At 43.5% G+C, this 144,179-nt stretch overlaps 1 protein-coding gene, 2 long non-coding RNA genes and 1 pseudogene across 9 annotated transcripts; 3 read left to right on the forward strand and 1 right to left on the reverse strand.

Moving 5' to 3' along the window:
- Nucleotides 1–21,092: 21,092 nt before the first annotated feature.
- Nucleotides 21,093–91,029, forward strand: Gpam (glycerol-3-phosphate acyltransferase, mitochondrial). Of its 4 annotated transcripts, none has more exons than XM_021253448.2 (22): nt 21,093–21,631; nt 58,330–58,426; nt 59,629–59,759; nt 61,768–61,890; nt 64,110–64,183; nt 67,147–67,260; nt 69,724–69,870; nt 70,353–70,449; nt 71,097–71,233; nt 73,943–74,042; nt 74,484–74,696; nt 76,516–76,629; nt 77,614–77,699; nt 78,466–78,581; nt 80,441–80,511; nt 81,249–81,513; nt 82,177–82,319; nt 83,454–83,531; nt 84,129–84,269; nt 85,175–85,364; nt 86,438–86,496; nt 87,157–91,029. In XM_021253448.2, the coding sequence occupies exons 3-22, from the start codon at nt 59,658–59,660 to the stop codon at nt 87,271–87,273; spliced, it is 2,487 nt and encodes an 828-aa protein (XP_021109107.1). In that variant the 5' UTR covers nt 21,093–21,631; nt 58,330–58,426; nt 59,629–59,657; the 3' UTR covers nt 87,274–91,029. The 4 variants fall into 4 exon arrangements, with proteins under 4 accessions (XP_021109107.1, XP_087041425.1, XP_012925497.1 ...); XM_013070043.3 differs by lacking the exon at nt 21,093–21,631 and adding an exon at nt 57,486–57,625; XM_087185299.1 differs by lacking the exon at nt 67,147–67,260 and having other exon boundaries at nt 21,167–21,631.
- LOC147825749 (zinc finger CCHC-type and RNA-binding motif-containing protein 1 pseudogene) lies at nt 37,943–38,514 on the forward strand (annotated as a pseudogene).
- Nucleotides 86,423–99,500, reverse strand: LOC110347832 (uncharacterized). Of its 4 annotated transcripts, none has more exons than XR_015440471.1 (4): nt 99,320–99,500; nt 97,945–98,113; nt 97,290–97,344; nt 86,423–86,605 (listed from the first exon to the last, which is right to left on the reverse strand). It is a non-coding gene; the product is annotated as an uncharacterized LOC110347832 (long non-coding RNA). The 4 variants fall into 4 exon arrangements; XR_015440469.1 differs by lacking the exon at nt 99,320–99,500 and adding an exon at nt 98,732–98,920; XR_015440470.1 differs by lacking the exon at nt 99,320–99,500 and adding an exon at nt 98,709–98,851.
- On the forward strand, nt 98,388–111,329 carry LOC110347833 (uncharacterized). The gene is made up of 3 exons (XR_015440472.1): nt 98,388–98,569; nt 98,819–98,939; nt 100,940–111,329. It is a non-coding gene; the product is annotated as an uncharacterized LOC110347833 (long non-coding RNA).
- Nucleotides 111,330–144,179: the final 32,850 nt, after the last annotated feature.

Below are 144,179 nucleotides of genomic sequence, written 5' to 3' on the forward strand. Positions count from 1 at the left end.
AAGAAGACAGGAGTCCAGTGGAGGAAGAGAGAAAATGCAACCCTGAACCGCTCCAGCGTCCTCTTTACAAAAACTTAGCACAGCATCAAGCACTCACCTTCCCAGGACAGAATAATGTGTATGAAAATGATCTAGATTAAATTCTCTTTTTTAAATGAAGAAATCGAGGCTCAGAGAGTAGGGGTGTCACTCAAACTCATGGGTACAAAGTGAAAGGAGCTAGATTGGAATTTAGCTTGGTGGGCTCTTAGTCTCTCGTCCTGTTCCATTGCTTCACCATCCCAAGCTTCTGTATATCTGGATATCTGTCTTTATATCTGGATATCTGTCTTTATATCTGGATATCTGTCTGTAAGAGAAAGCAAATTTGAAGGAGAAAATGGCTTTTGATTTTATTACTCAAGCGAGAGGCTTGGAGGTCACAAAAAACACATTAGACTTTTCAGCTCCACTTCAGTGATTGTCAGTAACCATTGTTGGGGTGCTTTGGTGTCCTGGACTTACCTCTCTGGGTCTTGGAGAAGCAGGGTCGGGTAGATTATGCAAAAGGTAATGTTCACATGAACAAACAATGTTTTGCCGCAACTGAACTTTGTCACTTGAATGTCATTCGTTTTGAAAGATGCTGCTCTGCCTCAGAGCCAAGTTAAACTTAGAATGGGAGCTATGTCCTAGTGAGCCAGAGGTGAACTGTAGCAGCACCCTGCTGTGGTAAGAGATGTACTGATGATCCATCCAGTACATATTTAGAGTGCCAGGGCTTACTTTATGCTGGGATCTTTCCAGTGAAGGGAGACGGCCTACAACAAAAACCAAAATATATAGTGGTGATATGAACTACCCAGAAAAACACAGTAGTAGATAACAGGAAGTTCCAGGGGTGGAGACTAGGGCCAGGTTAGATCTCACTGAGAAGAAGAGATACATACACACACTTAACATTAGACGTAGCCTCTTAAATTTTTAAGAGTTCAATGCAGTATTCTTAACTACAGGCAAAATGTGATATAACAAATCTCTAGAATGTAATCAACTGTTACAGCTGCAACATTTTGCCTAATGAACAACAACCCCCCATTACCCCTTCTTTCAGTGCCTAGCAATCACCATCCTACTATGTTTCTATGAATTTGACAATTTTAGGTACCTCATATAAGTGGAATCTTGCAATATTTGACCTTCAGTGTCTAGCTTTTTTCATTTAGCTTAACACCCTCCAGACTCATCCATGTTATTGCATATGTCAGGATTTCTGCCTTTTAAAAGACTAAATAATTTTCCACTGTATGCAGGCACCTCCTTTTCTTGTCCACTCATCTGTGGACAGGCACTTTCTGTATCTTGAGTGTTGTGAATAATGCTGTCATAAAACATGGAAGTGCAGCCGTCTCTTCCAGATCCTAGTTTCAATTCTTTTGGATGTATACCTAGAAGTGAGACTGCTGAATCATATGGTCTCTATAGTTTTTGAGGAGTCTCTGTAGTGTTTTCCATAGCAACTGTACCAGTTTACCTTTCCAACAACAGTATACAAGGGTTCCAATCTCTCCACATCCTCCCCAACACTTCTGTGATTTGATAATAGCCATCCTAATAAGTTTGAGATGGTATGTCATGGTAATTCATGTACCATCTTAGGAGAAGTGTTGGTTCCAGTCCTTGGCCCATTAAGTTATTTGCATTTATTATTGCATTGTAAGAGGAGAATGGGAACTTTGAACAAACGCTTGAAGAAGGTTAGTGAAGAGGACACACCAACTGAAGGGGAACACATTGAGGTACAGGGAAAAAGAAGTATGATACTCTAGAGGTGGGAGCCTGCCTGGCAGGTGGAGAAGTAGCCAGGAGGCCAATATGGCTGAACCTCTGACGTAGTGTGAAGTCACAGGACTTGAGGTCAGGATGGTACCAGGAACCAGAGCTGAGGGGGTGAGAAGGCATGTGGTACTGGGTGTATTTTGTAGGTGATGTCACACACACACACACACACACACACACACACACCCATCATCCAATACAGCTTTATTTAACAAATATGCATTGTGTGCTTTCTACATTCCAGGTAAATACAACACAACTTTGAAGCACTCATCATGAGGATGGAGTGATAAGAAAAGTAAAGAAACAGCTGCAATAAAAAGCAATGTCAAATAAGCCCCAAAGAGAGGAAGGAACAGACTGCCAGGCAAGTCCTTCTACTCAGAGATCGTGAAAAACTTTCCAGATTTGGCATTTGGGATGGGTTTTCAAGATGGGATTTCTGAAGTCTCTTTCATTGCTTTTATAATAAAAATAACATATATTCATTACAAAAATGTTATAATATACTGAAAGATACAAATAGACCACCAATCAATCCACAGTCAGATAGAATCCTCAGCTTGGTGAATACTCACTACATCGGGCAGGTAGGTAGTGCTATCTTCATTTCAGAGCTTGAGGATGGTGTCAGACAAACTTTCCCACTATGCTACAACCAGTGTGAGATCTGTACTGAGGGATTTATTGCAAGGAATGGGCTGTATGAAATTGGGGGAGCTGGTGAGGTAAGTCTGAAATCTGTCAGCAGGAAAAACTCAGACACAGCCTGAAGACCATCCACAGGTAGAAATGTTTCTACTTTCAGAGAAGCCTTTGTTCTTAGGCCTTTCAGCTGATCAAATCAGCCTCATGCAGATTATATAGGATAAAATAAAGCATGTTCTATGCATATACAAATGCGCCAGAATGAAACCCATTAATCTATATAACCAATATGCACTAATAACAAATTGGGGAAAAGGTCAAGCAATTATGAACTTAGATTTCATCTACCAGATGCCCTCACAGCAACATCTACATTAGCGTTTGATGAAATATTGGGGACTGTAGCCCAACCAAATGAGCACCTCTAAAGACCTTCACAAGAAGGACTGAGGATGTAGCTCAGTGGTAGGGCACGTGCTTAGCATGTGTGAGGCCCCGAGTTCAAGCCTTAGCACAAAAAAAAAGAAAGAAAAAAAGAAAAAAGAAAAGAAGGCCATCACATAGACAAAAGAGAGATCAAGTAACTAACCCCAAATCACAGAGCCATTAAAGTAGCAGAGCTGGAACTCTGATTTTGGAGATCTCTGTATTATGAAGCACTGCACTCCTTTTTGGATTTGATATGCATTTGGGGGATTATGAATGAGGTTAGAATATTTTTATACATACACTGGGCATCTAAATAGTTCCTCCTTTTTAAATTTCTCCTCTTCACTATGGAGGGTGGGTAGCATTTTAAACAACTAGAGGTGTGAGGGGCCCCAAGGAGAGGCAGAACACATTTTTAAACACAGAGGTAGAAATAGATGAGACGTGCAAATACGTATTCATTTCTTATTGCTGTTGTAATAATCACAAACTTAGAGGTCCAAAACAACACGAATGTATTATATTACAGTTCTGGAGGTCAGAAGTCTAAAGTCACACACAGAGGGCTAAAGTCTAGGGTCGGTCAGGCTGGGTCCCTTCTGGGGCTCTTGCTTTGTCTCTTCCTTGTCTTTTTCAGAGTCTAGTGGCTGCCCCAGTTTCTGGCTCAGGGCCCTGCATAACTCTGATTTCTGTGTCCCTTGTCACATTTCCGTGTCTGACTCACTTTTACAAGGACTCATGAATATATTGGTCCACCTGGATAACTAAGGACAACCTTCTTAAGATCCTTAATGATATCTAGAAAGTCCCTTTTGCCATATAAAGTACAATATTCACATTTTCTGAGGAAGGGCACCTTTGGGGGGGTCATTATTCTTATATAACAAGGGCTCAGAGGAGTCTTTTGGTGAAATTTTTGGGTCTTCTCTATAGAAGTCCATGCTGCCTGCAAAATAATGATACCTTGACTTCTTCCTTTCCTATCCATATTCCTTTTATTTCTTTCTCTCGCCTGATGGCTCTGGCTAATATTCCAAGTACTATATTGAACAGGAGTGGTGACAGTGGAATCCTTGTTTTGTTCCTGATTTTAGAGGGAAAGTTCTCCCTTTTTCCCCATTTAATACGATGTTGGCAGCAAGTTTATCATAAATGGCTTTTGTCAGATTGAGACATCATAACCCTGAGGCTCAACTCCCTGTCCCTCCTCTAGTTGTGTGGTCCTGGAAAATCCATTTAGTCTTTCTATAGCCTCCACTTGCTGCTCAGTGAAGTTTCATCTTGACCTCACTCAGCCATTTCTGTGAGCTATGAGGCTCTCCTAAATGAATATATCTACACACAGGCAAAGCACATGATGGTTCTCAGTCTGTGTTATCTTCAAGCACATGGAGAATCTGCAGTGATGACTAAGTGATGCCGTTCATGTAAGTCTTGCTGAATTCAGAGTAGCTATTTGTCAGTCCACAAACTCTGCAAATAGAGCGTTGCTAACCCATGAGGAGTAGTGAATTTATTTTGCAAAGGAGCTGGAAACACCACAGTGGATTGATCTTCCCCCCACTAAGATTCCCTTAGAATGAAAGAGGAATGGGGAGGTCTGTTTTGTCCACAGTGCAAAGGCTGGCTGAGTTGTCGTCTAGGACAGTCACTTGTGGTGGTGTGGGTGGCACTGAACAGTGCTTCTCAGCCTTGCAGGCTCTTAGGAGTCGCCTGGATGAGGCATCTGCCTGGCTCTGGGGGATGCAGGCTCTGATGAGACCTGCATGGGGAGTTTGAAGAATTCCTCCCTTCCTGGTCCAGCTCTGCATCACTCAGAGAAGGCAGAGAGGAGTGTGTCCAGATTCTGGAACACACTCTGAGGATTGTTCGAGCATAGGTGGACAGCTTCGGCCTGGGAGGGTGCTGTGAGGAGAGGTAGCTCCTCCAAAGCCCAGCTTTCATCCTGGTGCCCCTGGCACAGCACCTGAGCGCCTGTGTGTGCCAGGCCCTGGCCTCAGCACTGTATAGTGTTGTCTATATGTTCTTAGGCACAGGGCTCCAGTAAGCACTTTGTATAGAACAGGAGGAAAGAAAACTGTTCAAATGTTCTCCTGATCTCCTGGTCCTTCTGGACTGGACTGACCTCATGTTGGCTATGCTGTGACAGGTGGCTGATGAGACATCTGGAGAACTCTCAGTAGGAGAGAGGGGAAGGGAGGGAAGGGGAGGGAAGTTGGAGCCTCAGAGGCTGAGAAGATACGAGATGAGAAATCTCCACCAGAGCTGGGCCCCGTTGAAGCCAGTCAGAGGGTATAATAAGCTGTGCAATAGAGGCCACCCCACCTCTTCATTCATTCACTCAGCATTCACCTGACTCTAGCTATTAAACACCTTTAAAGAGTTCTGGGTGCTGCGAGTATACCAGCAAACTCCATGGGCCCAGATTTGTTCTCCTGCAACTGCTACTGCAGTGGGGAGGCGGATGCTTCACCAGGATCCCGCAGTAGGCAGTGTTGTGTGAAGGCCAGAGCCAGAGTTCAGAAAGGAAGCCCACGAAGTGAGCTCTCAGTGGGAAGGAAGGAGTGGGCTTGGGAGTCCAGGGAAGGCTTCCGGGAGGAAGTGTTGAGAGCTGAGCGAGCTGGCCTGCAGAAGAGCATTTCAGGCAGAAGGACACAAAATGCAAGGATCCCAGATGAGGATGTGTTCAGTGCGTGAGAGAAACATCAAGTTCATGGGGCCGGAGGTAAGCGAGGAGGGGCTCAGAAGAGAACGAGCTGAGGCACAGTGGTAGCCGCCCAAAGTGCAAGTGACCAGCGCTTAGCTTTTGTGTAGAAGTTGGAAGAGGAACAGGGTTGGGCAAGAGAGGAAAGGGAGCCAGCGGACTTTGGCGGGATGGGACGTGGGGATTGCGTCTGAGTTCTGTCACACCACAGATGGGGCGAGCAAGCTCGGGAGGGATGATGGTCTCACCCAGGGCCACACAGTTAGGGTGGCGGAAGCTGGACTCAGCCCTGCCACAGAGGAGTTGAACCTCTGCCCCTCCTACTCTGGCAAGAAGAAAGTCGACAGTCACTGGGAGGGGACAGTCGGCCACAGTTGCATGCACAGTGCAGCTGTGCAGTGCTGACGGCGGGACCTGAGGAAGAGGTTGAGCAGAGGCGCTAACGCAATGCGTGGAGGGTGAGAGCCACCACATTTTCTCCAGCTCTCAACATCTCTGACTGCTAAGGTCAGCAGAAACAGAAGTTCAGGCGCTCAATTTGCTCAAGTCCCAAGCGATCAGTGGTCTAATAAATTGGGCACATTTCCTTCTAACTGCCTACTCATTTCCAACTTCCTGTATGACCCTGAAAAACGTCCCTGGCCTCTCTGAACCTTTGGATTATCCTCTGCAAGGATGGAAGATGAACAAATTAAAATGCTGAGTAGTTTTCAAAGGGGTGGGGGACTGCTGCTGGGTGCCATGAAAAATAAAATGGCCTGGACTTCAATACAAATAGCCTGACATTTAACACAGAAGTGGGATATGACTGTGTTCTGTATGTCAATCCTCATAGAGATGTGACACCATTCAGTGAAGCTTTAGGTGCTGCTGCTGCTGCTGTACGAAGCCCAAACTCTTCCATGGTGCCCAATGCCCTCCGCGACATCTCTACAGCTCTTCTTCCTCTGCGCTTATAACCCCAGCAACCTCACTTCCTCCCTCCTTTGCATCCCACCCCTTTGCGCCTGCTGTTCAGAAGGAGCCACTCTCTTGGTCATCTTCCCTTAGGAACTCCCAATCCATCTTTAGGCTCTCCCGTTTTCTCCCGGAATCTTCCCTGACACCTAACTTAGGCTGAGATTTCTCCTCTGTTGCTAACTCCACACCTGCCTGGAATGCTCGTTTGAGAAGGTTGCCGAGCTCAAGGTTAATGGGAGAGAAAGCTGTGAATGGGGACAGTCTTGGCCATGGAAGGCGGCTGGCGGGTGTGGAGAACTCATCTGTGCTACCCCGGAGGTAATTATTCCCCTTGCCCAGGTCTAGCCTGCTCCTCCCCCGTGAAGTCAGTCCTCTGATTGCTTCTGCTCACACTGTTCTCCCCTTCTCCAAATGCCTTTGGGTAGAATTAGAGCCATATAACTTAGCACTGCATTGTCCTGTAATTGTGTTAGGCATTATTTTTGTCTCCTTGCCTAGACTGAAGGCTCAGAGCAAACAGGAACCTTTTAAGCTAATTAATTCTCTATGTGCTCATCCTGCAGGGATGGAAATTAATTGGTGATGTGTGGGTGCATGGCTGCTTTCAGCCTTCTGCTGTGGCTGCCCAGTAGCCTGTAGATGGTCACTTGCTCTTGGACCCAGACTCTGGGCTCTCGTCTCTCTGGGCTGCCTCTGTCACTTGCCCCCTCCAATCCTCTGCCTATGGATGCCTGACTTTGTGGCTTCCTCCTCCACACCTCAAGTCTCAATTCAAATGTCACCTTCTTGAAGACCCTTCCCTCATCACCCACCCACTCCTTTGTGACTCTTGTTACTTCACATTTTTTATAGCATGTCATGTTCTGAAATTACTTATTGATGTATTTCCTCTGTCTTATTCTCTGCCTCCTTTATCCTCCTGGCCCCTGGATATGAGCTCTCGGAAGGCCAAGTTTAATCTGCCTTTCTCTCACAGTGTCCCCAGGCCAGGAGCTGTTGCTGAGTGGATGGACAGTTGTATGGATGGACTGGTGGGTGAGTGAATGAATGAATGCCAGGGAAACAGATGGCTTCCTTTTGAGACCGATCCAAGGTAGGACCCTTTTTGCAGGGTATTAATTCCCCAGACCTTTGAGAGTACAGGCTTTCGTTCTGCAAATTTAAGAGAATTGTAGATGGCCTCTTGCTTTCTGGGAGAAAGCAGAATGTTTACTGGACAAGAAACAAAAAGAAAGACAGAAACAAATGAGGAAATGGTTGCTGGATTTGTGTGGGCTGGGCCACCTGAAAGGTGAAGGCACCATTGTCCCATTCCCTAGCATCTCCAGCACCCTGGAAAGAAAGCAGGCTGGGAAAGGGCCCCTTCCAGTGGTGGCCATGTTTGCCAAAACAATGATCCACATTTCACAGCTGACTCACCAGAGAGGAACAAGCAGCCCTCTATCTCTGGGCACTGAGCCTTGGATTTGAGAATCCCCTAAAGAATGTTAAGAGGGTTTAATGTTTCTCAGCAGAAACTGCCTTTGGAGAAGGGAAATGGGGGCGGGGAGGGGAGTGGCAATGTCCTGTCCTACTGTATCCTTTTGGTCTTAACAAACAAGGCCTTTTCTTCAGTAAGATCCCTTCCTTTTCCTCCCCCTCTCCCTTCCTACCGCCTCTCCCCTGTCCCTTTTTTCCACTCCCTTTCTTTCCCCGTTTTTCACTTTAGGCTTAAAAGACCATTTCTTCCATGTCTGGGTAGAGAGCTACTTCACCCACAATACTGTTTGCTTCTAATATGTTTTTTATTGTGATCAAATTGGGAAAACATCAAAAAGCAGAGGAAGAAAATGAAAATGATCTGCATTCTCAATGCCTGGGAGCAACTTTCCAGGCTTCAGCTTCCCTCTTATATATGTGTGGAAATTGAGAATACATCATATATACTGCTGTTCCATTTGACAATATACCAAAAACAATCATGAACTTCCTTAAATAATGTTTTTGCTTTACTATAAAAGAATACACATCTGTCATAGAAAATAAAAAGCAAAACAAAGGAAAAAATCATGTGGTACAGAAAAATAAAGACTATAATTTTGCTACTCAGTGACAGTTGCTGCAAAGTATGTATACAATTATTCCTTAAAAATATATTCTTAAAACACAATTATATTTAAAAACTAATTTTTAAACAGATAAAAATGGCAGATGCTGTTGGTCCAGTGAAACCTATTTAAATCACTTCTTTTGCTTTCCTTTCCTATGGGGGTTGCATGGTGAAAAATACTGTGTTACCTTGTGGTCAGGGGTAGCCATCTAGTTTGTTCTGGTGAAAAGATGAAAGTAGATGCCTGATGAAGCATTCACTTCTCAAATGAAAAGGCAGTAACTATAAAAGAAGACACTTTTGCCCTTTATAATACTTCCCTCTCCATTTTCTTCTTGGAATGTGGACATGATATCTAGAATGGTTGCAGCTATTTTTGAAAACATAATGATAAACGTCCACCAGCAGATGTAGAAGGAAAGTAGGAGAAACTATTGAGGATTCTCGCAGCAGTTCTCCAGTTAGGACCTGTCTACCTCTAGAATTCTTTTTTTTTTTTTTGGTACCGAAGATCGAACTCGGGACCTTGTGCTTGCGCAGCAGGCGCTGGAACCACTGAGCTAAATCCCCGGCCCTAGAATTCTTGCTGAGTGACAAAAACCTGTTCCATATTTGCTTAAGCCACTGATTATGGGTTTTCTGTCACTTGCAGTTAATATTCTCAAATTGATTCTAGATACATGATATCTTATCAAATCCAGCATTATTCACGTGTGTCCTTTATTTCTCCATGCCAAATTATCAACTCTTATATCGGAACATCTGGGTTCCTGTTCACAATAGAATGCCTAATTCAGCAGGGTATCTGTTTCAGATGCTCATTTCAGTGGGAGTTTACAATATCTGACTGCATCTGCACTCATCTTTTAGGATGTAGGCTATAAAATTTCTCTGTCCTTAAGCTTCTTTTAGTGAGGGCTACAGTCTGGATGCAGTTTGTTCCTGAAGTATATGCACTGGAGGTGTAGTCCTTGGTGTGCTGGTGTTGAGGTGGCAGAACCTTTAAGAGGAAGAGTCTAATGTGAGGTAATGAGGTCATTGGCATTGCCACCCTTTGAAGGGATTGATGGTGGTTTTGTGGAGTTGCTGAGAGTCTGTTGTTATAAAATGAGGCCACCCCAGGCACTGGGCCCCTCCTGCAAGTCACTGGTTCCTTTCCTGCTTCTCTGGCATGTTGAGATGCATCCAGGGGGCCCTCAGCAGAGACCAGACAGATAGGGCACCTGATCTTAGAACTTTAGCCTCCAAAACTATGAGCTAAATAAACTTCTCTGCTTTATACCATTCCCAGCTCAAGTATTTTGTTATAGTAACAGAAAATGGACTAATAGAGTGATCCCCACTCAGCATTCCCAAGCCAAAGACTGAGCTTGGTACTACTATGTATTAATCCCCAGCACTGTGTTGTGAATAGTATATGTTCAATAAATATTAGTGGTCTGGTTTTAGTTCTCTCATTTCTTGGTTGAAGAATGTGTGAGGATTTCTGAGAATATGGTTTTAGATATCTTTATGGAACTCAAAAACACAACATGTTGTTTGTTTTTGAAAATAATAAGCAGAGCTGCTAAAATGACACTGGTACATTCTTCAATGTATAGAATATCTTCATGCTCCTATCATCCATCCCTTAATTATTGTCACTAGTTACATGTCTCAGTTTAGTGGTGAGATGGCATTTTTGAAAGAGAGGTTGTGTTTGAAAAGACCTGGACATGATTGGCAAAGAGGCGATGGGTCAGATCATGTTTTTTGTTTTTTTTTTGGTACCAGGGATCGAACTCGGGACCTTGCACTTGCGAGGCAGGTGCTGGAACCACTGAGCTAAATCCCCGGCCTGATCATGTTGTTGAGTCATGATCACCAGTGGGATGTGGTCAATTAGTTGAACTGTGCTCTGTGCATCCAGAGCTTTGTAATTGAGGTACTGGTGTTCTTGCCTAGCCAGGTAGGGTAGGTTGTGGCTCAGCAGACCAACAAAGAAGGAAGAGGGCAGTGTGGTTGCCCAATGGGAACAAATTGATCTAGACTATTTGAGGTTCCAAAAGCCGGCAGGTACCTAACATGCCTTTCTCCTTGTGCACAGTTATGCAATGGTGGGGCATGGGGGCAGGGAACTTGACTTCTGCCTATTTGTTTGCTCTTGTAAGACACGAGCAAATGCTCAGTGTGTGTCTTGAGCTCATGGTCAAGCTTTTCCTGGATCAATCCATCTTCAGTGATGGGGACCAGCACAAGAGAGAAATTGTGCAGGAAGCCAGTCTTATGGCTTCTGCTTATGGGAGGGCCAAAGGTCAGGGAAGTCAAGGCCTCTTGGTGACTAGGGAGTAATGGAGTTTGGACCTCAGGACTAATCAGATAAGTCACTTGAGCAAGAGAAGAATTGGGACCATGATTGGTTGGGCTCCAGGATGGGGTGGTCCCAGCAGGGACAGGCAGAACAGAGAGAAGTCTCTAGGATTGGTGGGAAAAATCAGGAACCACTGAGCTCTTTTATGCCTCTAGGATCATTTTGCCTCAGAAGTCGAAGTTCAACTTTGACCTTCCTTTCAGGAAAAGCCTTTTTAAATACCACAATGGTTTTCTCCACTGAGGTATCAGGACAGTCCATGGGAAGTAAAGGATTGGTGGGCAAGGATCCCAGATGTTTGCGTGTAAGGTCATTTAGGCCACCGATCGCCTGTTACAGGTAGAGAAACACTCACGAGAGGCAGAGTGAGTGCCCAGGGTCTCAGGGTCCAAGGCTCTCCTTGGCTTTTTTGTGCCAGCCTAGAGTTCCTCCCCCGGTCTCTCCCAAGGCCCCTTTTCTTAGTTCCTATGGAAAACAGCTCTCAGTCCCCTTTGGCCTGAGTCCTGACACCTGTGCTCTGTAACCCTGCTCTCTGTCCCTACCTTCTGCCCATGGAGGACTCCCTGGTTCCAGAAGAACACCTATTATGTGCTGGAAACACAGTAGGTGCTCAGGGAGAGTCAGTCTCCTCCCTTCCTCAACATTTCTTTGCTAGATGTTTTCATTACAAGTTTTGGGGGCAAGAACTTTGCTTCGCCTCTCAGGTAAATTCAGGGCCCAGTTTGGGATCTGGCACATAGTAGGGGCTCAAAACAAGCTTTTTGATAAGCTGAATGTGCAGTCTACCCAGAACAGTGATGTGGTCCTGAGAGCAGTCCAAGGAAGTGCCCAAAGGAGATGGAGCCTCAGCTATGCTCCAAACACATGGCTCTTGATTCCTTTGCTTATTCATTAAGTGGATTTAAGAAATATTTTCTGTGCCAAGCATTCTTCTAGATGAGAGGGACAGTTCTGTGAGAAAAAAAAAATTACTGTTAAGAAACTGAGATCCGGTGGAGGGTAGTAAATAATGAACTCTCTAATATTTTGCATAGTGAGTCTTGGTGATTCATGTGGTGGGGAAGGATGAGGGTAGGTGAGACAGGGAAGTGGCTCAGTGGTAGAGCACTTGGTAGAGGTCATGGCTTAACCTCCAGCAGCCCCCTCCCTCCCAACAAAAAGAAGGGAAGGGAGACAGCAACACAGGGCAGTGGTAAGGAATGGGAGTGCAGAGAGAGCTGGCATTTCATATGCAGAGGTCAAAGAAGTCTTCATGTATGGGGAAGGATAATGACCTGACCTGCTGAATAACAAGACAAACTTGTCCTAAGACATGTGCTTCTGAGATGCTAAGTGGTCTGCTTAAATAATAACAAGAAAGGATATTGCGTTCTGCAGAAATGATTATGCTGTGAACTTGTCATCTGGACATAAACAAGGAGGTGATCCTGAACCCTGGAACACTTGGTGTGACTGATACACGCACCTTTCCTGCAGTCAAACTCCATGGTTATAATCAGAGTCCAGGATGGTTGATCTCCAAGTGGCAAAGATTCACCTATTTTGTATTTGTAAGGGGACTTGTCTTCTAAGGGGCTGGGGGGGTATGTTTTTAGTCCTGAGTATTTTTATATTTCACAGAGAGCTTTGATCTTTCTGATGAACAAGTTGAGGAGAGAGAGAGAGGATGTCAAGATTGCCTTTCTAAAATGCATTGATAATAAATTCCAAGGGAAGAGAGGGCACAGGGTCACTGTCCCATCCACGGTGGCCTTGGAGGGAACTGAAGGCAGCTTGCACTGTCCTGTGGAGGAGGAGGAAACATGGATTGGCCTCCTGGACTCCAGCCTGGGGCCAGAGAGCCCAGCCAGTTTTCTGCCAGTGGACAAAGAGAGCAAACACTTATGTGCATATATTAAAGGAAGAAATCCCTGTTTCTAGGAGAGGGGAAAAGGGGTTATTTGGGTCCAATTGTTCTTGCTGCAGAAACTAATCATAATTACTTTGTATAAAAGAATTTAATTTCTTCTCATTATTTAATTTTTAAAATGGCTGATTTTTAGCTCTAGAGAAGCACATTTGGATTGAAGAAGTACTTATACATTTCAAAAATGCTTTTATATTTGTTTCTGAATCAGTGGTCTAAGTTTTCTTGGGTGGGAATTATGGAAACTGAAGATTAAGAAAATGATAGACATTACTACGCATGCCAGCTGAGCCTGCTCTGCACACAGCCCTGTGCTAGGACTCTGAGGCTGCCCCCAAGTCTGCAGGAAGGGGCTTTCTGATGGATTCCTCACATCTGCTGTCAGCAGGAAGAAGGAAGGATCTGCATACTTGTAACCTCATGATGTTCATTGTCTTTTCGACTCTAGGGCAAAGGTCAGCAAATTATAGCCCTCCAACAAGGCCCAGACCACTGTGGGACTGCATAACTCTGTAATCATAAAACCTCCTAGCCCCAACTGTGATTGAATGTGAGTTAATGGATAAAGATGCTTGTCAGTTCTGGGACACTAGATAAAATCTGTAACAGAACTAAAGTCCCAAAGTAAACTACTCCAACTCCTTGTTTGCCCGGAACTGATGTTCTGGACACCACAATCTATAGAATAATCTGCAAATGTCTGCGGACCATCAGTACGTGACAGTTGACCACTAACCTTTGTTCCTTTTCTCGTAAATCTACATGTTAACTTCCCCCTCAACCCCTATAAGAACAGCCTCGGACTCTGGGCTAGTTGCCTCTCTAAGCTACTTTGCCTTGGGAGTGCCGTCTGGCCAGACTAATAAAGGTCTGTTTTACTTTCCAACTTGTCCGGTGTGTTCCTTCCCGGGTGTTCTTCGCTGCAGTCAGCTCCTTGGAGCGTTTGGTAAGTCCCTCGGTCTTACACACCACTAGTTTTTATTTAAATTGTTTTGTTGAAATACAAAACTCCTTTATGCATTATTTTTGGCAGTTTTTTCACTGCATAGTAGAGCGGAGTAGTTATGATAGAGATCATATAGCCCACAAGGCCTAAAATATTTACTATATATATATATATCCATGAGAATGCTTTGCTTTGCTTATGGCCATAGGACCCCCAAATCTTTCCAATTTATTCCCCTGAATGAGTAACTTCAAAATAGAACATTCCAGTTTGGTGCAGAACAATTTGTTTAATTTATGACAAAAGTTTTGCACCAAGTCTTTGAATGTAAACTGGGAGGTCAATAGAATGTGTTTTATGTGCAAATTAGGGAGTTATCCAAGATAGGGAGCTTTCATATCCAAGGTAGGGAGCTTGCAAGAGCCTGGTTATTAGAGACTTTCAGGCACATCAAGTGAACAACAGTTTCGGCCCTCCAAGAAGCAGATGCTACGGAGGACTATGTCTCGTACTGTGAGTAACTACTTTGAAGATAATGATGCACAGTGCATTAATTGTTGTTATTTTCTTATTTTGTTTTTTTTTTTATAAAATAAAAAAAACAAGATCTAGTGGGCAGATGCTTGAGCAAGATTGGGGGAGGGAGCAGAAGTAGGCAGGCCTTGGAGCATGGTGCAGTTCAGGCCTCTGGGAAAAGACAGGGTGAAAGAAGGATTGGGTAGGAGGAGGCTCAGCCTGCAGGGCAGCCCTGGGAAAGTGTCTAGGCTGAGAGGGGCTGCCACGGGCTCCCACTGTGCTCAGCCATTGTCCAGGAGCAGCGTGGGGAAGACAGTGGTGGCAGAAGTGCCATGGTGGATCCAAAGTGGCAGCTCTGAGAGGCCATCAGTCTGCTGTGCTCAGGGCAGGTGCTCTGGAGCGGGCACTGGGCACTGTCCCTACGTGGGTAGGACTGGAGGCTACAGAGATCTTAGGAACTGTTCTGATCTCCAAGGACTCATGGCCCAGCTGGGAAGACTGGATATGCACACTTGAATAAGCAAATATGTGTTCAGTAAAGGCACAGGCAATAAAAAGGGGGAGGGTGACAGAGCAGCCTGAGATTGCTGGGAACAGGGTGTGCTGGGAGCTTAAGATGGGGCTCCAAGGGGAAAGCTTAGGATGTTCCCATCTGGCAATCGGAGAGGCATGTGTGCAGGGTGTTCTGCATCATCTTAGCAGTCTCCATGACCACAAGTTGCCTCCACCCATTCGGCATTGATTGACTACTACCAAGTATAAGTCTCTGCACCAAGTACAGTGATTATATTAGTGAGTCCCTGGTTTGTAGACACTTATGAACCATTTTAGAAAAACAGATCTGTAGAGATTTGTATGTGGTTTTATAGGAATCTTAATGACTTGAATCCTGCTAATATCCAGGTGAAGCATAAACAATGGATAAAACTATTCATTAAGCAACCATAGATTTGTTCAGCTCTGTAATGCATAAAGGAAGGCTTTTATTCCTGTTCATTGTGGAAAAAATATGTAGAAAAATAGTAAAAATACAAAATTGTATAATAGACTCTCAATATGCCCATCACCCAGCTTTAACAATTAACTCATGGCAGATTTTGTTTCATCTTTCCCTTTACCCACATCTCTCCTCTTACATTATTTTGAAGCAAATCCTCCAACGTCACATAATTTCACTGGTGAATATTGTGTTCTTGAGGAAGAAAGATACTATTTCTTTTAGGATATCCTCTATACTGCTTTCACACAGTTCACCTTCCTGAGCCTCATTTTCTTATCTATAAATGGTTAGAATGGTATCTATTCTTTAGGGTTCTTAGCTGCATTTTATATAAAGTGCTCACCCTACTACCTAGCCATAGATGTATTCCCATGTAAGAAATTGTGAATCAGAAGGGCCTGGAAATCTGAATTTCAAGAGGGTGTCAAAGTGATTCCAGTGCAAGTAGGGCCTGGACCACAAGCTGAGAATCATTGTTCTGGGGTCGATAATGACCACATCTTTTGGCCCCATCTAGAGCGCCAATCTTTTGAAAATAAAGTTGAATCATGGCATTCTCACTGGTTTTCCAGAGCTTTCAGGACACTCAAATGTTTTAACACCCTAGGCCCTTTGAATCTTACAGTCAATGATTCTCAATTTTTTTTGGGGGGGGTACCAGGGATCGACTTGGGACCTTGCGCTTTCGAGGCAGGCACCAGAACCACTGAGCTAAATCCTCAGCCCTGATTCTCAAATTTTAGTGTACATCTGAATTACTTGAGGTGAGGGGAGGCCCCTGTTGACATGCACGTTTTGGGTTTCTGCCCCTGGGGCTTCCAGGGGGATTCCCTGGTATCCTGTGTTTATTAAGCACTCGGAGACTTTGGATGCAGGGGGACTGGAGGACTGACTCTCAGCGTGCTCTTAGAACCTTCTGTCCTGTCCAGGTTAGTAAATACCTGTCTGCAGATGCATATTTTGTTCACATTAGAGGACATAAACTGTAGCCCACAGGCTGAATTTATCTTGCTAATCTGTGTGGGATTTTTGACCTGAAAAGTATTTAATTTCTTTGAACAGTCGCCAAATTTAAACAAAATGATGATTACACAATGAATTTTAATATTTCCAGTTAAATGATCTTGAAGTTAAAATGATCTTACCACACTGGGCCTACATTTTCCCACGGCAATATTTGGCTGGAGGTGGTAGATGCCCCATTTGGCCCCAGACCCCAGGACTCCCCTTTAGCTACATCAAACCCAATTTTATTACTTACAGTAACTGCCTGGTGCTAAGATGCTTTTGAATTTGTGACAAATTGTGTAGTGTCCACGTTCAGTTGACAAATGTGTGTGTATGGGAGTTTGATCTGTTCTCAACAGTACAGGTCTAGCATGAATTAAAGTGGGTTTTTGTTTGGCCATGACATGTGCATTGATGGGTATCACTGTTGGGGGCTCCACTGATGGAAGTTTGTATGAAAATTCTTCTCTGGGATAAACAACCTATCTGAGGGCAAGGTAGTCAGAAATGGTTACAATAGGGTAATGTCCTGGTCACAGGAGTCAACTTCTCTGCTTAGGTGCTGACATATGATAGGAAACCAATGACAGGGCACCTGTCTAAGGACAGACGTTTACATAGCCCTAAGGAATTACAACTAAATCCACATCCTTATCTGAAGGTGCAGGACCCACATGGCTAAAAGCAAGCGCACACGCGCGCGCACACACACACACAAGCACAAACACAAGTGATTTTGGCAGTGCTAGAAAAGTCACTAAAGGAGAATGGGAATGAGTAGCAACTTGTGAGACAGAAAATAAATCCAAGAACTCTCTGATGAGTGGCAACATAAAACAAATGGAAAGGTCATGGATGTTAGAGTCAGATGGACTTTGATTCAAACCCAGTTCTACCACATATTAAATTAACTATGTGAACTCAAGCAAGCTAATTGACCTTGTTCTTTCTTTTTTCTTTTCTGTAATGGGTTTTCCTTCCCTGTAGAATTTTTGTGATGAGAAGATGTGATCAAGAGACATCAGTCCAGGATCTAAACCATGGTGGAAATGAAGAGCAGAACATAGTGACACATGCTGGCCTTGTCCTGAAACCTGATGTCCACTACTCCCACTGCTCTGAAAGAGAGAAGATTTAAAGTCACCTTTGATGCTCCAAGAGTAGATCATAGGTATCCCAGGCCTCTGCAGGGCCTGGAAGTAGCTTGTCCTACCCTTAGAGAGCTTTTCTAACTGACTTTTTCTGACAGTGATTTGTCAGATGTGTAGTGAATTCTGCAAGTCCGGGCCCCAAAGAAGTAAAAGAGTAATTGAAGTGGATTAACTGATGGTCAACTTGTAACGCCCAGCTGAACTGAATCAGCATGGTCTGGGCGTGGAAGATCCATCTGAGGATTGTTGTCAACAGCCACAAAAAGAGAACTGGAGGGAAAGATCATGGGTGTTGACTTTCTAGGAGAAGCCTGCTGTGATTTTTCTGACACCAACTAGGCTGTTCATGTCAGAGGAGGAAGTTGGGGACTTGCTGTCCCTGGGAATGGCTGCTGTTTTTGTCAGGGGAGCTCTGATCTTCACCGTGAGCGTCACTTCCTGACTCCAATGTGGATCCCTCAGCTTGGTGGCTCAAATCCTTCATCTCACCAACGTAGGTTTTCTGGCTTCCACCACTGGCCTTTGGACCTCCAGGTGCAGATTCTCAATATGGACAAGAATAAGACATTGCTGTGGGCTCTAGGCCACTGGCTGGACTCATGGCGAACATTGCCTTGGACTCTAACCCTTTAGCTGGACTTGTGTCCATTGCTGGGATCCAGGCTGGATTCTTTGGGGCCCTAGTGTGCAGTTAATCTCTTGCACTCCTTTGCATTTGACTTTTGGGTGATTATTATAAAATAATCCTATAAATTAGGTGTCCCAGTAAGTGTATTCTCTTGCCAAAACCCTGACTACAATAGTAATCGAATGAAGTTGACTTGATCTTGGGGCTCAGAGCCTTGAGATGCCTGGTGATCTCAAACCTCTGACACAGGGCTTCCCTTGCTCCATCCTGTCACCCCTAGTCCCCATGAAAGCCGCTTTTCACTGGCCTTTTTTCACCTTTTTTCACCTTGCCCGGCCCTCCCCCACTCCGAGAGCTTTCTCCTCCTCCTCTTGGGGAGGCCCCTCTCTAGTGGGCTTTACGAGGGCTGCGGACTTTGGGACTGGACAGGGGATGAGAAACTAGACCCACACACTCTCTAGCTCCCAGTCACCACACCTATGTCCCTGTTCAATGTTTCTACACCATTCCCCTCAGCACGTCTCCTCTTGATCAAATGGCCTCCATAGGTGGGGTGAAACATTTCTGTGGGTGAGTCATGCTGGGAAACTGGCCAGCCTGTCAGTGGAACATTTCCCCATGTCCTCTGGTTTTGTGCTGCTCTTTGGCTTTTAATATCCCCCTTTCCCTGCACCTTCAGACTTTCATATTCACTTATTCCCTTCTTCACCCCCTCTTGTGTGTGGGGCCATCCTTACACTGGCTCACCTGAAACCACAGTGACCCCATCCAAAGCCCTCCTTTCTCCCTGGTGAACAACCAACATACCTGCAGAAGCACTGCCCTGGGTCAGGGCTAGGAGAGAAGCGAAGCTGGCCTAGCCTGCATCTGGGTCTCAGTACCCATCTGCCTTTGCGTCCTCAGTGGCTGGTTAACCAATTCTGTGCCTCATGATGAAATCAATACTTCATCTTTCTCAGCCTTATAGCCACCCTCCTGTACTGTGATACCTCGTGTAAAAATTTTAGAATGCTAACAATAGCAATCATTTGGTGACCTCATTCATTTCCCCTCCTTCCCTCCCTTTCTTCCTCCCTCCTTTCCTTCCTCCTTCTCTTCTTTCTCCTCCTTTTTCTTCCTCCTTCTCTTTGAACTAAACATCCTGAAAATCAAGGCTGACTACGTGGAGGAATGAAGAGAGCTATTCTGTGCGTGAAGAGGTTGAGTAGAAGGAACATAGGGTGTTCTTCTGGCTTTTTCTTCTGGCTTCAATTTTGGGCAGGTAGCTTTTGGTAAATTACTCAAACTTTCTGATTTTCTATGACCTTCTCTTTGAAATGGCAATAACGATAATAGCTTCTTTTGTGTGGTAGTGGGGAGGATTAATGGGTGACTACTTTATGTGTGTGAAAGTTGGTGCCAGTGTCAGGTTCAGCTATTACTGTACCTTGATACTAGAAATCCTGGTTGGAGGGCAGCCCGGTGATGGTGAGTTTTCTCATCTGTTTTGTTTCCTGCTCTGGGTTTGTGGATTTGTGGATCAAAGAGAAGAGAGATTTGTACAAGAATGTCCCTAGCATCTTTATTCATAGTAGCAAAAAAGTCTAACCTACTCAAATATTTGTCAGTGGGTGACTGAATAAACCAGTTGTGGTGTCTTCATACCATGGAATATTATTCAGCAATAAAAAGGAAAGAAGGGCCAGGGATTTAGCTCAGTGGTGCTGCATCTGCCTGGCAAGAGCAAGGTCCTGAGTTTGATTTCTGGTACCGGAAAAAAATAAAAAGGACAGAAATGAAGCTTGAAAACATTATGATAGGTGAAAGAAGCCAGTCACAAAGGTAACATATTTGTGATTCAGTTAACATTAAATGTGCAGAATAGACAAATCCATGGAGACACAAACTGGGTGGGTGATTGCTAGGCATGGACAAGGGTTTTCTGAGGATGAGTGGGGAGAATATCGTTCTTAATATTTCTTAGAAGTACTTGAAAGTTGATTCTGCTAATAGCTGTGCAACTCTGTAAATACACTAGAAGTCATTGAATTTTACAGTATGTGAGTTATAGCTCAGGGGGGCTATTATAATTTTTAAGATGGAGTGACAATATTGATTTTTCTTTTTTCTTTCCCCCCCCCCGAATTAGTCCTGTAGGGAGTTCCCTGGGACAGTGTTGGTCCAGTGCCTGTCTACCACTGAGGGACTTTTCCTTGTTCTCTCGGGACAGGCTCACTCCCTTCAGGACAAGCCCCCTCCCTGGCCCTGCTGCTGGTTCCATTGTACTAAGGACTTCTCTAATGCCCCCTTACTGTACTGTGATAGCTTTCATGAGGGCAGGGAGCCACACCAGGATTGCCTTACTTTGGCCTCTAGAACATATTCTCTAATATAAAAGGTGTGACAAAAATGTGTGTTGATTGTACTGTACTTCACATAACAGAAGAGTCCCCCTTAAGTTCCTTTAAATATCGAGTCCTGATGTATCGACACCATGTAAGGGTTTACTGACATTTTCTCAGGGCCTGTATGCGCCTGCTAGGAAGTGGGGCGACTTCTTCAACATTTACTCTTTGAGCAACTCCGCCAGGTCATGGGGCTAGCGAGATGTAGGGCCATTATCCACCTGCAGGCCTGTTCAGCCCCAGAGCCCACCCTCTTTACAGCTCCCCTTCTAGCCTAAAAGAAGAATGACGACCTTAGAAAGGAAGGGTGGCTACAAAGGATAAAGAGACAAAAAAGCCCCAAGTTACTATAGTAGGCACTAGAAATAAGAAATAGCATGGAAAACATTTCCATCCTGTGACAGCAAGTCCCTGGGGTTTCCTCGGGCTCTTCAGAGTCACACTCCGAGCCACACATCTGGTGTCAAACGTGCTCAACCCCCGGTGACTCCAGCACCAGTCAGCTGCACTGAAACCTCGCTTCCTGGCAGCGCCGAGAACTCTCTTGGCCAATTTAGAGGAAGCCAGGCTGGGAGCCTGCAGCTCCCTGCAACTGCTCAGGATGCTCTGCTGCAGCCCCTAGACAGACACCTCTCTGTGAATGAGGTTACTGAGCCCAAGCTTCACTCCCAGCTAGAAAATTCCCATCAGCCGGGGCCAAGAAGACACCACCCACTGCATCATTAAATTGTAACAAGCCCTGGAACTGACTCCAGAAGCCCTGCCTGCCTGTCCTTGCAGTTGGAAGGAAGCATGTGATTGGCTGACCAGGCTCAGCCTAGCAGGCCTTATCTCCAGCTGGTTATTATTTAATGAAAGAGCCTTCCTCCTCCTATGGTGTTTCAAAACCGTGCTGAGAGTATTTGCTGTTGCCAGGAGGCTGTCTCGGAGGTTACCGAAGAGCACCCGAAATCCTCCAACCCCTGGCCCACTAACAAGTGCACAGAAGAGCTTTTTATTCATCCACACCTGGGCTGTCTTCTCCAGAGTCTTGGTCAGCTTTGCTCATCAACTGATTGTGAATAACCCTCCAAACACTGGAGTCAAGGATACAGGTATTTAAAAAATCGGGGGCCAGTTTCTTAGGATGTCAGAACATCAGACGTGGAGGTAGGATGGAGGGCTGGGAAGTGAATGGATACAGGAGAGGGAGACACAGCTGAGTGAGGGTCTTGGGCATAAGTTGTTTGCTGTTTGGCAAAGCTGCAAGGGTGTGTGATGCAGCTCTGGCAGCTGCGTGCATTTGCTCCCTGTAAAATTCTTCTTGAGGTTTAGCTACTTTTTGGGCCTCTGTGTAATTCTTCACCCTGGCTCACAACCCTAAACCCCTGAGGAGGTTTAGGATACTTATTAAAAATCTAATTACTTTAGCTTGAAATGCCATTACATTTGACTTGCCAGTGGCTCTTGGTCTTTAAAAGCTCTGCCAAGGCATCCAAGTCCTTGTACCCACCTTTGTGATGCTGGCTACAGACAATGGAAGAGTCAAGCTGAGCACTTCATTTCTGAATTTGGTCCCCACTTTGCCTGAGATTTGTGTTGTGCAGGGTCACTCTCTCCCTATCATATTCCCAGCTCAGTGGTGCTTTCTGTGCTTGGGTTGGGAAGACAGCTTTGTGCCCAAGGACTTCCTCCTGCAGATGAAAGCTGGGCTCCAGGGTTGTAATCAGCTGGAATGAAGACAAAAGACAGATAAAAGAAGCCACTTTGTGTTGAGTTCAGTGGGATGTGGCGGAGAGAGGGAGGATGCAATATAAAGATAATAAAAAAATCATTTTAGTGTTGAGCTGGGAAAATGCTTTTAAGGTACTTTGATATTCTTAAAACATATTTCCTCCTGTACACATTATAGGTTAGGAAAGAACCAGGCCACAACATTCCTTTCTCCAGTCCTGGTGACTGAGAGTCTTCACTCCCAAGTGGTTCCATCACGACTTCTTAATTCTCAGGTGTTCGCATCCAGATCATCCCTACTCTGTTAGCTGTGGGGGGAGAGGCCACGGCTCAGTCCTACATGGCTTCCAAGGATGGAAGCTCTTCTCCCTACTCTCTACTCTGGAGATTCCCGGGGAGATTTCTCTGTGGGGCCCCTGGACTTCCTGGGAATGCTCAGAGCACTCCACGTGGGGAGTTCATTAGAGTGAATCCTGGTCCCTTCACAATCATGGGACATGTTGAGGAGTGGAGGGCAATCCACTGCAAAGGACTGAGTTCCCGGGCCTGGGTCTTCTCTGCTCTTTTGGGAGCATTGCTTCCCTTTGCCGTTGTCCGGATGGCCTGGGTCCTGCTGGCCTCTCTGGCCCCTTCTGTCACCCTCTTCCATCTCTCTCACCATATGGATATTCTTCTAGTTCTTTGCACCTGCCATGGTCAAATATATCACCTTTTGTCTTTTTTTGCTTTATGTATATTCCCCTGCTCCTTGCCCTCAGCACCCAGGAAATCTCGCTATAAGGTTAGGATGCCTTGAGCTTCCTTGACTGGACCTCTGCCATGTTGTCTTGTGACTGGTCGTTGGCTCCACTGTCTGTGCTAGACTGAGAGCTCTGGGGAAGCGGGGAGCATGCCTGACTTGCCAGGCCCCGGAGCCCCAGTATCTGCCACGCAGTAGGCTCTTCCTGATCCTAACAGCTAACACTGAGGGAGTGCTTGCTCCATGTATCGGCCACTTAACAGATGAACAAACTGCGAGTTAAGAAAATGTATACAATGTCTAAATTAACACAGTGAATGGAGCACGTGCTTTTGCTCCATGGTGCAGCTTGGGCTGAATGAATCAGTGTAAAACTGAATGAATGATAGCAGGGAAATGGTAGGAACATGGCAACACACTCATGTGCCCCGTCTGACAGATTTATGCAGCTGAGCTATGGGCGCTGACTGTGTTCCTGGCTGTGAGCTCAGACGTGCTACTAAGTGGGTGCAGATTCAGTCTCTCCTGAAGTCTGAGTGGGCCTTCAGCTGTGGCTTAAGGAAACATCCCTGGATGCTTTGCTTACTCTCTTGGGTACTGTGCCAGCAAATCTTCATCCTCCTCCAGATGTAGAGGGGTTGGCACCACCCTGTGTTTTAGATCAGTAATGATGAACCTTGTAGAGCTTTTAAAGGTGACAAACAGCCCACTGCAGCACAGGTTCCATAGGTTTGCCACCACTGTTTAGATGAATAAGCTAAGACTAGGAGAGCAGAAGTCACTTGTCCCGGCTGCTAACTGCCAGAGCTGAGACTGAGTGTCATATGGTTTATTCTCAAGGCCCTGGCCCTTTTCACATGGCAAGGACATTCCCTAGACCAGTGATGGCAAACTGTTTCGAGATGAGGTCCAAACTGCAACCAAAACCCACTTATTCAGCACAAAGTGCCGGGACTAGGGACTGAACCCGAATGCTGAGGTTTTAGTTTAGGACAAACAACTCATACCTTCAACACTTTTTGTCTTCAAAGAAAAACAACATGCGTGCCATGGATTCTCCGCCACTGTCGTAGACCCTTGGCTTTGGGCTCCCTGTACCCTGGTGGCTAGTCCCCGCTAATATTCCTGTCCTTCCCCTGCCTCCCCGGTCACTGATAAGCCGCCCTGCCTGTGGTGCCCCTCAGCCTCACCTTCCCTGCCCAGACCGCAGGGCTAGCACCTGCTCTGGTTGCTGGTGCCCGTGGGCCCACTCTTGGCCAGGCTGGACACTCTGCTCTGAGCTGCCCTCAGTCCCGAAGGGACCCATTCCCCTCTCTTCCTCTCTCAGGGAATGGTCTTGGGGCACTTGGTTCTAGAACGTCAGATTCAGAGAAACCTAAACGAAGGTCTTCAGCCTAAGGGATTCTCTGGAGTGTCTTGATCTTCTGTTAGAAATGTAGTAGAGTATGACGTTGCACCTTGCTTTGCCGTTTGTTATTTCAGTGGTTGAAGCCATCCTTTCCTCTTCTGTAAAAGGGTCCAGGACTTCTCTCACAGGCTGTCTTTGAGAACCAAGATTCTGTCCCCACTGTGTGTGAGGTGCTGGGGATAGAGTGCAGAGGAAGGCAGAGAAAGCCACCTGCCCGGGTGGAAGTTACAACTGAATGGGGCAAGAGGCATTAAAAAGATCACATAAATAAACAGATCTCTCCCTTCTGTGATGAGAAAAAGAACACAAGACCTGATTCAGATGGGGCAGGAGCCAGGCAAGAAAAGGCTCTTTGGTGAACCAACAGCACTGGAGCACAGTGTCTGCCTGGGCCGCAGCCCAGAATGCAGCAGGCCAAGCCCTCTGCCCTGGCCCAGGTCCTGCTGTCTCCCAGAGAGTTTGTGAGAACAAAATGAAGGAGCTGGACTGAGTGTTTCTTAAGAGCTCAGAGTCAGGCGAGCCTCTCAATTCACAGCAAAGAACAGCGCAAACAGGCAGCCATGAGATTCCCATCTCCACAGATGGGAGTCTGGGCCCAGGAGGAAGAGCTGGCCTATGCTGTCTCCAGGAGGCCTCTCTCTCTGCACCTCTTTCCTGCTCCCTCACTGCAGAGGAGATTGACATCCGCCTCCCTGGGGCCATCTTCTCAGAAGTCACCTCTCTAGGAACCGTGTCCCGCTGCAGCTCTGTGTGTCCTGTGGGGGCAGCCTGGGTGACCAACCTATTGAGGGGTCCTGGAGGGGAAGGCTGGGAGCTGCGGGAGCTGAGGATCTGGAGAAGGGCCCAGATCCTTGGCTGCACACGAGTGCTCCCACGGCTGCCCCCTCGGCCTTCTACCAGGAGCACTGTGTTCCTTTGGCACTGTGAACAGTGTCTTTGTGAGCGCTTTGTCAGGGCATTAACGAAGCCTTTTTAAAGAGCTAGTTAGCATTATTTTTTTTTTTTCAGACAAAGCCAGGGGCTCTGGGTGGTGGTGGGAAGACTAAGACTGCAGAAAGTGAGGAAAGGAAATAGCCTTTGGGACTGAAAGAATGGTGCTGTGGGCAGCTTTGTGTCCCGCCTTGCCTGTGGGGGGGCGCTGTGCCCTTGATCACCAACGGTCTATCAATTGTTTCTCCGTCTTCTCTACCTGGGTCCTCGAGCTTGCCTTCAGCTGTCTTTTAGTCAGTCCCTGCCTGCTGCTTTCTGAGCACAGCTATAGAGAAACCTCCCCAGAACATCCGTGTTTCAGCAAGAGATGCCCCAAGAGAACAATAATCATGGGAAGATGGAATTGGATGGAGATTTCAGGACACACAACTCTTCGCTTGAATTCTGGATTTGAAAACTGCCTTTTGGAAGGAGGACTCAGAAAGGACTGAGTGTTGGGGAAAGAATGGAGATGTTATGCCATAAGGCGCTAGACTAAGAGCTATCCAAAGAGACTTTGAATAGCAAATTGTACCCCAAGCCAATCCCCTCACCCACCTCAGAAGAGGTAAATGATGGTAGAGTTGCTGTGGAAAATTCACCATCACCTTTCAGTTCCTAGAGCCTGCAGCCTTGCTAAGCCCATTGATGGAGTCCAGTTCTCCAAGTGCTAAAATCTCAGCATTGGAGATTTGAGGCGCTAATGAATACACCCCATTGCCTGGCTCTGCAGCAGCAGCAGCACCCTCTCCCCTCCAGCCTCCTCCTCTCCTGAGTGCACAGGCTTAGGAAGGTTTGCACTTGGCCTCCTGGGGGCCTGGGGGAAAATGTGACTATGGAATGGGCTTCGAGATCCTGTCAGAAACCAGGTTGGCCCAAAAAACACAGTCTCGAAAAGCAAGACCCTTTCTCTGCAAGGAAGGGCCTATTGCTGTGGAACTTAACCCTGAGGGGTGCTGGGAACAGTGTCTGGGTTTGTTTGTTTGTTGAATTAATTCCAAAAAGTGGCTATGAAGAACAAGGGCCTGGGAAAATGGGAAACCTTGCTATTGAGAGCTCTTCTAAGATTTGGCAATGGAAAACAATGAGACCAGGCAGCAGCAGAACTACTGCCCCCCCCCCCCCGCCAGCCTCTTCAGGGACCACAGAAGAGGAGCTGAGCTTTCCCGATCAGCTCAGAGGTCCCCAGGCACCTTGTCAGGGCTGTGACAGCCTTGACCCCAGTGAGCTCCCCCTGGGGTCCATTTAATTACCTTGTGGATGCTGCTCGGAGTGAGCCTGCTGGGTGGGCTGGGGTAGCCCACACCAGGCAGAACAGCATGCTTAGATCACATGGCTCTGTGGAGCAGCACCGTGTGTCCCTGGGGCTCAGCACCCTCCTTCAGTAGCACCTTGCTAAACCACCTTCCCACACCACCTTCCCTGCCCCACTCCTAAATAGTCTGTGATGCCCAGCAAAACCCTCAAGGAACTCACAACCCATAGAAGGGATGGGTAATTAAGCAGGATATTGAGTGTAAGATCGCAGAGCAGAAAGTGTGACTGTGGAGAGGGACAGTATATTCACAGGGCGCCCCAGCCCCCTGGCTCTATCCCTCACCCTTGTCCTGGAGCACCTCGTCGTTCCAGCCACTGATTCCTTACACTCATGCCAGCATGGGCCCAACCGGAGGTGGGTGCTGGTCTACAATGCTTTTTACAGGCTGGGGTGACGTATGACCTAAAGATAAAGCTCTAAGTGTTTAATACAGCTCGAGGGGCTTTCTTTTTGCTCTGAGAGCCTATCCTTCCTGTTTGTTTGGTTGATAAAGCATTATTTCTTTAATTACGTGATAATGTTTGTCAATTGAAGTTTTTTGTTTGGTTTAATATTGGAACAGAATTAGACAGTGACCCTCCCTTTGTTGACTACACTGTGAAAGCTCAGAGTCTGGAAAATCGTGCCCAAAAGCCCACTTGTCACTGAGGCTAACATCCATGCCTAAACCCACGCTGAGCCCTGGATGTTTTTCATAATTTCTGAAGTTGCACTCTGTAGCAGAGTGGCAGGGGTGATAGATTCAAATTCCACTCACTTCCCTAGGATACTTAGCTAGTTGTGGCAGCCAAATTCTTAAATAGAATCTATTGCTCTCTTGGTATCTCAGGCTCCTGTATGTTTAATGCGTCAAGTATCTGCTTTCTGGGCCAAACTCATGAAAATCCAAGAGGGAATTAACCACCTCAAAAAGCAGTTGCAGAGGAAATAGGACCCATGAGGAGTCAGTGTTATCAGGATGTTTAATTTTTCATAGATATCTCAGGATAAAAGTTGATCTTCAGAGTTGCGTTAACCCAGGTCACTTGTTTCCCATGAGCCGCAGCTTAGCGACTGCTGTAAAAGATACCTATACCCTGTCTTGGGGTAGTCAAAATATGGGGCTCTTTACCTGGCTGCTGATAGTGGGGAATCTGAGCCACAGGATCTGCTGTGGTTATATGAAGTCTTAAAATACATCTGGCAGTCCTGACATTTTAGATAGGGTCCAGGGTATTGGGGGTCCCCTGAGATGCTTGATGGGTAAGAGGAAAATGTCCTCTAGACAAGCCAAATCCCAATAGTCTAATGGTAAAGTCCAAGTTCATGGCTTTAGTTGGATAATTCTCTATTTGAAACTGTTTCAAATAAGTTAAGTCTTGCTAAGCGTAGATATTTGTCTGTAAGGAAGCATTTGTTTTAGCCATGTTTGCAATGTTGACTTTGCTCCACGACAATAGCTACAGAGGAAAAGCTCATGCTTAGACTCAAAGCTTCTTGAGGTCAAAGATGTGACTTGTGTGTGATCCTGGTAGACACTGTCTTCTCCCCCTACCCTTCCCTTCCTTGAGACCCAACATATCTCCCGGGACAGATTAGGCCAAAAATGGTCATTGGTGATAATGAGAAAGCAAACAACCAGTACATTTTAAAGAGAATCAGTTTCTACCTTGCTCTAATGTGACCCATAAGTGTTAATATTTTTAACTTGACTAGTTACTAAAACTTTCTTTGACTTGATTATTGTGTGTGGTTTGTAACCAACTATGAGAAGAGGAAGGAGTGGGGAAGTGAAGCTTATAAGCAGCAACCGCCTCTAGGGGAGCATTCCCTGTTCGGAGTTTTGAGTCCTGATCCTCTGGAACCTGGGCTGCTGGCTTATTCAGAGGCTGCTTTGGACTGGAGAGCAGCATGTGTGGAGCAGTTATGTTTATGTAACTTGCCTGGGCTCCTACAGCAGCACGATCTTTGTCCACTGAGTGCATCTGTCTTATAGCAGGCAGCCCTCTGGCTGCCTTGAGGTCATGGCAAGCACATTGCAGCAGCTTTCAGGGAACCTTTCTCATCAAGGCTTTGCCATCAGCCAGCAACGCAGCCCAGCTCAAGCCCCTTTGTCTCATGTCTCAGTTTCCTCATCTGCAGAATGTACTGGATTAGATCAGAATCTCTACACCATGCCACCATGGACCTTAATTCCTTATTTTGCTTAACAATAAGATGAATGCCAGTAGGACTCACCCCCTCATTTGTGGCAACCCAAAAGATCTCTAGACATTTCCAAATGTCCCCTGGGCTGGAATAAAAATCATCCCTTAGTCAAGAACTGCACAATAAGATGATATCTGCTTCAATTTGAGAAACCACATTAAAAATTATTAAAATGTGCTATTTTATTGAGCTTCTACTATATCCTGTACATTGACTTAGGCTTTGCAGCAGATATGCACATATATTTCTCTTGAGAAGGTACCACGCTTGTGGTGGAAATCTGAGTTAATTGAGGGTGCTGTCTGCACAGTCATGGGGCTGAGTGCTAAACAGGAAGACTCTTTTTGGATTCTTAACCAGCCATGGAACCTCAGTCTTCTCATCTGTAAAGCATCAGCTTTATATATCATTGATAAGACCTGGTGCTCACTGTATAGAAAAGCAACAAGATCGAGAATCACTAGAGATTCTAAAATGCTTTTCTCTCCCCCACCTCCGAGGAGGTGTTGTCTATGAAAACCTGTCATCTGCCAGCCTTGCTCTGCTATCTCTACCAAGCTGCCTTTCCCCCCACCCCCAGGCCAGCGCTGATTTATCTTCTTAAGGATGCCCTGCCATTTGTTTTGGGGAGACCCCCCCCATAAGCCCCAGGTTGCTTGCATCGCCAGATGCTGCTTGTCTTTATCAAAGAAAGAGGGTCTCCAGGAACCAGAGATTTGCAGGTGTGTTTGTGTCTTTTGTCTGAGAAACATGACCAAAGGCAAGGGGGAGTCTCCCGCTCTGTGGTTATCAGCAGGCTTCTTCCTGCTTGGGAGCCTTTCACCTCCCTGGGTTCGAAGTGTCCCAGGGCAAAGGCCATGTCTTGGGTCCTGCAGCAGCTGCCACACCAGCTCCTCCGTGAAAGGCACCTTGGTATTTTGTAGCCTGGCATGGGGGAGGCATCATGAGGAGGACAGGGAGCTCAGGGCGAGGTGGTTTGAACCACGTTTTCCTCTCTGGTCAGAACCTGACCAGGGGCTGTAGGGAATGTGAAGAACAGAGTTCTTGAAAAAACAGGCCCTGGCTCAAATTCCAGCTCTGTTGACCACTCCCTGGGTGACCTGGGAAACTCGTGGCTCCTTCCCAAGCCTCAGCTGTCCCTCATTATCTGAGAAGTCTGCGGTCATAAGGCCCCTTCCCTGGCGGAGCAGGTGTGAAAATTAAATAAGACAACATGTGGAAAGGACATGGTAGACGCCACAGTCCTTTAGATACTAAGTGCTTAAAAGAAATCCAGTATTACTAACAGGTATCCTCCTAATTAGTAACTATCGATAATAAAAAGTTAGCATGTCAAGCAGATAGCCAAGAGGGAGAATCTGGGTGGATGAAAAGGTATGAAGTGCACGCCTTCCTTTACTGATAAAGAACAGGACTGGCAGCAAACAGTGGGAGGGGACCCCGTGGCCTCAGGGGTCCTCAGTGGTGGAGCAGTGATGGGTGCTCCATCTCTAGAGTCACCGCCAGATTCTGGCTCTGCCCTGCTGGGACCAATTTCTGGCTCAAACACCTAAAGCCCATGGTTAGAAAACTGCCCAAGAGTTGAAGAAATTAGGGTTAAGAACCATGTGAGTTTGCAGAGGGAATCTTGAGTCTCTAGTGGGACTCTTTCTTCGGGGTAAGAGAGAAATGGAGATTTTTCTCTGATGTCTTTCTGATTACGAAGCTACCCCAGGGAAGGGAGTTTCTGATTTTCTATGTTAGCTAAGTGGACTAGGAAGAGGAAACTGAGTGTAGTATATACTGTGAACGCATGCACGACTCCACACACACCATATACACATCACATGCACACACACACACACCACACAATACATCACACACACACACACACACCACACAATACATCACACACACACACACACACACACACACACACACAGTCCTGTCTCTCAGAGCAGAGTGCCCAGAGGAGGCCCGACCCTTCAAGGCTCCAGTCTACACGCAGCCAAGTACAGCAGACAGCAGCACCTCTTGTGACCCCTGGTCCTCAACCTCCCTACTGTTCCACCCTTGACTCCCAGCCCAGGCCTAAGGGACTCCAGAGCTGGTCTTTTGCTTTAAGACTTTAAGGCTGACATTTGCTCTCAAAAGCCACTCTGAATTATTAAACAATGAGGCTGCAAGAGACCTCTCAGGGCTGGCTTGCACCAGTAACCTGTGTTTGCCAGTCCCTCTGGCCAGTAGCTCCCAGTTTCCATCTGGAGATGGAAAGACAAGTGTTCAGGCTCAGTGGCTGAAAGAGGCTGAGCTTTAACAAAGTGACTCTGAACTTTTTCCTTCAATAGTGGCTCTTTTGGGCCTGCTCGGGATGGACATTTCTGCCAGCTTATTAGGGTGTCAGCATGTGAAATCCTGTGTGAGCATCCTGTGACTGGAGCCTTGGTTAAAACAGAGTAAGTTATTTGATTTAAATTTCATTGTAGTTGTAAGTGATGGTTATAATTCAGCCAAACAGTTGCTGAATAATCAAGAGTCCTGATTTCCATCACAATGGTATCTCTTATTTTGTCTTTTTAATTTAACAATCTGTCCACTATCTGCTATCTTCCTTATTCAAAGGGGGTTCACCAGGCACAGAACACACATAATGCTTTCTTGAGCTGAGCTCTTCCGTGGTTTGAATGAACCCTTTCGTAGGATAGCTTGCATATAATGAGGAGCTGAAGGACTGGCCAGCGGTGGTCCCTGAACCAAACCCTGTCTCCCACCTGCTTGATAAAGTTTTATCGGCACACAATCCCATCAATTTGCTTGTCTAACTTATTGTCTATGGCTTCTTTCACACTAGAAGAAGAGTGAGTATTTGTAACAGAGACCATATGGCCTGCAAAGCCACAATACTTACTATCTGGCCCTTTTCAGAGGAAATATGCTGATTCCTGACTTAGAGTAGGAATGTTGGCATCAAACATGCCTGGGTTCAAACAAGGTCTGGGACTCTTGCTAGTTGTGACATTGGGAAAGTAGCAAAACCTCTCTATGAAACCTAATCTGGACCGGGGGATAATAGAGAAAAACCTACTCTAGAGGGTTACTATGAGAATTCAATGCAACAGTATTCATGAGAACCCACAGCCCTGTGCTGGGCACAAAGTAGATAATGAATGGTAGGTTTGATGCTGATTATCTGTTCCTTTTTCCTGTGCATATGTAGCCAGTGTGTTCTCTGGGTTTGGCCTGGGGTTCTGTAGCACTGATGATGACAGAAAGTTCCTGTTCTTCCCGGGCTTCCGTTCTAATGGGGAAGATAGATAATGATCAGGAAGGGAAATCAACAGGTTATTTTCAGAGAGTGCTTGCTAAGTGCTATAAATAAAATAGAATGATATAGAAGAAAGTGACAAGGCAGTGGACAGAAAGTTGCTAATAGGGCTAAGAGATAAAAATAAGAATGAATCAGTCATACAAATATCTAGGGAAGGAATGTTCTTGGCAGGAGGGAGAATAAATGAAGAAGCTTTGAGGTACTATGAAGTTGGGTTGGGCCTGGAGCAGCAAGATGGCCTTGGGGACTAAGACAGCAAGGGCAGGGAGAATGGTGGAGGAGGGCAGAGGAAAGGGAGGCAGGGGTTAAAGTCAGACAGAATGTGCAACTCAGAGTTAGGGGCAGTTGGAGACCACCATGGGGCGGTATGAAACGGATCCTTGGCTTCATTCTAAGATCTCTGCTGCTAGTAGTGCTAGTCTTCCTGTGTTGGTCACCCTTGGACACAGGAATGAGCACAGGCCCTCATGAAGCCTGGTCAAAGTTGCAGCTTTTGGTTGTACTGAGTGTTGGACTCTGTCACCTTATGGGGCTGCTCTCCTCACATGCCCCTAATTCACTCAGCAGGTCTTCTGGCCAGTGCATTACCTCTTTGAAATCATTTCTTATCAGGAGCTTTTAATGCTTCTCCAGGTAGAGCACTTAAGGTGACAATCAGTTAAGGTAATCTTAAAACCTCTAATAAATTTCCAGTAACACAAGACTGCCCGATAACCATTTTGTCCCTGGGGTCATTCAGAATTCATAGCTCAGTTCCCATAATTAACATTTCTTTTATGTCTGACCCATTGAACAGGCGTGAAGAGCCTTAGTGATAATATTTTGCCTTTGTGAGGTTTGAAAGAATACCTTAGATATCATCAGTTACTCAAACTGCCTCCAGAATTGCTAATCATGGCCAGTAGTATGCCTTGGCTCACTTAGAAGTAAACGTAGACCTTTGGTTTGCACACCTTTATCCATTTTGGATGACTCCTTCTTTTTGTTTTTCTCTTTTACTTCTTCCCCCTTCATCATCCTCATTCCCCTTAACCCCATCACACTCCCTTTTAAAAGAGGGTCTTGAACTCTATATCAGCTTGAAGCGAGTTGCCCAGGCTGGCCTCAAACTCACCATCTTCCTGGTTCAGCCTCTCAGGCACTGGGATTACAGGTGCGTGCCACCATGCCTGGCTCCAAAACTCTTGATTGGAAGTACACATTAGTACGCTTTTTGTTACTCTAATGAAATACCTAAGGCAGCCTAACTTTATAAAGAAAGAAGGTTTGTATTTAGCCTTCAGTTCTCGACCTGCAAAGCCATGTGGTGAAGGTCTTCTTCCTGGCAGAGTCCTGAGGTGCACAGGGTGGACCTGGCAAGAGACATGGACATGTGTGTGTTCCTGTGTGCTCTCTACCCCTCTCTTGTAAAGCCACCAGCATCTAATAATGGTGAGGCCACACCAGTGACCTTATTTTACCCTTGTCACTTGCCAGAGGCCCCACCTCTAGACCCCATAGTTGGATTGATCTTGTGCCCTCTTAACACTATGGACCTGGGACTTTGCAGGACACAGGCCCTGCATGGGTCCAGGGAAACAAGCTGTAATCAAACTACAGCGTGAGGAGAACCGGGACATAGCTGAGTGTGGAGCACTCGCCTAGCACGTGCGAGGCCTGGGTTCAATCCCCAGCATCACACACACAAAATCATGGACCTACTTAGCTCAAGGGTAGTACTAATATTTTTACATTTTTAAGTTTCTATTTTTATTAGTACATGTTTGCAGTACATAATAATTATATTCATCATGGGGAATTGGTGCATATACAAAACACATCTTAATTCTGTTTTTCATCCCTTTGTCCTCCCCCTCCATCCCCACTCCCTTTATCCCTTGGTTCCCTTTCCTTTTGCAAAAGATCTGCCTTCCTGTTTCCTAGTATCTATCTTTAATTTTGGCTTTTAATTTAGTTATGCTTTGGGTGTCTCATAAGAGAAACCATGCAATATTTTAGCTTGTGTGTCTGATTTATTTCACTTAACACTATGGTCTCAAGTTTGGACAATTTTCCTACAAATGACTCAAATTTATCCTTCTTTATGACCGACTAGTACTCCATTGGGTATATACACCAAAATTTTCTTCATATATTCATCTGTTGATGGACATATAGGCTACTTCCAGGATTTAGCTACTATGAGTTGTGCTACTATAAACATGGGTCTCATGTGTCACTGTAATATGATGCATTTAACTCTTCCATGAAGACACCTAGGAGGGGACAGTTGGGTTTAATACTTTCCTTACAATGTGCAAATACATGTTTTTGTCTCCTCTTGCTTTAGATATTGTGGAAAGAACAAGATTGAAATGTGGCCATCTTCAAAGTCAAGCTTTCAATTATTTCTTTTTTAATTTACAAAATTGTCTATAGATAGATATACATATACAATGTACAATATGATACCTTCATTTAGGCAAACATTGTGGAATGATTAAATCGAGATAACACAACCTTTACCTCATATACTTAGCACTTTCTGGTGAGAATATTTAAAATCTATTCTCTTAGTGCTTTTCAAGTATGTAATATATTATTCTCAACTAAAGAAGAACCATGCTGTCCATACAATATATCTCCAGAACATAATCTTCCTACCTAACCAGAACTTTGTACCCTTTAACCACTGTATGTCCATTGCTTGCCACCTCCCCCGGCCCTTGTTTACCACTGTTTACGCTGTTTCTGTGAGCTCAACATTTAATAATTTCATATGATATTACAGGGTATCTGTATTTCAGTGCCTGGTCATCTCACTTAGCATAGTACAAACTTTGGTTCCTCTGTGTCATCACAAATGATAGGCTGGCCCACTTGTAAAAGGCTGAATAGGGGCTCGGCATGTAGCTCAGTGGTATAGCGCCTGCCTGGCAGGTGTGAGTCCCTGAGTTTGATTCCTTGCACCAATAAATAAATAAATAAGAAATAAATAAATAAAAGGCTGAATGGTACTCCATCGTGTGCATGTTTTCTCTTCCCTTGCATCCATCGGTGGGCACTTGGTCAGATCTATGCTTTGGCTATTGTGAATAATGCTACAATGAACAAAGGGCTGCAAATGTCTCTTCAACAGACCGATTTTGTTTCCCTTGGCTGTTCACATAGAAGTGAGATTGCTGGGTCATACGGTAGTTCTGTTTTAATTATTATTATTTTTTTAGGACTCTCCATACTGTTTTCTATAAGGGCCACAGTACAAAGACAGATTCTTAAGCTAGGCTCCATGAGCGACCTTGGAAGGGATTATGAACCAGCTCAAAGGGAACCTTTTTTATATGCATACCTATTACATTTATATGCATACATTATTTCTGGGAAAAATCTGTGATTTCATCAGATCAGATTCTTCGATGCCAAAATATTAGGAACTACTGCTTTCTGGGCATTACTGATTTAGTCAATAGTACCATCATTGGAGAAAAAGGTTATACAAGTTAAGTTTATAACCAGAAAAGGAAAATGTGCTGGGGTTGAAGCTGGAGAAGCCTATGGTTCCAAACCATTGGCCCTTTCAATTATGGTCTGTGAAAGCAAATGGATGATACCTGGATGAAGAAAACCCTCCTTCGAGAGTACTAGACATTTTCCTAAGAACTCTTAGCCAACTGCCAGCATGACAGGGTAACCACTACTGGCCAGGCACTGTCTCAGCGCCTTATTGATCTTAACTTCTAATCACTGTAATGCCAGAGAATAGGTACTACTATTAGCTTTGTTTTATAGGTGAGGAAAATGAGGCACAGAGAGATAAAAACCATAAATTGAGTTTACATTCAACATTCCAAGACCCTTCGCAATTATGGATAATGTATTTTGAGCTGTAATATATTGAGCTGAGTTTATTGAGCTGTAATTAGTGGTTTAGAATAATTACCCTTTTGGAAGTGCCTGGACAATGGACATGCTGTAATGTTGAAGCATATGCCTGATTAATAATAGAGTTCCTATACATGCAGCCCTGGTTTGTGAATAGGAAAAATTTACCAGTTCACATGGAATTTACCAGTGCCAATTGATTGCTTGCTTAAGTAGAATTTGGCTAAGAGAACCCACTAGGTAATTTGATTTTTGTAACTACATCACTATTTAAAAACTCACCTTATGTACATAAGGCATATCACACCAGTCCAGAGCTGAAAGTCAATGAAACCTTATCTCTGGGAGGTTAAAATTTCATTCATTCCAGGATTTGATCAATTGATGAGGCTTTAGATGTAATTCATTCTTTATCTAGATTATATTTATTTAATAGTTAATGAGCAAGTGACCCAGAGATTTAGATGGACTATTCTCTAAGAATATCACTTATAAATAACCTAGAAAAAACCAATATTACCAATATTATAATTTACTTACCCCATCCATTGCTTAAAGTGGTTACTAAGAATTCTACAATTCAAGTGTAATTTACATGTATTCAATGATTTATGGGGAGGAGGATGTAGGGAAACTGGCCCAGAACTTAGAGCTTCTGGGCAAAGTATGTTTTTGTTTGTTTGTTTGTTTGTTTGTTTTTGGTACCTGGGATTGAACTCAACTCCGGACCCTACTCTTGCAAGGCAGGCGGCGGAACCACTGAGCTAAATCCCTGGTCCTAGGCAAAGAATCTTTGATACTGTTACTTACTGTGTTGTGATCTCATAAGCTAGAGGAAGTCCAGGAGGAAAGGAGTTGAAGTGTAAGTGACCCCTACTGAGTGAAGGGCTGGGCTCCATGATCCATCCAACCAACAAGATGCACCTGATTCCTGAGTTATGGAAAACTTGTTCTCTAACCGTTTTCGTGTTGGAGATCATCTTTATCAAGTTGATTGTACATGTGTGTAGTACATAGCACTATTTACGTTCCTTGTGTGAAGCTGGTACATGTACATAACACATCGCAATTCCCTTTTTACGTCCCTCATCCCTTCCCTCCCACCTCCCTCCATCTGTTGATCCCCTTTCTCTTTGAGAATGATCGATGTCACTATTTCCTACCATTCATCTTTTATTTTGTTCTTTATTTTTACTCCAGATTTCTTTGTAATATGATGCTGACTACCAGCTAGAATAGATCTGGTTAACCGCAGTCAACTGTGTTTTGACTTCATATTCAGATTTTATTTTATATCAGACAACTTAACTAGAAACTGGACTGACGACTAATTTTTTACTTTGGAAACCTGTTCTTTTGGGAAATTTCTGAGTTAAAAACTGAAGACATTTACACAGACTATGTTAAGATAGTCCAAATGCATTTTCCAAAAGAAAATATTTGAGCTTTCGTATGTCCTTGAAAGTAGTGAAATAAGGTTCCAGGCAGTGCGGCTGGACAGAAGGGAGCCGCGCGGGGCCCCTCTGCTGCCCCTCCCGGGCGCGTGATGCCCAGGCCGCTGCGAGGGGCGAGGAAAACTCAGGGTGGGACCCCCACTTCGCCGGGGCGCCTCCCTGAAGGACGTCAGCCTTTGCCTGCAGCCTACTTCTCCCCATGATGTCTAAAAGCTGTGGCCTCTAACAAGAAATTTATCACAGCGACCTATGAGTGGGGTTCTTGCTGTTTTCTAAATAGCTTGCCTTGGTCACCCAACCTCAGTTTTTCCTTTACTTCGTGAATTGGCAGGACTTAGGGCCGGATTTTGCTGTTTGCGATCGTCTCTTCCCCACCCCCAGATGCAAGCCTCACCCGCGATTTACCTCAAAAATCTGTACTTGGATCAATTCACGCACGGTTCGCAGAAATGAGTGGTGGCTTGGCTCCAAGTAAGAGCACAGCGCATGTGTCCAACTTGCCCTTCTCCCTGACAAACAGCGACTTACGCCGGTTATTTTCCAAGTATGGCAAAATTGAGGTTACTATAATGAAAGGCAAAGATATGAAGAAGAGTAAAAGGGTTGTATTTATATTATTTTTTGGATAAAGACTCTGCACCAAACTGCACCAGAGCCATAAATAACAAACAGTTGATTGGTAGAGCGATAAAAGCAAGCGTTGGTATTGGCAACGGGAGAGCAGCTGAATTCATCCGAAGGCCAAACTACTTTGATAAATCGAAGTGTTAATAATGTGGGGAAAGCAGACACTTAAGTTATGTCTGTCCGATAAAAAATGCTCTGAGAACGTGAACCTCCAAAGAAGAAAGAAATAAAGAAGAAAAAGAAAATTGCCGAACTGGAAGAATTTGAGGACGTAGCAGAAAGTGAAGAGGAAGGTGACGAGCCGGCTCTCAACAGTCTCAGTCAAGCCATCGCATCACAGCAAGCCAAGACTGAAGAACAGAACCAATGGAAACCCCGCGCAGGAGGCCCCTGAGGATAAAGAAGAGCACAGACTTCAGTGATGAGGAAGAATTCAGTGATTAGAGTTGTGTAATGTAGATGTCAGGAAACTAAAAACCATCTGCAGCACAAATTATTTGCATAAAAGAACACTCAGGACCAAATAGTATTTTTTACCATAAAACAGAGCTTAGAGATGAAAAATAATGTTTTAAATTATCATGTTTCGAGCTAGGTACAGTGACATACTCCTGTAATCCCAGCACTCTGAGAGGCTGAGGCAGGAGGACTGCAGGTTCAAGCCCAGCCTGGGCAACTTAGCTAGTTAGCCAGACCCTGCCTGAAAATAAAAGATAATTTAAAAAGTTACACTGAGGATATAGCTCAGTGTGAAGGCCTTGGGTTCAATTCCCCATACAGAAAAAAGATCGTATCTCTACCTTGCCTTGGCATACTATGACATTTTAATGTCTCTAATCCAAAACCCCAGAATGCTCAAGTAGAAAATTCCACACCGTGCAACTATGATTCATGGGCAACATTATGAAAACTAAGCCTTCAGGTTATGTATGGAAGGCATTTATTAAGCGTGAGTGAAACTCATGCTTAGACTGAGTTTACACAGTTATGACATTCTGTATATGTACATACTCCAAATACTTCTGGTACCAACTTTTTTGTTTATTTGGTTTGGTTATGAGACAGGGTCTTCCTATGTGGTTCAGGCTGGCCTTGAACTCGCTACATAGTAGCCCAGGCTAGCCTCAAACTTAAGGCGATACTCCGCCTTCAGCCTCTGAAGTACTGGGCTTAGGAGGGTGCCACTGCACATGGCTGGTCCCAAGTATTTGGGATAAGGGATACTCTCCCCGTACTAAAATCGGGATTCATAATAATCAAACTTGAACTAATTTTAATAAAAACAAGACAAACAAACACTACAATGGTAATGGTATTTTTATCCCATAAAATGGTAGGTATTATAATGATTTGAAAACTTTATTGTAAATGCTTTAGTCATGTCTCACTGGTTTATAAGTACTTCTGAAATAAATTCAGTCTTTAAAACAAAAACTTCATATGGACTGAAAAAATAAGGGGTTTAATAGTAGTGTTAATAAATTTCAAAAAGATAAAAAAGAAAGTAATAAAATAAATTTCTTTAGAAGTATTCTAAAAATGAGCCTTAGATGAATTTAAATTTATCTTCCTCCCAATTACATTCAATGAATGAGGTAGCAGTTTACTTTGAACTCATTAGAAAAAGAACACTCTAAATGCAAAGGAGTTCTGTTCCTTCTCTTGTTAAATATTCTTTCTTTCTTTCTTTCTTTCTTTCTTTCTTTCTTTCTTTCTTTCTTTCTTTCTTTCTCCAAAGATTGATTCCAAGAGAAGAAAGGTAAAAATAAGACTGTCTCCAACCAGTCTCACTTTCCTTTTCAACTATTTGCAAGTTCCCTTGAGTATATTAGGATGTCTGTGCCTCTGCTTCGCTTTGATCTCAACCATGGGCTTCTACTTCACAGTGGAGCACTTTCCCCAAACTCTATGGTTTATCAGTCCCTCCTTGAGTGTTAATATTCCTAGGGTTGGCCTTGTCCAGCCATGGTGACAGTTGTAAAAGCCACCTATATCCTCCTGTATTATGCAGTTAATCCCGTGAGATATTAGATAAATAGCTGCTGAACATAGTCTGTGCAAGGTACTGTTTCATGGTAGGAATGGTGGTGAAGGGAATGGGAGAAGGCAAGAATGACATGTAAGAGGGACAGGCAGGTACTAAACGATGAATTATTCAATGAAGTATTATAATTATGATTGGTTCAATGGGAGAGAGGCACAGGAGAAGGAGCCAACTTAATCTGAAGGGTCAATAAACATTTTCTTGAAGGTGTGAGAACTGAGTGTGTTAGGAAGTATGAACTGGAGGCAAAAAGGGAGGTGAGGGAGACCACTGTAAGTGGAGGAAGCAGCATGTGCTAGGGAAGGGTGGAACTAACTTGAGAAACTGAAAGAAAGCTAGGGTGGCTAAACTCAAAGAAGGGTGCACAGAGAGAGGGAGACACAGGAGGGGAGACTGGCAAGAGCAAAGGCAGGCACGTGCTAGGCACTTTAGTATTTGTCCTGAAAGCTGTAAGGAACAATTGAAAGAATCTTCCTCAACTGGGGAGTCAACCAGGAGGAGAGATTGGGGTGTTTGGCAAAGTCTGTGTTGCATTTTCAAACGTTTGTTCCAGCTGATGTTTGGTAGGGGATGTCTGGAGGGGTAGTCAGTGAGCTCCTGCCTCTCAGGTAGGATGGGGGTGGTTTGGATTGGGACAGTGCAGGTAAAGAGGCAGATAAGTGGGTTTTGAGAGGTTTGAACAATGTGAAGGTAAAATTTCCAGGGCTTAGTGCCACATTGGATATTGGAAGAATTCCAGAATGACTTCTAGGTTTCCTGGTCAGCTAAGGAGGGTGTATAGGATAAAAATGAAGAAGGGTCTTAAGCCAGCAAAAGATGTCAAGAAAAATATCTAGGTGGGTGGAAGGAAATGCAGGAGTGTATGGGTTGCGAAAGTCAAGGAAAGGCCTTACTCATTCCACTCAGAACTTGAACCTGCTGGGCAAGGCATCAATACCCAATAACCTTGCATCTGGTTACATAAGAGCAGAGAAGTTCTGGAGGAGGCTGGTTGCAGACTAGATCCTCTGGTCCATGTTGGGATTCCTGCTCCAGAAGACAAGGCACTTTAGTGCCTGCATCTCAGCTCCCTCCATGATCTTAGACAACATCTTCCAAGATCTGTAATGATTTTCAATGAAAAGAAGATTAACAGTTCTCCAAAATGACATGATTTTAGAGATGCAATGCTGAGCATAATGAAGATAATCTTTCATTATGGTGCATAGAGTAGATAGGTTTATTAGAAATTCCTAACTCTCTTCAATCCAGATTAGGGCCTTTGTTTTTTATCTCAGCCCCATCAGAAGTGTCACTGGGGTTGTACTGAGAGTCACTAGGGCTGTTTACAAATGTTAAATTATCTGATTGGGACACAAGGTGGAATTATACTTCTTTATCTACTTGCTTTACCTGATTACTTCAGCTAGTGAAATGTGAGTAGAAGTGGACTAAGAAGTGGATTAAGAGCAAGTACGTAGTTCACCACACTCTTGTCCAAGTCTTGGCAATCATAGAGGCACATGTCAGTGTGTTGCATCCTTCATCCTGGGTTGCTCAGTGACCTCTGTGAGCAAAGCCCTTGTAATAATACCATTAACATGTAGTACCTGCAAGAAATCAATTTTGTTGCCATAAGACTCTAAGACATCTGTTGCTGTACCACGATGTAGCCCATCCTAATCCATCCAGAGACACTCTTCCCAGAAAACTATCCTTAAGGGTTCATGTGGGTTTTGAATGTTTTAGGACAAAATATTTGCCAGGATTCAAGCTCAAAAGAGCATGGCCCCTCCCCTGACACAAGCAAGCAAGCCTACACAAGACCTGTGATGCCCCTCGCTTGACAGGATAAACCAGGCCCATGCCCTTCCCTCAAAGTGAGCAAGGACACGACCAGGCAGGCCCACACCAGATCTGTGGAACACTTCACCCAACGTGGGCAAGCAGGACTGCACAGGATACTGGCACCTTCCCCCAGGCAAGGGCAAGACCACCCACTAACCCCAAATTCGCTGCCCTTTGGCATGGGGCAGCAGAGGTGGGGACTAACAAAACAACCCGATCCTGGATGAGGACAGCACCTGGGGAGAGAAGGGAGTAACCAGACCCTGTAACTGTTGACGTTAAATCTAACTGTCCGATTGAACCCCTGCCCCATGATCTACATCCAGCAAAGACCAGAGGGCTAATCATGTTTCCCATTTACCAACCGGAACAATGACACTCTTAGGCTTGGAAGGTATCCACAGTACGGAGGTGAATGGACAGAGGGCCCTGTGGTATAGGAAGGACCCCTCAAAACCCATAGACCCTAAAGACAGGTGGAGAGAATCATGATTGGTGAATCCCAAGACTGTACATCTTGGAAAGAAATCACTCATTCAAAAACACAGGAATTATTTTTGTGTCAATCTTTTTTTATTTTTTAATTTTTCAATTTTTAATTATTTTTTAATCTTTCTTTCATTGGGGTCTTAGGGGTTTGGATTTTTTTCCTCCCTTTTTGGACTTACTTTCTTTTTTAGTTTTTCTCCCCCTTTTCCTCTTCCAACTATTTTTCTGCTTCCTTTTTATCTTTCTGTAACTTTCTATATTTTATTCTATGTACTTTTTTTTTCTTACTCATTCTTTCCTGCAACTGATCTCTAATGCTATTAATTTCCTTTTAGTCTTCAATACAACCCTCACCTCAATTTTATCTTCTCATTCTCATATCCCATTAATTTTTCAAACTTTGTTTTCTTTCATTTCCCAATTCCTCATCCCTTCTACCTTTACTAGTATAACTACTAAGCTTTATGAATCTCTAGATAGCTAGTTAACTTTATGGTATTTCTCTTCTATTTTTAGTAGAGGCAAAATTGTTCCATTTAGTAGATGTTTACTATAGGTCATTAGTAGGTCAATATTTGGTTTGTCTTAGTGTTCATACCATAATTATAGATCTCTTTTCTTTGGTAAAGGGTGATATATTACTAGTCCTTAGGGTTTGTCAATATTCAGTTTGTCTTTGATGCTATAATTGATGCTGATTTTATTACTGTAGCCAAGATGACGTAACTGTTGCTATTCATTAGTTCTCTTTGAATGCTGATATCTGGATTCCTTGGAGTCATTAACAATACTGTGGCCCATTCTGGAGAACTCAGTACTGGGCCAAATATGCTGCAGCCTCTCATCTCAAGTGAATGGACATGGTCACATCCTGGGACAAAAGGAAAGGCCAATAGTTAGCCATGGCCAGAGGAAAACACTGAAAAGTAGAGAGCAACTGAAGAGGTCTCCAAAGTAGAAACAAACCAGTCACTACAATCAACCCTCAAGCCTCAAAAAACAAACAACCAAACAAAAAAGTAGAAACACGAGAAGATAAGTCAAAAAAATGCTTCCACAAGCTCCCAACTCCCTCAAAGCTGATCCAAGGTCACTAAAGGGAACCAAAAGTCACTCACCTGAGTTATTTGAAATGATACCAGGGGAGAAAACAAAATGAATCAATAAGACATTTGATAAGCTCACAGAAGATATAAGTAAACAGATAATGGGCCAAATAAACAAAATGTTCAGCAGAAGATAGAAAACATTAATAAAAAGCTATTAGAGCTAAACAAAATGATGCAAAACATAAATGACCAGAATAGAAAAAATTAGAGTCCATAAAAAGGCTCCAGGACCAGGAATGTAGATCAGTGATGCCATGCCTGCCTGGTAAGCACAAGGTTCTGAGTTCCATTCCAGATACTGGAAAAAATAGTCTCCAGAAAGAAATTCAGGAGATGAAAAATTCTATAAAAATTAAAGGCAGCAGAAGTGACCAACCTGAGGAAAGAGTGTCTGAACTAAACGACCGGGCTGTTTTCAGCGATCAATTAATGAGAGACACCTGAAAAACAACAAAGTGTGAAAAAATGGGTCCAACAGTTCCTAGAAGACATAAAGAAGTCTACCCAAGATTTGTTGGAATTAGTGAAAAATAAGAGGACAGCAAAAATGACATAAAAAACTGTTTACTGAAATAACTGCAGAAAGCTTTCCAAATAAGGAAAAAGAATTTAAAATACAGCCAAGTGAGGCATATAGAACCCTAAGTATTCCTGATCAGAAAAGAACCTGTCTATAACATATCATAGTCAAAATTCTAGAAGTCCAACAAAAGAACAGACTCTTAAAAGCAGTGGGAGAAAAGTAACAAATCACTAAGAAAGGTAAACCTATTATAATTACATCTGACTTCTTAACTCCAACTTTAAAGGCCAGAGGAGCTTGGAGTGAAGTGTTTCAAGCCCTAAAGGAAAGCAATTTCCAACCCAAGCCAATATATCCTGCAAAACTCTTGTAAAATTGACAGAGAAATAAGATATTTTCATGATAAAGAGCATCTAAAGAAATTCATGACCGCCAAACCAGCATTCCAAAAAATTCTCACATATATCCTAAAAAGATACAGTGAAGCTAACAAGGACAAAAAATCTACTAGAGTGACTATATCAGGTAAGGTGAGAAGTTAAGTAGGAGAGGGATAGGTATCAGCAACAGAAAATAAAATAAAGTGGACTCCAAGCCAAAACTGATGAAAAGAGGTAAACAATGTCTCTATATATTGGTTAAGGCAAAAATCCAAGAGCAAGAGTAAACATTGCTAACATGTATGTACCGCACAGTGACATAACCAACTTCATGAAACAAGTATTACTGGACATAAAAGACGAGATAGACATAATCACAGTTACGGTGGGGAACTCAATACCCCACGGTCACAAACAGACAAATAAACTAGACAAAAAAATCAACAAATATCACAGTTGAAAAAGATCCTTCAAACAAATCGGCTTAATAAATATCTACAGAGTATTCCACCCAACAACAGAATACACGTTCTTCTCAGCAGCACATGGAAACTTTCACTGAAATAGACCATGCATTAGCCAATAAAGCATAAATAAATGTAAAAAAAATTATTAAAATTATACCATGAATATTATCAGATCATAGCATAATAAAGCTAGAAATCAATGACAAAAGAAAACACAGAAATTATGAAAATGCATGGAAACTAAGCAATACACTCTTCTATTATTTATTTATTTATTTATTTATTTATTTATTTATTTATTTATTTATTTTTGTTACCAGGGATTGAATTTAGGACCTTGCACTTGCCAGGCAGGCAGGTGCAGTGCCACTGAGCTACATCCCTGGCCCAAAGCAATACAAGCTTAAGTGAATAATGAGTTACAGACAAAAATCAAGGAAGAAATAAAACAGTTTCTAAACTAAATGATAATGCCAGTACAAAATACCAGAACTTATGGGACAAAGTTTATAAGCTGTGAATGCCTCATCACAAAAACAGAGTGAGCCCAAATAACCTATGTACCTCAAGCTCAAAACAAGAATGATCTATTACCAAAGCTGGTACTACGAGGAAGCAAATTATAATGATTAGAGCAGAAATCAATGAAATCGAGACCCAAAAACCCAGTACAAACAATGAATCAGAGTTGGTTCTTCAAAAGAATAAATAAAATAGACAAAACCTTAGGAAAGAAGAGACTCAAATCAATGCACTTAGGAATGAAAAAAGTGAAATCACAAAGGACACTATGGAAATAAAAATATTATTAACAGCTACTTTGCTAATTTGTATGGCAACAAATGAGAGAATTCAGAAAAAATACATTGCTATATACATATGAATTATCAAGACTAAACCAAAACGTTAAAAAAAATCCTGAATAATCCATAATAGACAATAAAATTGAAGCAGTAGTAAAAAATCTACCATGTAAGAAAAACCCAAGTATGGATGGATTCACTGCTGAATTCTACAAAAGCTTCAGAGAAGATCTAACACTAATACTCCTGAAGCTCTTTAATAAAATTGAATGAAAAGGAGTACTTCCAAAGACATTTCTGGAAGCTAACATTACCCTGATTCCAAAACCAGACAAGGATCTAACCAAAAAAGTGAACTATGGACCAATCTCTTTAATGAACATAGATGCAAAAATCCTCAACAAGATACCGGCAAATAGAATGCAGCGAGTCATCAAAAAGATCATATATTATGACCAGGCAGGCTTCATTTCAGGAATGAAAGGATAGTTCAACCTATGCAAACAAATAAATGTAATACAGTATATAAATAGAAGCAAGGACAAAAACCACACGATCACCTCAATAGATGCAGAGAAAGCCTTTGACAAAATCCAACATCTTTCATGGTAAAAGCACTGAAAAAAAATAGGCATAGAAGGACCTTATCTCAGTCTGATAAAAGCCGTTTTTGACAAACCTACTGCCATATCATATGAAGTGGGGAAAAACTGAAAGCTTTCTCTCCAAAATCAGGAAAAGACAAGGATGTCCGTTATCCCCACTCCTGTTCAACACAGTACTGGACACATTAACAAGAACAATTAGGTAAGAAAAAGAAAATGAATATGTATAGGAAAAAAGTCAAATTATCATTATTTGCAGATGACATAATCCTCTACATACCATGTTACCCTGAAAATGAGACCTACCTGAAAACAAATTCTAGCATAATTTTAGAAGAGACATTCTCTGAGAATAAGCCATGTTTTGTTTTGTTTCAAAAGAGAAATAGGGCTCAATTTAGGGACTGTCTTCTCAAAAATCATGTTAGAACTTGTTTTCTGGGTAAATCTTATTTCCAAAGAAAGACTCTTAGGATTAATAAACAAATTCATTAATGTAGCGGGATATAAAATCAACACACAAAAATCAATACCATTTCTATACACTAATAATTAACCCAGGGAGAAAGAAATTAGTAAAAAAAAATATCATTAACAATAGCACCAGGAAAAATTAAATACTTAGTAATGAACTGAACCAAAAAAGTGAAAGAACTCTACCACAAAAACTACAGTACATTATACAAAGAAATCAAAGAGGACATCAGAAAATGGAAGGATATCTCCTGTGTTATGGCTGCTTGTATCTAGATGTACCCCCAAAACCTTCTGTGTTCATAGGTGGGGCTTTTTCAGAGGTGGCTGGATCTACATGTATGGATGTGGATTAAGGGTATGATAACTAAATTAGCCCATTGATTGGTTTAGCATACTTCTGGGTGTGGATAATGGGAAGGCCCACCCTGGGTGTGGGTGGCACCACCTGAGGTTTGTAACCTGGATGGGATAAAAGGGAAAGGGAGGCTTGCTGCTTTGTTGCCTCCTGCCTGTTCTCCCATGGACTGTTTTCCCTCTGCCATGCCACCCTGCCCTGGAGCCGGCCAATCATAGACTAAAATCTCTAAACTGTTAACTAAAATAAACCTTTCCTCCTTTAAATGTGGGTGTCAGGTAGTTTGTCTTGGGAACAGTCCTCTGATGTCCCAACTAGTGGCGCAGTTCTTCAGCCATCCCTGTCTGAGTATCAGTGCCCTTGGTTCCTCCAGAGTTGGGGCTTCAAAGGAAGATGTTTTTGCTCAGGTTTAGGATCTGGGGGCTCGGCCCTAAGTAGCCAGTGTCCCACCTAGACTTGCCGAATGACACATCACTTAGGTGCTTGTGCTCTCGTGCTCTAGAATCAGGTAGAACTCATTCAAACTGGGGCTCTGCTACTTGCCTGATTCACCTGACCTTTCCTGGTGCCTCAATTTCCCCATCAGAAAATTGGGATACTAACAGTTCCTGGCCAATGAGGCTGTGGGGTAGATGGGTTTCCCATTTGGTTCTTTGACATCAGATCCATTCCCCTTCCTTTCCTACTCTTCTGTATATCTTGGGCTGGTGGTAACCCTGCAAACTCATGCCTTAGGCTCCCTTGTAGCTTGTTTCACATAATAAAAAGAGCCGGCAGGCAGTAGGAGGGCAGAAAGACGGTAAACATGCCCTTGCTTGGATGGCAACTCTGATCTGGCTCCTCCTAGTCAGCTCCTTCTCCTTTGTCCCAGTTGGCTTTGTCCCTTTATCCCTAGGGAGCATAGCAGTCGTGTTTTGTTGCTAATTTCTCACCACCACCTTTTGTAGGACAACCTTTCTAAGTAGCTCTCTGTATTAAAGTCCCGCTACTGCACTGTCTGCCCTAGGCTCCCTTGTCCCTTCTGCTCCATCACTGACCCAGGACCTTGCTTGAGACAATGCCTGTAAGGCAGTTAGCACAATGTTTGGAAATACTGGAGAAAGGGTCACGACTATATGTCACAGTCCTCTGTTGTGTATTTGCTCCAGGCAGGTGCCCAGAACATCATTGGTGCTTAATCACTGTCCACTTATCTTCCTTCCAGGTTGATCAAGTCACCAGTCCTGGGCTTTTGTTTCATTCTTGCATATCTAATTGCATAGGGTAAAGGCTGCGCACCTTCCTCCACAATATGTATGAGACAAGTCACAATTTTATTTTTCATTTTCTAGACTTACTGTGGCTTTAAAAACCCTGTTTAGCCAGGCGTGGTGGTGCACACCTACAATCCCAGTACTCTGGAGTCTGAGGCAGGAGGATCACAAGTTTGAGCTCTGTCTCAGTAACTTAATAACTTAGTGAGACCCTGTCTCAAAATAAAAAAACAATAAAAAGGATTGGGTATATAGCTCCATGAAAAGGTGCTAGGTTCAGTCGCCAGTTTTGCAAAATCAAAAACTACAAAAATCAGCAAAAACAAAATAAAATACCTCAATAAAGAAAAAGCCAAACAACCCCTTGCTTTGTCTGGTCCCCTCCACCACTTTTCTACTTGGTCCTCTCCTGATGCGTTGCCTTTGCTTAGCCCTCACTCTGCGTCCCTCTGTCCCCTGTGCTCTGGCACAGCGAGTTACCATTGCACAGTCTCCTCTCAGCAACTTTCCTGGCCAGGCTCTTCCCAGACCTGACCTCGGTGTAGCTGCCCTCCCTGCCCACTTGAAGGTCGGTCACCTCTGTTATTCTCCACGACAGACGCTGCTGGGATTTCCTATTGCACTTTTATCATTTTGTTTACCAGTTTATTATCTTTCTTCCTGCTGCTCATTCTTACATGCCATAGGCCATTTGACCGTCAGTCTACAAAGGCAGAGCCATGCATGATGTCTTCAGCACTTAGCAAGATGCCTACAGAAAGTAGGCTCAGAAAGATCTCAACCTTGCTCCTTGCCTGGGCCCTGGTAGTACATGAAGTTTCACTCTTTCTGTGACGGACTCTGTCCCCAGGACCTTCACTCTCACACTTCACACCTGTCCCAACTTCACTCTCCTTGAAGACATGCTACTTCCAGTGCCCTGCAGCAATGTGAGGGATAGCACCTCTGAACCACAGCTGGACTCCAGTTCCTGTCCTCTTAGCCCTTTTGTAGACAACCTCTCCTCACACAATCTAGCTTGACTCCAAGGGAGAAACAAAAGCCCATCCGAGTTTTGTCTTCTTGGCCACCAAGTCAAGCAGCTTCTCACATTTTTGTCTTTCTATCACAAAAAGACTGTTAATAACAACTAGTCAGCCTGTCTCAAGGGGTTAGGGAAGCTTAAGACTTAAACCATGGAGCCAGCTACACCTCCAGGATAAAGTAGTCTTCATTCCTTAATAACGAACTAATAATATTTTTCTTCTAAAGACATGCAAACTAAATTCTTAATTATACCCTACTCTGGCCACCCAGGCGCCAGTTCTCCTCTACACTGACACCTGCCCAGAGGTGCAGCTCAGGGCTCGAAGTCTGGATTTCACCTAGTTCCTGCTCTGCTTCTTTCCTGGGGACTGAGCTGGGAACCCTGCCCTACTTGGTAGGCTTTGCTGACAGGTCTCCAAAAGCCTGAAGCCTGCTGCTCGGCTCAGTTGTGATAACCATCTGCTCTAAACCTGCCTGGTCACATGGGCCCACCCGTCTTGGCGTATGTGTGGCATGAACCTAGGCTTGGTGCAGTCTCGTGACATTATGTCTCACTGTAACTGGCTTTGGTATCGAGGTAAGTTTGTCTTCTGTTTGTCTCTGTCCTTCTCTCTTCTCCCTCACTGGAGTTCCTATTATACCTTGTGCCTCAGCCCAGGAAGTTTGCACCATGATAAGCCACAATTCTGTCTTCTTGAAGATTTGGAAGCCAGTAAATATGTAAGCGAATATATCACACATATTTTAGTTTGAGAGCCATAGCTCAGGGCTGAGTCGTGCTTTGGGCCCTGCAGGCTGGGCACACTTTTCATAGTGCAGCATTTGGGAGGGTCTGCTTTCTTTTGAAGAAGGCAGAATATTCATTATTTGCTTCTCTGAATTGTTCAAATTTGCATTATTTTTCTATAAACCAACATATATTGGATGGGTAATGCAATTTGCAGTCCAAGTGTAAGGTGCAATTATAGACAACATTTTCTGTTGGCAGCTTAATTAATACTCCAATTCAGCCTTTGATGTCTCATGTTTGAAGCTTAATCTGCTGATTAATTTACTGATGAAACAGCTTTCAGTGGTGAAAGTGAATCAGAGAAGTTCCATCCTTTTCTGGCCTAAGGTCTTTTCTGAAAGACAAAATAGAGTTTAAGGTCCCTTCCACTGCCATCCCTTAGCATAATATACTTGCAGGACTATTTCTAAGCTCTGTCTGTTTTATTCGTTTTTATAAGTTTGAGTCATTCTAGCAGCAAGTCCATGCTCAAATTTAAATATGAATCAGAATGCAGTTGCCTAAGAATCACAGAAGTCAAGACTGCAGTGGTTTACACAGGTAGAGACTGGACAAGATCCAGAGGTGTGTGACAGGTAGAAACTTTATTACACAGCAAGCGGGAGAACAGTGAGGAACCAGTTGTGGGTGCCGCATATCTGTTCCCTTTTACTCCATAAGAAAAACTCCAGAAATCCTCAGATTTGTCTTTCTCTTATGTCACATTTCCCAGAACTGGGTCATTTAATTATGTGGCTGCAGGTACATTGCAGTAGTAGAGAACAAGATTATCATAATTGATTCCTTCTTTTCTCAGGGCTGGGCAAGAGATCACCCTGAACCAAATCAGAGGGAGGGAATAAATGTTGGACAGGCAGGTCTCTGTGCCTGCTCCAAGTCAACTGAGTGAATTCTCACAGCCATAGGCCAAGGAACTTGATGGGGATTTTTGAATCTTTTTGGAAACAATTATTAAACAGGAGTAGAGTAAGTATCATAGAGTGCAAGCTCTGAGAGAGAAGAGATTCTGCTGTCTTGTTCAAAGGCCGATCAGTCTTCTCTGATTTGCCTAGAAAGGGGGACGGGAGAGCTAAAGAAGACAGACAATAAAGACATAATTTCATAACACATGGGGGACTGGGAGGTCAGTGCCTCAGAGTGGGCAAAGACAGACACTCCAAGCTAGCCAATAGCTTGGAGTACACACAATAATTTATTGGGTACACACAATAATCAGAGGGACCTTCAGGTGACTTAGACAGTGGATGATCCTATGTTGATGAGGATCCTATGTTGATGAGGATCTTAGGGCCATGAAGATCTCATGTTCCTCAGGGTTTCATGTTGATGAGGACAGTGAAATGGGCAAAGCATTCTTACAATAGTAGGTGGGACGAGATAGCAGGCTAAGAATTTGTCCTTTCTCAGGCAAAAGCTTTCTCATTTTTTATTACTACTGGGTTCTTGAAAAGCCAGGATGTCTTCAGCTAATGTACTCTTGCCCTTGAGCATCACAGTGTCATGGGACCATTGAGGCCTCAGCTTGTGACTGGAGGCAAAACAGAGTTGTTTCCATGTGTCATAGCTAGCTTGTGGTCAAGGTGACATTGGGCCTTAGACAGCTATAGTCATACTTTAATTATGAAATTATCTTTCCTCAAGAATTATGTAGAATGGCTCTTGACAAATATTGTATTTACAACAGAGTACCTGGCACTAAGTAGATGTTATATTGACTAAAAACAAACAAAAGTTGGGAGACTAGAGAAAAATAGATGATGAGAACAGCAGGGGCCCACTAAGAATAAATTATCCAAACTATTTCAGATAAGAGTCTTTGGTAGAATCACTGCTATCTTTTAGATGAAGGAGCGTGGTAGATACCTCATCATTGGATGGTGGCAAGTCAGCTCCTTTTCTCACAGTATTTTTGTGGAGAAATTCTACTTCTTTTTTTTTTTTTTTTTTGAGACAAGGTCTCACTATGTAGTTCAGGGTTGCCTCGAACTCATGGCGATACTCCTGTCTCAGCCTCCCAAGTGCTGGGAATACAGATGTGCGTCACCACCGTGCCTGGAAAATTCTACTTTCTATAGGCACATCTGTAGCAGTTTGAACAAAAGTACCTGGATAAGTTCTGATCCGTGAAGCTGGGTTTGACCGGAGTACAGTCTGTGGACTAGGCCTCACTAGGAAGGCACTGTGGTTTATTGGCAAAAGTGTGGAATTTAGTTTGAGAAAGGCCTAGGTCTAAACCCCTTTTCTGCTACCTTTGGTCTCTCCTTGGACCTCACTGTAGTTGTCACATTGCATTTCCATCTATGTAATAAACCCCACCAAATATTGTCCATGTTTTTGTTGTAAGCAGTCAATTATTTTTAAAAGGATTTTAAAAATAAGATGAAATTATTTGCCTTCATATTCGTGTTTTCTTAATTCCTTTTTTGTGGATCTGGTTTCTATCTAGAAATATTTTCTTTTTACCTAAAGGGCCTTCCCTTCCTTCCTTTTTCCCTATTATTTCTTTCTTTTTTTTTTTTTTTTTTTTTTTTTGCACTACCAAGGAATGAATCCAGGGCCTTCACACATATCCAGCCACTTTTAATTATTTTGAAACAGGGTTTCTGTAAGTCACTAAGTTGCTTGAACTTGCCATCTTCCTGCTTCAGCCTCCCAAAGTGCTAGGATGACAGGCAGGCACTTCATCTGGCTTAACATTTCTGTTAGCATGAGTCTGGGTGATGAATACTTTCAGTGTTTGTGTGTCAGAACATATCTTTGTCTTGAATTATTATGAAATAATTCTAGATGGATGATTTTTTCATCTGGTACTGTAAGGTGCAGCTGTACCATCTTTTGGTTTGTGTATTTCTGATGAGAAGTCTGCTGTCATTCTTATCTTCGTTTCTCTGTACAATAACGTCTTTTTGCTTAAATTCTTTATTGGTACATTTTAGGTATACAATATGTTTACATTTATCATTGGGTGCTTGGACCTGGACATGATGTATCTTGGTTCTTATTTTTTCCCCATTACCTGTGTGCCCTTCACCCCCTCCACACTTCCCTATTTACAAAGACTTCATTTCCATTTTTTTAATCATATTTTTCCTTTCCCTCCTTTCCTTTCCCCTTCCCCTCCCATCACCCCTACTTCTTTGGACCTTCCTTCCTATTTCAAATTATCAATTATTCATTGTGATCATTTTAACCCTTATTTACACTTTCAGTTTCTCACACTAGAGAAACTATTCAGTATTTACACATGTGTGTCCTATTTATTTCACTTCAGAGTATGGCCTCAATATGTATCCATTTAGCTATAAATGACTCTAGTTTCTCCTTCTTTATAGCTGAGTAGTACTCCATTTTATAAAAAAACCCACATCTTCTTTATTCAGTTTCCAGTTGATGGGCACTTGGGCTGTTTCCAAGCTTTAGCTCTTGCAAACTGTGCCACTATAAACATGGGTGCACATATATCACTGTGATATGATTCTTTTAATTCTTTTGGGATGATACTCAGCAGGGGAATAGCTGGGTCTTTTTAAGTCTGACTACTTTTAAGATTTTTCTCCTCATTACTGGCTTTAGGCAATTTGATGGTGATATTCTTGGTGTAGTTTTTCTTCATGTTTCTACTTACATTGTTGAGTTTCTTACATTTGTGTTTATAGTTATCAACATATGTGGGAAATTTTCATCTATTATTCAATTATTTCTTACTGTCTGGGTCACCAATTGCATGTATACTAAGTTCACTAAGTATATTTTCTTCATTTCTATTTTCAATCTTTTTCTTCCCTCAGTATTTCATTTTGGATGGTTTCTTTCAAAATATTTTCAAGTTCTTTACTCTTCTTTTTCAGTAATGTCTAATTTGCTGTTAATACTATGCAAGTGAGTGTGTGTTGTGAAAAACCTCAATGATTTTATACTCTCTAGATGTTTGCCTTGGATCATTCTAAAGAAAAGATTTTCCATGTCTCTGTTTACCAAGTCCATCTCCTTTCTCTTTTACTTAAACATAGTGGCTATAGTTGTATTACTTTTAAAATCTCTTTGACTACTAATTGATCATCCCCATCATTTGTAAGACTCTTCCACTTGATTTTGCCTCTCCTTACTATGGACTATTCATTCCTGCTTCTTTTTGCATGCTTGAAAATTTCAGTCCAATGCCATTTTGAATTCTACCTTATTGGGTGCTAGATATTTTTTGATTTCATGTCAGGTTTTTATTGTCAGGGCTAGGATCAAGGACTATTCCTAGGTTTGTACAATCACCCAGTATTTTTCCACTCTGACTCAGGAGTAAAGGAATAATCCCTGCTCTGTACAAGCTTTGGTGTTCTCTCCTTATCTGTTGTTTTTCCCTGGGCTTGGGTATCTTCCTCACAAGTGTATGCTAATCAGCTGACTCTTAGAGGGGAATCTTCTGCAGCTCTCCATGGTGCTTTATCTACTTAGTTTTCTTTTACTCTGCTTCCAGATCTAGCTGCTTTGCCCTTCCTGGTCTCCCAGTTCTAGTTCCTAAACTCAGAGTCTACCTAGGTCTTCTGAGATCCCCTGCTCTGTACAGCAGCTTGACAACCAATGCTGTCTAGGGCTCAACTCACTTGTTTCCCTTCCCCTATTATGTCCAGTGGGTAAAAACCATTGGTTTATATTTGCTTGATTGTTTCTGATTGTTGCAGACTGGACAGTAAATTCAGTCTTGTTCCATCTTGTCTGGTTAGACTTGATTACTATAAATTATTGTTCTGTTCATAAAGTAAGTTGCTGAAGGTGTCACTTGCTTCCAAAAACAATTTTCATTAAGTAACCTGAAACCCTGACATAGAATCTGCATTAACAAATAGTCACCCTTGTGCAACTGGGTGTTACAGAAGAGTTGCCTACAACAATAAGGCAGTATTCCCCTCTGGCTTACATTTACAAATTCCTGTGGTGCTCTCTTTACTTCATTTCCTTTTATTTTCTTTACTAGTGATTCAAACCCTAAGGCTTTTCTGTCTCTGCCCTTCCCCCCTTTTTCTCTGTCATGGACCAGTAGTCTGTTTACAAAATTTGATGACCCTTTGGGATTAGAATTCATCTAGTCAATATGCAATCCTCAAGTACTTAGATGTGAGCATGCTGTTAAGGTATATGTGCGGTTGAATAAAGACACAGGGCTCTTTGACCTCAAGAAGATTGAGATCTTTTTAAAAATGTGAGTATTCACTCCTACTGTTTTGAGTTGTTTCAAAAGAAAATATTTGCATTTGGGGATTTATTTATATACAGAAGTAGAAAGTTGAAGAGAAGGAAATCTTGTTTTTCTTGTTCCTCAGCTTCAACAAGTATTTATTGAAACTTCAGTATAACAAGGTGTTGAGGTATTAATAAGGAGACTGAGGCAAGTTACTGCTGTGATAAGTTTGTAATCTTATGGAAATGTGACACAAACCCATAAAGACCCAAGGCCTGGTGCCATAGCAAATCTGTGAGATTTCTCCAGAGGTATGACTGTTGAGGGTTGGAGAGATAAGCAAAGCCTACAGGACTAGTTCAGGAAGTATAGAACTTTAGGGAGAATAGCATGAGCAGAATTAGGAGTATGAATGCCCTCGACTTGCCTAGGGACAATCAGAGAGGAAGGGATTCCTGCCGGAGAAGGGTGGAAAAAGGAGAGGCCTCTGCGTAGCAGCCTTAGTGTCAAGCTCAGGCGTTTGGACTAGGGAGTTGTGGATGATGGTTTTTAATCCAGACAGACATGCACAATGATTTATTTTGAGCAGAAATTATGGCTAGTGTGTGCAAGAGGGACAAGCAGTGGTGGCACATGTTAGAGGCCAGTCTTATCTTTGTATTGCCAGGTCCTAGTTCAGACTTGTTTGCTGAGTGCATGCAAGAGGTTATCTTTTTCCTTCTAGATTGCTAATGCTCTTGATAACCATTGGCTTTGTCAATAGTGTGACAACTATTGTCAAAGAGCCTATTCCTGTCCAGTGCTTTTTTTTTTTGTATTGGGGATCGAACTTGGGTCCTTGTGCTTGCGCAGCAGGTGGCGAAACCACTGAGCTAAATCCCCCGCCCCAGTGCTGCTTTGTTTTAATGGCTAAAGTGTGGCAAATTCCACTCAGACTTCAAGTCTTTTTAAAAATTATTTTTAACTGTAAGTTGACTAATCAGTTATATTTATTAAGTACGAAATGATGTTAATGATATAGGGGAAATAATGTAACTTCCAATCTGCTAGATGTCAGATAAGCCAAGTTTGTGTTCCCCCAAATTGAAGAATGAATTCTGAGGAATAACGGAGATTAAAAGTAGGAAAAATTTATTGAAAGAGATAGCTCCTGAGAGACAGGAGGGGACCTGAAAGTGAGTTGCCAATGAGCCCACTTCTCAAAGGAAGTTTTTCAGGGCAAAATCACAAGGTAGGTACAATGTGGGTCAAAACTATGATCAACCAATAAGATGACAAGTATAGCCACTTAAGTAATATTGATCCAACGGAGAGGCAGCTAGTACAGTCTTTAATTTATTGCTTATCCCTTGTGGAGGCATGTGCCTGGTCACTCGTCTTTATCTTGAGGCCTGGCCTTCGGCAGATGATCCTCTAGCCATAGGTGCACTGTGTTTTCATCTGCTGTACTGACTTTCTTGAGGGCCTTGCCCTGACTGCCTATAATATTTTTACCTTAATTGTCTATATTACGATTTACAAATACAAGTAATTAAGTCAAGCTAATTAACATACTGTCACCTCAAATACCATTTTTTGATGAGAACATTTGAAATGTACACATCAAAATCCCTGTTATCAACAGTATTCACCATGCTGTGCAATATAGCTCAAAGGAAAGAAAAATTCCTGTCTTATGAAGGTGTTGTATCTTTTTTTTTTCATTCCTCATTTTCCTCCTCGGGGGCCCAGCTATTCTTACAGAAATTCTACAGTGCAGCCTTTTGGAGCCAATGCCTCCCCTATCCGTAATAAATTCTTCAGTGTTACAAATCTCATAAAAGGTCAGCTCACATATCTACACACTGACACCCAGCCCAGCCTGGAGGTGACACAGGCTCACACATCAGCTGAGTTCACGCAGTGAAATTCAGACGCGCACGCACGCATACCCGACCCATGCGCTCACACAGATCGTACGTGGACCCATTCCTGCGAACAGAGCCACGAGGCCAGCTGGCCCCGCCCCGCCCCCGCCTCTCACTCCCGCGCGCCCGCGCACGCGTCATCAGGGCGTGACGCTGCAGCCGGCGCCGGCCCGGACTCGAAGCGCGGGCAGCTGCAGCGGCTGGCGCGCTGGAGGAGTGGTGCAGGCTGGTGGGTGCAGGCTGCGGGGGCGCTGCTTGGGCCGGGAGCGGCGGACAGGTGCGTGGTCGCTCTTCTCCGTCGCTCTGCTCCGTGACCCTGGTGCAGCTCCTCCAAGTTTCCAGGGGGGCGGTCGGAGTCGCTGTTTCCTGTGCTCCGCGGTTCCTCTGGGGAAATGGGCCAGGCTCGTGCTGGGCTAGGGGTCCCAGGAGACCAGGGAGACCCCGGGAGACCAGGCTGAGGCACAGGGGAGAAGAGAGTGTTTATGGACCCAGTCCTCAAAGGCCTTCTGGAAGGGGGTGCTGGCAGTCTGCCCCATCCCGTGGGGGTACTGAGGCAGCAGGGGTGCTCTGAGCAGCTGGAGCTGGGCCTGATCTGATGACGGCAGCCACCACTGATCGGACTGAATGTTCAGTGCGTGTCACTGTGCTGGCAGCTCTGCGTGTATCGTTCAGTCCTTCAGGCAACTCAAATAAGGTCTATGGTACTATAACCATTTTCCAGAAGGGGAAAGCAGGGCTTTGAAGTTGACCAGCGTGTTCAGATTCACACAGATGGTATGCATTGAGGGGTTTAAACCACAGAGCTGGACCCTGTGCTGCTGTCCATTTCAGCTCCTACGGTCTGTTCACAGCACAGCTGAGTGGCGCCTCTGGGATTTTTTTTTTTTTAATCGACCTTGAGACAGAGGAGGAGCAAAGCGTGGGCTTCCCATTGGCACATCACTTTATTCCTCCCCTAATCTTACCACTTCTTTTTCTCAGACAGCAGCGTGCGCCTCCTGTTGTGTGGACGTTCTGCTCTGGAAGCTGATAGCTGAAGGCTGAATTTTTATTTTGTAATACAGAACTTTTATCCCAGGTGAATTGCTTTACTGTTCTCTTCCCCTGACCTAACGGGTATGATTGTTACTTATATAAATTGTTAATAAATGTTATTATTTATCTATTTATTTTTTGATATGGGAGATCGAACTCAGGACCTTGCGCTTGCGAGGCAGGTGTGGTTCCACTGAGCTAAATCCCTGGCCGACAAATGTCATTATTTTGAGGATAACAGTTACTGTAAGATTTCCATAAGGGAAATGTAAGGAAGTCGGAATATATTTTCCAAGGAACATTGTTACTTGGAAATGATCTTCCACTATTTTAAGGCCAGGCTAGAGGTAGCAAAAAGCTAAAATAATGAGAAACTAGTGATTATGTTAGAAAGCTTTTATATCTTACATCAATATATCTATTTTAAGGGTTCCTTCTCCATGAACATTTTCCTGTAGGGTAGGAGAAAGCTTATGAAAAGGATGAAACTTATAGGTATACCTTCTTTTTTGTTTTGTTTTTGTTACTGGGGCTCAAACTGGGGACCTTGCGCTTGCGCAGCAGGCGGCGAAACCACTGAGCTACATCCCCGGCCCGGGAGTGAAACTTACAAATCAGACGTTCCCAAATAATGTTTTTCTTTTAGAGTTTTGTAACTGTGTTAAAAGTACAAATATTTCTTTTAGAGCATCGCAAGACTATTAAGAAACTGAGTTCAGTTTAAGTAGAAAACTTGAGGTACCATCATTGCTTTATCTATTTTACATTAATAAATATGTATGAGTGGAAATTCGCAGTTCATAATTTTAAAAAAATTGTGAGCATACATGTTACATGTGTTTAATTAAGTAAACTCATGCCTTCATTTTCCCAGAAACTATTCCTTTTTTTAACCAAAATGAAAAAATTCTTTGTCTAATACCTGAAATAAGCTCTTTTTTTTTTTTTTAAATTGGTATGGGGGATCTAACTCAGATCCTTGTGCATGGGCATTGAGCTACATCCCCGTCCCTGAAATAAGCTCTTATTTATACTTGGAAAGAACTGCTCAGAGCTGTTTTTTGTTCAAGAAGTCTAATCAGGGCAGCCTGAGCTCACATGAACACATCAAGGGCTATTTTTAATAGAAGTCTACCAAATCATTTGATATTCTATTATGGAACAAAATAATGTAGAAATCAGAATTTTGAGTTCTGGCATTTACTCTCTGGAGCCCTCATTAACTTAAATGGAATTTTTTTGTAGCACATGATTTGGGAGTTATATTTTGTGACATGGATGAATCTGCATTGGCGCTTAGCACCATAGATGTTTCGTATCTGCCACATTCATCAGAATACAATCTTGGTCGATGTAAACACACAAGTGAGGAATGGGTAAGTTTAAAAGAAAAAAGCATTCACCCTAAAATTGTTCATTTTGGTATTGTTTATGAAGGTAGAACTGTTGGTAGCAATATACAGTTAACATCAAATAGAGGTTAACAGCTATGGAAGCTGCCTTCAACTGTTAGAAGTTATGTTTATGAAGTCTAATAGTATTTAATATTTTTTGTAGTATTATGTTAACAGGGAAGAAAAAGTTGGGTAGAAAATTTAAGTAAAGTGATTAAGTTAAAAAGCAATACACCTTTGCCTAGGGAAAAACACCTTGGTACTTGTTTTGGGTAGTGTAATTATAAAGAGTTTTTCTTTTCTTTCTCTTGGCATCTGCTTTCCATGTTACATTTAGTAAGCATGAATTTTATAATGACTATTTTTAAAATATTGAAAAATTGGAAATTTTAGTATGTGTCCAATCTAAAATGCATTTTTTGTATTGCTCTACCTATTTCAACAGGATTTGGCATGTTTTAAATATTATTTCAAACACTATCTGCTTTATATAAACATTTTGAAAAGAATGTTATATCAATGAGATTTGAGAAATCAGTGAGCTCAAAGTTAGAAGAAAATTATTAGAACAAGAGGGTTTGAGCCTAATTGAGCAGTGTAGCTATATAAATTCTAGCCTTTAAACTCTCTTGATAAGATAAAGGAATATTATTATGTCCACCATTTTATTTAAGCTGTGGTAGAACACCTTGCTCACTTGGAAGGTCTTTAGAATTTCGCTGTGGGAGTGTGAGATTTAATAGGGCTTAAAGTTAGCTGTTAACATGGGGTCTGCTTTGCTAATCCCACTCGGTCAGAAGTCCACTTTGCTTTCTACAACTTTGTTTCTTTATTTTTAAACTGAAAATTTTATTTTTTTAGGAATGTCTGTTGTATGTATTTATTTTTAGTTTTTAATTGGCATGGTAGTTATACATATTCATGAGATACAGTGGTTCTTTCAACACACGTGTACAAGGTGCAGTGATCGATTCAGGGTAATTAGCATATCCATTGACTCAGACATTTATCATTTTTGTTGGACTTGTTAGAAATCCCCCTTTCTAGTTATTTGGAATGGACAGTAACTGTTAACTGTGGTCACCCCCCTGTGCCGCAGAAGGCTAGAACTTTATCCTCCTGTTGCATTGTCATTTTGTATCTATTAAGCAGCCTTTCTTTACTGACCCCACAATCTTCACTACCAGAGGAACTATTCTACTCTCTACTTCTGTGAGTGAGATCAGTTTTTTTTTCTGATCCTAGGGATTGAAGCCAGGGCCTTTGTACTGAACTATATTCTCAATTCTTTTAAAACTTTGAGGCAGGATCTCACTAAGTTGCTGAGTTGCCCAGGCTGGCCTGAACTTGTGATTCACTTAACATCCTTCTAGAATATTAGGATTACAGACATGAGCTACCGTGCCTGGCTTCACAATAGCTTTTTTAGCTTCCTCTTGTGAAAGCTTCCATTTTTGTGCCTAGCTTATTGCACTTGTCATAATGCCTTGGCTTATCCATGTAACTGTAAGGATTTCATTCTTTTTAAGGGCCAACTAATATTCCATTATGTATACATAGCATATCTTTATCTATTCATCCATCACTGGATGCCACAGCTTAGTTTTCAAACCTTTGAATGCTGCGTCAAGTGTGTAGTGAGCATTGCTGATTATTACTATTCTTAGGTAATCAACTTTTGACTATGTAGTTTTGTTTTTTTTATAGTACTGGGGATCAAACTCAGGACCTTGTGCTTGCCAGGCAGGCATGGCACCACTGAGCTACATCCTTGGCCCAGCTTTTGATTATGTACTAAGCTGTTTTCTAAGTGTTGATCGTGGAAGGGAATACCTTAAGTGAAAGTCACAGTGTAACACATGTGATTATATTCCCCAAAGCAAAACATGCCATAATTTTCTCTTGTATGTAAAATATCAGTTTTAGAGATCAGGTGGACAGTATAATTCTCTTGCCTCTTAGACACTGTTTTTTCCTCCACATTTATCAGGCTGAGTGGGGCTTCAGACCTACCTTCTTCAGGTCTGCAACTCTCAAATGGAAAGAAAGCCTGATGAGCCGGAAGAGGCCGTTTGTTGGAAGATGTTGCTACTCGTGCACTCCCCAGAGCTGGGTAAGGATATGCCTGCCTGCTGCCTTCTGTGACAAAGGGAGATATGTGACATAGGTTTCCACCTGTGTGTGAATTTTTATTGTTTGGTCTTAATAAACTTACTTCAGTTTTAGAACTGAGACTCTTGTTTCTAAACCAAATATCTCAACTAGAGAAGTTGACTTTTTTTCCCATTCATTTGTACAATAAATATTGGTCCCATAATCAATCCTGGAAATATTGTTTCTTTTGAAGTGTTAGTATGATTTTAAGGGAAGAATAGAACTTACCTTGAGTGAACTCTTGCAGAGAATTGGTAGGAAACTTGGTGTACTTTCTAGGTGCTGAACTTCAAGCACTTAACATCAAATCCTAGTAAAATGAGAGAAATAATGGAACAGAATAAAAGGTTACAGATGTGGCTTTGCTCTTGGCTTGGGCTGCTTTCCTGGAGAGTGCCTGTAGATTTTATGATAGTGAAATACGGTCACTAAAATGTTAGGATGAAGATTTAAAAAAGAATATACAGTAATACCTCAGTTCAGGAACGCTTCTTTTCAAGAATGATTCAGTTTGCAAACAAAAGTGTTGGGCAAAATTTTGCTTCTGTTGATGAACTCCGTATCAGGTGTCGAACACAACATAGCCATAGCTGTGTTCTAAGGCAGTGGAGTTACCATTTAAAAGGTGTATCTGGCTGGGCATGGTGGCACACACCTATAATCCCAGCACTCTTGGGGACTGAGGCAGGAGGATCATAAGTTTGAGTCCAAGGTGAGCAGTTTAGTGATTTAGCAAGACTCTGTATCAAAATAAAAAACAAAATGGACTGGGGATGTAGTTCATCGTGAAGGCCCTGTATTCAATCACCAGTACTGCCAAGGAACAAAACAAAACATATATTGGAATGTGAAGTTTCCCCTGGAATGATTCAGTTATTAGGATGGAGACATTCTGCCATTTAAATGCCTACTATTCTAGAGGTTGCTTATAATCTGTGTTAATAGCAACTGTACCGTGTGGATTTTCTACCCTGGGTTGACTTGGCGGGAAGCAGAATTCTGAGTGTGGTATTAAGAGATTTACTAACACTGGGAGATTTGTATAGAGTCAAACAGTTCACCTTAAATGTTCAGGTCTGCTCAGTATTGCATCTTTTAAGTCGTAAGTGTCTTGTTGCAAGAACTGGTAGAATCAAAAGATCCTGGAAATTTCTAGTCTAGGAGTAAGGTCAAGTCGGATTGATAGAACAGTGGAAATAAAGATTTGAATAGAAGGTCATATGGCTTTTCTTTTTAGATTTGGCATCTCATTCAATTCTAATTTTGAATGTTTATTCAAAACAATACCTTAGCTACAATATTAGACCAATACATTACCTTGTCTATAATGTTGCAGTGTATTCTTAAATCAGGAGGGAGTATCAGAAATCATTTGGTCGTAGTTATAGTTTGGTGTATGAATAGAGAATACTGTAACAAATAATTGGTTAATAACTTGTTTAAAAATATTTTTTAGTAACTCTTTGATATTTGCTGTCTTTGTTTTGAAATCCTGTTTTCTTTTTCTCTAAAGAGATGTCACCTTTTTTACTTCTTTTGTTGAGGATATGTTATGCTTTTTTTTAAAAGCATCTATTTGAGGAACATTTTTCTCTTTGTCCACATTAGTAAAGACTCTCTTTTCAACAGAGAATATCTCTGGATTATCTTTTAAGATCACTTGTAAAGACAGTGACCTATAGATGTACATTTTCTCATTAAGTAGACAGTGAGTTTATGGGAGTAAAAAGATCATACTCTTTGGAGCAAGATAAGAGATTGAATACTAAACTCCTACCAGCCTCAATTTCCTCACCTATACAATGGGGCTAATATTCTTATGTGTCCTGTATGTTGGGAGATTTAGTAATTTAACAATAACTGTGTGATAATTTCCAGAGTGTTTTATATTTTGATTTTCCTTGAATGACTTAGTCTTTTGGAATGAAGGTGAGGAATAGGGCAGGAAAAGAGGCACTATTTCCTTTAGTTTTAAGGTTTTAAAAATTTATTTTGAGTTTGGGACCTTTGTAGGCTAAAGAGTACTTTTCACAAAAAAATTCTTTTCTTTATCAGTTAGATTTTTGAAGCAATGCCTAATCTTATGTTTGAATTGAAAAACTTGTCAAGAACTATTAATGTGAGCCTTTCACCCATTCAGTTGTGTATTTATGTCTACATTTATTTTGTTTTATTTAGGAAAAATTTTTCAACCCCAGTATCCCATCTTTGGGTTTGCGGAATGTTATTTATATCAATGAAACTCACACAAGGTAAAAAGAAATTTTGATACTTCTAATGAATCTCAAAAGTCAAAGTCCACAATATTAATAAGCATACTTTAAGGTGAATCTCTATTTTTGAGCGTGACAAGGGTATGAGCTTTTGACACAGAGGCTTTATTCAAAAACTAGAAGCAGACCAGCCAACAGAGAGACCCGCCACTGCTAATGACTGCTCTTCCTACAAACATCCGTGGGTGTGTAGATGTCACTTACAGTGTTATTTAATGGATTCGTATACTGAGTTTTGTGTATGATGTGTGCTAAAATGTGGGAAATATTTCTTGGAAGAGAGGTATAGGTTTGAATATCTTATGATCTATTGTGACTATTTTTTAAAAAGTATAAAGGTTTAAAATCTGCCTAATCTACAGGGTATCAGGAAATAGTTTCATCTATTTAGCAAACATTCTCTGATTTGTTATTTACCTAAGACTTTTCTTCTTCCTTGCGAATTCCAGGTGCTTGGGGATGAGTTAGTAGGTGCCAGAGACAGAGAAAAGGGCGTTTATTTTACATGAATCCAGGTTACAGGATAAGGAAGGAGAATTGGAAGGTTCTGCGAATGTCTGGGAGACAAGAGCAACAGTAGCCAAAAATACTACTGGTCTCTGTGGTTCTGAGAGTAGATTCCTGAGATGGATAAGAAATAGGGGCAAGTGATTGGACATGCTTGAAATTCTATGAAAAGTTGGTTCAAAAAATCATATTCTTAGATTTGAGACCTTCAGAATTACTATTAAAAATTAGCTGAGATCACATGTGAGAATGAGAATATTTATATATATATTAAAGGTGTTGTTTTAATAGAACAAAAGTTGAAATCAAGGGACATGCGTATTTTTTCCTCACTCCCAGACTACTCTTCACTCTCTCAGCTCTTTAAACTTAGGAGAGACTCACCTGCATTGAAGTATTTTTCCTTTTTCCTAGTTGATATGATTAAGAGCCTCACACAAAAGATAGAGTATCTCCTTCTTTAGGTAAATAGACCTTTTGTATATAAAACCAAAGGTTTGCCTGTTGCCACAGTTGGAAACAGTTACAAAAATAGCATTGGCCAAACTGACTTGGTAATGAGGAAGTGTTCGACAAAGTAAGCTACCTATATAGCTATTTCTGTAATGCATTATATGAAGCAAAACCTAAATATTTTTACACACTCACACATGCACACTTTCTCTTGTACTCTCATTCAGTGGTGTAGACTCACACATGCTTTTACACACTCTTACACCCTCACTCATGTACTCACACGCACTTTTTAGTCAGCTGCCAAGAGATTCTGTAGACAGGTTGGATTTTGTATGTTCTAGTAACAACTGAAAATGTTCCCTGACGGAAGAGTTTAGAATGAACACTTGACATACTGGGCTAAATTTTTATTATATTTTTCATTTAAAATTTTTTGTCTGTTTGTTTGTTATTGCTATGTAGTTCAGGCTGGCCTTGAACTCACTCTGTAGCCTAAGCTGGCCTCCAACACATAGTGATCCTCCTGCCTCAGCCTCCCAAGTGCTGGGATTACAGCTGTGCCCTGCCATGGCCTGCCATGCCCAGCTTGGGCTAAAATTTTAGGGTGTTGAGACAGGACAGGTGAAAGAAAAAAGTGTTAAGAAAGAGATGAAGGAACCACGATCCATAAACAGTTCTCTATCAAGTTATTTTTGGTTCTTTAGTGAATTCATAGTTGAAATTGCCTACTATCTATATTACTGTGGAGGGAAATGATAATGCGACATTATGTAATCATTACAAGTGATTTTAAACCATCACACAATGAGGACTTGTAGCATTCTTATTCTGAAATCCACATCCTCATCCCCCCAACTAAAGAATGTGTAGTTACTATTCCTGACAAGACCGTGTTCCAACCCTTAGGTATGTTGCAAGTGTGTTTAAAAGAGAAAAAGGGCTGCTGACCCAGAGTTCAGATACTCAGATCAGAGACTGGTTCTGCTTAGCTTCTTTTGTCTGATCAGCTCTTAGTTTGAGAGTCAGTGATTATCTTATTTTTCTCCCTCTCCCTTTAATTTCTTGCCTTGTCTGATGAATTTGCTCTGTTGGGCCTCATGGAGTTTTGACCTTCGTTGTCTTTTTCTAGGATATTGTTTAGAATTGTTCATGAAGTTTCTCAGGTGTTCTTTGTCATGGAAGTATCTTATTTCCCCATCAGTTTTGAAAGATAGTTTTGCAGGATACATCAGTCTAGGTTGGAGGTTGTTTTCTTTTAGGGCTTGAATTCTTCACTCCAGGCTCTCCTTGCCTTGAAGGTTTTCGTTGAGAAGTCTGGTGTGATTCTAATGGGCTTTCCTTTGCATGTGATTTGTTTCTTTTCTCTAACTGCTTGTAAAACTTTGCTCTTCTGTTGGGTTTCCGGGATCTTGATTATTATATGTCTAGATTTTTTTTAATCATGGGTAGTTGGAGTCCTGTATGCCTCACTTATCTGTATGTCAAATTCTTTTGCTCTGTTTGGGAAGTAGTCAGTGATTATCTTAGAGAAAGTTCTATAATAATAAATAAAAATAACCCTTCATTGTAGGAAAAGCCTTTCAAGTTTCTATTTTTGATCACCCATAGATCTAGCTATAAGTTATATTGCTTATCTGTCTATATCTATACATATATAGCATTGAAAATATTTACCTTTTTTGTGGTATTAATAAATTCAAATTTATTTTTGTTTTTATATTAATATTATTCAGCAAAATAAGACTATTTGAATATTAATACACAAATTTTGAGTTCCAGTTTTACCTGAGAACAAATGAAAAAAATTATGAGTAAAATTGGCTTCTCAGTATCCTGAACTAGTAAGGAAAATCACTACAGGAGAACCCTAAATATTGGGAATTGGCTTTATTTTTATGGGAGGAGCTGCTGCCTTGTTTAAGCACCTTGTTGTAGGTGCTACTTCAGTACTTTGCTGGTAAATTGTTTTTGCATTGCAGGCACCGAGGATGGCTTGCAAGACGTCTTTCTTATGTCCTTTTTATTCAAGAGCGGGATGTCCATAAGGGCATGTTTGCCACCAATGTGACAGAGAACGTGCTGAACAGCAGCAGGTGAGAGTGAGGGCAGTGTTGTCCAGGTGGCACGAGAAGGGGCTGAGTGGTGGGAGTGAGGAAGTGAGCCTTTTCATTAGCCCTTGGTTTATCTGGGACTCCACTTTGAGCGGTGTTTGCATTTTTGGAGATTAAATGTTAAGCTCTGAAGGTAACTGAGGAAAAGTGGGGGAGTGATGCTTTTAGGGAATGGTGCCATGAAGGAAGACTGGTTCTGATTTGTGGATTAATAACTGCATAGGCTGCTAGAACATGAGAGGGCAGTTGAGTCGGGTGAGATAGGCACATCGTTCCAGGGTTCTTGAAGTCCTCTGTCATATGAATGCTGGAGACACAGCATATCCGTATATCCTATTTTACAGGCAAAAGAGAAGTGAGTTTGATATTTTTGTCAGTGCCTGAGTATGTAGGGCAAATTCCTGTAGTAGGAAGTCATCACAGATATTAAGGGAGTAAGAAACTGTTTGCTCTTAGAGGGGCTTGACTGCAAATAAAGGGCTGCTTGGACCCCAGTGGAGTGATGTTGGAGGGGCAGGAGGACATAATCCTTTCCTTCCGAAGGTTCCCTGAAATGAACAACAGGTTAGCAGAAGAAAAAGGCATTTGAATTTATCACCATGCACTGGTGTCACAGTAGAGTGATCACCCCCTAACCCAGTGAGATTCAGAAACGTACGCGTCCTTCTTCCTAGGGGAGAGAGGTGGGGGGTGGAGCAGTTTTAGGTGCAATGAGTTATATTTTGGGGATTATGAATGAGGCGGGAGAACAGGCAGGTCGGAGCAAAATTCCTCTGGGCCGTGGAGGGGTTGGGTGAGGGCCAGAACACTTCTGGAGCAGTGTCCTGCACAGATAGAGGGGTTCAAGTAGTCTGTGGCAGCCGCCCTCAGAAGAGTGGGTGCCAAGTCTGTCTGAGTGTGGTCGCCTCGCTTCTCTGGTGGTCAACCTTTCCTGAGTTCTGAGTGAGATATTAGAGAGGGAGTTTAAGGGTTTAAGGTCATTGCATTTCTTTTGGAAGAGGTTTCCTTAGCCAGGTAAGGGCACTGGAGACCCTTGCTGTGGTTTTGGGAGGAGAGAAACAGTAGAAAGCTAGAAAGGCTTTGATTCTGAGTCAGCCTCCAGGGCCTTCCAATTATGTCTAATTTCAAGTGGTCAGCCCCAAGGGGGAAATAAATAAACATAGAAGTTTGGGTGAAGGTTGTTCTGTTTGGCCTCATTGGTGTGGTCCATTGTAGGGATCTAGCTGGATTTGGAAACAAGAGACAGGGTGGATTGAAAAACTGCTTTGACTTCCCAAGGGCCATTTAAAGATCTTGCGGGGCTACTGCTAAGACTTCAACAGTGCTAGCACATATTTATCGAATGAATGAGCGAATAGTTGATGATGGAAGTATAACAGTCATGCTAAATACTTGTAAAATATTCCTGGGCAAATACAATACGTGCTATTCAACAGATAGACCGGGTGCATCTGTCTTTGGAATTGGTCTTTTAAAGTTAATGGATTGTGGGAGCATGTGGAGTTTCACTCTACTTCATTAATCTAAAATCAGTAGCAAGGGATAAAATAAAATTTATGAAAAAAATCAGTAGCAATGGTGGGAGAAAACACAATTATTTAAAATTCTCTCGGATTATTAATGGTCTGTTTTCTAGTTTCATTCCATCCGTGTGTTTTGATCAGTCACTGGAATGTTAACATGGTTTAAGGCAGTTTAACCTCCTTTTCTCTCACCTGTGTCAAGTGTAAACTTTTCCTTTTACCTCACTTCTTATTGCTCAGTGGTGTTTTGTTTTTCATCCATACCTTTTTAAAATTCTGGTTTGATTGGAAAACATTTATAAATGTTTATGTCCCTCTTTGATACTTCCCAGAGAGTTTTACACATAGTTCTACTAATGAGATGACAATATAAATCAGTAGTAAATAATAATTTCAAAAGGAAAAGCAGAGGATACTTTGGGAGTGGATTTTTTTATAACTTTGAATTATTTGCCCCAAGGGGTAACCTTTCTGTTTTGGTTTTTTTTGCCAGAGTGCAACTTATATCTTAACAACATAACTGGAACTTTCAGATTCATATAGTTGTCACTCATTGAGTTAGAATTAAATTTTGTTTTGTTTTATTTTGTTTTTTGAGACAGGGTCTCACTATATAGCCCAGGGTGTCCTTGAACTTGTGATGATCCTTCTGCCCCAGTGCTGGGATTATAGGCATGCACCACCACACCCAGCTAGAATTAAATTCAAACTCACGGCAATCCTCCTGCCTCAGCCTCCCCAGTGCTGGGATATGGGTGTGCACCCCCAATACCCCACAGTTTGTAAAGAGCTTAGCCTCTTATGTTATGTTTATTGAAAAGAAGGCAGATTTTGTCTTGTGATTGATAACTGCAGTTTAGAAAACATTGAAAACACAAGGTAACATATAACCAGTTACATTGTCTTTCCATTTTCAAATCAGAGTCCAAGAGGCAATTGCTGAAGTGGCTGCTGAACTGAACCCAGATGGCTCTGCCCAGCAGCAGTCCAAAGCTGTCCAGAAAGTGAAAAAGAAAGCCAAAAAGATCCTTCAAGAAATGGTTGCCACTGTCTCACCGGGGATGATCAGGTATTAAAAGTGCTTTCCACAGGAGCCATTGTGTTTGGGCAAACAGGGTTGAACACTGGTACTTCAAGATGCCTTAGACTCAGCTAATTGCCAGCAGCCATTTATTATTGCTGACATCTGCTGTTCTGATGAGTGAGTCAGGCCTCACACATTCATGTCTTAAAGGGAATGGGTGGTGTGGGTACAGAGATCATCTGCTCAGTAAATATTAGCTTGAATGTTTGCCTTTGAAGTACAGAGCGTTATTAGCGTGAAATGTGACTTTAGTCCATAATAAATAGGTACTTATATAAGCAGTATGCATTTAAAGTTAGCTCACTAATTCTGCAAGTTAGATGCACAGGCTTGCATGCACATCTGCCAAGGATTTAGAAGTACTCTTCGGTTGTAGGTTCAGAAGCTTCAGTAGACAAAAGTCCCCTATACACATATTCACATATACAAACGTGTATATAGCTTCACATTTTGGTCTTTTCTTTCAGACTGACTGGGTGGATACTGCTGAAACTGTTCAACAGCTTCTTCTGGAACATTCAGATTCACAAGGGCCAACTGGAGATGGTTAAAGCTGCAACTGAGGCAAGACTTTCTGGGACTCTGTCCCTCCATTTTGCCCGTTTGGAGAATGATGTTGGAGTTTGAGAAATGATGTCTTGTGTACTCTGGTGTATTTCAACATATTTGGAAGCTGTTGCCCTTTGGTGATAAATGCAGTGTCTGTATTTGGGGAAGGGGAGGGGGTGAAGGAGGACCTATCAGCAATCTGTAGGAGTCCTTTGTAATATACCTCCCAACGACCCTAAAAATCAGGTGGACAGTTCCTACTTAAGGAAATGAGGCCCACATAAATTAAGAAATTATCCCAATTATGCCAATTAAGAAATTATCCCAAGTCACAGATAGTGATTTGTCCAGGATTTCAAACCAAATCTGACTCCAAGAACCCATCCTCTTTTTACATAATTAGGGCTGCCTCTCAGAAGAAATACGGAGTTACCTTGAACTCTTGATTATTCTTCCTTAAGTCATTTCTGTTGTTAGAGCTGTTCTTGTGTTTAGCTATGTAAGTATTAAATTGAAAGACGATGTTAAACATATTGTTGGAAAATGTTTTAAAAGAGTGAGTCACTGATTTGCTGGCATTTGAGTCACCCTAACCAAGTGGAATTGCAAAACGTGACTACTTTATATCTGAAACTCACGTTTGGTATTTTTCTCTCTACTAGACAAATTTGCCACTTATATTTCTGCCAGTCCACAGATCTCACATTGACTACCTGGTGGTCACTTTCATTCTCTTCTGCCATAACATCAAAGCACCGTACATCGCTTCGGGCAATAATCTCAACATCCCAATCTTCAGGTGAGATCAGTTTATTTGGATATTTGTGGTATTGAAAAGATTATGTCTTGACTTTTCTGTTATTCCTTTTGATACATATTATTTTAAAGATGACATTAGGCTTTTCTCTTGCATTATAAAAATAGTGCTTGCCTATTGTATAAAATTTAGATAATTGAAAACAACATTAAGATTATGACTATTATTTTTGTACTTTATTTGGGATGTTTGCTGAACTATGAAAACCTACATTTGATGGGCAACATTAATCATGTGAATAAAGGACAATTAGAAGGAGGGCAAGGTGGCAAATTACCAAGCTTGTCAGCAGGGAGGCGATGTGCTGGTGTTAGCAGAAAGGTAAATAAGGATAACCATCACTGCTATTCGACCCTGTAGTTCAGCAGACTCGGATACAGTACGGTGTATTATTGAAGGTGATTTATAGTGGTTTTCAGAGAGTGCAGTGCATTCCATTCAGAGGAAACTGTATTTGCAAAGGCAAAGAGAGTCAAAAGCATGGGTGATTGGGATGTGATGATAATTAGGTGAAGTTAGAATACAGGATGTGGGAGGAAGGATCAGTCTGGAGGTGATAGCTGCATGGGTAGTGAGAGCTGGATCAAAACAAGCTCCAGGCTGAGAGTTCAGAGTCTGTTCTGTTCTTGAGTGATGACGTGTTCACATTTGCATTTGGAAAGGTCATTCTGGATGAGGAATTAAATTAGTTCTGATCCTGTTACGATACTTTAGGCCAGCGGTGGCGAACCTGTGGCACGTGTGCTGCAGCAGGCTGTTTGTATCGTTGAAAGCTCAGAAAGGTTCACCATCACTGGTTTAGGCAAAAAATGAAGGTTTAAATCAAAAGTGTAGCAGTGCTCTTAAGAGGACTGCATAGATTTGAAAAGTATTTAGTAAGTTGAATTTATACGACTCAGTGCTGTCCAGATTTGGGGCTCAGTAGAAGGGGGCAGATGAGACTTCTGGCTGTTTTCCACCTAGGAAGCTGGGTAGATAGTAGGTCTGATCCCCAGTGAAGGGTTGGTGAGGAGCAGGTTGAGCTGGTTGGAGAAATTGAACTTTTGAACTTCAAAGCACAAAACATCTCTAAAGTGAGCCCTGTGAATAGAAGTAAGAGGAGGATGAATTTGGAGAACGAACGGCTAGAAGGAAAGTGGACTGGCGGGTTTTGCAGGTAGAGTTTCATGAGGTGGCATCATCCCCTCTGTGTGCTGTTAAGTCTGAGCTTCAGCCCTGCAATCCGGGGAGCTCCTCCTTCATGCCAGGGCTCAGCGTTCTCTAGGCTTTGAGAGTTCTGGAGCTAATCAGACTCATGCGATCAGAAGAGAAGCTGTTCATTCATACAGTCAGTGATATTTACCCAACTGAGCTTTAGACACAGTCTCTGCTATCACATAGCCTATAGTCCACTGGGGAATGCAGAGAAACAGACACCTAACTACAGTGTGCTGTGATAGAACCGTGCAGGAGAGCTGCCTTTCTGAGATTGGAATTCCTGTACACTTTCCTGGGTGCCTCTGCCAAGTATCAAGGAACCTGGGAAGCCAGATTAGAAAGTCAGTAGAAAGTTGGTGGTAGGCATATCTCAGAGGGAAGAGGACTAGTCCATTGGGGCTCTAGAGAGAGGCTGCCTGTAGTAATCAGGATAACGCACATACTCTTACCTTCATGGTTGACTCTCAACTAGGATCTTTTGAAAGTCCTTACTGAATCATCATTTCTTATAACTAAACTTTCCTCTTCATGAACTTTTTTAGTCCACATTTAGCTCATCCTCCCTTCAGACTTAGCAAACTGTAGATTATAGCCTATTTATTTGGGGCTTTCTTTTGTTATGTTCCAGTCTACAAAGTCACAAATACTGCATTATTTTTGTAAATGGCTCATCCCGTGATATATTTTACAGAGTTTTAATTTCAAGGAGTGATATTAAGGTTTGGTAACATCTTACTGTGGTCTCCTTCTTACTGACAGTGGAGGCTACCAAAATATATATTAATATTTAATATATCACTTAATATTTATTCCTGTTTATATTAGTATTATTCTATTTGAATATAATAGGAAGAGGCTGTGAGTTTGGGAACATTTGACTTACAAAATTTCAACTTCATGTCAGAATTCATCAGTGTTATAGCAAGAGATGTAGGGTTGTGAGCATGATTGATTCCATGTATGAGTAAATGAAGCACATTTGTTGGCTATCTTGTAAAGATTATGTTTGGTTTCAGTTTAATAAAACCGTTGTTCTTATCTCACAGGGAACCTCTTTAAGCAGTAGTTACTCCTTTTCTCGAAGGAGCTTTTCTTTTTTTTTTTTTCATTTTTGTAGTAAAATGCCATGGTCAGATTTCCGCATGTCGAAGGGTCAGTGTCTTGAGACTGTGGGTAGGGTCTAAAACTTAGAGGTGTTTCATAATCCTCTTACAAGCTGTGCCATCACCTTTGTGGACTGATACATCCAAACTCCTTTTGGTTTGGAACCGATGTGGTAAAACCTCATTCTATGGCGTAGTCTTCCACAGGCTGCTCAGTAAACGGACGAAACACATCAGTAACGTGGAAAATGAAAGAAAGTCTACACTTCTCATCTACACTCACACGACACATGTGGTTTATATCCAGTGGCAAGCGTTATGAAGTAACTTGGAATTTGATGTCCTTTTTACATTTTCCTTATAAATAATTGATGCATTCTTGAATTTACAGTACCTTGATCCATAAGCTCGGGGGCTTTTTCATACGACGGAGGCTAGACGAAACACCAGATGGACGAAAAGATACTCTTTATAGAGCTTTGCTGCATGGGGTGTGTATGACCATGAATTATCCTTACAGCCATGATGGTAGCAATCATATGATTGGGTGGAAGGAGAAAGAGACTTGACTGGGTTGAGATTTAAAAAAACTGTTCTCTGAGTAATTTGAGTGATTATTGGTTAAGTATGAGTTTGATGTTTTCTAGTCACTAAAGTATAAGGTTGGCAGGGCTGCTTTGCTACATTTGTTGTGAATGGTTGAGATTTAAAAAAACTGTTCTCTGAGTAATTTGAGTGATTATTGGTTAAGTATGAGTTTGATGTTTTCTAGTCACTAAAGTATAAGGTTGGCAGGGCTGCTTTGCTACATTTGTTGTGAATGAAATATTTTATGGGTAGTGAAGTTCATTTTTTCTTAATATTTAATTTTTCTGAGCTCATTCTAGGCCAAGTGATCTTAATTCGTGCTCTCCTGTCTCTTCATATCCTAGCACGTAGTTGAACTACTTCGGCAGCAGCAGTTCTTGGAGATCTTCCTGGAAGGCACACGCTCCAGGAGTGGGCGGACCTCCTGTGCGAGGGCGGGACTCCTGTCAGTGGTGGTGGACACGCTGGCTACCAGTACCACCCCGGACGTCTTGATAATACCTGTTGGAATCTCCTATGATCGGATAATCGAAGGTCACTACAACGGCGAACAACTGGTAGGAGGACTGCCTATGTGAAACTCGTCTTTGCTTTTTAGGTTTGCTTTTAGAATCAGCTGCCCGTGTTTTTTTTGGTGTGCACTGTTTTTGCAGCATTGTAAGCAACATGGATGGGAGGCGTGGTGAGGCCCTTCATGTCCATCGTGAGCGTGGGAGAGTCTGCCCTGAGGGGAAGCGGCAGTGAGTGAGTCAGTGCTGGCCCCGTCGTGGGACAGGGCAGGGAAGAACACTTGCCGCCGAGTTGTCGTCTCTGTTGTGGTTTACTTTCCCCAGGCCCACTGCTTATGTGGTGATTTTAATGAAACCTGAAGAACTGGCGGGGTTGTGTCAGCAAAGTAACTGTATATTAGCTTGAGAAGGAATTTTTTCAGTAACTTTTAATTGAAGTCTAGTAGTTACCAAAGAGTGCCAAATCGTAAGCGTGCAGATGCAGTTGTGACAGAGTGAACACGGCCCATGTAACCAGTGCCTAGGTGAAGGAGTACTATCATCAGGACTGCAGCTCTTCCTCTTGTACCCTTCCTCTGTTACCCGCTCATGGGTAACCGCTTGTCTGAGTTCTTACAGATCAGTTTTGTCCATGTTGAGCTTTTCATAAACGGGGTAGTTCACTGGGCACTCTTTTGCATCTGGTTTCCATTGCTCAAGCAGAGATGTTTGTGAGATCCATCCATGTTGCTGTATACAGTTCCTTTGTTCTTACAGCTGTGTAGTATTCTTTTTTTTTTTCTGGTACCGGAGATCCAACTCAGGATCTTGTGAGGCAGGCGCAGTGCCACTGAGCTAAATCCCCAGCCCCTTGTGTATTATTCTAATATATAAGTAAATTACAATGTATCTATAGTACTATTTGAAAAAAAGTTTGGCCATGATCATTCTTATACACTTCTTTTGGAATCTATGAATTTTGCTCGATAGCCTAGAATAGAATTGATAGGGAAAAATGTATATATATGTGTGATATGTGTGTAGGGGGTGTTCAGCTTTAGGAAATGCTGGCAAACACTTTAGCAGTTGGTAAAAAATGGTTTTACCAACTTACAACTCCTACCAGCCGCATAAGAGTGCCCCAGGAATTTAGCTTTGTTCTGATTTAGCACGGAAGTCTTGGGCAAAGTACTTGTTTCAGAATTATAGCTTCAAACAATGTGAGAAGTCCAAGGACGCATGGCAGTTGGAGGCTTAAAATATTAAGTGACAGACCTGGGTAACTACCTGGCTCACATGCTTCTCCATGTGTCGTCACTGTGTGCTTAATGTTTACCTTGCTTGTCCTGTGTCGTGAGGTGTCCTTGTACCTTATGTAGATACTCAGTAAATGGTTCCTAGATGAATAATCAGCTCAAAGGCCACTATGAGGCTGACTTTGGTGTTTAGTGTCTAAAGTTAGGTATTTATAATCCAGGGATCAACAGACCTTCAATAAGTGGCTTCTTTCGCATCTCATTTTTATCTGAGAACTTACAGAAGAATTTCTCAGGGTATAATGTCATTTTGCCCTTCACTGGCTTACAGTTGTATTTTTGTGGGGTATGTGAACATTGTACTAAATGAACTAGTGTCAGATGTTTTTCATTGACTGAATTACCTCTCCTAATGACTATTGCATCTTTTAGCATCTTTGAATACTAAACATTTTCTGACAGGTCTCACTTAATGAAAAATTTACTTTTCTTTTCTTTGTTATTGTCTTCTTCAAGATGAACCTATGGTTTCTATAAACAAATTTATTCTTTGAAAAAAGAATATACAAGTGTTAGCTTTATATCTCACTGTTTTTTTTTTTTTTTTTCTTTTTTCTGCTATTGGAATTTAGGGCAAACCTAAGAAGAATGAGAGCCTTTGGAGTGTAGCAAGAGGTGTTATCAGAATGTTAAGAAAAAACTATGGCTATGTCCGAGTGGATTTTGCACAACCGTTTTCCTTAAAGGTGAGAGTCTGTTGGGACAACACTGACGTGGAGCAGAAAACCTGGGCTCTTGTCCTGACTCCCTCCTCACTGCTGTGTGACTGGGGTCTCTGTTTCCTCTTCTACAAAATGAGGAATATCATAAGAATGGCATCTCCTAAATTTTCCTCCAAAATCTGCCTGTCTCTGGGAGATAAGAGGTTCAGTGCTTATTGCTATAAGCAGGGTAAGACTGATAGGATGATGCTGTATCCTACTGAGTGGAATCCAGTACCCAGAAGGCTAACAGTGTCATCCTCAGTAAAGCCTGGGACTCTCAGTTTACTCAGGTCCTTGCTATTTTAAATTCCTACAATTTTCAAGTTGGTCAGGGAGAAAGAAGAGGATGGCAAAGAACCCAAGGATAAGGAACAGAGGACTGACCTTACTTCTGTTCTACTTCTTGGGTCAACTTTAAAAGATTCCAGCTGCTGTCCTAAATGTTTTGTAGTCTTAAACGCTTTTGGCTTAAAGGAACCTCACCATTTCAACTCACTTGTTCTTTATTGTTTCATTTTTGTAAACTGTTGCACAGCTTCTCCATTTTCATATGATTTGGATTGAAGTTCTTTTGAATATTACGTGACTCCCAGGTTGCTATGTTTTCTTCAAAAAGTATGGCTGTCACTATTATCACTATTGCTTATGTTGGTAATGTCAAGTAATTTCCATGAAGATAGGAGAAAAGTTGAATTTTTTTTTAAATTTTAAAATGATTTTATTTACACATCAGTCTATTCATTGTGTCTTCATGTCTTAAATTTCATGCTTAATAACGTTCTATGAGTGAAATTTTGAACTTCTGAAGACAGAAGGATCGAGAAGATACTTCCCATGCTCCATAGCATGGCTTATTTATAAACAGTTTTCTTTTAACCTTTGAAGATCAAAATATGTTTTATGTGTTGATATGAAAGTGAGACAGTAAGGCTACTGATCATGTACTCTCCCCACCCCACCCCCCAGGAATATTTAGAAAGTCAAAGTCAGAAACCTGTGTCTGCTCCACTTAATCTGGAGCAAGCGCTGTTACCAGCTATACTTCCTTTAAGGTAAGATTTGTAGATTTTTTTTGTGTGTGTTAACTAAACTATCAACTGATATTTCTAATATTGCTTGGAGAAGTAGATTACTTAACTTTATTAAGAACATGCTGCTTCTTATTCATTTCCGAACTGGAGTATCTTTTCTCTTAATATGATAAAGGATATTAAAATATGTTTTAATATTAGTTTGGAGGTTATTGATTATGTGCATGTAAAATCTTTGATTTTGTAAATTGTGTAAGAGTTCTTATTTGATTTATGCTTTGGAATATTTGAATTGAATTCTTCTTGGGTAGTAGCTTAGGTTATGCATATTGTGCATAAATGAAACAGTATTCTGCTATCTGAATTTTCCAGAATTCAAATTGAATTGTAACTTAGAGAAATTTGATTAATTTCTTCCTTTAATAGGTGAATGTATTGAGTATGATGTTTTTACATTAAGCTCTTTCTTTAATAGGTGAATATATTGAGTTTTCGGACATGTCTTAAAATGTGGCATCTTGCTTTTTGCATTCTTTTTGCAGTGAATTTTGAAAGTAATATACCAATAGACTCTCTAATAATAATTGAATAACATTTTACTCAAGGGAATATATTAAAATAATAAAGTGTATTATGGAGGAAAACAACCCATTGAAATAATTCATCTGTGGCTTAAGTTTAAAATATGTAGTAATTTGAAGTGGCCAGTACATTTCTAGACTAGTCCATGTAGCTTGCCTTGTGAAAGAGTGGGGCTGTAGAAGACTGATTTTCAGAGTCTTTTCAGACCTAATGATGCTGCTGCTGAAGGTACAGACATGTCCAATAACGAGTCCAGAAATGCAGCAGATGAATTCTTCCGGAGAAGGCTGATTGCAAATCTGGCTGAGCACATTCTGTTCAGTAAGTAGAATTCTGCAGTCTTCAGTTCTGCAATTCAGATTCAACATGGTGCCCTGCAACTTGCATGGGTTTCCGAGTCTGCTGAGGATAGTTTGCCCTTCTGGATCAGTTACCTAATCTGCAGGTGAGAGGTAAAGTGTCGGAAAGAAGGTGATTTGGGGGATTTGAGGGAATACAAGTAAAACTTGTTGGGAAAGCTTCAGGTGCTCATGTGGCATTTCTTGTCCTTTTCAAAAACAGTTTCATCCAAATTTGTGGCCTCTTTTGCTTATGAATGTGCTTTGAACTAATTTGAGGTACAACATGTGGGTTTATTGTGTGTGTCCCTTTCACCTCTGACCCCATGAGTATTTTTATTCAGGAAATACTAAGTGGCTCATATGCTACAGCTTCGTTGTAGCTGAGGGGAACATGAATGGGATCCTTAATGATCCTGTACTCTGGGAGCTGCTGCTCTGCTTGGTGGAGTCACTGTGCGCAAATACCTTCGGTCACAGGACTCCAGGCCGGGTGTGAATTGAGCGTTGCGAACTTCCTTAAGGTCCTCGTTGCAGCCTGGGCACTGTTGGGGGGGCTGCTCTAAATCCTGGGCCAGCGCTGTGGTGCGGGTGCTCAGTCTGCAGGGTCTCTTCTCCAGGACAGCGGAATTGCCGGCGATGCTCACTCCTTCCACCCTGGCTGCTCCTTTTCTCACTTGACTCCTCCGGAGGATTCTTTCTTTTTCTTTTTGAGCTGCTGGGGATGGGACCCAGAGCCGCGCGATGCTAGGCAGTGCTGTCCCTGCACCACACTCCGAGTCCATCTTAAGCACACCTGATTGTGCATCTCCCCTGCCTGTGATCTGGATGCAGGAAATATGCATGCTAGTTGTTGGAAAGTTGGAAAATAGAGGTTCAATAAGTAGCAAACCTGCTACCCCAGTAACCAGTGGTGTTGCCGTCAGGTCTCTGAGCATATTTTGCAGTTTTATATCATGCTATTCTCCACTGATAACACCTTTATTAATGTTTTTAAGAACTCTCTAAATGCTGTTTTTAATGGCTATAAATATGGTACTGAATACTTTTTTTTCCAAACACTGGAAACTTCAGTTGTGAATGAAGATTCATGAATTCGCTGTAATTGCTCAGAAAACTCATAAATAATATCCTTGTTTCAAATTATCCCATAGAAATTCACATAATTATATGATAATTTTCTACAAATTCAGAGTTAGGCTGTGCACTGTGGATGATACCAGATGTATTTCTGTGTCCATCCTCATCTCTGGGCCAGGTTGGAAAGAGAAAGTGAGTACCCATTGCTGTAAGTCTTTGCTTGCTCCTTATTTCCTTCTCATCAGTGAGCTGTGTGGTGTTTTTGAAACTATGGCTCAGAAATCTATGTAATTGTCCCCAAGTCATGAAATTAATTAATGTAGAAGTTAGGATTTGAGCCCAGATTTTTCTGACTTCAAATCTTCTTTTATGCTCTTTATTACACTTCCATTTTAATGTGGTGAATGAGAATGAGTCAAGAAACATGAACGAGAGATATGAAGTAGAATTCTGGAACAGGCTCCAACTTTGGGTCTTGGTACTTGGATGAAGGCATCCCTTGATCATTCAGTACCATGGTTCCACTGGCCTGGGTTGATGGTGGACCTGTGGCCTGGCGCGTTGAATGGTGATGTCTAATGAGCTTCCTTTTACTGGCACTAAGGAATGTTATAGCTTCCTTTCGGCACATTACAGTTAGAGGAAATACGGTGGAGGACTGTTACGGTTTTAAATACTCCTGATTCCAGTTAAGGTACCTTAAAAGGGCTTCAGCTGTATTAGAAAAGAAAAATGCAACTAAGCTCTGTGTTTGCCTTCCAGCTGCTAGCAAGTCCTGTGCCATTATGTCCACCCACATTGTGGCCTGCCTGCTCCTCTACAGACACAGGCAGGTAGGTTCTGAGATGTTACCTGCAGCTCCGTGGAAAGCCCGAGAATGTTTATCAGCTTCTCAGACACTTCCTCAGGGTAGATTTGGCCACTCCTGGCTGGTACTGTGAGATAAACAGTGAAATGAGAGAAGGGCCCTGCCCAAAGGGGTTTACAAAGCTGGTAAAAGAGGCACGTGGGGAGAAGTTGGATATTTAATACATGAAGTGATAAGACATTTTTTGATTAATGTGATTAAAATAAATAAAGTACATTTCACTGACACGTAGTATGTGTTCAGGTAGTGAGTCCAAATGCTTTGATTTGCATTTTAGAACCCCTCACTGCCCTCCTGCAGTGACTTGTCTGAGCTCTGCTATGGGACAGTCACATTCTCAACACCAGATAGTGCCAGTGTATGGTTACCACCTAAATATTTGTGGAACAGTATTTAAAATGAAGGAAGCTCTTGCTAAACGATAAGCACTTCTGTCAGATAGCTCTCCCTTCTTTTTGTGGTTGTGACACCCTCCTAAACGACGTGGCCAGCGTGGCCTCTGGCAGGTGGAGTCATGACGCTGCGGGGGGCCCGCTTTTGCAGTGGTTTTTATTTGCGCTGCGTTGCTGATCTGGGCCTGTCTCTGTAGGTGCCAGAGTAACAAGCTGTGGGAAAGCCAAGGCAAGAAGTCCCGGAATGTTGGCCCCTTGGCCTTTCGGGAAGTAGGTTTTCCACTGTTATGATGCCATTTCGTCTCTTTAGGGGATTGATCTCTCCACATTGGTGGAAGACTTCTTTGTGATGAAGGAGGAAGTTCTGGCTCGTGATTTTGACCTGGGATTCTCAGGAAATTCAGAAGATGTTGTCATGCATGCTATACAGCTGCTGGGAAATTGCGTCACAATCACGCACACCAGCAGGAACGGTGAATTTTTTATTACTCCCAGCACAACTGTGCCGTCAGTCTTTGAACTCAACTTCTACAGCAGCGGGGTACTTCCTGTCTTTATCATGGAGGCTATCATAGGTATGCCAGGCCTGAAACATATTCAAGTATTTTCTTGGAACGTAGAAAGGCCTAACACACATGGCGGTGGGTGTTCTGGAGAATGGCCCCTTGTTTGGGGACTGCATTGCTGTATTTTTATTATTGTTTTAATTTTTATTTTTTTTGTACCGGGGATCAAACTCGGGACCTTGTGTTTGTGTGGCAGACACCGGAACCACTGAGCTAAATCCCTGGCCTGTATTTTTAGTTTTTAAGTGAAAATGTCACCTGCTCCCATATCACTATTTGTAACTATGACACGTAGTTACTGAATTACTGGATGCATAATGATATACTTACTACTGAGGAAGAGAGGCAGGATGGCTTGCTGTCCAGGAACTAAAAATCTAATTGAGATGACACACAAGGCAGTGAAGAGAGTGGAAGACCCAGCAGTTGGAGAACCCATAGGAGGGAGAGCGGAGGGAACTGAGCCCTCGGGAAGTTCTTCGATGGAGTTGAGATCTCCTGGAATCACAGGAATTGAATCCTGTGGGGCTTTATTTAAAATTCTCCAGCGAATGCAGGCCACTGTTTATGATATATGAACACTCTGTTAAGGTGAACCCGGGTTACTGGACCAGTTGCAGCTTTCCCTGGAGACATTTTGGCAGTGACTATTATTGCCTTTTATTTTCTTAGCCTGCAGCCTGTATGCAGTTATGAACAAGAGGGGCTCAGGAGGGCCCTCCAGTACCTCTGGCAGCATGGTCAGCCAGGAGCAGCTGGTGCGGAAAGCCGCCAGCCTGTGCTATCTGCTCTCCAATGAAGGCACCATTTCTCTTGTGAGTGAAGGCTCTTCGGGGTTACCTGTTCTTTCTCACTTGAATATTTGTATGAAAACAGAAACCGTCTTCATTTCTCACAGGACTTTCGGCCTGTTCTTGCAGGCTTTTCTTCTAGTTCTGGGTTTCACTGCCACCAAACCAATACAGCACTAGCTATCTTGATTTGTATCTGGCTTACTGCCCCATGGAGCCTTCGTGCAGCTGAGGTATGAGAAGACAGATTGTTCAGCTGTCTCAGTTGGTCACATCCAAAGTCACTGAGCCTTTATTGTGCGTAAGGCACTGGGTCAGTGGTTTATCAGTAATTAACACAGCCACCTGCTGTTGATAAAAGCATAGGTGACAGGAGAGTCAGAAACAGTTTGGTAGTCATCTGTCCAACATCCCATCCATTTATAGATGGGAAACTAAGGCCCAGCAGTAAAAGTGTGTATTTATTATCACAGCGCTTTTATACATTTGAAACAGGCCCACATTTTAGGCAATATATTTTCCCCCTCAAAATCATCAAATAGAACCATATTTTATTTGTATTCTTGTGCTCTCTGCCCCCTATGTGGATTGTCTGAGCCGTTTATGAGGACCTGTGTTTTGAGCAGCCCCACATCCTCCGTGTGTGGTTGCTGGGTGGTCCTTTTTGGGGGAACCTGTTTTGGACGAACTGGGTAATGGGATGGTGTGATTGACCTCGTCCTTACTTGGATCCTTTTTGAGGTATTGGAATGTTGTGTTTTCTCATTCACTACTTTTGTGAACTGTTTTGTAAGATGGGCTTTGCAGAGAGTTTGTCTCATAAAGAAAACGAAACAGGTGGTGGGAGCCTGAGAAGCTGCCCCTCAATAGAGCTTGCTCCTCTGAGGGCACAGACCGCCCAGGAGCGCCCTCTGCAGGTGGTGCTGGGTTAGGTGCGCCACCAGTCCCGGGGGAGTGGTCTGCCCTGCTTGAGGCACTAGCCTAATTGCCAGGCATTTATCAGGAGTGAGTGTGGAAATCATGAGACTCACACTGGCCCGCGAGAGTGGATTAGGTGATGGAGTGAATGGATTTGGCAGCCACTTTGCACACGTTTTGTCTGTAGGCAAAGAAATGCAGAACAGTGACGCGTAACGTTTCAATGACTTTTCTTTTCAGCCCTGCCAGACTTTTTACCAAGTTTGCCATGAAACAGTAGGAAGGTTCATTCAGTATGGCATTCTTACAGTGGCCGAGGTAAGAGCAAGTCTTGCTTTATTTGTCTTCATTTAGTTTCTTGCTCTTCATTTCCTTATCTTTTCTACCCATTACTTAAACCTCTATTTCTGCCAGTTATTTTAACTCATAATTCTATTTTCTGCATAGTCATGCAGTGAGGATAGTAAATGCCTCTTGGGATTACTATTTTGGTTTCTTCTGTGTGAGTGGCATTATCTAAGCACATCCCAGCTTGACTCTGTGGCGCCAGAAGTTGCTTTCTGAGATGACGTGTACACGTGGATACACTCACAGCTTGCACAGATGCATACTTCTCCTATGAGATTTTAACTTTGATAGATGCCGTGTAGAAGGCAGGGCCTAGGGAGGTAGGCAGGTCTTAATTCAGAAGATGTGAGGGCATTTGCTTTTGGCCTGCCTGGCACCTGTTTCCCTCTCCCTCCCCTGCTCCCTGCTGGGTGGCTGTGGTTGGAGAGGGAGGTGGATGGGTGGGGGGAGGCTCAACAGAGGCGGGAAGGGGCTGAGAAGAGAGCAGGCCACCTGGGCTGGGCCAGCTGGGCAGGCGTGCTCATGTCTGTGTGTGTCCCTTCACTGTTGGCCATCTCCTTGGTGTAGCAAGATGAGCAGGAAGATATCAGTCCTGGCCTTGCAGAGCAGCACTGGGACAAGAAGCTTCCTGCACCATTGTCATGGCGGAGTGACGAAGAAGATGAAGACAGTGACTTTGGTGAGGAGCAGCGAGATTGCTACCTGAAGGTACTTTGGTGAAGAGTTGAGGGGCACGTTACAGCGATGAGTTGAGGTTTCTGTTGCGCCCAGATGAACTTGCACCCTGGTCCATTCATTTGTATCTGATGCACCCACTGAGCGGCTCTGGTACCTTCTAGCTAGTAAAGACTCTCACACCGTTTAAGTTATTACTTTACATTGTTCAGCTTGGGGGTTGGTAAGTGGGAAAGGAAAGGAAAATTGAAAAACCAGGACGAAGAAGACCACAGATGGTACCTTGCGTCACTCATGCAGTGCACAGGTACCTGATGTTTAGCTGCTTGTGCTCCTATGAGGCAGCATTTTCATTTTCAAATGACATTTCGGAATTTCTCTGTTGTCATTTGTGCACTGCCAGTTTCGGGATTGGGCAGTGATCTTGCTTCCAGACTCTGGAGGGGGGTCAGTGAACCTGTGTGTTTTGAGCAGGACAGGGAGAGGCAGCCCTTCACGGTGGCCTTCCTCCTCCATGGCGCTGTGCTGCGCTCCGGCAGGGGCCTGAGGGGCAGGAAGCGGGAGCTGGGGAGGGCGGAGATGATCTTGGTGGTTTCCCTTACAGTGCTATGCACACTCCCCTGGCTGTTGTGCTCAGGCTTCGAACTCTGGAGGGCTCAGCCTCAGCAGCAGCTGTTTTCAGTGATGTCAGTGTGTCATAATTATGTCATTCAATTATGAAAATTTCTTCTTGGTGGTTGTGCAAGGAAGTCAAGCTTCAAACACTGTAAAAGTGAGTGATTGCAATAAAGAACACATTTCAGGATCAGCAGAGGAGCAGTAGGCTGCTTGCATATAGTGCTGTGTGAGTGGCTGTCTTCTGCACAGAAAGTCCTCGTCAGCTTGTTTGGCTTCTCCTCTCTGTGCCCTGTGACTTCCCTTCCTGCTCTTACATGCAGGTGAGCCAGTCCAAGGAGCACCAGCAGTTCCTCACCTTCCTGCAGAGGCTCCTGGGGCCCTTGCTGGAGGCCTACAGCTCTGCTGCCATCTTCGTCCACAACTTCAGTGGTCCTATTCCGGAGCCTGAGTATCTGCAGAAGCTGCACAAATACCTGCTGACCAGGACAGAGAGAAATATTGCAGTTTATGGTATGTGAAGGCACCATTTTCACTTCTTTTTAAGACTATGTTAAAAATTATAGAAAATTAGAAAAATGCAAACTTATCCTGACCTCTCTGTAGGTTATTACTATTATCTGCTTTGATATGGCGTATAAATTAAATGACAAGTTATAGACTCTTCTGTCTGGCTTTCTTCACTTCACGTCGATTGTGAGATTCATAATGTCGCATGCAGTTTTCTTTGTTCTTGTTGCTGTGATGTGTTCTGATATGTAAGCATTTACCTCATGCTGCTGATGGATGTTTGGGTTGTTTGCAGTTTGAGCTACTTCGCATAGTGTTGCTATGAACCTGTCTGTGTCTCTGGGTGAATATCTGTGGTCAGATACATGGCCTGCATGCAGATACAGGGACAGAATTGCCTGGGCACAGCCTGTGGGTGTGTTCAGCACCAGAAGGTACTGCACGTGCTGTGCCCACTTGCATTCCCACACAGAGTGTGTTTCAGTAGCTCCACACCCTGACCGGCTCTTAGGGTCATCTGTTTTAGCATCTTTTCCTAAGAGCTGTGATTGGTGTGGAAATAACACTGTACGGTTAGGGCTTGGAACTGAAATTATGTTGAATTAAGTTTTAGAGCAAAAGGTATTTAGAGGTAGTGTAATTTAGTCACTTTACTTTTTGGAAGGGGAAACTATCTAAGTTTATTTACCTAGATAATGGCAAAATGTGGATCTAGAATTCTTGTTTTCTGACCCCTAGACTTGTGCTCGGTATGACTCACAGGTGTAGGGATCATATGCGTATCATTATGTAGTATGTTTATGCCTTGTTTTCCCAAAAGGCCTGCAGGATAGATACTTCAGGTAGTTCCCCTCCCTTCTCTCCCTTCCCTTCAATCTCTGTGTCTTTTTCTTTAAAGCATAATAGATGAAAGAGTAGGTTCAAAGAGACAGCAGGTCATTTGGGAGAGACCTTGCTGTTGGCAGTAGTGGAGATGGAGCTTGCCCAGTCTGCAGTCCTGCTGTAACCCTCTCCCCAGCTGCTGCTCCGCGTATGCAGGGCCCACACATTGACAAGGCCTTCTTGTTTCTTCGCAGCTGAGAGTGCCACGTACTGCCTCGTGAAGAATGCCGTAAAAATGTTTAAGGACGTTGGGGTAGGTGCTCACTATTTTTTGTTCTCTGTAGATCATCGGTTTGCCGGCCTTTGCTGTGTCCCGGAGTGCAGGAGAAGCACTTTCTAGCAGTTCAGGTTGGGCGATGTTTCTGGGGATGAGGGTGGAGAGGGGACAGGTTGAAAGTGACATTCTTCAGTATGGGTCTATTTGACTGTCCCAGAATTTTGCTGCTTTTACATTTATTCCCAATTATTTATATATAACAGGTATCGATCGCTATGGTTTAGGATGCTACTGCAAGTTCAGCCTTTAATTATTCTGTGTGCTTTTCCGTTGTTAGCCCTAACCCTTGCATTTGTACTAGTGTCACATGGAGTGTCCCCAGGTGACCTTTACTGTCACATAGCATGCGGGACATGAACTCCGTAGAGCCGTCTGTTGCCTTTCTAGGAGACTGCCTGTCACTTCAGCGTGAAGTTTGAAGCATGCTGCCCTGGCTGAACTTCGGGCAGCGCGCACACCTGAGCCCTGACCTGCCTGGGGCTCACACGTCTGCGTGACACACTAACCTCACGTGGCACACGGCTGTGTGTCCCTCCACGCGTTCTGGGGCCAGGACGCAGGACAGACAGGGTTGCTGACAGGATCGTTCGCCTCCCATTTGTTTTGCTTTGAATTTACTCTAAATTTTCTCTGCAGGTTTTCAAAGAGACCAAGCAAAAGCGAGTATCTGTTTTGGAACTGAGCAGCACTTTCCTACCTCAATGCCACCGGCAGAAACTCCTAGAATATATTCTGAGTTTTGTGGTGCTGTAGGTAACGTGTGGCACCTCTGGCAGCTGAAAGGCTGGAGGCGGGCCCCTCGCTGCTCGTCCTCTGGCCTGAGAGTCGCAGGTGCCAGTGCGCGCCAGGCCTGCCGTGCCCGAGGTGACCTTAGAAGACAAGTGCCTTCTCCCTCTGTGGACTGCACTCTTCCTGGCCTGCGGATGCACTGGGGGCCTCAGCCTCTGTCTGCAGCTCATAATCAGTAGGTTCCTAGATGAAGTCTCAATAAATTATTTTGAAGTCTATTAACAGTTTACATTTTAAGCGCAACTCTTACGGACCAGTTGCTCTGATGAACACAGAAGTGTATGCTCGAGCTCTAGAACTGAACCTTGTGTAGGATTTATAATGCTGTTGGGTAATTCATTGGTATATTTTCGGATTAATGGTTACTATTTCCTTTCATAATAATTGAATCTTCCATTCACTCTTTTTCGATTTTATCTTTGTCAATGTTAGCTAAATTCCATGTGGGAGCCCTGTTCATCCCAAAGTGCTTTGCAGAGGAGTGGGCTGAGACGCTGCACCCAGTATCATTGTGTTGTTCTCTGCAGTCGGATTTAGAAAGCATTTTAAGAGTTACATGAAAATAGTATTACTTTAGGCCAGGAACTGAGATACTGTGATTCAATAGCTAACATCAGGTGATAAATTTGGCTGGGAAAATTCAAGGTAAAGTTGGCCAGCAAATCGGCACTGAACACTGTTGCTCATAGAAAAAAGTGCCATTGAATTTTGAATGACCAGCAAGTATTTAAAAATGCTTCTGTTGGGCTGGGATTTAGCTCAGTGGTGCCATGCCTGCCTCACAAGTGCAAGGTTGTGAGTTCAGTCCCCAGTACTGGTAAAAAAGAAAAGAACAAGAAAAAACAAACCCCCTCCAGTTTTATGTCTGCCCCTTTTCACCCCTCGGGTGGTAGGTACTGCCTCTCACAGGCAGAGCTGTTTCTTAGGAATCCTCCAGCCACACAGCAAGTGCTCAGCTGCAGGACAGACTGTGTACAGTGCCTAGCTGCAGATTGCTTTTATGTCCTGCACACCGGTGCTGGCCTGCACCCACTCCGGGGGACAGGTGCTCACTCGAGTTGTGTAGTGTGCAACCCATGTGGTATGTACAGTGACCCTACTGATTGGTGAACGGTGGGAGGCATTTACAGATTTTTAGCTTTGAGAAAAAACCATGTTTAGTAAGAAATTTACATTGGTTATATGCCTGAGGCTCAATGCCATGTAGAGGTAAATAATTATAAAAAATGGTCTGGTTTTAATGGCTAGGAGCCCCTTTGTGAGTAGGGAGCATAATTGTCAGTTAATCGTGGTAATTGTGGTTATTTGATACAGATCGTGTAATGTTAAACATTTTTTTCTAACAATTTACTGTCCCTTATCGCCACAGTATCATAGAACTAGCCATCTTTTCTGATGAGTGTTGCACAGATTTTTTGGATTTAGTGTAAAAGTATTGAGAATTCAGTTTGTACATTGCTACATTTGGATTGTAAACACTGACAGGACCTTGTGAATGACGTAGTGTCAGGAGAGGAGGGATGCTGACGTCACACTGTATGAAACAATCTTGTCTGGAACTAATAGCAGTAACACTGTGTGTGCTGTCATGATCCCCTTCTGTTCCCCTCAAATTCTGTGTGTAAAACACGTTTTTTTCTCCATCTTTGTAGAAACTGGTGTACTATTAAGTCACCGTGAGTTGTCGCCACTATGATGTAGAGTGAGCTATTCACCTTTTAACTTTTCATTTTATAAACTAGGGTGGAGGAGCACTTCCTTTGGTTGTTCTTGGGGTTACCCAGGGAGTCTTGCTCATTCCCTTGGGTGTTTCTTAACTGGAGACTCAAAGGTTTCGCTAGCCTGCCTGCTGTCTGCCTGCCTATCTCTCTCCCTCCCCTTCCCTCCCTTCCTCTCTCTCTCCTTCCATCCTTCCCTCTCTCCTCTTTTTTTGTTCCTGAATTGTAAATCCAGGATCAGTGAAACTCTCAGCTGGAGGAAAGTCAAGGCCGAGTCTGACTTCCCACTGCTCTGCCTGCCACTTCCGCAGAGAGCTGCTGCTTTCCCAGCCTGGAAGAAGAAACTGTGGCTTCTCTTGCTTTATTCTTCCTTTTGGTTATTTTCAAAAAATTAAATCACATGCTTAGGGAATGCAATTTGCTAGCTCCCTCACCACCCAGTTCACTGTGAGGATAAATATGCATGCTTTTTGGTAATTAACTGGTGCTTCAAAACCTTTTTTAAGGAAGAAAAGTCTCAACCAAAGTTATGCTCATCCAGACAAGCTGACTCTTGAGTTCATTTAGCATAGCTCATTCTTCAGTGCCTCATTACTGGGGAAAAAAAAGTCATCACAATAAAGCTTCCAGATAGCACTGTTTTGCTAATAGATTAAATTCTCATTGTTTTATAACAGTGGATGGCTTCCATGTTAATCAAACTAGGTGCTTGTAAATAATTTATTACAGTTTACTCCATTGCATTTCTGTAAAACCGAAATGCATGCCCTTCAGGGGAAAACTGTGAGTCATGTTTAAAAGAACCCAATAATAAGCAATATGAAACTGCACTCTGTTTTATAAAATGAGAATGTCGTAAGTAATTCAGAAGAAAGGAAGGACTTCTGCTCTTTTAAAATTCTAAGAAAAACAGGCAAACACGAGAACAAAGTGTGTAGAACGAGGAACCGAGAAAGCACTGCGTCAGATCCTTCTCAGATCTATTAAGTCTCACGAAGTCCTGAGGGTGAGTGGAGAAAATACACCAGGGGTGGCCATGAATGCAAGTGCAGGTTGGAGAGTTCCCTGCAGCCCCGGACAGAAGGAGGAAGTGGATGTGCTGGGTCCCGGGGGCTGCTGGGAACTGAGACTGTGCTCAACAACTTCCCGTCCACTTTAGCATGGTACGGGCTCCGCCTCGGCAGTGAGAAGCCTATTTAACCCAGCGTTTCTCAAATTATCTTGACCTCAGGACCTTTTCCCCTTCTGGGGCACTTCTGTACCTCTCACTAGTATCCTGTGGAAAACATTTTGGGAAACATTACATTAGGTAGTTCTTTAAGGAGACAAAACAGTAGCGAACAGAAGGCACTGAAGCAGAATTTGCTTGCATTTTGTACCATGAAACATTGCATTGAATGCATATATTTTTCCTCCTCTGGAAAGAATAAGCACAGAAAATTGTAATATAAGTGGTCCTAGCACTTTCCTTTGATGGAAAGATCAGCCGTCAATAACCTTGGCTTTTTTACTGAAAATAGCAGAATTAATATAAAGATTAATTGGGGTAAATAATGTTGCAATTCAGATCTAGAAGAAAACATTGCATAATAGAACACAGATTTTTATCCATAGATAGTTCTAGTGTTTAGAAATGATATGGTCTCTCATTGAGGTTTATAAGACTATAGTACATAAATCAGTTTTTTAAAACTCTTTTTAGGAACCTGAGAGTTGCCACATGGCATTTTAGTTTAATACAAACTAATGATTGCTTTGAAAGAAACTCTTGACCTTATTTCTAGTTAAAGGGCTAGATGTCTTGATGGAAAGTGTTAAAATATTTGTTGTACAAAGAAATGTTAGAGTGTTGTAAAAAGAATCACGACAAAGTATTGTAAAATAATGCTGTGTGATTTTGTGAGTGAAACTTACTTGGAAATGATTGATTTTTATGCCTGATAATGTATTGTGAGAAGCATAGTAATGTAGTTTTGTTTTAATAAACCAAAAAAGGAACCTATTCCGGATGTCTTGGATTTGTAATTAAAAGTTTCCCACTTCATTCATTATACCAACTGTTATTCTTATTGAACCTTACATAGAACTTTATTAAAATGCTAAAATATATGATCTAACCTAAATCATGGACCACAGTTTGTGATTTTATTGACCCACGCCTCCTCAAATTGAATCAAGCATTTGGATATGGAAATATCTACATCTTAGCTGTTCCTCTTTTAGTAAATTCTCACCTCATGGAAATACTGTCTGGGTTTCTGTAAAGATTTCCTTAAACGCCATGTTTCTCTGTCACTTTTATATATTTAAGCTGATAAAAATTACACCAGTGTGCTAATTTTTCCCACTAGTGTATGTCACTCAAAAGTTTATTTTTTGATACATAAGAAAAGTACATGCTTCATCAGAGCACGGGTGTTTTGGGGCCCTTCGGGAAGCACAGCCTGCCTTCTGCATGCGTCCCGCCCGAGGTGGTGGGCACTGGGCTGTGCTGCCGTCCCTCCTGTGAGGTGCATGTACGGCTGCCTGTGCTTCGCACTCAGACATGCTGGTTTCCTCTGCAGTGTCGCCGTGACTGTGACCCTGACCGTGCCCTCCCTCGGGCACATTCATCTTCTCCTTGGCAGCTGCAGCTCTTCGCTGTTGCCAGACGCTACTTTCCCGAGCTCACAGCGGAATTCTAACTTGGTTTTGAAGGCCAGTCTGCACGCTCGGCCTTCTCGCTAATTTTACTTCTTCCTATTCTCTTCTTGAATCCCTTTTGGTCTCCTGCGTGCCTAACTAGTGAAGCTCTTGCCACTTCAAGGGCATCTTCCTAAACGCCATGCACAGGTCTGTGGGGAGGACCCCGCTCTTGGCCTCTCCCTCAGACTTGGGCGTTCGCTTCCCGTCCGTGGCCCTGTTGTCTCCTCTTCTCTCTGCCCCTCCGACTCCACTCTTTTCCAGCTCTTCCTGCCTCCTTACCAGGCAGTGCTGGTGTCACCAGATCCTCTGGTATTTTAAAATTTTTCTTTTTTTTTTTTTATCTGGAATTTGTTTTCTAGAAAAGCACCTATATTTTACAGGTTGGTACAACAAACTGTGGATCAGATAAGAGGTGTGTTAAAAAAATATGGTGAGTGTTTAATAAATTATTATAGTAAAAGACACGCTGCTGTTAATCCTTCTCCTTATCCTCCCCCTTGCTTCAGACACACTCATCCCATCTTTCTGAAGCAGTTCTGTGATTCTCTTTGCTGAATGTCATTAGTTGAGCTGCTGAGGCTGCCTCAGTGTCCTGAATTAAGTCACAAGTTTCCTTTCACGGTCATTTTAACTCTGGGGAGAGCAGGAGGTTTACCGTGCCAGACGCAGTGAATAAGGTGGATGAAGACGCACCGGAATGTTATAATGAGCCCGCCTTTCTGTTCGATGGCGCTCTTACCAGAGTATGCCATGTTTTTCATCACAACTTGGGAAGACATTGCCTGGAACCTGAAGGCAAGGAAGAAGGGGAGAGAAGTTCACCATGGTCCTGAGTGTAGCAGGAGTGGAGACTTGAGCCAAGCCTTTAGTGAGGAACCTGAGGGCTATTTAACCAGGCTTTGAGCATCTGAGTCAACCTTTGACCTCTCCCATGTCAAAGGAGGTAATCTCAAGACAGGCTAGTGCTGGCACTGTCAGGTACCAGCATTAAAGCTACCTGGGACGTGAAGTGATTAGAATACGCTCCATTCTGGACCTGAGAGAAGACAGGATAGGCTTAGGAAAGCAAAGTTGCTACACTCAGGTCCTAGAGACAGGAGGTGTGGGCACACTGTGGAGAGCCCCTTGGAACAGCCATTTGTGCGAACAGGAGCAAAAAACAAGGCTATGGGATAGGTTTAGGTCAGCGTCTTCACTGGGGTTTCGTGGGAAAGGCGGGCAAGGTGAAATGTTTAGGATCAGCTAGTTTGAATGCTCGTGGTGGGCTTGAAGCTACAGGCATGGTGCCTAGTTGTCTGGTACCTGTCTCTGGGATGTTGAAGCAGAGCCATAAAGCCTCCTGGGATGTCTCACTGATGCACTGGTGAGCAAACGTCCCCACTTCCGCTTCCTGTACATGCTGGGGAAGTTGGGTGGACCTGGCTTGGTCAGATTGTTCAAAGGAATGCTCCAGGCTGAGCCATTTTCAGTCCAGCAATTGGCTGATCTTGGAGGTAGGAGAACAGAACATTTAGCTCTGGCAGAGAAATTAGTTGTCATTCGTATCTAGCCCACAAGTTGTGCAGAAGAGAACATTGCCTGTGTTCAGTCTGCCGATAGACTCTAGATCAGAGCGAAGTTGACTCTGAATTCACTCCCACCCAGAGCAGTAGAGCTCACCCACAAGTTCCATGTAGAGCTTGGCAGATTTTATAATTATGTGGAACCAGAAAGGAGTTCACTGGCTCCAGCAAAACAAGGCACTATACACACTCACACCTAGAGCTTCCTTGGGCTGTATAACTAAGGCAGTGTAAGAGCTCAATATGCCTCATCCTCTCCGGCAGGTACAGTTAGCCCCCTTTTACAAATCATAAAACAGACTCAGGTGTAGTTTGCCAAAGACTTCTGCCCTGGCAGAGTTCAAATTTGCTTTTGATCATTGTGACACACTTCTGGAGGTTAGCAAACTCTGTCTTCATCCTGGAACCACTAGTGGAAGTATGGGGGCACCACAGGGCAGAAAGCAGTTGATGGGCTCAGGACGGTGGTGTGGTCAGGGTTTGCAAGGGAACACATTTAATACAGGACATAATTTACAGGGTTATCTTATAATAGTCACCCAACAAGTCAAATGCAGAGGAGTGCAAGAGATCTGTCCACGTGCTGGAGGCCCAAAGAATCCAGCTGAGGGCCTGGATCCCACTGCAATGTCCCACATGTGTCCCAATAAGGACCTAGAGCCCACGGCAATGTCTCATGCTTGTCCATATGGAGGATCTGCACCTGGAGGCCCAAAGGCCAGTGGTGGAAGCCAGAAAGCCTGCACCAGGGGGTGAAGGATCTATACCACCAGGCTGAGGGGTCTGCATGGAGCCAGGAAGTGATGCTCAAAGTGACAACCAGATCTCCCCTGATAAGAACAGCAGCCATCCCCAGGGTGACAAGGACCCAAGCTCCTAAGATGAGAAAAGCCAAGTTTGTATCAGGAAAACCAGCCCTAATGAGCTTCTCCAGGAAAATCAAGAGCAGGCGACCCTCCCCCTCCAGTTCTCTTTTATGCCGTTGGCAATAATCCTCAGGTGGGTCTTCCGTGCTCAGAGCCACACTGACTCAGCTGGGCGATCCCACTCAAGTTGGCCATTGGTTAATCCACCACAGATGGGGTGAATTAGGTTAAGGCTTCGAGGAAGTCCTCTTCCATTGCTTGAGCACATTGGACCAGGCAGCAAGCGAGCCTCTGAGGTCACAGAGTGCTAGAAGGACTACTGTTTATTGCAGCTGTGTTGTAGCACAGACCCAGGGCTTGGCAGCGATTAGCATGTGGTAATATTTTATTGTTGCGTGTGCCAGGCACGATGTTGTCCCTTGATGACTGTCTTGAAAACTCTGAAAGGAAACTAAATGTCAGCAGTGACTCAAGGTCACGCTGCTGGCGAGTGGTGTGCCTGGATTTCAAACTTGGTCTTTGAGGCTGTGTTTTGAAAGCATCAGCGGGGACACTTGGCCTCTATGGTGGGTCCATGTCTGGAAGAGCAAACAGATATGCAGAGATGGAGCCTGAAGAGGGGACTTGTTTGGGACCTGTGGAGCGCAGAGCGGGTGTCAGCTGGGCTTGCTTTGAAGTCTCCCGCTGTGTTCCCTGGACTGGGAAGCTTGTGTGTCACCTGTGGCTGGAGGAAGAGGCACTGGTTCCACCCTGTCCTTCAGCCCTGGGCTGCTGTCTTGGCCTCGGACTTTTCAAGCCATTTTTACAGAAATTTTGTTTCCATATCTGGATCCAGAGTTTCTCAGCATCCGTTTTGCAGGCGACTTCCAGCCTCATTAACTTTCCTTTATGGGCATTCTCTCTCATTGCAGGCACAAATCAGGCAAATTAATCTGGAAAGTAGGTTTACAATGGACAACGGAACATAATCTTTGTGTTTGATTAGGAGGACATTTAATTTTTATTGCCCCAAACCTTTCAATTGGGTGTTTCTCTGAAAATTCATGTGCTTCCCTAAACTGTTGACCCAGGAGGGTCAGCATGAATGGTATTTCTGTGGTTGCTGTTTTAATTCAGTTTTATTAACAATGATTGTCAGAAAGGGCACGGAGGTCTTACGGGCCCTGAGAGGGACCATGATGGATGCTGAACACGGGCAGCTGTGCCAAAGCCAAGCACCCAAGGGCAGGAGGCACCACACGCCTAACAGATTCCTGAAAAGTGGTAAAGAAATCAACTTTCAAAGTTACAAAATAATTTAAAAAGATTAAATGCTTTGCTATTTAAAATAACTTCCTGGCAAGGTCTTGAGTAACATAAAGTTCATCCTGTGTGCAGATTAGAGTTAGTGATTGGTTCTCTGAGTTTGGACACACTCTTGATCTCTCCCCTTTGTAAATGGGGGCTGATGATAAGGACCTCGCATCTGTCATGGGGGAGAGCTGGGGAAACCAGTGAGCCAGTGTGAGGGGCTTTGGAGGAGTGATGGAGTCTCTGTAAAGATGGGCTTCTGTACTGGGTTTCTCGAGCAGAGTTTTGCAGGGGACTCTGAAGGGCTCAGTCTACTTCTGCTTGGTCACCCAGGCATGGCCCTGCTCTCCTTCTCTTCCTGTAGTTCCCTGTTGATCATGTCCTCAGACTCTGCCCAGAGCTGAGGAAGCCAACAGCCCTTAACCAATGAGAAAGTGGGGCCAGGGATACAGAGCCCTGTCTCTTTGTTCCTCACTGGAACAATTAAAACAGTCCAGGTGGGACTGAGCTCCAGGTGTCCACAGCAGTGACCCAGGCATTAAACCCCAGCCTTCTTGGGTTCCCCTGCTATCTCCCTTTGGCAGTGCCTTGCTGAGTCTTTCTGGCATCAGCTTGCTTAAAAATGATGTGCAGCTATACTCTTGGCTCTGGAGCTGGTTTTAGGGAACCCCAAGCTAAGATAGTCTTCTCAACGATGCATTACATTAGATGCTGAGCTACAGTATAAAGCCACGTCAAGAGAGTGTTTCCAAACACTGAGTTGGACTTCATGGGCCAATGCGTTGACTCACCAGGTTGTAGAGCAATTATACCTGTGTATCTATTTCCATGTTGAGAGAACTCAACATTCCTAATGACCACTTCGAGATTTCCGTGAGAAGGTGATGATGAGGAAGGATCAATCAACAGTGCCCCGACTCCTTTGCTGATTCCAGTGAGAAGGATCCACTCTAGCCAGAGGTGCTAGAATTCGGGGTTCTAAATGTGCAGGGAGTGCTCTTGCTCTCAATATCCAACATCGGCCGCCCAGGTCCATTGTTGGGCAGGGAGAGGATACAAAGGGTAAGCGGGGGGGGTTTTGCCTTGGAGCAAGGTTCATCCTGCCAGGGACCACAGCACCACACCCACAAAAAGCTCCTGGGTGCCAGGTGTGGGGGACCAGGTATGACAGAGGGGGCCTCATAGCAGATAGCCTGTCACCGAGTCTTGAAGGAAGGGTAAAAACAGATGGTGGGAACAGGAATCCTTTCAAACTCTCCCCTGGATGATTCAGCCTCCCAAAACTATGAAGTGCGCATGTGCATGAAGTAGCCACACACACTGGGACCAGGCATTCTGGCCTGGCTTGGTAACTTGAATTTTCAAAGAAATGCTGTCAGTGTCCAAGCAGCCCATACACTTTTCTGCAGAAATCTAGCTCTCATAAAAGCCACTAGCAGATCTGGCAGCACCAGGTCAGCGTGTCTATGTGGAGTCAGGGGTTGCTAATGAATGCAGACCATTCAGAAGGAGGGCGTCTTGTCCATTTCCTCCACTTGCCCCTGACCTATGGCAGAGGCCACAACCAGGGTTCTTTTAACCACAGGCCTCGCACACTTGTTTGGTTTTCTCAAAGAGAGAGCAATGTCTCCAAATGCATGTCTGCTTAAAATGGGAAAACGAAAGCCACTGGAGTGCATAGATGGGCAATTTGCTGTTTTAAGAGAAGACGTAAAATAACACTGAGCACAAGCTAAGTGTGCTGCTGACCCTACAGCCCTATTGGCAGACCCAGTGCCTCCTATTTTACAGTGACGAACAGGAGGCAGGAACTCCTCAGCGTCTCCAGTGATGCTGGCAGCCGGGTGCCCAAACCTCACCTCTTCTCGATGCACTCTGGGTTCCTCAGCTTTGGCCTTCTTTCTGGATGTTTGCCTATCATGAAGGGGAAGGGTAGGGGAGAAGGACAGCGATGCATGAGGACTTCCTACCGAAAATACGTACACCCAGTCCCAGGGCCCCGTGTCTGTCTCTGGAGTTAAACTTGCCTGACCTAGGACAAAGGGGGCCACGAGTGTGGCGGGAGGCGAAGCTGCTGCAGTAGATGACCCAGTATGGGCCTCAGGGTGAAGGAAGGGTTTCGGGCCAGCCCATCTGCACGGCTGGCTTCCTTCTGTCAACACGAGTTTTGAGCCGGTAGGGTTTGACTCAGGGATCCAGGGGCAGCCGTGTGTCCGCAGTGGCTGCAGGCATAGCTGTCTGTATGTGACCATTACCTACCCTTTATAGCCTTGCTCTACAGCTCCCAAAATCTGGCACAGGCAGCCTGGGCTCAAGCCCTGGCTCCGGACTCACAACCTTGGGTGTGCTTCTCTATTCTGCTAACGGGGCACAAAATGAAAGCACAGATATGCACGGAGCACTTGGCTCCAGCCTGGCACGTGGTAAATGCCTCACAAGTGTCACTCTGCTCAGGGCTGTGCTTCTCTCTGGGTAGCCCGGCCAACTTTTGACAGGAGTCTCTGTGTGTTCTACCTCTGCCCGTCGCGTTTCTCCTCGGCTAGCGTTTGCCCGACGCCAGTCCGGCCACTGTGTGAACTAAGGCATCCGAGTACAAGGTTAGTGCTTCGGGGTTCACCAGGCTCCTCAGTCTTCCAAAAGGCAGTGAATTTTCTGATGCTGATTTGCTGGAATCCGGCCACACCTGTACCAAGATGCAGGGCGTGGTCACGCTGCGTTTCCGGTTCTGTCCACTAAGTGGCGCCGGGACTTCGTCAAGGGTTTCTAGACCTAATGGCAAGAACTCTGCCCCCCCGGGACTTGGGGTGGCAGCGGGGCTTATCCCCAACTGCCAGAATGGCACACCAGGATGGATCCTCCAATGAACAAAAGGGAGGGGACAGAAACGGGGACGCGGGGCGCGGGGCGGGCAGCCCAGGGTCCAGGGGAACAGACTGCGAGCCACCTGCGGTCCTATCCGGAAATCCAGGCAGGGCTGCAGAGAGGAGTGAGCGGTGAAGGTCGTCCCAGCTTTTCTCCTCTGCTCTCCGTTCACCGGTGCCCAGGGACTCGGAGCCCACTCCCCCGAGATCGGAGTCTCCCTTTGGGGTCCACCTAGGTACCTGCTGGCCCCTGAGAAGTGGGATGCGAATGATTTCAGGTAGTGAAACAGGATGCAGTCCTACTTCCTAGCAGAAGGGGCGAGCGGGCGCCTCCCGTCACACCCCGAAAGGCCTCCCGGGGGCCCGATTACCCCGGGGAGCTTCACTCCCAACTGAGACTTTGCCCGGTGAACCGACCTCCTCCGACCTCAGGCGTTTACCGGGAAAACTTGGCGCGTTAGTTACAACGAGATCGACAGAGCAGGCTGGCGAGGGCGGCAAGGAGTGTGTGTCACTTTGTGTTGCAGTCGGTGAGCAGAGGCAGGAAGCCCAGAAGAGGCAGCGGAGGGGACTGGGGCCGAAGGCCAGCGACCCGCGCCCTTAAGTTCTGCTCCGGGAACGAAGCAAAAACGCCCCAGGTGGAGCGAGGTAATGGCCGCTCGGTCCACTAGAGGGCGCCAGCACCCTTCGGTGAGGCTCAGAGCTGCAAGCGCTGACCCAGACCGGGAGGTTTGGGGCGTCTCGGGGACCTCGGAGACGTCCTAGGCCTGGACTCTGACGCCCCACATCCCTGGGCCATCTCCCTACTCCTCTCTGCGGCTCGAATGTGCCCGTTGTTTCCGTAGGCCTCTCACCGCGGGAGCCCTGGGCGGGGGGGCGCCCCTGTCGGAGGCTGGTGTGGCGATCCCCAGCAGGACCGGGCCCCGGCGGGCCCCGCGTGTGTGGCGTGTGGCCCGGTCTCCCTGCCCGCGCCTGCCTGTGCGCTGACCTCCTCCTGGGGGCGAGTTCCCGGGGGAGAGAGAGCATACCTGTGGCATGTTTGTTCTTTCCTGTGCTCCCTCAGAGCCCTCCTGACCCAGCACCCAGGGGGAGCTCAGCAGGCCTGCGGGGCTGCTGGTCCAGACCCAGGGAGCCACGGGAAGTGATGGATCTCGTCCCCAGCCTGAGAACAGTGCAGAGCCCGAGGGGAACACCGGGGAGGCTGGCAGGGAGCTGGTGGCACCGCGCAAGCTAGGGGCAGTTGAGATCCCCGCGGGAGCTGCTTTGCCCTGGGAGTTCCGGCTGTGGCCGTCAGCACAGGTCTCAGCCCTGGTGATGAGGGTGGACAGAGAGGTGGGCTTAGGGCCAGATTTCTATCCTGTCTGCTTCACAGTGTGCCCTAAAGCGTGACTTTTATAGGACGGGAGGCTCAGAGAGGTTGAGACTCTTGGCCAGAGCCACAAGGCAAAGCAGAGGGTGAGGCTCAGGTAGTAGATTTTGCTGTAGAGATTTCTGAGTTCTTTCTGCAAAGGGGACACTGAATGGCTGGAGCTACAGTTCACTGATTTAGTCAAATATTTGCTGGGTGCCAGGTGTCTAGGATGGCTCCGAGCCTCAGGGCAGGTGCCCAGGCAGAGTGGCAGCGTGGCCGGAGGAGAGGCCCACTTCAACCTGGTAGGGCACCAGGTCAGCACCAAGAACGAGCGAATGTGCTCCAACAGCGATGGAGCCCTTACTAGATGCTAGCCGCTGTGAGGCAGCAGCCCTTCTTCCTGGGGTAACTGAGGCTCGGGAGAGCCAGGCATGCCCTGGAGTGCACCAGCTGGCCAGGGGAGCCAGCCGTCACTTTTTTTTGGTACTGGGGATCGGACTTGGGACCTTGCGCTTGCAAGGCAAGCAGCAGAACCACTGAGCTAAATCCCTGGCCCTATTTTTCCTTCTTTTAAAAACAAATTCTTGTTCATCGTGGAAAATTCCAAACATGCACTAACGTGAAGAGAACATTCCCCTCATCCAGCTTCTGTCCTGGCCAGTGCAATGGGCAGTTTCTTCCTAGGTCTCTCCTCTCCCCGCAGCCCATGGATCGTTTTGGAGCAGATGCTATCATTTCATCCATAAATATTTCAGAAGCCAGCCCTGAAGGATAATGACTCTTAAGAAACATAATCACAATCCCATTATCACACCTAAAAACAACCATAATTCCAGCTAGCGTTCAGTCTTTAATTGCCTCAATTATTGTTTTTTAAACAATTGTTTTGTCCGAGTCAGGATCCAAATAAGATCCTCACATTGCCCGCAGTGAAGTCTTTTAAGCTTTTTTTTTCGAGCTGTGCTTTCTTTGTACTTCATTTCCCCCTTGCAATGCATTTGTTTAAGGATCTGGTGTCCTCTTCTGTGGCCTCCCATACCTGGCACTTACTGTTTGCATCACTGGGGTCCCATCTCACATGTTCCTCTGTCCCCTGTATTATCTGTAACTGGAAGGGTGAAGCTGGAAGCTTGCTACAGTTCAGGTTTAAGGTTTTTGAGCACCACCATTCTGGAAGCACACATCAAAAGGCAGCCTGCTGAGCAGCCTGCGTGTGTGTGCACATGTGTGTGTGTGTGTGTGTGTGTGCGCGTGTCCACACATGTGCCCATGGGAGATTTCTTTTGGATACTTTCAGAAACCTCTGTACTTCAGCATCCATGGAATCCTCTTCCAAGCTGTATGTCAAAAAGCAGGTAAGGAGCAAAGAGAAAGTGTGGCCTTTGTTGAAGTGAGTTCTCTGGGATGCTGCCAGAGGAAGCCTTCAGTGGGGCAGGACTCCTGTGGATGCCTGCACCTCACTACCCTCTTCCCACCTGCTTCAGTGGGCAGGAGGGCGCTGATACCAACCTCTCTTTACCCCGAAGGCTCTCTGGTCTCTGGTGCAGGCTGATCGGAAACCACTGTGACAGCAGTTCACCCAGATGCCACCTAAGGCCTTAGGCATGCCCCAGGAGCAGGAGGAGGGCTGGGTGCCCCCTAGGAGTACTGGGCTGCTCTGTGCTGCTCTGGTTGGGTGGAAAACACTGTTCGCTTGGGAGACTGACCCTGAAGAGGTCTCCCCCAAAGCTGAGAAAGAGGCTGTGTGCTCAACTTGTAAGAAACTTGTTTTGGCTTCAGAAATGTTTGTTGTGGGCTTCCTGAGCGCCTCATCTGTCCCGGGGCAGAGGACGAGTCTCATGTTCTCCAAGTATATCCAGGGTCCAAGCAGCTCTGGTAGGAGCATTCCTGACCCCTTTCTGTATCCCCCACGCCCACCCATGGCCCACCCATCCACGTGATCTGAAACAGATATCAAACCCACTCCCTCCTCTTCATCCTCCCCAACCCAGGCTGGCTTCACCGTGCCCCTGTGCTCCTCATCCGTTCCTGCTTTCTGTCTCCCTCCCAGCGGTTCCTGGCACTGTAGCCAGAGCCCTATTTCTGAACCACAAATTGCACCCTCCCCATTCCCTGCCTAAAATCCTGCCATGGATTGAGTAGCATTCCCTCAGTATTCGTATCTACCCCGACCCTCAGGAGGTGGCCTTGTCTGGAAATAAGGGTCTTTGCAGATGTCAGCTGAGGTCGTGTTGGGTTAGAGCGGGCTTTAAATCCAGTGACTGGTGGATTTATAAAAAGAAGTAAGAGAACAGAGACAAGAAGGGCACATGAACACAGAAGCAGAGCCTGGGCGATCCATTGATAAGCCAGCGAGTGCCATGACTGGGCACCTGACCACTCGGTGCCGGGAAGAGGCACTTGGCTCCTTCCCCACAGTGCTGAGGGAGCGAGGGCCTTCTGACCCTAAATCTCACACTGTCTCCCCTGGGACCACAGGAGAAGACACTTCTGTGCTTCTAAGCCATCCAGGTATTGGTGTTTTGTTATGGCAGCTGCAGGGATGTAATTCAAACCCTTCACACTGATCCTAGACTAAACTCCAAAGTCGTTTTCATGGCCCATTGGGCAGGCCATGGTCTGGACCCCTCTGTCCTGTGGCCACTGGCTCATGTTCTCCCCATGCCTCGCGCTTCTCTGTTCTCCTCCTGATCATGCCATGGGTCTCAGTTTCCCTGAGAGGCCTCCCCCAGCCCTGCTTTAATGGGACTTCAGTCTGCCTGCCGTTCTTACACGTGCACTTGGGGACATCTGTGATGAGTGTGCACAGCCCCTGGGGACAAGATGTGTGGAAGAGGGAGGCCACTGCCAGCCCCATATCTTATGATGAACTCAGGGTCCCAGGTGCTGGCCCACGTGTACCCTCCAGTGAGCTGGGGCCTTGAGCTCTCTGGGCTGGGATTTGTGTCTCCCAAACAGGGGGCAGGAGTTCGAGTTCCAGGAGCCCTGGGCCAGAGACTGTGGTGAAGGACGACACCCAACAGTGGACATTGACAGCCCAGGCAGAATGCCAGGGGTCGGGCGAGAAGGGCCCTGGGAGCATCTGCTCCAACTCCAGAGGGATCCGCTGAGGCCCTGAGGGTGGTCACTTGCCCAGCATCAGCTCTGGCTCTCCCTGTGGTAGGGCAGGCCTGGAACTTGGGCTCTTAGAAAAACAGCAAATCTCCCCCGCCCCCAGCAGGCTGGCATTTATGTTAAGTTGATGCAGCCCAGCTTTTACTTCATGACCACAGAGGTGAGAGTTCCACTGTACTTGGCAGTTGTCCTTTGTGGACCCTTCTAGCTTTCTCAGCAGCTTAGCCAGTGCTGGAGCCTCCGCTTCTGCCTCTGCTGCCCTTTTGGTTCTTTGATGTCTGGATCCTGAGATGGGCCGGGGTGGGGATGCACGGGCAGAGAGGAGTGTGTGGCCTCTGCCACTCGTCCTGATCCCCTCTTCGTGTCTCTGCTGCCCTAGTGGGGCCTGAAAACCCAGCTTGTGCAGGGCACACAGTTGGGGCTGACTGAAGCAGTGACCAAAGATGGCCAGAGTGCATGCAGGCCGGCTGCTCCCTGCTCCGTCCTGCATGCGTGTGTGTGTGTGTGGGGGGCTGGGGATGGAGCCCAGGGGTTCATACCTGTTAGGCAAACACTGCACTATGAGCTACATCTACATCCCTTTCCCTTCTTTATAAAGGTCTTGTGAAGTGGCACAGGTGGGCTTGGACTCGTCCTTCTCCGGCCACAGCTCCCTGGGTACCAGGGTTACAGGTGCGCATATCATACCCGGCCAGCTGAGCTGGTCCGTCCTTCTTAGGATTTGCCCCATCTTCTGTGGCATGGAAACTCAGGTTATGAGAACCTTGGGGTTCCTGTCCCCACTCCCTTGCACAGCTGGGACACCTGGAGTCCATCCTGAAATCTCTCCTCCCTCCCCACCCCACCATCCTTCCCCAGCGCGGAGGGCTTTGTCTCCACCACGTTCTCCTATGCCTCCTTCTCTGTCACAGAAGGTCGCCCTCTGGCCATCTGCCATTGTGCCTCCCACACCGCAGCTGCAGCCGGTGTTTTACAAAGCAGCTTTAACAGGGGCCGTGCTTTTGAGGTGAAATTCACTCAGATCACGCCAGTTCCCTGCTTCTCACAGTCAGCGGCTGTGGTGCACTTGGAGTCGCATCCTAAACCCTTGCAGGCCTGGGTGAGCCCACCGCTCTTCAGCAGCTGTGCCCTTCCCTCCCCAGCCTCTGCCCCCTCCTCCGCTGCCCTCTGCCCCCAGGCTCTCTGCCTGGCCTCATCGCCATGCTGCTCATGAGTCTCTGCTTGGATGTAGCCTCCTCTGCTTTGTCCTCTAGGACCATCCATGTAAGTTGCCCCTGCCCATGATGCTACAGCTCAGGGACCCACAAACTACCTGGGACCAGTCTGGGAGTCATGTGCCTGGGGCCACTCCTGTCCCCTTTCCTGTTGACAGGGCCTGACTCTGAGTCCAGAGGCAGAGCTGAGTTGGGATGGAAGCTGCAGGGGCCTCACAGCTGAAGATATTTACTCTCTGGCCCTTTCGGGGAAAAGTTGACCAACCCCTCTTCCAACTCAGCCTCTTGTTTGCTTTCTTCATTCCATTTTGCATAGATAGGGATTTTTAAATATATTTTCATGTTTACTTTTGGGGAGCATGTTTTTCTGTAAAAATGCAAATTCCTTGAGCCTAGGGCCTTTATCTAGCTTCTCTCCAGTCCGAGATGGAGTCATTACATAGGAAGTGCTCCGTTATTATTTGTTGACTAACCCATATTCATGATATTGTCCAATGCTTTCCCAGGACCAGTAGGATTGGTATCTTTGGATTCATTGGTATGTTAGATGCCCCAATATCATTAAATACCTTAGTATCTTTGGGTTCTTTGTGCTGTAGGGATGCTCCTCATGGACCAGACTGGTGAGTGTGGGCTGTGTATTTACACCCATTATTGTTCACGGCAGTCACATCTGGGCCCCTAACTCCTTTTCTCTCCCACTTATATTGGCTTCCTGGGGCAATTTTGGAGCATGAATGAATGAATTGGCTCCAAATGATAAAATATGGACAGAAGGTTTCCCTTGAGGGTGGACAGGTGGAGGGCAGACTGTGGGGCGATTTCCAGAAGAAAGAACCCTGCACCAAGCATTGCATCTGGATGCCACAAACTAGGGGTGTGTGGCCTCCATGTTTTAGGAAGTAGGCAGATTATAAACCGTAACTAAGTGTGACGGTGTCTTCCCTGGGGCTTAGCTTCTTGGTCTGGGAAGTAGTTTCTAAAGACTACAGGATGAGTCCGTCACAAGGGCTTTTGTTAATGTCAGAGGTCCCGGTGTGTGACCAGGTGCATCTAAATCACAGCTGGACCCACCGACCTAAATGTCTCCCACTGCCTGCTACTCCTGACTCAAGTTCTTCTGCACACGTTTGCTTTGTGTCTTTGGGGCGGATGCATTGCATCTCTGAGCCCTGTGTCTAATTGGTAGCAGGATCATATTTAAAAACTATTAACTGCTTTTTGTTATTGTTAATGCTTTTTACGTTTCATCCCTGCCTCCACTTACCAGTGAGCATCCTGCCTTCCTCTCTCTCCCTGTGTTAACAGAAAGGAGATAAAACAGGTCTCTTGCTGGTTTGTGGATTTTAGCAGCCTGGGCACAGAACAGAAAGGTCTTCTATCAGAAAATGATTATTTTGTAAAAAATAAAAAAAGACGCACGAGAGTAAGACCTTCCTCCATCTCTACCTCTGACCGGAAAAAGGCTGTCAGGGCTGTGGGAGGGGAGGCAGGCTGGAGTGGTCTACCGTGTGGTGTGGCCTCCAGACACGCCAGGCACCTGCCTCCTGGCAGGTGTGTCAGTGGGGCTGAGCTGGGGGAAACTCACAGCGCTTTCTAGGGCGGCACCAGCCTCGGAGTAGAAATGACTTCCTAAGGGGCCTCGATAAGGAAGGCCCGGCTGCCTCAGTTCATCCATAACCTAGAGTGAAGAAGCTGCAGCACATCCAGGGGCCCAAGAGGCCCAGGATCTCAGGGAGAAGAGTGTGGGTGACTCAGGGAGGGGACATCACCACCCAGATGGCCTTTTCCCTCCCTGCCCCCACCAGAGCTTGGCATCATACCGGCCATTCTCGGTCTTCTGGGAAGACTCAGAGAAAACGTAAGTGAACCCAAATCAACTAGTGGAATTCCACCACCCTCTTCAGACGGAATCTCACCCTTGGATGATGCAGTTTACGTCAGGGGGCAGAGCAAACTTGAGGTTGGGCTTAAAAAGGGGGACAAACAGGTAGGGGGTTTTGATTGATGAGAATATAGGGTTTGAAGTGTGGAAGAGGAGAAAAGAAAAGGAGGGAGTGAATAAGAGAGAGGGAAAGGAAAAGGGAGGGAGAGAGAAAGAAGAGGGAAGGAAGGAGAAAGAGGGAGAGAGACTGGGGGATTGGGCCAGCAGCCCAGCTGGTGGGCACCAGATGGGAGAAGGATGAACTGCAGATCAGGTCCTGTAACAAGCTGATGGCAACACGAGAAGCCACCTGCATCTGACTTTGAGGAAACTCTGGCACTAGAGCACGAGGCTTCAAGTAATCCATCTCAGGAACCACTGAGCCATGAACTTGTTAAGTGGTATCTGCTGGAGGCCTGCTCGGCTCACGCTCAGCTGCAAATGGTGGCATGATCCACAACCAGAAGGCCAGATGGTGCAAACAGTGGGCCGGGCACGGGGTCCCATGGCGGAGAATGGGAATTGCAGCAGATGCCTGGGTTTGCGGCTCCTGGGACGTCTGAACTCTGCTGCTGGTGCTCCCGAACCGCCTGGAGGGGCATCTGTTCACTCTTCCATCCTTCCCGTGTGCACCTCATCAGGGTCTGCCCCAGTGGAGCCCGGTGCTCCTGCTTAGTCCTCCTGCCAGGAGGAGACTACAATGGCTGAGGGTAGACAGCACTGCATAGAGGACGCAAGAGCTCTTGGTTCAGATGAGTGTGGACCCCGATCCTGGCTCCACTCCTGTCTGGGAGTCTGCAGACAAGTAACTCAAACCACTTTAAGCCTCAGCTCCCTCCTCTGGCATACACAATTCCTTGCTCATGGCAGGGCTGCAGGGATTACATGGGGCCACCTCATCAGAGCACACCCGATACCCAGCACCTCTTCATCCAGGGTAACTCAGAGACCACAACTACCCACAGCTGTGGCTACAGCACCTTTTATATAATGGCCCAGATGCCCGCCCAGCACGAGAGCACAGGGCTCTCCTAACCCCAGTGACCTCAGCTTGGAAGCCTGCTTTTCCCACTACTGGAGGGCAGTGTCCTCCTCCTCCCAGGGCTGGCATTGGGAGAGGCCCAGCCGCACAAGAAGGTGCACGCTGACTCTTCCCAGGCAGGCTCGGAGTAGAGGTTTCCATTTCCTGAAACCCTGCCCATCAGAGGCAGCCTGTTTCCAATTACCATACCTACTGGTCATTAGATGAGAACAGGCTGAACACATCGCAGGCCCTAGCACTGCTGGGTTGTCCTGGAAGCTTTAACCTCATTACTGTATTAATCGATATTTTGGAGATGAACTTTTGACCCAATGCTCATCCAGCATCCTTTCCTCCTGGACACTTCCCTCGAAGGCAGCGTGAAGCAGAAAGGTAGGTGTGCAGATCCCGGGCTATACTTGACAATTCAACGCCTCTCTGTGCCTCAGTTTCCTCATCTGAAGTGTGAGAGTGTTAGGCCCTGTAACCTCTGAGGTCCTTTCATTACTTTATTGGACTTCAGTGCTTGTAGGAAAAAAAAAGGAAACCGCCAGGATCTAGCGCAGCTGAGTGGTGATGGTCGATCAATGTTCTTTAGTTTCTAAAATGACCTCTCAGGGAACGGACCAGAGCAGGTGACAAGGTGAGAAAGACAGCGCTGAGAAATGACACCCCAGGCTGACAGTGGGGTACAAAGAGCTATGTTTTATTCCACAGATGTTCAGCATTGGAGGTAATCACTCTTTTTATTTTTTGTACTGCTGGGATTGAGCACAGGGCCTTAGGCATGCTGGGCAATATGCCACCATTGAGTTAATCCCTACCCTTATAGCCACGTCTTGGTCGGTACAGAAGAACTTCACCTGGGCTTCTCAGAAGAGTTATGGGGGAAATTTGCAAACTTGGATGCCCAGCCACGCGTCAGAATAATTACAGCTGAATTTCTGAGATAGACATGAGGGACCAGCACTTTGCAAAACTTTCCCATGTGGTTCTAATGTGTGGGTGAAGTGGAGAATCAGAGCTTGAGAACAGCGTGTCTCAAACTTTCATGGGCTCGTCATTGCTGGGGATGTTGTTAAAGTGCAGCTTCTGACTCAGTGGGGCTGCAGCAGGCCTGAGACTCAGTTTGTCTAATAGGCTCCAGCTGCCGCTGCTACTGCCCCCACCCACCCTGTGTGGCAAGACTTGGGGGCCCAGCCCTCAGGCTCTGCTGTCAGAAGCCGCAAGTCCACAGGTACCCGGGCTGTGGTTCTCCATCTGCAGACAGTTCTGCTCATTCTCATCAGCAGAAAGAGGCCTGGAGTGGGGGGGGCCTCGGCCTGCAAACTTGGCCCCTCTTCAGATGGATGATCCTTAAGGATTTATTTAACATTTCCTCAGAGGGGGTGGGGAGATTGTCTTCTTGGCGAGGATTTTTAAACATTGTGACTTGAATGTTCTGTCTCAGAGTGGGCAGTCACTTCTGTCACTTTGGGAGCTGAATGGCATCTGAAGCTTTTTCTTAGGCACTGGGCATTACCTATTGTGGCCATTTCAGCAGGCAGCTCAGGAGTTGATTCAGTGAGCAGTGAGTGCGTCCAGGCTCTGAACTGGTGACAGTGGTGCCCCCTGTAAAGCAGTCGTGGTGGCTATTCTGAGGAGGCAGAGTGGGCTTAGGCAGCTGATTCTGGCTATGTGGTCATGATTTTTTTCAGCTGTTCTGCTGATTTTTTTGGTACCAGGGATCGAACTCGGAACCTAGCACTTGCAAGGCAGGCAGTGGAACCACTGAGCTAAATCCCCAGCCCCTGTTCTGCTGATTTTGTGGGTGATTCAACATCCTGCCCATCGATCCATATTGTGCATCCCCACTCTGGATTTCTGTTGTGTGCAATCAAGAATCCTGATGGGCACTTCGGGCCTTCAGTATGTTAAATGAGGTAATCCATGTAGAGAGCTTACAGTTCTGCCTCACACATAGGAAACAACCATCAGTTGTATATGTTGATAAAGAAGAACAGGAAGGGGAAGGAAGGGAGAAAGGGGACAAGGAGGAGAAATGAAGGGAGGAAGAGGAAGAGGAAGAAAATAGAGGGAGAGGAGGAGAAACCAGTAGGAAGCGGAGAGGGGCAATGTCAAGGGGACTGCCTATCAATAGAGAGGTCTGGAGGCCCCTCTTACAAAGTAAGAGTTGACACCTGAGACCCAAGAAGACACCAGGCTTGGAAGGAACAGCACCCGTGTAAGCCCGGAGGAAGTAATGGAGCCGGAACATCCAAGGTCCACGGGGCTGGATTGTGGTGGCTGAGGGCACAAGGGAAGAAGGAACGAAGCACAGAGCATGGGGGACCCAGTCGTGCAGGGTTTTCTGGGCTGCAGCAAGCGAGCAGCACTTCACACTTGACCCTAGGAGTGTTGACAAAGCATCGCCAGCCCAGTCTCTCTCTGTCATAGACTCTCTGAGTGATATAGTTGCCTGCCCTGCCCCAGTACTCCTGGAATTGGAAGAGAGGAGGTGGGTGGTTGCTCTGAAAAATTAGGACAAGGTGAAATTTGTCCTAGGGGCAGAGCTTTCATCTCCCCCATGACAGCCTCCTTCTGGGAGGCTCCCATGCTGGCTCCATTCATCTTCCCAGCTATAGCAGCCTTTCCTAGGAGTAGGATAGACAGTGCCATGGCACTCAGGAACCTCCCAATTGCAGTGCTCCACCAGCTGGTGTGGGTCGAGCAGCTCTCCAGGCCTGCCCTTCTCCATGCGGCGACTAGGCAGTTCTGGCTGCTTTGATCCTCCCCATGAAGCCATTTCTTCAGTCTATTGGGTAAGCGTGAGCATTTGTGCCAGAACATCTGATATTATTCCCAAAATCTAGTTCAGTTTCTTAAGATGGACTGACATTAAAAGCCAACATTTCAGGCTTGTCATTATCTTGGTTAAGTTTTATTGTAAGTCTATGAGGCAAGTACAAGTATTATCTCCATTTCCTATGAAGAAGAGGAGATGGAGGTTGTATTGTTTGAGATTTGTGATTGCAAGTGTTACACATTTCAGCTCTAGCTGGGTAAGACAAAGGAGAATTTATTCAAATAGTAATTCTAGGCTTCAGGCACAGTGGGATCTAGGATCTTGATGATGTCACCAAGACCCAGTTTTATTCTCTTGTCTGCTTTTCCTTATGTTGGTGGGCTTTCTTGGCAGCACTGCCAGCTTCAGTTTTATACTTTCTCAGTCTCAAATATGAGGTGTGATCAAAATATATGGTGAATGTTTAAATTAAAAAATTGATTACAGTAAAAGATATATTGTCATTATTCTCTCTCAAAATCCTCCCCTTTGCTTCAAACACACTGATGCTACTGTTCTTGCCACTTTCTGAAGCAGTTTTGGAAGTCTTCTTTTCATGAATCTCTTTACAAAGTATGTTGTGAATGTAGTTTCTGAGTGCCATCCAACACAAAGGCAGGCCTATAAAAACACAGCGTGTCCTCATCCACTTTGTCTATGGTCTGGCACTATGCAAATTCTGGCTCTTCCGCAAAGTCAAAATGACCATGAAAGGTCAATGTTTTGAATGGACTCAGGACATCACCATAGCCATGACTGTGCAACTAAAGACCCTCATGAAAGAGGACTTCCAGAACTGCTTCAGAAAGTGGTAAGGAATGGGATGTGTATTTGAAGTAGGGGGAGTATCTTGAAGGGGATTAATGGCAATGTGTCTTTTACTGTAATACATTTAAAAATTTTAAACATTCTGTGGATATTTGGTCTGCTAATTTGTGGTGTGTGAGTGTGTGCGTGCACACGTGCCAGTGCCAATGCCAGTGATATCCCTGGCCTCTACTCACCAGGTGCAGTAGTGACATTCCCTTTCCCCAGCTAGTGCAATCAGGGCCTCTCCAGACAGCATCAGTTATCTCCTAGGACAGTTATGGCACTCACGCCGCAGCAGACTGTTTATTGTCAATGAAATCTCTAAAACGTCTGCCATCATTGTCCTAGGGGTTAAAGTCATCTTCTGTTGAGAGCTCCTACCATAGACAGTGCTTCCTCTTGGACCTGCAGTCGTACACATTGATCAACACAGGGTGTTAGAAGTGGGGGCTCATGTCAGCACTGAGTGGAAGGTGCTCCCCACTGAGAACAAGCTGTACCAGACATGCCAACCCATGTGCTGGAGGCAACTTTGATCCTAATGACAGCGTGTGGGTGTCCTTTGATGAATCTTTGTGGTGGGACCCATCATAGCACTCTTGTTGGCTAGCACACTTTCCTCCAACTCCCAGAGGCTATTTGGGCATGATGAATGCCTTTGGTGTGTTGGAAACTGATCATCCCAGTAGTAAATGTTTATTGATGACTTGGCTTTATACTAAGCACAGTGCTGAGTGCTTTGTATACATTATCATTTTTGATCTTCCCAGCAACCTTGTGATGTGGCTTGTATTATTACCTTCATTAATCTAGTGAGAAAGAATGAATGTTTCTGAATGGTTGACCTGAGATTTAAACTTGGACAACTTTACTCCAGAGCCCCATTGTAAACCACTGTGCTCTATTCCCATCCATGTCTCTTTCTAGTTCCTGAAAAAATATACCTTAGTCTTGCCCAAACACCAGGTAAATATGATTCCAGGTGGAAACACATTATGATAAAAATTAAAGGATGATTTTTGAACTAAAATTCTTTGGCTAGGAACCAGAACACATAGGCTTGGGCAGGATTCTCCTGGGGGTAGCATAAGAATAATGTCCAACCCAGCATGTGGACAAGGCACCATATTTAGTCCACATTCCCGATAGTCTGAAAAGTTTTCAAGTGTCAAGGAGGGACAGGGGGCAGTCGGGGCTGTGGGTGGGAAGTGATGTGCAAGAGGATATTGAGTGGGCCAAGGACACTGCATACATCCAGAAGGAGGTTTTAGACGAAGTTCTTCTGCTGTGAATTTTCCCAAATGCCACCAGAAACCCCCTGTGGGATAATAGGAACTTTAGGTTGGATGGATGCTGAGAAGATTCTCACTGTGCTTGGCTTTATTCCCTGAAGATTGGGAAGCAGGAGAAAGATGAAGGGATCATTTAGAAGGTTATTGCTCTGATAATGAGCCTATTGCAGTGGTAGTTAAAAACCTCTTCCTTCATATGTGGACTGGAAATAGGAAAGAGCAAGATCCTGTGAAGCATCGGTGAACTCAGAAAGCCTTGCAAGGGGGCTGCCAAACTGATCCAAGTGCCTGGTTCATTTTCCTGAGGCTGAAGATGTGCTTTAGCAGATAGTGATAGAGGACGAAGCCAGCCGAGCAGGTGCCAGGGAAGGTTGGTGCCTCTAGTGGAATGTTGAAGTGGTCTGACTCGCTGGCACACAAGGAGAGTATGGCCCAAAAGTGGTTCTGGTGCTGAAAGGGTCCAGGTGAATAGGATGACAATTGTGGAAAGAAAAAAGTTCCAAGCATGTGTTAATGAGAACAGTCCCAAGAGGGAAATTTATAGCTGGAATGAAACAGAGCTAGCCTAATAAGTAACCTAATGATGCACTGTGAGATCCTAGAAAAACAAGAACAATCTAAACACAAGGTAGTGAGTACAAGAAGAAAATTATAAAGACCAGAGCAGAATTCAATAAAATAGGACCAAAAGCAAACCAATACAAAGAATCAATGGATCAAAGGGTTGGTTTTTTGAAAGAATAAAAAAAGCAGACAAACCTTTAGCCAGTCTAACCAAAAAAGGAGATAAAAGACCAATATCAATGCAATTAGAAATGAAAAAGGTGAAATCATAGTGGACACTATTGAACTCCAAAAGATTATTAGCTGTGTCACAAACCTGTACACCAATATATTGCAGAATTCTGAAGAAATGGATAGATTCCTGGATCATATGAATTACCAAAAGTGAACCACGATGTTTTAAAAGCTTTGAATAATACAATGAAAACCAATTAAATGGGAACAATCATAAAAAGACTAAGAAAAGCCCAGGTCTGGATAGACTCACTGCTGAATTCTACAAAAACTTCAGGGAAAATCTGACACCAATACTCCTCAAGCTCTGTAATGAAACTGAAAGAGAAGGAATACGCCTGAAGTCATTCTTAGAAGCTACATTATACTCATTCCAAAGCCAGACAAGAATCCAAACAAAAAAGAGAGCTACAGGCCAATCTATCTAACACGTTCCCACTCACTTGAACCGCAGTGGTACATGCTTGACTGTCCCACCAGGTGCCTTGTACCACTGGCGATACAAACAGATCTAATCATTTTTATCAACATTTTTACTAATAAAATTAATAAAAAGTCTATAAGTGGACTGAATCTAGTTGCTTGAATTTGACTACTACCCAAATATAAGTAGTAATTAATGCTATTCATGCCAATTAAAATGATTACAACAATCAACACATTTATTTCATTAATTAAAAGAAATTTATATTCACAAATTTCTTTAAAACATTTTATATATAAAAGCAGCTGATTCATGCAGACTATGCAAAATGTCATAATGCACTTGGATTTTTGTTTTTGCGGCCACAGGAGCACTGATTTCTTTCAGATAGTCATGCATGTGTCACTGCAGGTTCAAGATGGCAGGACGACTGAACTCAAATCAGAACTTCCCGGGAGCAAGACATATGCATTATGGCCCCTTCATGGACATGTTAATGGATAGCACAAATCCTCAAAAAGATACTCAAGCAGAAAGCAATGAATCATCAAAAAGATCATAAATGATGACCCAGTGGGCTTTATCCCAGATGCAGGGATGGTTCAATATATGCAAAGGAGTAAATGTAATACATCACATGAGCAGAAGCAAGGGCAAAACCCCATATTCATCTCCATAGATGCAGAAAAAGTCTTTGACAAAATCAAACATCACTTCATGATTGTAACAGTGATGAAAATAGGGATAGAAGAACTTTATCTCAATTTGGTGAAAGCTATTTATGATAAACCTACTACCAACATCATATTACAGGGGAAAAACTGAAAGCTTTCCTTCTAAAATTGGGACTAAGACAAAGATGTTCACTATCACCACTCCTGTTAAATATAGTACTCAAATATTAGCAAAAGCAATTACGCAAGAAAGAGAAATAAAAGTGATATGTATAGGAATGAAGTCAAATTTTCACTGTTTGCAGATGATATGATCCTCTATATAGAAGTCCCTCTAAAAATCCTCCAAAAGATTCCTAGAATTAATAACCAAATTCAAATGTAGCAGGATACAAAATAAATACACAAAAATCATTATACACAATGGAGTACTACTCTGCCATAAAGAAAGATAAATTTGAGCCATTCATAGATAGATGGATGCAACTTGAGAACATAATGTCAAGTGAAACAAGTAAGACATAAATATCACATAGTTTCTCTTATACTAGAAAATCTGTTTATATTTATCTACCTATCTACAAATAAACAGCGAAATAGAAGATTGATAAGTAGGAAGAAGTTCAAATATCCCTAAATTGCTTATTCTGCTGTATCAAAATATTTTAATCTGTATGTTAATTCATTTCATTTATACTACTAGTTTCTCTTAGTTCTTTGAAAAGATAGTTTAGTACTATTATCTATTTATTCTTTGGAAGAGACAGCTTTTTTTTGTCTGAGTAACCACTTCAAAGACAATGATACAGTGTATTATCTTTTGTTATTCTCTTATTTTGTTATGGAATTTTGTTTTATTTTTTCATAAAATAAATTTTAAAAAATCAACAGCATTCCCATACACTAATAACCCTCTGAGAAAGAAATTAGGAAAAAAAATTTAGAATAACATAAAAATTAAATACTTGGTAATTTATCTAATTCAAGAAAGCAAAAGACCTCTATATTGAAAACAACTACTCTGAAAAAGGTGATTGAAGATGATAGCAGAAAATGGAAAGACATCTCCTGTTCTTGGATAGGCAGAACTACTATTGTCAAAATGGCCGTACTTCCCAAACTGACATACAGATTTAACACAATCCCAATAAAAAGACTGATAGCACTGAGATTCTATCTCATTCCAGAAAGAATGATTACCCTCAAGAAATCATTCAGTAACAAATGCTGACTAGGCTGTGGAGAGAAAGGAACCCTTCTCCATGGTTGGTGGGAGCGTAAACTGATGCAGCCACTATGGCATTAGCATGGAGATTCCTCAAAAAACTAAAACTAGCAATTCCATTTGACCTAGCTATTCCTCTCCTAAATGTTCTCCCCAAAGAGTTAAAGATATCATACCACTGATGTGTGCATACCCTTGTTTATGGCAGCACAATTCATAATAACTAGATCTCGGAAACAGCCTATATATTCAAGTATGATGAATGGATAAAGAAAATGTATTTATAGCCAGTGGGGTACTATGCCTTTATAAAGAAAGATAAACTTGAGTCATTTGTAGAAAAATGAGTGTACCTTGAGACCATGATGTTAAGTGAAGTGATCCAGACACAAGGTTAAATATCATGCGGTTTCTCATATATGAAAAAACATTCACTCTCTCTATATAATAGATTTTTATAATATATATTATATATATCAGATAACAGGAAAATAGAGTGAAAAAAAGGTATTGTAATCCAGGGCAGACAATGTATCTAAAAGCGTATCTTGACTAAGCACAGTTGTCTTACATGTTTTATATATTCTTTGGCCTGTTAGTCTGATTTTTAATCTGTATATATAAGAATTAACTTTATAAGCTCGGATATGATAAATGAATCTGATGCTGGAAAAATAAAAGGGGGGGTAAAAGAAAATGGGAAAAAATTGAAATGTTTTATGTACATGTACCAATTCCCTATAGTGAATGTCTAGATGAATGTCCACAGAAATATTGTTCATCATAGCCAAAGAGTAGAAACAGTGTATTGTATGATTCCATTCCCAAGAAATACAAGTGTAAGAAAATCTATACAAACAGAAAGTAGATTAGTCACTTCCAGTGACTGGAGAGAAGGGAGAATGGACAGTGATTAGTTATTTTGGGGGGTGGGTAATGAAAATGTTTTGAAATTGGACAGTGATGATGGTTTTACAACTGAGAGTTGAGTATATTTAATAGCATCAAACTGTATACTTTAAATGAGTGAATCATATGTGAATTATATCTGGTTAGAATCAATGTGTGTGTATGTGAAAGGTGAGGAGAGGGATAGACGGGGAGAGAGAAAGATGGGTAGCTGAATCTTGGGGTGAGAGTATTTGATGGATGTAGAAATTAACAAAAAGATTCAGTGCTAAAATTACTTCATATATAATAATGGTAGCATGTCCTTTTTATCCCCCAAGCGAATCTGATCATGTGCTAGGTCTCTAATTTTTTATACTAATTTATGAACATTCTCATTATTAAGCTCAAAGATTTACTATTCTCAATTTCTAGGACAAATATGTAAATCCTGACTTGGTGTCTGTGGTGAATTAACTAATGGGCAACTTGTAACGCTCAGCTGAACTTAATCAGTGTGGTCTGGGCATAGAAGATCCACCTGAGGATTGTTGCCAATAGCCATAAAAAGAGAACTGGAGAGGAAGATTGTATGCTGTTGATTTTCTAGGAGAAGCTTGCTGCGCATGGTTTTCCTGATGCGAACTTGACTGTTCTCATCGGAGGAGGAGCTTGGGGCCTTGCTGTCCCTGGGAATGGCTGCTGTTCTCAAGGGAGCTCTGATCTTCACCAAGAGCATCACTTCCTGGCTCCAATGTAGATCCCTCAGCTTGGTGGCACAAATCCTTCATCCCACCAGTGTAGGTTTTCTGGCTTCCCCCACTGGCCTTTGGGCCTCCGCGTGCAGATCCTCAATATGGACAAGCATGAGACATTGCTGTGGGCTCTAGGCCCCTGGCTGGACTTGTGGAGGGCATTGCCTTGGACTATAGGCCTTCAGCTGGACTTACGTGGGACATTGCTGTGGGATCCAGGCCCTCGCTTGGATTCTTTAAGCCTCTAGTGTATGGTTAATCTCTGCACTCCTTTGCATTTGACTTTTTGGGTAATTATCATAAAATAATTCTATAAACTGTGTCCTGTATTAAATGTATTCTCTTTCTAAAACCCTGAATACAACAGTGTCATTCCCTGAGATCATGCTTTCTGTGGAAATGGGCAGTACCTTTTGATTATAAAGTACTGGGGAAGCATTTCACAACTCAAAATATATGTGGGAACAAATGAGACTCTTAAAAGAAACATGAATCTCAAGAATCAAAAATATAATTTATAAGAGCAATTCAAAGTGCTTCATGAATCTCAGGTCTCGGCTGGTGTGACTTATGGAAGGCCCCTTCTCCCTGAGCTGTCTTTGTAGGGAGGCACTTCGGAGGTTGGTGCAGGGGGACTAGAGGGACTTTCTTTCAACAGAGTCAGAATCAATGTCCTTTGCTAACTAAGAAGATATCACCTAAGCCATTGTTGGCTATGTGCATTTTGAAGTCAATAGCCTGATCCCAACGAACTCCATTTTTCTAGGACCCAGCACTGTGTGTGACTCATAGTAGGCACTGAATGTCATTTTCCTGAATGTTAAATGTCAACAAGAATGCAGTGAGTTACACAAATAGGCACAGACCCTTACAGAATGGTAAGGGAAATGCTACTCAAATAATCACACATAAATACAATTGTAAACTACAAAATACCTTAGAAAGAATACATGAAGGGCCATGTGGAATCATTGATGGGAGATGGCTGCATGAAATCCCTGTAATCTTACCCTAGGCACACTCAAGTCTCTACTAAGGGATGTGTTTAGATAAGGGAGAACTAGGTCACCCTACCTGATACCTGGGCTCAGATGGTCAGGGCTGATTTACTGAAGGGAAACTGCTTATCCTAGGCTTTGTCAAAGGAGTGAAGGGCAGATGAACAGGGCCTCCCCTGGGACCATCTTGTAGGTGTAAAAGAGTTATCCTGTACCTCCAATTAAAGGCAGGGTGCATCTGGAAGCTGGAGAGAAACTGGGCCAGGATGAAGGGGCTCTGAGGTACCTCGATGTGGTAGAACTAGAACAAGTGCCTTATTTTGCCCTTGAGGCTTCAAAACGTTCCTTGGCTGGGGACATACCCCATCCACAGTGGCTGATTAGAGAACCTCGGAATCTTATTCCATTGTTTTTTACCTTCATTGTCTTTGATATGTGCTTGTTTCAGGAAGCTCTGTTCCCATATCGACCAGCCTACTGGAGATCCACCAGTCTCCACTTAATACTTCACAGGAATCTGGTATTAACCTCTCCTTGCACCTCCCCAGCTGTGTCTCCTATTCTCTCTGACCTAGGACATGACATTCCTCAGGCCCCTAAACCAACAGTCTGGGAGCTTTCCATACTACTCTCCGCTTCCTCTCTTCCCAGGGCTAATCAATCACAATCATCTTCAACATTGGTCTGTGTATTTCATTGCATTTCTTCTCTTTTCCATCCCCTGTGCTTCTGAGATCATGATTTGATACCATATTGAAGCTATTATGTCCTGCCTTGCCTTGTCTTCCATCCCGTGTTCTCTAGTTATCTGCCGTTCTGTCACCAGATTATACTAAAATGCCAGCATAACCATGTTAACGCATCCACTTAAAACCATTTGGAGGCTTTCTCCTGCTCGTGGATCAAGTCCAAACTATAATGGAGTTATGGTTTTCCACTGCCGGGCCTGAAGACCCCATCCAGCATGCATCTTTTGTCACCTATCCAGCCTCTTTCCCTGAAGGCCCCTTGAAGTGCAGGGATGCTTACTGAGCTCTCCTGGACTGCCCACCATGTGTGCACTTCTCTTGAAATTTAGCTCAAGAATCACCTCCTGGGTGAAGCTCTTACTGTTTTCTTTGCCTGGTCTCCATCCAAGAACAGACTCAACACTTTCTTTCTGTGGGATTCAGTGGCTGCATGGTCAGAGGTTTGGGAGTTGGGTAAGCGCAGTCTACACTTGGACATCACTTGCGCTCTGCTCTGTGTGATCCAGGGCAGCTATGGAACCAGTCTGGGTCCCAGTCTCTTCCCCTGTGAAATGTGAAAGTTATCCTTCTTTGTTTACAGGGCTCTTCTCAAGGTTAAACGAAATAGTTCACGTAAATGAACCCACCCTCAGTAAATGCTCATTCTGATTTAAATTCCTAAGATGCTCTGAGCAAGTTTCCACCCTAGAGAGAGATCACCTTAGTGTGTCCTTATTTGTGTTTGTGCACCCCACAGCTGGAGTAAGCCCGATGAAGACAGGGTGATCTTTCTGAAACTTTGGTTCCTAGATGAGTGCCAGAGAAATAGTAGACTCTTAATCATTTCATGGCTTCCTAGTCTCAGTGAATCTTAGGAAACCAGTGAAGCTGCTGTCCGCTGGTGGCGTGACTAAGAGCAGATCTTCTAGGAGGTGATTGGGCCCTCAGTGCAAAGGAAGAAGAGAGCATAGTAAGTCCAGCATACCTTTTTATTTTTAGTTTTTGTAGTGCTTGGGATTGAACCCAGGCCTGCCAGGTGTTCCTGGCCCCCAAAAGACTCAGGCACATCCCTTTATGCAAAAGTCATTTAGTCCATCTCTAAGAGTTGTCAAAGTCCCAACAGTTTCAGCATTGTTGAAAAGTTCAAGTCCAAAGTCTCCTCTGAGATTTAAGGCAAACTCTTAAGTTCAAGCTCCTGTACAAATAAAAAGTTAAACACTTCTAATATACAATAGCGCAAGATAAACATTTCCATTCCAAAAGGTACAAATAGGGGGATACAAAGGAATGGGACCAAAGCAAGTCCAAAACCCAGCAGGGCAAACATTAAGTCCTGTAGTTCCATGTCCAGCATCCCAGGCAATCTGGCAAGATGTGAGCTCCAAAGGGCTTGGCTGGCTCCACCCATGTGGCACTGCCAGTTACTGTAGCTCTCGTGGCTTCTCTATTGAGCTGGCCTTGCTCACTCCTTGCGGCTTTACTCAGATGATCCATGTCCGTAGTTTATCCAAACGTTTGGAGTCTTCACTGCACCTTCGACTTCATGCTCAGTGCTTCACACACTGCCCTCTCAGGGATGCACTTCTTCTGGAATCTGGATGGTAGCCTTCTTGATCCCACAACTCTTATATTCTGCATGCACCTAAAACCAGCACCGCATGGACAATTCCGAGGTCTGCTGCCAGGTGGAGCAGTAGCCAGGCTTCATTCTGTCTTGGCTGTAGGAGCTGAGTACCTAGATTGCTGAGTACTATGAACTCAATCTCGAGGAACAAATTCGCGAGCCTGTTCCCATTCTGGAACATGGTGCTCTGGGGCTCTCTTCTCAAAGCATAGTCTTTCACCTTTGCAAGTTTTTAAATTGTATATCCTTTTATTGGTACATTTTAGGTATACAATATAATGACATTCATCATTGGAAATTTGCACCTTTACATACTCTCTTGGTTCTTAATTTTCCTCAGTCTCCTGCCCTCCCTTCAACCCCTCCATCCTTCCCTATTGACAAAGACTTTGTTTCCATTTTTTCATTTTTTCATATTGATTCCATTCCCTTCTTTCCTTTCCCCTACCCCTCCCACTGCCCCTTCCCTTTTGCCCCTTTTCTTCCATTTCACATGATCTACGATACCTTGTAGTCCTTATTTACACTTTCAGTTTTTCACACTAGAGAAACTATTTGGTATTTACACGTGTGTGTCCTCACCTTTGCAATATTGAGGCTGCAAAAGGTAGAGTCCTGCTGATTCTTGTGCTGCCTTCAGGCCATCTTTTCCATTGTCCTGTTCCCTTTCAGCAACCAAGTTCTCCTCTGCTCCTTCTTTGAAGGCTGCCAATTTACTGGAGCTTTCTTTTTGGCCAAACTCAAAATTTTAAAATCATTCTACTGTGCTGCTTGCTCTTGATTGTCAAGGTACAATCGACTAAAAGATCTAAACAGTAGCCATGCTACTGTCTCAATATTAAGTTGCCTTGAAACTTCTTCCACAAGATTGATTAGTCCACCACACTTCATCTCAGTCTTAGGTAAAGTCTTTGGACAGGAGCAAAATGCAGACGAATTTTTAGCTAGAGCACAGCACACATGATCTGGAGCCCAACTGCCAATGCAGTCCTGTTCCTAACTGAAACTTCCTGAGCTTGGCCTTTACCAGCTACATTTCTATCAGCATTCTGGTCTTCTGAGCTCCGACCAGAATCTGCCATCAAGCTCAGCTTACAGCATTCTAGGATTGCTTCTTCAGCTGGCATATCCAAACCTTTTCAAACTCTTTCCACAAGCCAGTTCCAAAGGTTCCTGAATCACATAGTCAGATATAGTCACAGCAATGACCCCACTCTTGGTACCAAAATCTGTCTTAGTTACTTTCTCATTACTGAGACAAAATACCTGACATCCACAATTAAGCAAGAATGGTTTATTTCAGCTCACAGTTTTTAGGGGTTTCAGTCCATAGTTGGCTGGCTCCAAGGCAGAGTGGACCGAGAGAAGAGCATCATAGAAGAGAAACTACTCATGGCAAGGCATGACAGGGAGAAAGAAATAGTAGCAGCACAAGGGAGCCTGCCTTTCTCTTTTAGCCCAAAGAGGCTATAAACCTCTTGGGTGGTGTCACCCACAGTCACAGTGAAGCTTCTGTCTTCAGTAAATGCATTCAGCCATACCCAGAATTCTGCTAATTCCAATCAATGGTCTAATTTAGTACCACACTCCATTAATGCCAGTAACACACACCCTAGGTCCAGCCAGCTCTAAAAAGCCCCACCTATGAGCGCATGAGGCTTTGGAGGCACATCTAAATACAGCCATAGCATGAGGTAATAGCTCTACCATTGAGAAATATCCCAAGTTCTTTTTTTAAAAAAATTCTTATTTTGAGACAGGGTATTACTAAGTTCCCTGGGCTGGGTTCAAAATTTTAATCCTTCTGCCTGAACCTCCTGAGTAGCTGGGATTTCAGGTGGGCACCACTATGGTCAAGCCTTTGTACTTCTGAAATCTCAGTTCCTCAGGATAACATGTTGAATGTAATCTTGATTTTTTTTCACTTATTGGAAAACATCTTAAATAATAAAATTATAAATTTTAAAAAGCCAAATTTTTAAGAATTGAAATTACTATTTAAGAAACATATATTCTATAAAGTATATAGGCTATTATTTTATTAGAAGGCCATCATTTCATGTCCTGTTGATTAAGGTCATCATTCTTTTTTTTTTTTTTTTTTTGGTACCTGGGAGCGAACTTGGGACTTTGCCCTTGTGAGGCAGGTGGCGGAATCACAGAGCTGAATCCCCAGCCTCTAAGGTCATCATTCCTTTTTTGGGGGGTTTGAGATGGTCTCACTAGGCAGTTCGAGCTGTCCTTAATTTGCTATGTAGCCCAAGCGGGCCTTGAACTTCAGGGTGCTGGGATTACAAGTGGGTGCCACCACAACCAGCCTAGGGTCGTCATTCTTGCCTGTAGTACACATTTTCATGAATAGAATGCAGAGTGGCCTGTTAGGTTGGAAATTATCCCCCTTCCAGAAACATTACCACTTATTTACTTTATGTAGCTATAAATAAAATATAAGCCAAATGACCCCACCATCGATTCATTTTCAGATGGCTCTGTAAATTTAATCAGAAAAAGATAAAATACTTCATTGTCTGGAAATTACAGCATGTATCTTCTGTAAATGTCATTTGCATCTATCTTTGAGTTTGGAGGAACATGTAGTAAAAGTAAAGCACACAGTGCACATGTACATCCTTCAGAAAGCCATACTTAAATGGAGCTTTCTGATTAATGCTTTAAGTTATACTTTGTCACAGAAATCCAAAATGTCTTGTATAGCGCTCACTATTTATTAACTGGCTGATTTATAAAAAATAATGAAGCAATCCTTATGAAATATTCACTATATTTTTCCTTTGTCTGGAGAAAATTTTAATAGCTTGTGAAATTGTAAGCTATTACCCTTAACAGTGATTTTACCCTTCTAGGTCTCAAGTATGTGTCATTTGAATGGCATTTATTTCACTGGAGTAGTTTGACTTATGAATGAGTATAGAGCACTGGATTAATAAAGGCTTCTTTCTATTTTGATTTTATAAAGAATTGGACTTAAAAAATAACACTTTGCCTTCTGTCAAAATCCAGCTTATTAGTACTGCCCTTGTGTAAGGTTTCCCCTGTCCCCCTTAATCTTAGATATCTGGTGTTGTAGAAATGGTACAGTGTTAGCTTGGCATAGAACTTTGACATTATTCCCGAGATGAAAGTTTTTGAAGAGTCACAGTTTCTCTGGTCTTCTATGTTCAAGCTGCTGCCTTTGGCCGAAGGTGATTTTTTTTTCTTCCGTTCTTTGTCTCTCCCCACTTCCCTTCTCAAAGCAATTCCACAGGAGATATTGGGCATCTCCCACTTGACTCTACCAGAGAGCCTTGATCAAGGGCCATGGTCACGAATCCTTCTGAGGCATGAGGGACGTTCAGGTATCGCTTGTAAACTGCTGTGTTCGGTGCCGTGAACTGAAGCAAATGGATTCTTTGCTCATATAAAGCTGATGACATGGAGCTAGTTTTATTTTATTCAGTTGTCTGTTCTGTCTGGCATAGTAAGTTGTGTTGAAATACTTCCCACTTCTGTGCTTGCCTTTATTAGTTTGAAATTTAGGTCTTTTGAAAAATAATTGTTGGTGCTTAGAATAGGTTTTAATATGATAAGCAATTATCTCTCTGTCATGTTCATTTTGGTTTAATTGCCTGTTCTGCATCATAATAGGCTAAGTCAGCTAAGACAATGTCCTTTTGGTGGAGAGTACAATATTATGGTATCTCACATACCTTTATAAATTATTTGTAATTCTAGGCAACAGTAAAACTACAAACTTTAGAAAGAAATTTCATCCTTATTCTCCTTGAAATGACTCGACAACTTAACATTTCTTTGCGTGCCCAGATAGAATGTGGTTCAGTTTTTTCTCCACACTTTCATTGTTGTTTGGCTGAATCGTGCAATTTTGATTTTTGCCTCGCATTTTCATCTTCTAAATATAGTAGACCCTTAGTTTTTGGAGATTTCTAAACTCATAGGGTTGAGTGTTTTTCTAGAGACCCTGAAGTTATTTGTAGTTTTACAAAAAATTGGAATTGTATCATCCGGATCTACTGAAAAAGTTTGGCTTATGATTGAGTATATAGCAGTGGGTTAATAAAGGGTTCCTATTGCTTTTATTTTACAAAGAATTAGACCTAAAAAATAACAGCTTCAAAAACTTCTCCAGCAACTGACATAGGCAACTATGGCTAGGAGTCAATAGAACATGTCAAAATCTTTCACAGATCCCCCAGCTGAAAAGATTTGAATGAATAGTTTCCCATTGTTAGTAAGATATGACCACTCCCTTTAATAGCCCCGAAAGCAAAGCCCCTTCTGGTGCCACGTGTTTTCTTTGCTTGTGTCTCCCTCTCTAGTATGTGCTATGCTCCTTCCTTCCATGACCTTGGCCATCCTGTTTCCTTTGCCTGGAAACCTCTTTTCCTGTCTCCTGCCTGAGTTAACTCCCATATACCCTTCAGAATTTTGCCCAACCAAGGTTTCCTCAGGAAAGCGTCCCCTGCCCCTGACTAGGTGAAATCTCAGCAGTACTCATGGTTATGCTTCCTTAAAACCCTTAAGTCTTACGCTGATTTGGGTGATTCTCTCTCCAGTGTCCATCTCCTCAGCAATCCTGTAAATGCCACCAGGACAAAGATTATGTCTTCTTTGCTTTAAAGCCTTCTTCCCAGCATAATGCTTACAGACTGGCAAAATTTCCCTCTACTCTGAAAAACTGAAAAGCCTAGGAAACACTCACCCAGCAGCATCCCATAGCCATTCAGGCCACTTGAAGTGCGGGTGTTGAAGCAGAGGTGGGCACAGTTGTTCTACTGTGCCTAGGAACTTCATTAGAGTCCACAGAGGGGACATGCAAAATGGAGTGAGAACTGATGTTCTCAGTGACCCCTCAGGTTCATGCAGTAAAGATGTCTTCATATATTCCAAATAGCACTTACACACCATGTACAGCAAGTTCTATTTGTAAGAATCTGTTTAAAAAATGTTGCCACACATGCCAGAGACAATATTTTTGCAGGGATGAAGTTAGTTATGTTTCATATCGCAGACAATTTGGAGGAATGGAATTTGAATTACTGGACATGAGTGCGATACAAATGCAACTGTTTGGAGGTAATTTGAAGAAAAATGAAGTATACTTGTACTGCGAGTGCAAGAACATCAAATAGTCTTTATGAGATGGAGTTTGGGGAGAAAGTTTTCATGGAAATTACAGTCCAGAGACTGAATTCTGCATTCTGGGTGAACTCTCAGCTGTTAGGGGGAAGGTAGATATTCTAAAAGTCCTTCACCATTGAAAGATTTCACTTTTTCTTCCTTTTCCTTTTTTTGTGGTACTAGGAATTGAAACTCATGTGTGCATGGATGCTAGGCAAGTACTCCACCTCTGAGCTATACTCCCAGCATTTAAGGATTTCTCCTTACAGTTTTGTATAAAAGACACCGTATTTCTTTTTGTTATTTTGTTTTGTTTTCTTCTCAATATTTTTATCAGTAAATCTTTGCAGTACACAGTAAACACATTTATTATAGGGGAACTGGTACACACACAAGCACCTAGATCTTTGTTACTTTCCCTTCTCCTCCCCTCTCCCATCTACCCCATCCTCAAATACCCACCCCATCCCTTCAAAGAACTTTTGATACATTGATCCATGGTACTGTGTTTATTTGGTTTCAACTTCATTAATTTGCACTCTGATCATTATTTTTAAAATTAATTTTATTGGTACATTTTAGGTATACAAGATAATGACTTTCATCATTGGACATTTGGACCTTTACATAATCTCTTGTGGTTCTTATTGTTTCCCCGTTCCCCTGCCCTCCCTTCAACCCCTCCACCCCTCCCTATTTACAAAGATTTTGTTTCAATTTTTTCATTTTCTCATATTAATTCCATTCCCTTCTTTCCTTTCCCCTACCCCTACAACTTCCCCTTCCCCTTGGCCCCTTTTCTTCCTGTTTCACATTATCTATTATACCTTTTAGTCCTTATTTACACTTCCAGTTTCTCACACTAGAGAAACTATTTGGTATTTACACATGTGTGTCCTATTTATCTCACTTAAGAGTATTGCCTCAATGTGCATCCATTTAGCTGTGATGTCTCTAATTTCTCATTTTTTATGGCTGGGTAGTACTCCATTTTATTAAAAGAACCCAATTTTTTTTTAATCCAGTCTCCAGTTGATGGGCATTTGGGCTGCTTCCAAGTTTTAGCTATTACAAACTGTGCTGCTATGAACATGGTTGCACATATATCACTGTGGTATGATTCTTTTAATTCTTTAGGGAAGATCCCCAGCAGTGGAATAGCAGGGTCAAATGGGACTTCCAGTCCTAGTTCTTTGAGGTCTCTCCATACTGATTTCCACAGTGGTTGCACCAGTCCACACTCCTACCAGCAGTGGAGCAGGGTTCCTCTTTCCCCACAGCCCCGCCAGCATTTGTTATTGGTTGATTTCATGATACCAGCCATTCTTTCTGGAGTGAGGTGGAATCTCAGCCTGGTTTTCATTTGCATCTCTTAAATGACCAGTGATGTTGAACATTTTTTCATATGTTTATTTGCTATTTCTGCTTCTTTGTCTGAGAAATGTCTGTTCATTTCAGATGCCCAGTTTTGGATTGGGTTTTTAACTTTGGGAGGTCTGATTTTTTTTTAATAAGTTCTTTATAGATTCTAGATAGTAGACCTTTGTCTGAGGAAAAGCAGGTGCAAATTTTTTCCCACATCGAGGCTTGTCTCTTCACACTGCTGGTGGTTTCTCTTGCTGTGCAGAAGATTTTTAGTAAAAAGAGATCCTACTTGTTGATTGTTTGTGCTAGTTCATGGGCAGCTGAGGTTTTGTTCATAAAATCTTTTCCTACACCAATGTCTTCAAGAGTTCTACCTAACCTCTCTTCCAGCCAGTTCAGCTTTTCTGTTTTAATATTTAGATCTTTAATCCATTTTGATTTTAGTTTAGTGCATGGTAAGAGATATAGGTCTAGTTTTAATCTTTGCCAAGTTGAAACCCAATTTTTCCAGCACCATTTATTAAAGAGGCTATCTTTCCTTCAGTGAGGGTATTTGGCTCCTATGTCAAAGACGAGGTAGCTGAGTGTGTCTGGAGTTGTTTCTGTATCTTCTAATCTGTTCCACTGGCCCTCAGGTCTGTTTCTTTGGCAGTACCATGCTGTTTTTATCACAGTAGCTCTGTAGTACAGTTTCAAGTTGGGGGTTGTGATACCCCCTGCCATGTTTCTGTTGCCTAGAATTGCTTTTGCTATTCTAGGTGTCTTCTTGTTCCAAATGAATTTTTGGATTGTTCTCTCCAGGTCTGTGAAGCATGCTGCTGGGATTTCAATTGGGATTCAATGATCTATATAGCAGTTTTGGAAGTGTGACCACATTCACTGTGTTGATTCTTCCTACCCAGCACCAAGGGATGTCTTTCCATTTTTTAATATCATCTTCAATCTCATTTTTCAGAGCACCGTAGTTTTCAGAGAAGAGGTCTTTGATTTCTTTTGTTAGGTTGATTCCTAGGTTTGTCAGTTTTTTGGATGCTATTGTGAAAAGGAATTGTTTGCCCTATTTCTCTCTCAGTGAGTCTTTTGTTCATGTAGAGAAAAGCTATTGATTTTTGTGTGTTGACCTTGTGTCCAGCTACTTGACTGAATTTGGTTATCAAGTCTAGAAGACTTTTGGTGGCATTCTTGGGGTTTCTATAATGAGTATCATGTCATCTGAAAATAATGACATTTTGACTTCATTTCCTATCTTTATTCCTTTTATTTCTTTCTCTTGTCTAATTGCTGTGGCTAATGTTTCCAAAACTATATTGAACAGGAGTGATGATAGTGGACAATCCTCGTCTTGTTCCTGATTTTAGTGTGAAGGATATCAGATTTTGATCATTTAGTATGATATTGGCTGTTGGTTTTTCATAGATGGCTTTTATCAGATTGAGGTAGAGACCGTCTATTCCAACTTCTTGTAGGGTTTTTATCATAAATGCATGTTGGATTTTGCCAAATGCTTTTTCTGCATCTATTGAGATGATCATATGGGTTTTGTCCTTGGCTCTATGATATAGTGTATTATATTGATTGATTTGCGTATGTTGAACCATCCCTGCATCCCTGGGATGAATCCCACTTGGTCAGGGTGTATGACTTTCTTGATGATCTTCTGCATTCTATTTGCCAGTATCTTATTAAGGCTTTTTGCATCTACGTTCATTAGTGAGATTGGCCTATAGTTCTCTTTTTCAGTTGGGTCTTTCTGTGCTTTGGGGATCAAAGTGATGCTTGCTTCCAGGAATGAATTCAGGAGTATTGCTTCCTTTTCAATTTCATTGAAGAGTTTAAACAGTGGTGGCAGTAGTGTCTCTCTAAATGTCTTGTAGAATTCAGCAGTGAAGCCATCAGGACCCAGGCTTTTTTTAGTTTGGAAGTTTTTAATTATATTTTCAATTTCCTTGATTGCTATTGGGTTGTTTAGAATTTTTAGGTCTTCTTCATTCAACTTTGGTAATTCATACATATCTAGGAATCTGTCCATTTCTTTTGTGTTTTCCATCTTCTTGGCATACAGTTTCTCGAAGTAGGTATTGATGATCCTCTGGATTTCTGCTGGGTCTATTGTTATTTCATCCATTTCATTCCTAATTGCATGGATTTGTGCCTTTTCTTTCCTTTTCCTGATAAGGTTGGCTAAAGGTTTGCAATTTTGTATATTCTTTTGAAGAACCAACTCTTGGATTCATTGACTTTTTGTATTGTTCTCTTAGTCTCCATTGCATTGATTTCTCCTCTGATCTTTATAATTTCCTCCCTTTCATGAGCTTTGGGTTTGTCCTGCTCTTCTTTTTCTAGAAGCTTGAGGTGCAGGATCAGGTTGTTTAATTAGGCTTGCTCTGTTTTCCTGATATGCATATTTACTGCTATGAATTTCTCTCATAAGATTGCTTTCATTGTGTCTCATAGATTCCGATATGTTGTATTGTCATTGTCATTTAATTAAAGGAACTGTCTGATTTCTTCTTTAATTTTCTCTGAGACCCATTGGTTATTCAGAAGTGTGTTGTTCAATTTCCATGTCTTTATGAAATTCTTGGGGTTTCTTTTGCTATGGATCTCCAATTTCATCACACTATGGTCTGATAATATACAGGAAACAACTTCAATTCCTTTGCACTTACCTAAATATGTTCTATGAGTGAGTATGTGGTCTGTTTTGGAGAATGACCCATGTGCAGCTGAAAGAATGTGCATTCTGATTTTTGCGGGTTGGAACACTCTGTAAACATCTGTTAAGAGCATTTGTTCAAGTTTTTGATTGAGTTCTAGTATTTTGTTGCTTGTTTTTTGTCTAGTTGATCTAGCTATTTGTGACAGTGGGGTATTGAGATCCACCACTACTATTGTATTAGTGTTTATATGATTTTTCATGTCCATTAGTGTTTGTTTTATATATTTGGGTGAACTAGTGTTTGGTGCATAGATATTTATGATTGTCATCCCTTCCTCTTGGATTATTCCCTTTATAAGGATGTAGTGTCCTTCTTTGTCTCTCTTAATCAGTGTTGGTTTGAAATCCACTTGATGTGCAAAGAGGATAGCTATTCCTGCTTTTTTCCAGGTTCCTGTTTATGGAGTATTTTTTTTTTCCCACCGATTAACTTTCAGTCTATGAGTTTCTTTTTTAATTAAAGGTGTTTCTTGTATGCAGGATATTGTTGGATCTTGGTCCTTGACCCATTCTGCCAGTCTATTTCTTTTGATTGGTGAATTGAGACCATTAACATTGATGTAACATATTCATTTAACATTTTCATGACTTTTTCTTTTTGTTGGATTCTCCCCCTTTGCGTTTACTTTCTTGTCATGTCTGATGGATTCATTCTGCTGCGCTTCCTGGGGTTGTGATCCTCATTGTCTTTTCCTACAATATTGTCTAAAATTTTTTGGAGTGCTCATTTGGTATTCATGAAGTTCCTAAGTTGCTCTTTGTCATGAAATTATCTTATTTCTCCATCCATTTTGAAAGATAGTTTTGCAGGGTACATCAATCTGGGTTGGAGGCTGTTTTCCTTTAGGGCTTGGAATATGTCACTCCAAGCTCTTCTTGACTTGAGGGTTTGCATTGAGAAGTCTGCTGTGATTCTGATGGGCTTTCCTTTGTATGTGATTTGTTTCTTTTCTCTAACTGCTTGTAGAATTTTGTTCTTTGTTGGGTTTCTGGAATCTTAACTATTGTATGCCTATGTGTAGATTTTTTTTGATCAAGGCTAGTTGGAGTCCTTTATGCTTCACTTGTCTGTATGTCAAGTTCTTTTCCCCTGCTTGGGAAGTTTTCTGCCATTACTTCTGTGAACAGTTTTTTTTTTTTAATGTCATCTGCATTCTCTCCTGTTTCCTCATTGACTCTGCTCAGTCTTATGTTATTCTTCTTTGCATCATCTAGCAGCTGCTGGATTGATTTCTCATGGTCCCTTACAATTTTAAAGCAATTTTTCTTTTCCTGGTCACTAATTGCAATCTTATCTGCTGTATCTGAAATTATGTCCTCACATTGGCTCATTCTGCTGTGTAAACTTTCAACGGAGTTTTTAATCTCCTGTAAATCTGTTTGCATCTGTTTTATGGATTCCATTTGTTTTCTATGTTGGGATTCCATCATGTTCCTTGGCTCCTCTATTGTTTTTAATCTGTGTTCTCTCTATATTTATTAATCATGTCTTGCACTATGGGCACAATCTCTGCTCTTATCTGAGAAATTTTTTCTGATTTCATTTTTTCCAGATCCTCTTTTATTTCCAGTTCAGGGAGTCCAGGTGGTTTAATTATCATATTGTTCCATCTTGTTTCCCTTAGGATTGCTCTAGGTGATCTGGAAGTCTGGTTTTGAGACTTGTTTATGTGTGTTCTCATTACAAGGGGTGTGTGTGTGTGTGCCATTGTTGCCTGCACAGCTCACCTCCTTGGTGTTGGGGTGGCCCTGTTCCTTGGAGCTGGGGGCAGCAGTACAGTGGCTGGAAGGCTCCTCTTCAGTGCTGGGGGTGGCTCTGCTCCTTGGCCCTGGGGGCTGTGGTATGTTGCCCTGGGGTGGGGTAGTGGTACAGTGGCCCAGCACTCTGATCTTTATAATTTCTTTCCTTATATTAGTTTTCAGATTTAGATTGTTCTTGTTTTTCAAGGACCTTGAGATGCATCATGAGGTTATTTATTTGGCACTGCTCTGTTTTTGTATGGGACACCTTCTTTCTTAACACTTTAATATATCATAGCACATATTCCTGTAGGTTTACTTTATGATATTGATGTAGCTTAAAGCTTCAACAATGGCAATGTTTAGTTATGTGATAATGAAATTAGCTTTAAAATATTTAGATAAATTATTTTGTTTCTTCTGTTAGCTCCCAGTATTGGACTGGTTGACTCAGTTGTCTGTTAGTATCTGTTAATGTGGCACTAAATATAATGTTTGCTGGTAACCTAGGAAGTTTACTTTGCAAGAGAGAACTTGAAAAAACCAAGCTAGAGCTGTGGAATCTGGATAGCTGGTAATGTAAGGAGCTACATGAGTGTGTAGTGGGTAGATTCCAGGGGATGAATCCATACTGACCCTGTTCTACCACTTGCTTGCTCTGGTAGAGCAATAGCTTCCCCAAATCCTGTGCCCTTTGTCATGTATCTGCTCCTCCCATTAAAGACAGAGTCAGTTTTCCCCCCCTTATGAATCTGGGCTAGCCTTTCAACCTTCTCTACTCAACAGAACACAGAGAAAGTGATGCCACATCAATTCCAAGGCTAGCCCTCAAGAGTTCTTATGTACTTTTGCTTTCTTCCCTTGGAACACTACTTCTGTCCCATGAACAGACCATCAAAGCCAACCTGCTGGAATATGAGCAATTGTGTGAATGCTAACAGAAGTCCCTCTGCCAGTAGGAGCCAACATTCAGATGTCAAGTGACCTCACTATGGTGCAAATTAAAGGCAAATCAGAGGAATCCCAGGAAAAACCAGAAAAAAATGTGCAACTTAACTTAGCTAAGGTTTCAGAAGTTTTGTGTAGATCGTAGCTCAGCTCTGTCATTGATGCAGTCATGCACACCTTGCTCAACCTTCCTATGCTGTTTCCTGGACTGCATGATTGGTGTGACCACATTGCTCTAGAGCCATGCTTGTGAAAGCTCTCAGCCTAGTGCTGTGGTCAGAGCAGGCCCTCATTAGTCCAGGAAGGGTTCACAGTGAGGCTCAGTCTCAGCTTCAGTTTTGCTGGTAATTGGTGTGCAGCAGTAGAGAGCGGTAGCCTTTGATTATATTTGCTTTGTGAATGAAGGGAAATCTGGGGAAGCCAGGGCTTTTGCTCCAAGTTCCAGGGAAGTAGAAGAGGCATCTATTTTTTTTTTTTTGAGGAATGATTGCACCAGTTCCTGGATGTAAGGGGTCTCTAAGCTCCCAGAGAAGAAGCAGGTAGTGTTCCATGTCTGGGCTGTTGGCTCTGTGATGCAGGGTCTGCTTTCCCTTGCTATACTGAATCTGAACTTTTAGGATAAAGTAAAGCAATAATTAGTTTTATGGATTTGGATGCTTCAAAGTAGAGAAACATCAGATGGATACTTACTCTATGTTAGGTCATGGCAGTGTTGGGAAGTCTTACTTTATCAGGCTGAAGCAGACCCAAATATAAAAAAATAGTTGCCCACACGTGACTCTTAGGACTTCCCAGGGTCTAGGATGGGCCCAGGACTTCAGCACCAAAGATGTAGAAAAGTGGGGTCAGATGGTGAAGAGCAGGCAGAGAGCAACTGAGGACACATGGACATGCTGGTAGGGGGACCCTTGGCGCAGTGCCCTACCACTTGTCACAGCTAGTCTTTCAGGAAATGGCTCAGTTTCCTCTTTGTAAGGAAATATACTTCCAGAGTTGAGCTCACAGTACTTGCTCCATTAAGTTGTCAATTGCCAATCATGGGAGAGCCTGTCTGCACAGTAGGTCCTGTGTTTGGTATTTACAGGAGCAGAGTACCAGAAGCTGTGGGAGTTGATCTTCTGACTGTGTAGTAGAATCACTTCAGACCTTAAAAGAAGTGATGTCTGTGTCCAACAGCAGTGTGATTAAAGCAGAATCTCTAGAGGTGGAACTGAGGCATTAGTATATTTCAAATACTCCCCAGACCTTTCTAATGTGCAGCCGGGTTGAGAATTGCTGATTTGAATATCAGGCACTTTTCACATCTCAATTAAAAAAGCAAGGTGGTACTGGACTTGGATAGTTTATGGCCCAATTATTTCAAGAACTCATATTCTTTTAATATTTTCTCATTGCCATTTTGACCATATTGGCTTTTGTTCTTATCCCAGTAGTCACAAGATAGTTGCAGTGGTGCCAAGCATCATTTCATTAGTTATATCTTGAGACGCAAAAGGGATTTTTTTTCTTTTTTCTAAACTTAAGAGTAAATAAGACATTTTCTGAATTTCCCAGGAGATTTCCCTTATCACTCCTTGTCCAGAATTGTATCACATACCCAAAGCTAAACCAATCGGTGGTAAGGATTGTGATTGGCCAAGATCAATCCATGACTTGTCTTTCTGGAATTGAAGAGATAGTCACTCACTCTGAGCATGTGGACAAGCATAGAGTGAACTATAATTAGTTTATCAGCCACCTTCTGTTGCTAAAACACAATACCTAACAACAGCAAATTAAAGGAAGAGAGATTTATTTTGGCTCACAGCTTCAGTGGGGTCAGTCCATGGTCGGCTGGCTCTACAGCTGAAATAGCATGGTGGAAAGGCATGGCAGAGGAAAGCTGCTCACCATATGGTGGCCTCGAAGCAGAGAGAGAGGCAAGGAGCAAGGGAAAGAGATATGTTCTTTCAGTTCACTCCCCCGTGACTACCCCTTCCAACTAGGTCCCACCCTGAACATGAGACTTTTGGGGAACATTTAAGTCTGAACCACAGCAATCAGTATGCGGACTTTGCCAGTGAGGACTAGCAGGGTGGAAACAGTTAATGGATCATATCTAGCAGGGTAGGACAGGCTGTGCTGTGGGACAAGTATACTCTAGCATCTCAGTGGTTTGGTACAACATAGGTTTACATTGTGCTCATGTCTGACACAGGTTAGATGGAGTCTGCCATCCACCTGGTGTCTTGGATTCATGCTCCCATGTCCCTGCATCTTGTTAGGTTCCCATTTCAGCACATGGATTCCTAGGTCACCATAGCAGTGACAGAGACGTTTATTTTAACTACTGAAACTCAGAAGCGATCCACTTCCCTTTTGTCTTTGTCTACTGACCAGAATTTGTCAATTGGCCTCAAGATAATTCCGAGGCTGATGTGTGGTACAGTAGAAGCTTGAGAGTCTCAGGAACACAGTCTTGGACATAGCAGGCTTTTAAGTAAGAAGTGGAGACAAACACTGCAAATTGAGTTCAGGGGAAACCAGGGTTCTGGGTGAGAACATGCATGCTGGTTGCATGTCCAGCTTCTGCTTCCAGTCTCATTGGGCTCCTATCGTCTCTACTACAGATAGAAATGCCTTTGGACAGATGCATCGGGAGATTTTTGTTTCTATTCTTAAAAAAGTATAAAGAGTCTGAGTACCCATGAGGTAGAAAATATGTAAATATTTGCTGTCGTTATCATGTTGTTTGAAGGCCCCTAAAGCTAGTCATTAGTCAGCTGCATGTCTCTCCCTACCTGGCAATAACTGATATGCACTTACATTTAGAGGGAAAAATGATGTTCTGCAGCCTGGCCTGGCTTCTTCTTGCCTTGTTACGGTAGCCCTCAAGACCTCTTTGTCAACAAACTTAGTTATTTTCCCCAAGTTCTTGAGTTACTTTCAGAGAACTGCTACACTGACTCATCTGTTTTTTTCCAGAAGGTAGGTCAGGTTTGTTGATGAAAACAAGTGAGTTTGTACATCCATAGGGCTGTGAATTGGATTTTGGAGGTCCAGAGGTTTTGGTATAAACACTGTGTCATAAAAGAAAATATAAACTCCCCTAGAGCAAAAAGTATGATTTATTCTCTCCATAGTATTGAACATCATCCTGGGATTATTATGTAGACTCTATAAATCCAATTTGATGGAAGAATATGTGGATTGTCTCATATTTTGGGCTGGAAATTGTTTGATTCCTAAAGAACTTTTGATAATGTAGAAATAAAGTCAATTTTACTTTAGCCAAAGTGTTGTTTATCTATTTCAAGGCCTCTTCTAGGTGAAGTATTTATCTCAAGATGGCATCCTTCCTGTGGGCTAGCATCGCTAAATAATAGTTAACAGATGCTCAGAAGCTACAGCTAATTTTAAAACAAGGTTGCATCCTTAACTGAAGCTTGTAAATCTGGTGACATCAACCATCAATACATAGTTAAACATAGGATGTGACGAGAGACCTTTGGACCCTGATGGAAGGCATGAGGAAACTTTTGCGTTAAGTTTCCTCATATCAGAGTTACTTCTGCTCTCTCTCACAGCCTAGTGACACCTGCTGCCCCCTGAGTCCAAAAGAGAAACGATCATCTGGTCCCAGAGCATGTCATCACCGTGGTTGGTACAAGTCTGATTAAAGATATGATGATTTCCATGCAGTGGAAAAAGTCATTGAAAGTAGCAACATAACTCTTTCTTTTCATTTCTTTAAAAATTTTTACTGATGTATGTTTGCGAAACATAATATTTACAATCATTTTAGGAAATTGGTACATATGTATATTCTATCTTCATCATTTTCCATCCCCTTCCTCCTCTTCCCTGATCCCCTTCCTAAGTAGCATGGAACTGTGTGCATTATCTTTTGTGAAGAACAGAGCAGCTTACCTGTAAAGTTGTCCCTTGTTTAGAGAGAAGTCTTGAATGGAGATGTCCCAGGTGCTTATTCCAGCAGTGAATTAAACATCACTAGCCCCTGGTTTCATGAAGGACAGGCTGGTGGGACAAAGATAGAATCCATAGTACTTGGATTACAGGGAGAAAGTACAGTGATTGGTCTGAGACCACAACTGCCTCAGCCTTTGGAAGTCAGTGGGGCTTCCTAGGGCAAAGTATGTCCAGAAATTATTGTATTGTATTGAATAGTGCTGCAGTGTACTTTACTGTGTTGAAAACACATCAAATCACAAATGACATCATAATTATACAATAACTATCATAACGTCAAATCATGACATCATAATTGCATAATATTGATATGAGTGCATTATGTTTATAATTATACATAATTGCATAGAAATTATAATAATAAAGGCTCAGATAGAACCATGGGAAGATGTGAAAGACAGGGGTGTGGAAGAACATTTTTTGTAGACAAAAGGATACTCTCATGGGAAGCCTTGAGGGAGGCCTGGGCTTTAGAAACTGAACAAAACTCAGTCTGGCTGGCAGCTTTTTACAAAAAAGCAGCACTAGTACTTTTGGGTATTGAAATTTTGAGTTTCATTTACTTTTCCTTTATGTATATTGATATTTTTGAATATATAATGAACACATTTAATTTTATAGGAAAAATACTATTCATTTTTGTTTTTAAAAAATAAAAAAAGCACATTTTTCTGCCTGGAACATTTACTGATGTGTTCAGTGCTGGGTTCTAAAAAGGGAAATCCTACTGAAGCATCACAAACCACATGAAAGTAAGGAAATCAGAAAACAACCCGAGATCTTCGGTTGCTGGAGGAGGAGGAGGACTGTGAACTGCGAGGGTTATCTGTCCAGAGTGCGCTTCTGTTAACCTCAGGAAAGACATGGAGGGGCCCATTGCAGAGATCCATTCCACCTTATCTTCTCAGGAAAATACTAGGTCTGTATTAAAGATCATTTTTTCTCCCTTGATAGGAGCAGACCAGTTCTAGGAACTTGGGGTGGCCTCTTGGTCCCAAGCCTTTGAGGAAGAACTTCTGACAGCAGAAACATCCTTCCAGTCTGGCCACCACTAAAGACTGGCCAGGCTGGTCTTATCACCCCCAGAGATGTTAGGGTGACGAATGGGGTGAGCCTACGAAATTGCTACGTAATACCTTGTGTATCCCATGGCTGTGACTCATTCAAAGGGACAAGCAGGGAGAAGAATGGTACAATATTTAGGAACTATGGTTTCTTCATCTCACTCATGAGTGCAACTCATCTGAATATATTTTTCCCGTATTATGATACATTCTAGAATCTATTGAAAATAAGCATACACACTATGGTATGACTAAGTACGATAGTTGGGAAATTATAAGGTATTATCGGAGTATCCCAGAAGGAAAGCAAATCCAGATCTAAGGCAAAGGGGAATCTCCTGTTGGAAGAAGCAACTGGCTTCCACGAGGCATGAGGTTGAGTAAACAAGGTAGGTAAAGGGAAATGGGGAGAAGAGATCGAAAAGGATGGAAAGTAAGTAGGTAGGGTGTAGCATGTGCCACAAGTCAGGATGTGTTAAGCAGAAACAGCGAGAGGAGGAGGGGCCTTTTATGGTATATTCAGAAGCTTGGCTTCTTTCCAAGGTCAGTGGGGAACTGGAAAGGGCACAATCAGACTTTTAGAACTTCCATTCTGTTGCAGGAGGAAAAGTCACTGGAGGAGGCAGGGAAATCCTTAGGAGGCCAGTAACAGATTATTGGAAGAATGATGATCAAGTCCAGCCTGAAGATGGAGAAACAAGGCATGCCCAAAAAGAGAAAACAATTTGTTTCATTCTCTCTCCCAAGGTAGTGCAATGAATTAAAATAGGCTAGTTTCTTTTTTATCTCCAGGACAGTTGGTGATCCCAGAGTGGCATTAGGGCTTGGGCTGGTGGTGGACACAGTAGAATTGTGACATTTACTTACATAAAAACCAGCAGAAAACAGCTGCTGAGTTCCCACTGCCCCTGCTCTTAGGTTGGAGTCTCAGCCTGTCAGGCAGTTTCCTCTCTGGGTGTAGGGGAATAGTGTGGTCCCTGGAATTCATTTGTGCCCCCAAGGATTGCCTCGAGTAAACAAATGTTCAGTGCACAGGTAGGAATTTTCAGATGCATATGATACCTGAAGGACTCATGCATTTCTAAGTGTAATTTATGCAGAGTAGTTCTCTTTGCCCATTTTCTCAATTCAATGACACTAAAAGCATCACTGCCATCAGGTGGGTTCCTCAGAAGTATATGTCATTGAAGATATTCTCAACATTAAAAGTTGAGAAGCACTATTTTGCAGGAGGCCTCATGTAGTGAGTGCCCATATGACTGATTTCTTGGTATACTTTGGACCAACCCGAACAGCTGGTTTTAAGTGGACGTCCATATGAAGAACAGGAACATGGTGAGTGGGTTTAACGGAGGTTTAGTGTCCTACTCTTTTGATTTGTTCCACCTCTCCTGTCCTTGTTAGCTCCATTTCCTGTACTTGCAGACTGCAGTCTTTCCAGACAGCATGTGTGACTTCATTTAAGTAGGACTTTCAGCTAGAGCTGCAGACAGCTAGATACAATTTCACAGCAAGCCCGTGAAATCTCCTGATTTGATTTGATGATGATACCAACAGCTGTAACTAATACAAAAATAATGTGAATAACAAGAGGCTTGACATTTATGGAGGCCTTGAAAATGAAACGGTGCCTTTGTGAAGCCTGGCTATTCCCTTCTGCAGAGGCTGAACGTGCAGATTAAAAGCAGATGGACCGCCTGTGTGTAGGGAAGCAAGACGGGTGGGGAGGAGAAGAGAGTCTCGCTTTGTGCTGGAGAAAAACAGGCAGGACTCAGCCCCTTGCAAGCAGTGCTTCTCTACAGAGGCTGACCATTAGGAGCACCCTGGGAATTCCTTGAATGTGATGCCCACCCTCACCCTCCTTACCCAATCAGAATCCTAGCAATGGGGAGTGAACATGGACATTTTAAAACACTCCCCGTGTAGTCACCTTAATGGGTACTAGTGACCCTGGAAAGTCTTGTTAAAATGGATAACGGGGCCCTGTTTCCAGAGTTTCTGGTTCAGCAGGCTGGGTAGTGCCTGAGGATATGTATTTCTAACAAGTTCTTTGGAGATGCTGTTGCCACGGTTATAGAGAGCACATTTTTGAGAGGTACTGCTTTAACCTCTTAGGACACTGCTGCCAGGTAAGTTTGGACCTTGAACCCCTCTCCGTGGGTGTGCATGGGGGATGCAGATCTTTCCACCATACCTGGACCAATTTTGAAGACAGATAAAATTAGAGCCCTTTTCTGTGGATAGACTTAGGTCTAGGAACAATTTCTTAGTAGTTACAAATGGCTTGATCAACAGTTTTTCATTGCTTATGTTAGGTGGCTTAATAAGATTGTCATATTTCTGTTCTTCCATGAACTCCGTTCACTGGAGTTTCTTGAGTTTATATCGTTGCACTGATGTGGGACAGTGTAATGTAGCTACGGTGTTGGGCTGGCCATGCTACTTCCTGTCCTTTCAGCCTTCTCTCATGTGCAAGCCAGGTAGAGAATGAGAGGTTGAGCTAATGTCATAACTGTCACAGTGCATATTGTTTAATACAGCTGGGAGATCAGGCTGGGAGCAGGGTGCCCCTTGAGTGGGAATAGGCACCAAAAGCGCTGTCTGAGTGAAGTATCAATAAATAATGGTCAGCATCATGGAGGGCCACGCAGAGTGCTAGGGCAGAGTAGGGTCCTGGGGCGTTCAGGAGGAGGTGAGAGGTGGAGATGTAGGCAGAGAGCACCAGAGAAGGTACGAGGGTCTCTGCCACTGGGCTGAAGCATCTATCAGAATCCTGAAGAGAGAGCAGGATAGAGCTTCGGCCCTTTAGGGAAGGAGGGCCAAGGTGCAGGGGTTGAGGTGGGAGAATGAACAAGGAACCAAATCTCTGGATCAAACAGAGAGGCCTGGATACTTCAACAAGGATTCTAGGATCGGACTAAGGCACATGATGCTGGAGTTGTTTCCCAGGTAAGCTTTAGTCTGCAGACAGATAGCAGCAGGCATTGGCTGTGGGGAAAGGTGTTCTATATCAGCCAGGTGTGACACACTCAGGGTAAACCTTTCCGTAATGGAACACAATATGCATTTCTCTTATATAAGCAGCATTCAGATGAGCTACATTGAAATGTCTGCACAAAACACTGGGATAAGTGTTGTGTCACTGCTTGAATATTCTTCAGTGGTCTGTGTTAGGGCATGGTTGAAGAAGTGGTCAGCACACATTGTCACACCCACGTCCTACAGGGAAAGAGTATGTTCTGCATAGAGTATGGATTATTGCTGAGTGTGGTGGCACACACCTGTAATTCCAGCACTCAGGAGGCTGAGGCAGGAGGATCAGCTGAGGCTACATAGTGAGTTCAGAGCCAGGCTGGACTTCACAGTGAGATCCTATCTCAAAGCAACAAACAACAAAACATGCTTCCCCTGGAGGCAGACATTACTCTTCTGGCTAGAGGAGTGGTCCTGTGGGCCAGGCATGGCTAATGGAAATCAGTAGTGAATGGTGGGCAGGCAATCCACGAAGCCAATTGGAGTCCTTCCCTGGAGCCGACTGAGAAACATAGGAAAGAGGCTCCTTTCTCCTAACGTTGGATTTGCTGAGCTGAGTTTGGGGGAAGATGGGCTACCAGGAGGAAAAGCACAGCTGGCACGCAAGCAACATGCAGATGAACAGGTCAGAAAAAGCTACACATACCTACTGTGTACCTAGTGGTGGTGACTGCTTGTTTCTGGCGGAAGCTTTTCTTTCTATTGTATGACTTGTGTTCCTGCCACAAGTTATTAAATCCCACTCTACGCGATCCAACTTGATTAACAACTGAAATATCCAATTAGTGCGATGTATTGATTGGGAGTCCCAGAGGATGGGGAAATGACTTATCAGATAAAAGATCCAATGAGCTCCCTGTGAGCGCAGACCAATGCGAAGATGCCCCCTTGAGGAAGGACACGACCCCATGAGCTGGGCTGGAGAACCAGAATGGAAGGCTGGACCTATGCTGCCACCAGCCGGTTATGTGACTTTCGGTTTCCCAGTCTATAAAATGGGTGGAGTTAAATAATTAGATTCTTGTCACTGTTCATTCCAGGTCCAGCAAATACAACTTTTTAACCTTCTTTCCTGTAATCATGGCAGGATGGAGTTTTTTCCTTTATATCATGCCCTGCAGGCAAAGCTCTGTCTTCCTTTTTGTGCTCTGGCCTTTGCAGCCTGGCCCTGTGCTGCCACCACCATCTAAAGAGCCTAAGCCACAGGTCAGGGTCTGGATCTTAAATGTCCCCCATTTGCGCTGAGGGCATGGTTGCTATTGGCCTGTGGCCCTATTGTGAAGTAGCAGAACCTGTAGTAGAAAGGTGGGGCCTACTGGAAGGAAGTTAGGTTATTGAGCTCTGTCCTCCGAGGCGATATTGGGACCCAGGCCCTTTCTACCCTCTCTCCTTTTGCTTCTGGGCCACAATGAAGTGAGCAGTTTGATTCTACCACATGATTCTGGCCATGATGTTTCTGCTTTGCCACAGACCTCAAAACAATGGAGCCAATGACCATGGATTGAGACCTCTGAAATCACAGGCCAAAAGAAACCTTTCCTCCTTTAAGTCAATTCTCTCAGGTATTTTGCCAAGGTGACAGAAAGCTGTCACTGCTTGACTTGCAAACCTGTGGTGGCTCCCTCAGCTTCAGAGAGAAATTCACGGGCCTTTCCTTGGCATTGAAGTGTCTCTCATGCCAATTCAGCCAGCCCTTGTCAGCCACATGGAACTAACAAAACCTCAGAGTCCTCAGTTCTTGTGGTCGAGCCACTTTACTCAAATGCAGGACTATGTCTCAGAGAGATCAGGACTTGTACAAAGCCAGGGTCAGGCTTTCCCTGCATTATACTCTACATAGGCTCCACAACACTTATCGAGGGGAGCTTGCTTTCCCCAACTGCACATATCCACTCATATCCCTGGGCTTGGCCTCCCACCTCTACTTGTGCTAGCATCTCTGAACCTTCTGTGTGTCTAGCACAGTGTGTCCACTCAGATGGTTGCTGGGTAGAATCTACAGGATGCAGAGAGAGCATTCCTAAGCTGGTCCCTAGGAAGCACGCCAGTCCTTATGAAAATGCCTCTTCCATTGGAATCTGCTTTGAAGTCTAGTGTGGTTGGAATGAACTCTTCCAAGAATGCTAATATTTGGCTTGTTTAGTACAGGTCAATAACATTTGTGAAATCCAGCAAACCTAAGAAAGTACAGAGTGTTGAAATTGGGTGATTTAATTAGCTTCTGCAGACTGGTACAATGTATTTTGAGGATGAGCAGTTTTCTTTGGGGGAGGCTGCTGGATGGGAGCGGGGAGTAGGTGACACACGATCAATGCCAGGAGCATATACACTCCCAAGGTTATATTAGAAACATTGGAAAACCATTCTTATGCTATGTCTATTCTCCTATCTGATTGGGATGGTGCTAGACATAGTTACATTTGCCTTGAAATTAGGACTTGAGCTTGCTGAAACCAGAAGCTTGATTTTCCTAAAAGATCGTGGGACAGCATTCCTCATGTTTTGGTTATGCAAGAGGGTTGCATGTCTTGGCTATCAGGGCTGTCCTGGGACTTCCTGTCTGGGAGGGCCCAGACTCCCAGTTATTCTAGAACCCTACATTTTGAGGCTGGTGTTTGGAGCACATCCCGACACTGCAAAAGGGAGCCTGAGTTCCTGTCTACAGCATGCATCTTTGTTACCAGGATGACAGCTTTGTGCTGTGAAGATGCACGTGCCTGCCCCTGCCTCCATCACCCTTGTCTTGTCCCAAAAGCCAGCCGTGCTGCCTCATCAAGCCACCTGCTCTGAAGGGAGGGGACTTGCAGGCGAGGGAAAATCTGCTTCTGCTCTCCATGCTGGGGCTCCCAAGGGCTGCCTGCAATCAGTGCAGCGGAGCCGGCTGAGAGAGACACAGAGGGCGAAGAATTTGTGCATCTGGAGCTCAGCAAACCTGCAAGGACAGGAACACAGAAGAGACAGAACTCGGGGTAGCAGGAACCCAGGCTGGGGCTAGAGAGGCAAATCAGGTTCTTTCCTTTTTAAAAACTTTAATTGATAAATAATATTTCTGGGGTATGAAGTGATGTTTTGACCTACAGATATAGGGAGATTCAATCAAGATAATTAACATATCCATCACCTAATTTATCCTTGTCTTTTGGTGGTGAGAATGTTAAAAATTTAGCTTCCCACAGCCAAAGGCCATGAGCTTCAAAAACTGATTGTTTCTGTTTTCCATCATTAAACAATGCACCATAGAGAAATTTCCATTTCAAATAAGATTAGCCAGGACATGACCTATTTTGGTCCTGCAATTGCTTCCTAGTTAGTGATGGTTACAGCCCTTCCATGAGGTCCTTCTGAGCATGGAGACCTGAAGAAGATGGCAGAGGAAGTTTTGATTCTCTTTTTAACTAGGTAGTGTCCAGGCCTGCTTCACTGACCTTGCCAGCTTGCTTTCTTGCTTCCATGATGCACTCTGCTCAGTTAGGAATTCTGAAAATGGAACATTGCACATAATTGCAAGAGCCAGGCCAGCCTCCAGCAATATGGGGACATGAAATCCGGGCGCTGGGTGAGAATGGGAAGAAGGAGCAGTTGGTCCCCATTAAGAATGAGAGAAGGGGGCTCATATTCTAGCAAGAGGGATTCATGTAAGACTTTTGTAATTCAAGCTGAACTCATCTGACAAAGTAGATATCCTAAAAATCCAATTAGAAACCCAGGGGACTGCATATCAGCTAATGAAATCTTCTCTATGAAATTTATAACAGGAAGGGATGATCTCCTGTCTCCCTTCATCCTCTTTTGATACTCATTCTCAGAGGCCATTAATGATTTTTAGTTCTTCACTGGTTTCTCCCCTATTTACATTCATGTTTCTAAGTTATATGTATACGCATGATTTTTCAGTGTTAGGTATTATCTGTTTGCATCATGCTACGGAGGAGGATAATGATGGGACTCCATCACTGTGTCATTTTCCCTCTCCATTTCTCAGTAGTTACACGTTGAAAACTCGACATGCAATGTTTACCTTAACGTGAATATACAGAATCGCAACTGTACATCTGCACAAGCATAAATATATGCACACACATCTATGTTTACACCTATGTGGGTGTGTCTGTAAGGGATTGTTTCTTTCTGGAGTTTCCTTCCACCACCAGTTTAGCAGTTCTCTTCGCCTGTTTCCATTGTTGATCTTCTTTCCTTAGTTCCCATGTCTTCTGATTTGTTGTTTTTTGATTTGGGTGAAGATTGTC

Source organism: Heterocephalus glaber, unplaced genomic scaffold (assembly GCF_053883595.1).
Source record: "Heterocephalus glaber isolate CG9 unplaced genomic scaffold, H.glaber_assembly_v1.0 deba00001497, whole genome shotgun sequence".
Lineage (NCBI taxonomy): Eukaryota > Metazoa > Chordata > Mammalia > Rodentia > Bathyergidae > Heterocephalus > Heterocephalus glaber.

Excerpts from the sequence above, each read along its gene's own strand:
- Gpam (XM_021253448.2), top strand. The coding sequence starts at position 59,658 with ATGGATGAATCTGCATTGGCGCTTAGCACCATAGATGTTTCGTATCTG. Across the intron at positions 59,760-61,767 it reads AACACACAAGTGAGGAATGG|GCTGAGTGGGGCTTCAGACC; the intron begins GTAAGTTTAAAA and ends CACATTTATCAG. Across the intron at positions 85,365-86,437 it reads GAGAAATATTGCAGTTTATG|CTGAGAGTGCCACGTACTGC; the intron begins GTATGTGAAGGC and ends GTTTCTTCGCAG.